We start from the raw sequence: 144,179 nt of genomic DNA on the forward strand, positions 1-144,179 counted from the left end.
ACGGTTAACAAGCGTTTTGATAGACGAGCAACTTTTTTTTTTTTTTTAATCCTGACTCGGTTTGCAAGTGTTGTCTCGCAAGATGAGCAAAATTCAAGCTAATGGGGTGTGCAGTACCGCATTTGGCCAGTGGTGCGGACAGAGGCGTTGCTAGGGGGGTGCGGTCCGCACTGGGTGACACCCGCTAGAGCGGTGACACCATCCCGTTTTTTTTTTTTTTTTTAGCTGACATGCCCAGCCTGCCCTGTGCAATCCCAGCCTGCCCTGTACCACCCCAGCCTGCTCTGTGCCACCCCAGCCTGCCCTGTAACACCCCAGCCTGCCCTGTACCACCCCAAACAGCCCTATACCACCCCAGCCTGCCCTGTACCACCCCAGCCTGCCCTGTACCACCCAGCCTGCCCTGTGCCACCCCAGCCTGCCCTGTACCACCCCAGCCTGCCCTGTACCACCCAGCCTGCCCTGTGCCACCACAGCCTGCCCTGTACCACCCCAGCCTGCCCTGTACCACCCCAAACTTTCCCATGCCACCCCAACTTGCCCTGTGCCACCCTAACTTGCCCTGTACCACCCCAATCTGCCCTATGCCACCATAACTTGCCCTATACCACCCCAACCTGCTCAATGCCACCCTAACTTGCCCTGTACCACCCCAACCTTTCCCATGCCATCCCAACTTGCCCTATGCCACCCTAACTTGCACTATACCACCCCAACCTGCCCTGTACCACCCTAACTTGCCCTATACCACCCCAAACTACCCTATATCACCCCAACATGCCCTATACCACCTTAACCTGCCCTATACCACCCCACTACACCAACCTGCCACTATACCACTCTATACTACCTTAACCTGCCACTTTACTGCCCTATACTATCATTTACAGGGGCTGGTTTGGGGTGCGCCCCGTGCCCATGCGCTGCCTGCTTGGTTCTGGGCAGCCTAGACAGAGGGGGGGTGACACCATGTTTTACCGCAGCGGGTGACACCAACCCTAGTGACGCCACTGGGTGCGGAGCCATTTGGAAATACTCCGTTCCCAAGTGTTTCCGAACCTTTCCAAGGGTTTCCGAGATCAGCCCAGCTGTCCCCAAGCATTTCCGAGGCTCACCGACACCACACAGCCCTCCTCTGCTGCCAGGCTGGGGAGGAAAACCCTAGATCAGGGATATGCAATTAGCGGACCTCCAGCTGTTGCAAAACTACAAGTCCCATCATGCCTCTGGGTGTCATGCTTGTGGCTGTCAGAGTCTTGCTATGCCTCATGGGCATTGTAGTTCTGCCCTAGATGATGCTCCGTCTTAGGAAATGAAGCAGGCATTAGCTCACTTGCTGCAGCTTCTGATGCACAATGTGAGAAGCTCACAGTGTGCAGTGAAATCAGAGTAAGGAATTTCAGCACACGAGAAGAGCCTGTACAACTGTGCCAGACTGAAGGGAAGGCTGTAGTTCAGCTCTAATACAGATTTATGTACTGCCTGTATGTGTGTCATTCTGTTACACAAGAGGGCTGGGCTCTGTAGGTAATCTCGGTGTCTTAGTGCTGGAACATCAGAGAGAATTCTGGGATGCCTTTGCAGCACATTCCGAAGTTCATAGCCCGCAGGCCAAGCTGTCCCCCTCATTTCCTGCTCCGCTCATTCACGCACACAGCACACGGGTCACTAAGCAGCTGGCAGGAACATGCCAGGCAAACAAGTGCTGCAAACTGTGTACAGGAGCGGCCCTATACATTTTACCTGACAGGAAAAAAAATTTTGTTTTTAACCTAAAGGACACTGTCAACTCGTCAGTCAAATAAGTACCGTATTTATTGGGGTATAGCGCGCTTCCGCGTATAGCGCGCACCCCTAAAGTTGCCCCGAATTCCTGTGGAAAAAAGTTTTCTTGTACTTACATTTTTGGTGTCTTGCGCGGAGTCCATCGGCGGCCTCGTCGGGTCCGGCGTCCGTCTGCGGCTTTGGGTGTCCTCTTCGTCGGGTCCGGCGTCCTCCCCGCTCGTTTCCTGCGCCGAGTTTGAATACTGCGCCGACATATACAGAGCGCAGTACACTCGTGTATTGTCGGGCAGGCTCGGCTACTCTCGCGCTGACGTACTGTACGTCCAGGACGTCAGCGCGAGAGGAGCCGAGACTGCCCGACAATACATGAGTGTACTGCGCTCTGTATATGTCGGCGCAGTATTCAAACTCTGGGCGGGAAAGCGGGTATCGGCGTATACCGCGCACCCACGATTTTGCCCTGATTTTCAGGGCAAAAAAGTGCGCGGTATACGCAGGGCCGGATTTGCTCTTCCTGCCGCCCCAAGGCCAGGTTCCGCAATGCACCCCCTCCCCCCCCAACCGAACTACCCCCCCCCCCCAAATCAACGGAGAATGGCAACCAGATGGCAGGGGCGGCACGGTTAGTTTCTTTATCACTTTTTTTATTTTCATTTGTAGCTTGTCGCTTACTTTTTTTAGTTTTGTATAATTTTCATATTATTTTTTTCTTATTCTTTACTTTTTAATTACTTTTTTATTTTATTAATTTAATTATTATTTCTTATTTATTTTTTTATCAATTTTTTTTCACTTTTTTGCTATCATACAGGAGAAAACAATTCCCTGTGTGATAGCAATTAGAGGTGACAGGTTCTCTTTATTGACCCTGTCACCTCCAAAACAGGAGTCCTAGCACTGTGCTAGAACTCCTGTCACAGCTGAGATGGGAAGAGCACAGCTCTCCCCTCTCTCTGTGTACATCGGAGGGAGGGACAGGAGACAGACTCGGTGGCCGGGGGGAGGCCGGAGTCTCGAAGACAGAGCTAGCAGAGAGAGGTATGTGGGGTAAGGGGGGGAGGACGGACGGGAGCACACATTTTACAAGTGATTTTGGCGACATCGCCGCAATCACTTGTTAACGAGCGAGTGGATTCCCCCATAACTTACTGCCCTTAACTGTATGTTACGGGCGTCGGGGGAATCCATGCCACTGCCGCCCCTTGGCGCCCTGCCGCCCCAAGGCCTGGCCTCAGTGGTCTTGTGGGAAATCCGGGCCTGGGTATACGCCGATAAATACGGTACATTAAATGATACCAAATGTCTCTTATAAATCCAGTTGATCAACATGGCAGCCAGGAAATCAACATTTTCTGAAACAAGCCAGCAATGGCAGCCTTCATAGGGCTCTGAGCACACATTTCCTCTCCTGTCTTCCTGAAGTTGCAGATTAGACAATTGATATTAATTACTGAGTTTATTATTTGAACTGCTTCATGGTGTCAGCATTGTCACAGGTAGAGTTACACTTTATCTAGGTCTGAGGTAACTTCTGAGTCTCAGCTGCGCTCTCAGTTTAGCTCCATGGTCAGACTCCCAGGTAGAGTTACACTTTATCTAGGTCTGAGGTAACCTGCGCTCTCAGTTTAGCTCCATGGTCAGACTCCCAGGTAGAGTTACACTTTATCTAGGTCTGAGGTAACCAGCTGCGCTCTCAGTTTAGCTCCATGGTCAGACTCCCAGCATGCGTGGGACACTTTATTGGTGTCAGATATGGCTCCTGATTTGTGTGCTGTATGTAGGTGACCATGAACTGAGCTTGTCTCTTCTTCCAGCCTTGTAGTATGTTCAGATAGCAGTAACATGTGCATGGAGATAAGATGTCACATGTGTTCACAGCCGGCTGAGAGGGCGTTCACTTTCATGTCATAACCTGAAAGTCATCTGTTGTTATCGCATGGTAAGAAGAAAAAAAAGCTCTTTAACACGGTGAACAAGGGCTTCGTTAAAAACCAAAGTCACCCCCAACTCTGGTCCAAATCCTAACACTAATACCAATCCTAATCCTAACTCTAAAGCCGCGTACACACGATCAATCCATCCGATGAGAACGGTCTGATGGACCATTGTAGTCGGTTAACCGATGAAGCTGACTGATGGTCAGTCGTGCCTACACACCATCGGTTAAAAAACTGATCGTGTCAGAACGCGGTGACGTAAAACAGGGTTTGACAAATTTGCTTGGAATCTAGGAGCCAGCTAAAAAAGTTAGGAGCCAGAAAACGCACCCCGTCCCGACGAGCTTGCGCGCAGAAGCGAACACATACGTGAGCAGCGCCCGCATATGTAAATGGTGTTCAAACCGCACATGTGAGGTATCGCCGCGATTGGTAGAGCGAGAGCAATAATTCTAGCCCTAGACCCCCTCTGTAACTCAAAACATGCAACCTGTAGATTTTTTTAAACGTCGCCTATGAAGATTTTAAAAGGTAAAAGTTTGTCGGCATTCCACGAGCGGACGCAATTTTGAAGCGTGACATGTTGGGTATGAATTTACTCGGCGTAACATTATCTTTCATAATATTAAAAAAAAATGGGGATAACTTTACTGTTGTCTTATTTTTAAATAAAAAAAAGTGTAATTTTTTCCCAAAAAAAGTGCGCTTGTAAGACCGCTGCGCAAATACGGCATGACAGAAAGTATTGTAACGATCGCCATTTTATTTTCTAGGGTGTTAGGATAAAAAATATATATAATGTTTGGGGGTTCTAATTAGAGGGAAGAAGATGGCAGTGAAAATAGTGAAAAATTACATTAGAATTGCTCTTTAACTTGTAATGCTTAACTTGTAATACCAACGGCCACCACCAGATGGCGCCAGCTCACACAAGGAAGAGCTGGGGACTTTTTTTTTTTGCCCACCTTCCAAGCCGAGTCGCCAGGACGCTATTTCTAGTCGCCATGGCGACCGGGATTTGTCGAGCCCTGACGTAAAACACAATGACGTGCTGAAAAAAACGAAGTTCAATGCTTCCAAGCATGCGTCGACTTGATTCTGAGCATGCCTGGTTGTGCCTACTAACGATCGTTTTTTCCCCATCGGTTAGGAATCCATTGGTTAAATTTAAAGCAAGTTGGCAGAGGACAACGGTCTTGAGAAGTCAAATCGCATCTCAAATCGGCGGCATTTGCTGGCAATTGTTGGCAATGGCACCGTCCTAATCGGTGCGACGCCGCAACTGTGGCGCTGCACCGATTTCGAAAAGTAGTTCCTGTACTACTTTTTGCGATTTCGAGCCGCTATTTACATTGACATCTGTGCAGAAACCTGCACAGATGTCTCTGAAATCGCGTCCGAAATCGGGACTGCCAGCGGGAGTGAAATCATGCGAGTTCAGCTGAACTCGCACGGCTTCACTCCCGCAGTCCAGTGTGAACCTGGGCTTAATAAACACAAACTCACCTGTCCCACTGTCCAGCGATGCAGCCTCCCGAAGCCTCGCTTTTCTCCCCCGCCTCTCTCCGGCGCTAGCATCAACTTGTGGCTTCACAGTGGGGGTGCGCACTGCAGGTCCTGAATGGCCCATGACGTGTCCCAGAAGATTGCAAGGAGGGATAAGAGAACTTCCGCTCGGGGCTCCGCGGCACTCTGAGGGGAAGTGGGAGCTGGCTACCTGTCAAAACGAGGTACTCGCTCCCCCCTCCCCCCAAAAAAAAATGACATGCCAAATGTGGTATGTCACGGGGTCAGGAGTCCTTAAAGCGGAAGTTCCACTTTTGGGTGGAACTCTGCTTTAAAGCGGATCTCCCACGCAATTACGTTTTTTTTTTTTTTTGTCTAGTTACATAGCTAATTGCAGGGGTTAAATTAACTTACTTCTCTCCGCTCTAACGTCCGCTCCGCTCCCTTTGTGTGCTGAAGAAAGACTTATATTCCTTCCGTTGCCATTTGTAGTGTGGGCATTCGATACGGGCAGGGACTTCCTGGTTGCGGTGATGCTGTGTTCCCAGCATCCACCGCTCGATCTCGCGCATGCGCACACGCAGCACAGGCCATGGGCGTCAGCGTCTGTGTTGCCATAGCAATGGCCCGCGAAATCACGCGATGTTTCGTCTAGGCCAGAATAGGACAACGAGGGAGCTATGAAACAAGCTCCCAGAAGACGCAGCGTGGGACAGGAAATAAGAATAACCCGAGGAAAACCCGAAGGCTCCAGACCGGAAGGCAAACGAAGAACTCAGGTAATGTACATATTTATTAAACTTAAATATCCATTTCGGTATTGTTTTTTAGTATTAGAAATATTACAAATGACTTAAAAATCGGGTGGAGCTCCGCTTTAACTTCATCTTCCCCTTCTCCCCATAACTGTTATTTTTCTAGTAATTTTTTTTTTCTATTTTTTCTCATCTAATATTTAAACTTTTTTTATTCCTTTTGTTCATTAATTTTTTAGTGCATTTAAGGGCTTATGCACACTGCAGCTCCAAAAAAAAAAGAAAAAAAAAAGCCGCTTTTAGGCCTGATTCACACATAAGGGGATTTTTAATACAGCTTACCTGTAAAATCCTTTTCTTGGAGTACATCACGGGACACAGAGCGGCATATTCATTACTATGTGGGTTATATGGAGTACCTTCAGGTGATGGACACTGGCAATCTCAAACAGGAAGTCCCCTCCCTATATAACCCCCTCCCATAGGAGGAGTACCTCAGTTTTGTAGCAAGCAGTATGCCACCCAAAATGTTCCCCATAAGAGGGGTGGGAGCTCTGTGTCCCGTGATGTACTCCAAGAAAAGGATTTTACAGGTAAGCTGTATTAAAAATCCCCTTTTCTTTTCCGTACATCACGGGACACAGAGCGGCATATTCATTACTATGTGGGATGTCCGAAAGCAATGCTTCCAAATGAGGGGAGGGAGACATCTCAGCCAGGAGATTTAATTCAGAAAGTATTCTTTAAATCATAATAAATCCAAATTAAATCCAACAAAAAATAATTATTCTGATTAATTTAATTAATTCATTAATCAATCAAGGGTGCCCCGAGTCTAGAGGATCTCAAATCGCAGCCTGCAGCACTGCCTGTCCAAAGGCTGCATCGGCCCTTCGTCTCACGTCCAATTGGTAAAATTTTGTGAACGTGTGGACCGATGACCAGGTTGCCGCTTTGCAAACCTGAGCCATAGAGATCTGGTGGTGTGCTGCCCAGGAGGCGCTCATGGCCCTAGTAGAATGGGCTTTAACTGATAAAGGAGGGGGCAACCCCTTCAAGCCATAGGCTTGACCGATTACTTGCTTAATCCATCTAGAGATGGTAGCTTTAGCTGCTGCCTGACCTCTTTTAGGCCCTTCCGGCAGAATGAACAATGTATCCGTCTCTCGAATCTCTTCTGTAGCTTTGAGATAGGCCTTCATGGCCCTGACGACATCCAAGGTGTGCAGTAACCCTTCCTTTCTAGAAGAGGGCTTTGGAAAAAAGGATGGTAGGACCAAATCCTGGTTCAAGTGAAAACTGGACACCACCTTGGGCAGAAAAGACGGATGTGGACGGAGAACCACCCTATCCTTATGTAGAATGAGGTAAGGTTCTCTACAAGACAAGGCTGCCAGCTCTGAAACTCTTCTAGCGGAAGCCATAGCGACCAAAAATACCAATTTCCGAGTCAGTAAAACTAACGGAACTTCCGCCAGAGGTTCAAATGGCTGTTTCTGCAGTGCTGACAACACAAGATTCAAATCCCACGGACAAACCGGAGACTTGATGGGGGGATTAATGCGTAAGACCCCCTGAAAAAAGGTTTTAACTAAAGAGTGCGTGGCTAACGGCCTCTGAAACCATACTGATAAGGCAGAAATCTGTCCTTTAATAGTACTTAAGGCCAAACCCTTATCTACCCCTATCTGGAGGAAACGCAATACCCTGTCAATGGTGTATTTGCGTGGAAGCCATCTCTGGGACTCACACCAGCTTACGTAGGCCCTCCAGACCCTGTAATAAATTACTCTGGAGACTGGTTTTCTAGCCTTAATCAGAGTAGTAATAACTTGGCTAGATAGGCCCCTACCCCTGAGGATCAGGGATTCAGCCGCCAAGCCGTCAAATTTAGATGCCGTAAGGCAGGGTGGAGTATCGGGCCTTGAGAGAGTAGGTCTGGCCGAAGCGGAAGGGTCCATGGTTCGCCCACTGACATTCTCACGATCAGTGAGTACCACGACCTCCGGGGCCATGCGGGGGCTATCAGAATGATTGGTTTGTTTTCCACCCTGATCCTGCGCAGCAGGCGGGGCAGCATCTGTAACGGGGGGAAGGCGTACAGCAGATTGAACGGATGCCAAGGGCAAACCAACGCATCGGTTCCACAGGCCAGAGGGTCCCTTGATCGGGACATGAATTTGCTCAGTTTCCTGTTGAACCTTGATGCCATGATGTCCACATCCGGAGATCCCCATTTCTGGCAGATCTCCTGAAAGACCTGGGGATGGAGAGACCACTCCCCTGAAACCAGCTGCTGGCGACTTAAGAAGTCCGCCTGTAAATTGTCCACCCCTGGAATAAAGATCGCCGAGATGCATGGTACATGCAACTCTGCCCACAGGAAAATTAAGCTCACTTCCCTTTGGGCGGCTCGACTTTTCGTGCCCCCCTGGTGATTTATATATGCTACAGCCGTGGCATTGTCGGACTGCACTCTCACTGGAAACCCTAGAAGTTTGGACGTCCAGGCCTTTAAGGCTAAACGGGCCGCCCTGATCTCCAGGACATTGATTGGCAGCCCCCTTTCTGACTCTGTCCAAACTCCCTGCTGGACTTGCCCATCCAGGACCGCTCCCCAGCCCTTCAGGCTGGCATCTGTGGTTACCAGTTTCCAGATGATGGGACTGAATGACTTCCCTTTTAGGAGGTTCTGAGGCTTTAGCCACCAGTAGAGACTTTGCCGGACCCTTGATGGGAGGATCAACGGAAGATCCAGGCGTTGCGGATCTTTGTTCCATGCAGACAGGATGGTAGCCTGTAGGATTCGAGTATGTGCCTGAGCGTATGGCACTGCCTCGAAAGCGGCCACCATCTTTCCCAGTAATCTCATGCACAATCGTATAGTTGGCTGCCTTTTGCTTAGCACCAACTGAATCAATTCTTTGATCCCTTTGAACTTCTTTAAAGGAAGAAACACTCTTTGCTGCTCCGTGTCTAGCAGCATGCCGAGGTATTCCAATCGTTTTGTGGGCTGCAAAGCCGACTTTTCTTGGTTTAACACCCAACCGAATACCTCGAGGTATTGAACTGAAAGGGCTACCGCTCGACACAGGCCCGGAGCAGAGTGATCTATGATCAGGAGGTCGTCCAAATAGGCCAGGATCAAGATTCCCTGGGTCCTTAGATTGGCCAAGATGGGGGCCAGGACCTTTGTAAACACACGGGGGGCAGTAGCCAACCCGAAAGGAAGAGCCACAAATTGATAGTGGCGCCCTGCGATAGCAAAGCGTAGGAATTTTTGATGACCCTGAAAAATTGGGACATGAAGATACGCGTCTCTTATGTCTATTGAGGCCAAGAAATCGTTTCGCTGCAAGGCTGCGGAGGCAGACCGTATGGATTCCATCCGAAAGGACCGAATCCTCAGGTAAGAATTTAGAATCTTTAGATCTAGGATGGGCCTTACATCGCCGTTGGGCTTTGGCACGACGAACAGATTGGAGTAAAAGCCTAGCTTGTGCTCCTGAACTGGTACCTCTACGATTACCCCTTGGTTTAGAAGACGATCCAAGGCTGTTAGCAAGGCAGCCCTCCTTTCCGGATCGCTTGGAATTCTTGATTCCTGAAAATGCGGAGGGGGAAACTCCCGAAATTCTATTTTGTAACCAGTCGCCACCAGTGAAAGAACCCACTTGTCGGGGATCTTGGCTTCCCAAACCTTTGCAAAGAATCGAAGCCTGCCCCCCACCCGATTGAGTGGGGGCGCCCCTTCACAACGCTGACTTTGGAGCAGGTTTAACTGGCTTGCGGACCCATGGTCGCTTGCCACCCGCGGCCTGCCCTTGCGACTTATTACCAAAGTTTGACCGTGCAGGAGGCCGTCGATACTGCCTGGGGGCCGAGGGCCCTGGGGCTGGGGATTGCTGCCGCTTAAACGCTGGACCCCGAAATCTCCTTTTGACTGGTAAAAGAGTACTCTTGCCACTAGATATCGTCTGTATATATTTATCCAGATCTTCCCCAAAGAGCCTTCCTCCGTGGAAGGGAAAACCCGCCAACAGCTTTTTACACGGAGTCTCTGCCGACCAATTCTTTAGCCACAGGAGCCTTCGCATATGCACCAAGAACAGCGATAGACGGGAAGCTTGTTGGATGGAGTCCTTTATGGCATCCACCGCGAAACATAGAGCCCTGGGAAGGTCGGCCAGATCCTGTGCCTGCTGAGCCGGGAGCTCTTTTAGCATCTGCTTAGTCTGGTCTTTTAACGCCTGACAAACGCCAATTGCAGCCACGGCCGGTTGCACCACTGCCCCTGCAGTAGAAAAGGATGCCTTCAAAAGGGTTTCCAACCGCTTATCAACCGGATCCTTGAACATCTGTATGTTTTCTACTGGGCAAGTTAAAGATTTGTTTACGCAGGAGACCGCTGCATCCACAGCGGGAAGCACCCATTTCTTTGAAAATTTTTCCTCCATGGGGTACAAAACAGAAAACCTTTTGGGAGGCACAAAAATTTTATCGGGCCGGGCCCAATCTTGAAAGATCAGGTCTTCCAATAATGGGTGAACCGGAAACACTGCGTTACTTAATGGTGCTTTTAAGGAGCCCAAAGAGGATACGGCAGGAATCTGAGGCCCTGGCGAGGGCAGCTTAAAAGCCGAGCGGACCATGTCCGTTAAAGACTGTACCCACAGATTCTCTGCTTGAGATACCGAAAAAGGTTCCTCAATAGTGGACTCCTCAATGTCTGAACCTTCTAGGCCCTGCTCCGTTTGGTCCTCCTGGGATTCTAAATCCTCTGGGGAGAGAATCTCAGCATCAGAGGACACCAATTTAGGGGACGGAGATCTAGTCCGCTTTTTGGCTGTCAAAGAATTAGTAAGCAAAGTTGTCAGCCTCTGTTCTAACCCCTGCAGGGAGACAGATAACATATCCTGTGTGACAAACACTGGGTCGGGCAGAATGGGGCCAGCCACAGCACCCACCACATCTAATGGCTCCTCAAGGGCGGTATTTTCTAGCTTACTAGGAGAGGACAGAACCGGCATAGATAGATTAAGATCCTCAGAGCTAGAGGGGGAACCCTTCTGTTTCTTTGCCTGTTTAGCACCTTTAGTCCCCGAACCTTTAGGGCCCATGATACAATACCGAGGCACTCCGCTACTAACAACTGACTGTTGTAGCAAGGAGAATAAACCAAAAATATACAAGTAGCTTAAGGCACGAAACCTTATAAGCTTATGGGAAGGTAGTGCACACCTTTCCCCTGAAAGAAAACCTCTTTCCCTTTTTTTTTTTTTTTTTTTTTTGTCTTGTTTTTTTTTTTTTTTTTAAATAGTTAAACAACCTTTTTTTTTTTTTTTTTTTTTGCACTTTTTAAAGGGACTGTGTAAATTGCCAGACTGCTGTCAAAGACCCTTTGGCTAATAGAGAAAATTAGGGAAAACTTCCTATTTTCTCCCTTAATCAGTGAGGAGCTTAGCTCCAGACCTATACAGGTCTCTTTACCGCCACCAGGTGTCACCCTTTCCTCCGCTCTGTCCACGCTCTGTGTCCCTCCGGTCAGCAGACGAATCCCACACTGACCGGAGGACAGAACTGCTGCTGATACCAGCGAGGGGGGAACGCCCCCCTCTCCCCGCCGACGTCGCGACGCTCCCCGCCCCCTCAGCGCGCATCTACATCATGCGCGCGCACGCGCGCGCGCGTTCCAGAGGGGAAGCATCCATGAGGAGAGGAGCAGCACGCCGGCGGCGCAAGAGGACCCAGAGCTGCAGGGGAACTCAATACAGGCAAGTCCCTGGTCTTTAAGCCGGGAGATAACGGGGGGTGGGCCTGCCCTGCTTTCCCTAGAACCAGGCAAAGGAGCCTCTACCCCCCAAAACCATGCGGGACAGCCACAAGCAGACACAGTCCGTGGGGGAGGGGGGTACACTAGTAAATGGGAGGTGACCATCCTGTCTAGCAGACATAGTGGTAGAAGTTGCCCATGCAGAGCATCCCAGGCTAAACCCAACTAGTCTTCCCCCTGAGGGACCTGCCGACGAACCAAGTTCCGCAGGCCCCCCTCTTACCTGCTCCACGCTGCAGGGCTTTGCAAAAAGCAAGAGGCCCAATCTTCCCCCATCTCCGTGGGGTCTGTACTAGACCTTCAGGGACCCGGGTCCGGTGGAACACCACTGCCCTGGACCTATATAGCATCCTGGCAACAGTGCCTTTTGGGCTTTTTGGAAAGCTCAAAGTTCTGGGCCCAGGATCCAGCCCCTTAGTGAAGGGGCATTATAGGCGAAACCCCACGACTTGGGGCCCGGGTACTGTCCACTTTGGCTCTGAGGCACTTTGGACAGATCCGGTATAGTCTGCCTAGTCTCAAAGACCTGGAGGCAAACTTCTCTGTGACCAACACCTAAGACACTGGCGAAAAAACTGAGGTACTCCTCCTATGGGAGGGGGTTATATAGGGAGGGGACTTCCTGTTTGAGATTGCCAGTGTCCATCACCTGAAGGTACTCCATATAACCCACATAGTAATGAATATGCCGCTCTGTGTCCCGTGATGTACGGAAAAGAAATGTATTTTTAGTGCTTTTTGCATTTTACAGATTAGCACTACAGTCCATTTAACATGGTTTCCTATGGAACACGTTCTGTAGTGCAAATCTGAAAAATGTAAAAAAGCACTAAAAGGGCCAGATTCACAGAGTTACGCCGGCATATCAGTAGATACGCCGACGTAACTCGGAATCTAAGCCCGTCGTAAGTTTAAGTGTATGCTCAAACGGAGATACACTTAAACCTACCTAAGATACGACGGCCTGCGCCGTCGTATCTTAGGGTGCAATATTTCTGCTGGCCGCTAGGTGGCGCTTCCATTGAGTTCGGCGTAGAATATGCAAATGAGTAGATACGCCGATTCACGAACGTACGCTTGCCCGTCGCAGTAAAGATACGCCATTTGCCTTAGAGGTATGCCGACGTAAAGATAAAGCTGCCCCCTAGGTGGCGTAGCCAATGTTACGTATGGCCATCGTTCCCGCGTCAAAATTTTGAAATTTTACATCGTTTGCGTAAGTCGTCCGTGAATGGGGCTGGACGTAATTTACGTTCACGTCGAAACCAATACGTCCTTGCGGCGTACTTTGCCGCAATGCACACTGGGATATGTACACGGACGGCGCATGCGCCGTTCGTAAAAAACTTCAATCACGTCAGGTCACCATTCATTTAAATAAAACACGCCCCGTTCATCCTCATTTGAATTACGCGCGCTTACGCCGGCCCAATTTTCGCTACACCGCCGTAACTTAGGAGGCAAGTGCTTTGAGAATACAGCACTTGCCTCTCTGACTTAAGGCGGCGTAGCGTAAATAGGATACGCTACGCCGCCTCAAAGATACGCCGCCGTACCTGAATCTGGCCCAAAATGTTCAGCTGTGTATCAGCCCTCAGGGCTCAAAGAAAGAGCTCCTAGAGGTTTTTGAGCTCTTATTTTTTCTGCCTGTGAACTCTGCTCCATGTTAGCCAATGTGTCCATGCACACTGTCGTTTTCAGTAGTTTACGGGCAGAAACAAACCCCCTACCAAACTCTTATTTTTGAGAGGAGCTTTCGAGCAGAAAAAACACCTAAGTGCCCACAAATACGCGAAAAAGTGCAAAAGAGCATAAAAAAGATCAAAAAAGCTTGAAAACATACAAAAAAAATTGGAAAAAAAATGTAAGGTGAGGGTTTGTGAAGAAAAATGCTTATGCTTAAAAAAGCATAAACAAGCTCAAAGAAGCTCAATAAAAAAAGTGAAAAGAGCCCAAAAAAGTGCAAGCTTCTTCAAGCCGAAATAAAAGCTGAAATGCCTGGAAAGCTGTTATTTATTTTGTAAATAAAGCTGTTCCTTGTGCCAGAATCATCATGTTATTGTTGTTTAAAATAGGATAATAGAATAAAATGTAAACTTTTAATGTACACTAACTTTTGTTTATTCCTAGCACGTATCAAAGTAAACAAAAAGTGGTTGTTACTTTTTTATCTAGGAATTGCATACATTTGTTTTACTTTTTACAAGACAATATCAGTAGAAGAAAGCCTGGCTTGTCAGGGAATAGGATCTCCTCGGCCCCCAGACACCTCTGTACTAGAGACATGTCACCCAGCGATGGGACCTTTCCTCCATTCTGCACCGCGGTATAAGACTTGACTCTGCGCATTATCCCCGCATAACTGCTCCCCGGCTATCCTGCCCTTTATCTGCAACTAATGAGGCCCGGGCTGAGTCAGCGATCTGCCCTCCATTATTTGCAGTCAGCCCCGGCTCAGGGCAGGGAGTGTCTACCCCCGGGGTGGCTCCAGCCAGATAAACAGGCAGAGAACTGTCACCCCATATCAGGCAGCCAGGCGTGAGCCATGCGACTGCCAAATAGCTGCACGCGGTGTCAGCCCAGCCACACAACTCTACTGTCTTATTTTATTTCACAATTTTTCCATTTTTTTGTCCCCTTCATCCATCACACCGGGCTTCCAGGAGCTTTCCAAACCATTCTGAACAATTTGGCATCATTTGACTTTAATGGAAGTTCTGAACTTCAGAAGCTCACAAATTTCTCAAAAACAAAACTTGTTGAACTTTTCAGATGTCTGTTGTAAATGGGCTTTCAGTCCAGCTGTCATGAAATCAGATTGGGCCTCATTCAGTGGCGGCTGGTGCTCAACATTTTTTGGGGGGCGCAGCTACTGTGCCCATCAATTGCTGCCACTGTGCCCATCAAACGCAGCCACTGTGCTCATCAAACGCAGTCACTGTGCCCATCAAACGCAGCCACTGTGCCCATCAAATGCACCTTCTGTGCCCATCAATTGCCGTCACTCTGCTTATCAAGCGCAGCCACTGTGCCCATCAAGCTCAGCCACTGTGCCCATAAAACGCAGCCATTGTGCCCATAAAATACAACCATTGTGCCCATTAAACACAGCCACTGTGCCCATCAAACACAGTCACTGTGCCCATCAAGCGCAGCCACTGTGTCCATCAAATGCAGCCACTGTGCCCATCAAACACAGCCACTGTACCCATCAAACGCATCCACTGTGCCCATCAAATGCAGCCACTGTGCCCATCAAATGCAGCCACTGTGCCCATCAAACACAGCCACTATACCCATCAAACGCATCCACTGTGCCATCAAACGCATCTACTGTGCCATCAAACGCAGGCACTGTGCCCATCAAATTCAGCCACTGCGGCTCTAATCAGGTGCTTCAAAAAAAGCATCCTCGCCGCTGTAATTCAGGTGCCCGGCACCCAAAAAGGGGCCGAACACCTCAATAGGGGGTGTCAGCGGCAACCATAGATGGATTAATGCAATGCATGAATCTATCCATGGTGATAGAGCGGTGCCAGGAGAGAGGAGGCCCCTTATGGACGCACCACCACTGGCCTCATTGAGCAAACTTCCTCAGACATCTTTGCCATAATGTATAAATCGTAGTTATACGCACTTTGGTAAGGCTGGGCTGCTGCCTCCCCTAAGGACTCCACTAATGAAGCACCAAAGATATAGGTGTTTTATAAAGGGGTGGGTGGCGCTGCCCATCACCTGAAGAGTGACCTCCAGGGGATCTTTCCCATACTAACCAATCACATTTCTCCTTTCTTACTGCAGTACCACGCAGGAAGAATGAACTCAATGCTCTGATTGGTTGGTTTGGGGAGCTGATCAGTTATTGTTCTGCTGCGATGATTAAAGTGAGTGTGTTGCGGTCGCCTCAGATGCCCTTCGTGCCTCATCTGGGTTCCCCTGGTAAAGCCCATTTGCCGGGTAGAACTATGCCAAGCCAGTTGAAGAGCTGATCCCTGTAACCATGGCGATGTGTCCGGGAGGATGTGGGTCAGATCAGTAAAGGCACCAGCAAAATCTGATGATGCTTTGAAATCGAGGGCACAGTGATACAGCAAAAAATAGCTCCAAATCCTCCCAGATACAGAAATAGACATCGTTCAATAGTACTGGGGATACTGCATCCATGATTGTATACTGGGCTGCCTGACCCCCTGCTGGGTGATCATGGGCATACATGGGCATGATCATGGGCATGATCATGGGCATACATGGGCATGATGATGGGCATACATGGGCATGATCATTCATGGACATGCATGACCTTTAGTCTGCATAAAAAATCCGGATATGTCACAATATACATCAGCTTTTATCATTAAAAAAAAAACGTCCTTGAGCTTCAGTCAGTGGCTGTGCCTAGGCTGAGATGATGTCATCAGTCTGCCGCAGGCAGGAGGAAGCATTTCTTCAGTCTCCTGTGATCAGACTGTATTTGTAGCTCTGTACAAGTCACGAGGAGAGAGGCTGCACCAGGGGCTGATCTTTGCCAGACATTTGTGAACACAGGAACTACAAAGGCACCATAATTTACATGATTGCGTCATCTCTGAGCCGGTGTTCTATCGAATAGTGCCCTCAGTTGAAAAAATGCCCGCTCCAGGCTGCACATGCGCATTACAGAATGGCACAACAGCTGCTTTCCCGATCAGCTATTGTAACAGTGTGAAGATGCATGCGCAGGTCGTAGGAGGCACTATTCGACACTCTAATGAGCGGCGATGGAGAAATGATCTGCAAAGCGCAGAGGGAAAATGTCAGGCCCGGATTGGCCATAGGGCATACCGGGCATATGCCTGGTGGCCCGCGGGCTGCATGTCACGTCTCCCCCCAGTGTAACATGCAGGGGGTCTGGAATTATTAGGGGGTTGTCTGTGTAACAAACTGTGGGGGGCTGTGTAATGTAAAGGGGCCCAGAGGAGTGGTGCTGTGTAATGTAAAGGGGCCCAGAGGAGTGGTGCTATGTAATGTAAAGGGGCCCAGAGGAGTGGTGCTATGTAATGTAAAGGGGTCCAGAGGAGCGGTGCTATGTAATGTAAAGGGGCCCAGATGAGTGGTGCTATGTAATGTAAAGGGGCCCCGAGGTGCGGTGCTATGTAATGTAAAGGGGCCCAGAGGAGTGGTGCTATGTAATGTAAAGGGGCCCAGAGGAGTGGTGCTATGTAATGTAAAGGGGTCCAGAGGAGCGGTGCTATGTAATGTAAAGGGGCCCCGAGGTGCGGTGCTATGTAATGTAAAGGGGCCCAGAGGAGTGGTGCTATGTAATGTAAAGGGGTCCAGAGGAGCGGTGCTATGTAATGTAAAGAGGTGCAGGGTGCTGTGTAATGTAAAAGGGTGCAGGGTGCTGTGTAATGTAAAAGAGTCCAGAGGTGCAGGGTGCTGTGTAATGTAAAAGGGTCCAGAGGTGCAGGGTGCTGTGTAATGTAAAGGGGTCCAGAGGTGCAGGGTGCTGTGTAATGTAAAGGGGCCCAGAGGTGCAGGGTGCTGTGTAATATAAAGGGGTCCAGAGGTGCAGGGTGCTGTGTAATGTAAAGGGGTCCAGAGGGGTAGGGTGCTATGTAATGTAAAGGGGTCTGGAATTCAGCTGTTGTGCTGTTCCGTACTTGGCATGCACAGAACCATCGGAGGCATTTTTTGACGAAGGGCATTTCTCGATAGAACACCGGCATCTCAGTTCAGGAGGTAGCAGTATGTGTGGAATCTGATCTCTCCTGCTGTGCAGATCTATTACAGCTGTTATCCAACACTGCAAAATCCCACTGCAGCTGCCTGGAGTAAGGTACCAGTTGGGTGCAAATGTATGAAATACATAGATGTGGAATACAGTGGTATCTTGGATTACGAGCATAATTTGTTCCAGAAGAATGCTTGTAATCCAAATCACTCATATATCAAAGCAAGTTTCCCCATAGGAAATAATGGAAACTCAAATAATCCGTTCCACAGCCACTGCTATTTTATGCAGTACCGCATGTGGCCAGAGGTGGGGGGGGGGGAAGCTCAGATGCACTCAGAGACACTCGGCAACGGAGTGTTTCCAAGTGTCTCAGAACGGCTCCGAGTGTCACCGGCGCCCCCCACCTCTGGCCAAATGCAGTACTGCAAACCCCAGTGGCTTGAATCCTGCTCATCTTGCAAGACAACTTTCGCAAACTGAGTCATAATTGAAAAAATAATAGCTTGTATTGCGAAACGCTCGTAAACCACGTTACTCGCAATCCGAGGTCTTACTGTATTTTAATATTTACCTGATTAAAAAAAAAATCTTGAAATAGTAAATCACATAAATATAAATCACTGTATGCAAATATAAATTCCCTTTAAACTGCTGATTGCATTATAGAGGAAAACCTCCAATGGCTTACTCTACTGAAGGACATTGCAGCTCAGATCTAATCAACGGGAAACAACAGGTAACAGAAAAATGTAAATGTACAAGAGATATCTGAAGGACTGTCAAGGTGAAGGTTACTATACATACATTTATAGTATACTTATAGTATACTTACTATACATACATATAGTATACTTATAGTATACTTACTATACATACATTTGCAGCCTGCTGGGTGACACCACCATTCACTACTGCAACTTTGCAGGTTACTGTGTCACTGAGCTATCAGTACACTGTGCTGTCTTCATCTGCCCTTAAAATGTCGCATTCCAACTCCCAGTGCTTGTTAGATTGGCAACACTGTGGCCCAGATTCAGGTAGGGGCGCGCACTGATACGGCGGCGCAGCGCAGCTATTCACGAAGCATTTGCTCCGTAATTTGCGGCGGCGTTTCATAAAAGGGGCCGGCGTAAGTGCGCGTAATTTAAATGATCCCGTAGGGGGCGTGGATCATTTAAATTAGGCGCGTTCCCGCGCCGAACGTACTGCGCATGCTCCGTCGGGAAAATTTCCCGACGTGCATTGCGGTAAATGACGTCGCAAGGACGTCATTGGCTTCGACGTGAACGTAAATGGCGTCCAGCGCCATTCACGAATGAGTTACGCAAACGACGCAAATTTTGAAAACCGCGACGCGGGAACGACGTCCATACTTACCATTGGCTGCGCCTCCTAATAGCAGGAGCAGCCTTACGGCGAAAACGACGTACGCAAACGACGTAAAAAACGAGCGCCGGCCGTGCGTACGTTTGTGAATCGGCGTTAGTATGCAATTTGCATACTCTACGCTGACAACTACGGGTGCGCCACCTAGCGGCCAGCGTCAGAATGCACCCTAAGATACAATGGCATAAGAGACTTATGCCAGTTGTATCTTAGGCTACAGTCGGCGTATTTAGCTTTCTGAATACAGAAAGTAGATACGCCGGCGCTACTTAGCAATTACGCTGCGTATCTAAGGATACGCAGGCGTAATTGCTTGCTGAATCTACCCCAGTGCAATCAGACACGGCAGAACCTGGCAATCTCAGGCTGTTTTCTGTTGTGCAGGAAGATCATATGAAGACAGATTCCTGCTGGTTATACTAGCTGCATTGTTGGATTAGTAATGGGAAAAACAACGTTGATACAACTGGTTTGAAATGTAACTTTGTATCTCCTTTCTATGTTTTCTCCTTTTATTTTATTATTTATGACTGTTTATATGCAATAATACTAAATAAAAATTGAAGACATGACATGCAGCTAAGGTAAGAGTCGGCGAGTGGCGGGCACAGTCACTGACCTGGCGGCTGCGGCGCTCCCTTACTATGTATGAGGTGAGTGACCCCGCAGAGCTGTAACTTGCAGCACCGTTCTTTGCTCTAATATGGAATGCCCTTTAACCACTTAAAGTGATACTAAAGGTTCAAGTATTTTTTTTTTTTAAATAACAAACATATCACACTTACCTAGGATTTATTAAAGCGGGGTTCCGGGTATATTTTTTTTTTTGCAAGCTAAAATTAATCACATTGAATAGTCCCTAAAACATATTAACCACTTCCATACCAGGCACTTACGCACCTTCCCGCCCAAGCCAATTTTCAGCTTTCAGCACTGTCGCACTTTGAATGACAATTGCGCGGTCATGCTACACTGTACCCAAACAAAATTGGCGTCCTTTTTTCCCCACAAATAGAGCTTTCTTTTGGTGGTATTTGATCACCTCTGCAATTTTTTTTTATTGCGCAACAACTAAAAAAAGACTGAAAATTTTGAAAAAAAATTATGTTTTTATTTTTTTCTGTTATTTTTTTTGTAAATACGTTTTTCTCTTTCAATTACGGGCACTGATATGGTGGCACTGATGGGCACCGATGAGATGGCACTGATGGACATCGATGAGGTAGTACTGACGGGCACAGATGAGGTGGCACTGATTGGCGGCGCTGGTATGCAGCACTGATGGGCACTCATAGGTGGCACTGATGGGCACACATAGGCGGCACTGATGGGCACACATAGGCGGCACTGATGGGCACTCTTGGGCGGCACTGGGCACTCATAGGCGGCACTGATGGGCACACATAGGCGGCACTGATGGGCACTCTTGGGCGGCACTGGGCACTCATAGGCGGCACAGATGGGCACTCATGGGCGGCACTTATGGGTGGCACTGATGGATACTTATGGGTGGCACAGATGGGCACTTATAGGTGGGCACTGGGCATGGATGGGCACTGTGGGGTGGCACTGGACACTGGGGTGGCACTGATGGACACTGTGGGGTAGCACAGGTGATTTACCCAGGTTGCCAGTCAGTGCCCATTTGTGGGCACTGATTGGCATCTTTTTTTTGAATGCTTTATTTTTTTTTTTTTTAGGCTTTTTTTTTTTTTTGCCCACCCTGGTGGTCCAGGGTGGGCATCCCTGGTGGTCCAGTGTGGCGATCCGAGGGGGGGCTGCGCTGATAAACAATCAGCGCGAACCCCCCCTGTCAGGAGAGCCGCCGATCGGCTCTCCTATACTCGCGTCTGTCAGACGCGAGTGAGGAAGAGCCATCGACGGCTCTTCCTGTTTACATCGTGATCAGCCGTGATTGGACACGGCTGATCACGTGGTAAAGAGTCTCCGCCGGAGGCTCTTTACCGAGATCGGAAATGCAGGGTGTCAGACTGCCCACGGGCGCGCGCGGCATGAAATCCTGCAGGACGTTCGTAAACGTCCTGTCAGGATTTCACAACCACTTCCCGGACGTAAATCGGCTATAGGCCGGGCGGGAAGTGGTTAATAGCTCCATATTAATATATCCTCCAGCTCATGTTGTGGCCGTATCCATCATATGTGTGGGCATGTGAAGCCCAGTTCCTTTTTCTTCCTGGTTTTCGGGGAGAGGTGCATGCTGGGCAATTTTTAGGCACAGTAATTCCCAGAGACTCCTGGGAAATGAGTGTCATCATTTCCCAGGAGGCAATGGGATCTTAGGACAGGAAGTTGAACCACCTAGGATCAGGAACTAGGCAGATTACAAAATCTGCCTAGTAACAGCCAGATAGAAGTGAGTTAAAAAAAATATGTTTTTAATTTGTTTTTACATTTTGCTTACTGGCCCATAGTCAAAAGACGTCCTGTTTTTAAAGATGGATATCTCGAGAATGGCAGCAGCTGCTGCCACAAATGAGGTATCCATCTTTAGTGTGCGCGGTCCTGTAAACGATAACGGCGGTCTCCGCGGCGGATTCGCCGCGAGATCGCCGTTATCGGTGGCGGGAGAGGCCCCCCCCTCCCGCCGCTCTCCCGCGCCCTCCGCGGCCGTCGGTAGCGGCGGAGGTGATCGGGACCGTTCAGCTGGGGACGAGACTGAAGGAAAAATCTCCTTCACCCGTCCCCATAGCTCTGCTGGGCGAAAGTGACGTCAAAACGTCAGTCCCACCCAGCTTCTTAAAGAAACATTTTTTTTTTGTCATTTGAAAAAATTACATTTTCAATATTTTTTTTTTTGCATTTTAGTCTAAATATGAGATCTGAGGTCTTTTTGACCCCAGATCTCATATTTAAGAGGACCTGTCATGCTTTTTTCTATTACAAGGGATGTTTACATTCCTTGTAATAGGAATAAAAGTGATACATTTTTTTTTTTATTTCAGTGTAAAAAATTATAAAATCAATAAAAATAAATAAGAAAACAAAAAAAAAATTTTTTTAAAGCGCCCCGTCCAGACGATCTCGCGCGCAGATGCGAACGCATACTTGAGTAGCGCCCACATATGAAAACGGTGTTCAAACCACACAAGTGAGGTATCGCCGCGATCGTTAGAGCGAGAGCAATAATTCTAGCCCTAGACCTACTCTGTAGCGCAAAAAATGCAACCTATAGAATTTTTTAAACGTCGCCTATCGAGATTTTTAAGGGTAAAAGTTTGACGCCATGCCACGAGTGGGCGCAATTTTTAGGCGTGGCATGTTGGGTATCATTTTACTCGGCGTAACATTATCTTTCACAATATATAAAAAAATTGGGCCAAATTTATTGTTGTCTTATTTTTTAATTCAAAAAAGTGTTTTTTTTCCAAAAAAAGTGCGCTTGTAAGACCGCTGCGCAAATACGGTGTGACAAAAAGTATTGCAATGACCGCCATTTTATTCTCTAGGGTGTTAGAAAAAATATATATAATGTTTGGGGGTTTTAAGTAATTTTCTAGCAAAAAAAACTGTTTTAGTCTTGTAAACGCCGAATCTGAAAAACAGGCTCGGGGGTTAAGTGGTTAATGACCAGGCCATTTTTTGCAATACAGCACCGCGTCGTTTTAACTGACAATTGCGTGCGATGCTGTACCGAAAAAAAAAAAAAATTGCGCTATAAACAAAAAAGAGCAACAATTAAAAAAAAAAATTTTACTTTTTGCTATAATATCACAAAAAAAAATGTCTTCATCCGACTGTTGTGTAATACCAGTGGGAACCTGACCTCAATGGCATCCCAGACTTAGTCAGTAGGGTTCAATGTTAAGTCGACCCACTCATGCGCGCCCCTAGTGGCCACAGGGCGAAGCGATGTAACATAATGTTGTTTCGCCCAGCCAAGCCATGTTGCTGCAGTAAAACTGCGACGGCTGGTCGGCAAGTGGTTAATATACTTTTAATATTATACATATATAGCTCTATATATTCATATTGTGGACATATATACCTAAACAAATGTAATCTGCAGACTGCCTATTACCCTAATCCATGGAATTGCTGCGTTATATATAAATATTAGGGGTTAGTGGAGTCAGGACAGGCAGGTAAAGCATGATAAGCACAGAATAGTGTCACCCTCTTCTTGGTGAAGCAGCATGGAGGACCCAGAAGAATCAGAGGACAAGTATTGTAGAAGTACATGTTGGTCGGGATAACAACTTGAAGGCTGGCTGGCCTTTAAGCCCATATATCACCCCCCGTCTTTGCTCCATAAATATAAGTGCTGTGTCTGTATTTCCAGCATGCTTGAATTACTCTCCTCCGTCTCTGTGGACTGTGAGGCATCTGAACACAAGTGCCTGACCTGTACACTATGGGCCCTTCAACCCACTGCCCCCGCACAACCCCGCTCCTGCTATGGCAGCATCAAAACTCAACTATAACCCCGTTATCAGATTCTAAGGCAATGATGATAGAGGGACGCCTTTCATCACAGAAGCACTTGCACCCTTTTTATGATAAATTCATATGAAAAATCGAATTGTTTAAATTCTATGTAAAGGCATTTTATTATTTTTGGAAAGAGTATGAAATGATTAAAAATAAAGGGCCAGATTCAGGTACATTTGGACAGGCGCAGCGTATCAGAGATACGCTACGCCGCCGTATCTTACCTGGCTCTAAGTCGAATCCAGGAAGATTTTGCGCCGTAAGTTACGGCGGCGTAGTGTATCTCTAGGCGCGTATTTCAAATTGGGCGGGTAGGGGGCGTGTTTCATTTAAATGAAGCGCGTCCCCGCGCCGATTGAACTGCGCATGCTCCGTTTTGAAATTTCCCGCCGTGCTTTGCGCGAAATGACGTCGCACCGACGTCATTTTTCGAACTTCGACGTGAGTTACGTCCTTTCCTATTCACTGACGACTTACGCAAGGAAAAAAAAAATTTAAATTCGACGCAGGAACGATGGCCATACTTTAACATGGCAAGTCTATCTATACGCCACGAAATAGCAGCTTTAACTATACGCCGGGAAAAGCCGACTAGCGACGACGTAAGAGAATGCGACGGCCGCGCGTACCTTCGTGGATCGACGGAAAAAGCTATTTAGGATACCCGACGTGGAAAACTACGCGAACTCCACCCAGCGGGCGCCGAAGTATTGCACCTACGATCCGAAGGCGTACGAAGCCGTACGCCTGTCGGATCGAAGCCAGAAGCCGTTGTATCTTGGTTTGAGGATTCAAACTAAAGATACGACGCGGCAAATTTGAAAGTACGCCGGCGTATCAGTAGATACGCCGGAGTACTTGCTCTGAGAATCTGGCCCAAAGTTTAATATGATAATATTTTGAATCCCTTGGTTCTTTCTTTCCCATCTGATCAAGATGCCAAGGAAATAATTTTTAAAACTTTCCATTTTCACAGCATACCTTAATTTAGACCTAATTACATCATTATGTCATTACTGGGTTTCTGTGCTTCTTTATGCAATAACCAGAGCCATCTTTAAGGCAGGGCAAAAGGGGAAGCTGCCCTGGGCCCTGTCATTGTTGTAGGGCTGCTACCAATGCTGCCCAGCTATGCCCTATTGTTGTGTACAGATGACTCACCTGCAGGCCCTGTGTTTACATGTAAATAACCGGCATTCATATGTAAATAGCAGCGACATTCATATGTAAATAGCTGAGGCTGGCAGCATTTGTATGTAAATAAAGGCGGCATTCATATGTATATCATGCCCCTCTGTAGTGAAGAGATTATGTGCTGTAACCTCTAGCAACCAATCAGCGAGTAGTATTACTATACAGTAATATCTAGCTACCAATCAACAAGAAGAAATGATGTGCTGTAACCTCTAGCAACTAATCAGTGAGCTGTAATGTGTGCTGTAACTTCTAGCAACCAGTCAGTAAGTGGTAATGATATGCTGTAACCTCTGGCAACCAATCGTAATCCCTGCCTGATCTGATACAATAAACTGTTTTTAAGTCTAGCTGATATTTATTGTATTTCTCAGAGCAGGTGGAGAGCAAGAATTTTTTTGCCCAGGGCCCAATTAACATTAAAGACGGCCCTGGCAATAACGCGTCAATAACGTCAATATAGCGTCAATCTGCTGTGTGTGGGGGGGACAGAGGACAATAATAAAGCTGCAAAGGGTGGGCCAACAATATTGAACCCTACAGACTAAGGCTGGGATGCTATTAAAGTTTATGTCTATGTAAAGGCAGGCGTCCCAATACTTTTGGTAATATAGTGTACAACTATATAGATCAGACCAAAATGAGGGACAAGTGAGGAGGGAAGAGGAACTTCCAAATCAGGGACAGTCCCTCGAAATCAGGGACAGTTGTGATATATGGTTCAGTGACCCTTTAAATAGTTAAATAGCATAACATAAGGATCAGGATCATCACATTCCTCGTCTCGCTTCTAAAAACAGATACAAATCTGCTGTGTGTGGTGAGGGGGGGGGGGGGGACGGGACAGAGGACAATATGGCCTCTTCTCCGATCACACGCAGAGATCGGCGCCTGGATCCAGCCACACAGCAGCTTAGTTCTCCCGCAGTTACTCATTCACTCAGATCACCTCTAATCTGTTACATCAGAGGCGACAACATCTGGACCCCTCCCCCGCACAGGACGAGGCCGCGATCAGTAACCTTCACCGTTTTTTTAGGACAAATCTGATATTGTCATGGCGTATCTCCCTGCGTCATTTATATGGGAACATCCTAGCTTTATTGACATCGACACAACGTACAAATGACATTTTCGGAAGATGTTTCTTTTAGCAGCGATTCACCGTTATGTGTCAATATCTTTCCCTAATTTTTTTGGACGCTATAACTTTTGCACTAACCAATCAATATACACTTATTGCGATTTTTTTTTTTTTTTTACCAAAAGTATGTAGAATACATATTGGCCTAAATTGATGAAGATATTTGTTTTTAAAAAAAAAAAAGTTGGGGGATATTTATTATAGCAAAAAGTAAAAAATCTTGTTTTTTTTTATAAAAAAATTGTCGCACTTTTTTGTTTATAGCGCAAAAAACTGCAGAGGTGATCAAATACCACCGAAAGGACGGAAAAAAAAGGACGTAAATTTTCGTGTGACTGCATAATTGTCAGTTAAAGCGACGCAGTGCCGTATCGCAAAAAAGGGGGAAAAGCTTCCAGTCTGTAAGTGTAATGCCCCGTACACTCGATCGGAAATTCCGACAGCAAAAGTCCGATGTGAGCTTTTGAATGGAAATTCCGACCGTGTGTAGGCTCCTTCAAACTTTTGCTCCCGGAATTTTCCGCCAACAAAAGATTGAGAGCAGGTTCTCAAATTTTCAGACGGAAAAAAATTCTTATTAGAAAATCCGATCGTCTGTAGCAATTCCGACATGCAAAATTTCAATGCATGCTCGGAAACAATTCGACACATGCTCGGAAGAATTGAACTTCATTTTCTCGGCTCTTGTAGTGTTGTACGTCACCGCGTTCTTGACGGACGAAAGTTCAGAGAACTTTTGTGTGACCTTGTGTATGCAAGCCAAGCTTGAGCGGAGTTTCGTGGAAAATCCGATCGTGTGTACGCGGCATTAGAGATATTCACTATACCTACAGGTAATCCTTATTATAGGCTTAACTGTAGGTACAAGTTAAAAAATTACAATTGAACTGTACATAGCGTGCGTTTTCATGAAAGTGCATCAAATCTGCAGCAAGCAGAATTTTTTTATTTTTCTTGGACCGTATCTAAAATGCACATAAAACGTGTGTGGTCTGAGACTTATTCCACGTTGCCAACGCATCAAAACGCACGTTATATGCACTTTGACGAATTGCCATTGACTTCTATGGGCTTCCCAACACACTAAACTGCAGAGAAAACTGAAATGTCGCATTTTCTACAACGTGTAGCACAGAGATGGGAGAAAGCTCCATGTTTGTATTTTTGTTATGCGGAATTTGGACTAGTACTTTTTTTTATGCATTGTAACGCATGTCTTAAAACACGATGGACCCTGAAAGAAAAATAAAATCCAGCATAGCGGCGAGCTTCAGCAAAAGCTGTGCAAAAATACAAGCTTCAGGCTTCATACACACCAAAGCTTTGCGGGAACACGTGCAAAAAAAATCACGCTCTTTCCATGGCGAGTGCGCAAGAGAGCAAAACCAATGCGCTTTCCTGCAGTGCACAAAAATGCGCCGCCCCTTTTGCAGACGCACAGTGGTGCAATTAATTCTTAATGGGACCCCCACGCATCACATGTGCCAAAAAGCGCAGCACCGTGCAGTTTGATGCAGCGTGAATTTTAGAATGGTGCAGGCACCTTTTTTTTTGCTCCCTTCTCGAGCAGCCCATTGAAATGAATAGGCGGCCATAAACGCAACACGCAGGAATGTGCGAAAATGTGCCAAAGCGCGTGCGCGCTCAATCGCCCCTCTTAGTGCAAGCTGAGCCAAAAAAAACGTTCAAAAACATTAATTCCCAGGAATTTCATTATAGAGATTGAAGGATCGATCCACGCTCTATGGTGGCCGTACATGGCCTGATAGAAATGAACAATCGATCTCTGGTTTGACAATACAATTGGATCAGACATCGATCACGTGAGACAAAAACAGCATGGACGAGCGACACAGTGGGGGTTATTTACTAAAACTAGAGAGTACAAAATCGGGTGCATGGTAACCAATCAGCTTCCAGGTTTTATTGTCAAAGCTTAAATGAACGAGCTGAAGTTAGAAGCTGATTGGCTTCCGTGCCCAGCTGCATCAGATTCTGCACTCTCCAGTTTTATTAAATCTCCCCCATAGTGAAAAGTTTTGATCGATTGGTCGTGGCAAAAAAAAAAGTGATTGTACGAAGTTGATTGATGGTGGAAGTTCACATCTATACACGTAGAACAATCGAACGTGATACACAAGGGTGTAAAAAGCGCAATTTTTCTTTTAGAATGTTGCAGTTGGGTGGAAATGTTTTTTATGTTTTTTTTGTATTGTTGTATAATGAAAAATTTATATAAAAAAAAAAAAAAGCGCAATTGATAGACTCTGTACGGTTGAAGTTTTTCCACCACAACCGATCAACCCAAAAACCGTCACTGTCAGATACTCATTCCTTAGCCATGTCACTCATATCTTGCATGATTGATGTACGGGTCAATCGTTTTTGTCCAATCGGATCGTTCCGTTTTATCACGCAGTGTATGGCCACCATCACCAGAATTTGTCTGATTTTGTAGCAGAAACAGGAAAATTCCTGAAGACGAGATCAGCTTCTCATTGCACATAAATGGTTAAACCAACGCAGGGCAAAAAGCAAAAGGCCAGCTGGTTATGTAACCAATCACGTGCTCACATACTAAAAACTGTGACGGATAATTTCCAGCGAGTTGCGGAATTTTTGCAGCCTATAGAAACCCTCCGGATGGTATAACAAATTAATAAAATGTACATTTGCCCCATAGATTTCGATCACGCATGGAACGCCATTCCCATTTTATAAAACAGCCTATCCTGTTTTTTTTGCGAATTTCCAGCGCAATGCAACATAACCCCGATAAATTTGACCTCGCAGCTTCGCAGCCATTGCCAGGGGCCACTCACCATTTCTCCATGGCGACCTTGAGTTCGGCGCAGGGACTTGCCGACGCCGCCGCGCTCCCTTCCTCCACGGTCGGCACTGATGCTTCGCTGGCGCTGTCGGACATGTTGGATGGCGGGGTGTCGCTGGGAAGAGCTGGAAGCGGTCGGACGCAGCTGGATCGTTCTGAGTGGATTACGTGTGGCCCCCCCTCTTCTTACAGGTCCCTATGTGTGTGTTGCTGGCAGTGGACTGAAAGAATTTGTGTCACTCAGACAGGAGGTACAGTAAAGCCTGCCCATTTCTAGGGAGGGGAGATAAGAGGGCGCAGGGAGGGGGGCGGACTCGCCGGGCTCTTCTGTAACTTGGCTGAAGCTCATTCATTAAAAAAAGAAAAATGTTGGTCAGGATCACCGATGAACTTTTGCTTTGATAGATCTTCGAAATCCGTGAATTAATCAGTAACAGATCAGTCTGGGAGACGCAGTAAGGAATGCTCAGTACATGGTGGTGTCACTGCGAAACTTTCTGTGCAATAAACAGGCAAACAAGACCTGTCACTCATTAAGCCGGCCATACAGGATACAATCTGATTGGACGATTTACACTATAGGCCCGTAGATGTGGTGTATCTGGATTTTGCAAAAGTAAACAAATGTTTACTGTACAAAGCAGGGATGGACTGGCCATTGGGACTACAGGAAGTTTCCCGGTGGGCCGATGGCTCAGTGGGCTGGCTTCAGTGACAGCGGCCTGGGAGTTTCTCACTTCTGCCTAATCTTGTCCCATGAGGGGGGGGGGGGGCACCAAACTGATTCTTTGCCCCGGTGAAATAATGTCTAGCTTCCCCACTGGTACTGCCTATAAGAGTACCAGTACCAGCCGTTCTACTCTAATAAAGTATAACGGCTAGTGAAGGGGGAGAGGGGGCTTGGGTGGCGGGGGGGGCCGGAGTTGTCCGGCCGCTATAGGAGAGACCTGTCAAAGTGGGCCAGTCTGGATGAAGTCCAGGGCCAAATTTTTGTCCCAGTCCAGCCCTGGTACAAAGTAAGGTGCATTGGCATGGACTATAGGGGGAGTACATGGATTGAAAACTGGCTACAGGGCGAGTTCAGAGGGTGGCGATGAATGGGGAATACTCGGAATGGTCAGGGGCAGTGGCGGTGCGTCCATAAGGGGTGCATGGGCGCCGCCCCCTCTCTCCTTTTTACCGCTCTATCACCATACATAGATTCATGCATTGCCAAAACAGTGAACAGCGGACGCCATGCTGTGCGTTCGCTGTTCACTCAGCATTGTGTTAGGAAAGCGAATTAATCGCTTTCCAATCACTGAACCGCCTCTCAGCCAATCAGGTAATTGGGTCTGTTACCTGTCACCTGATCGGCTGAAACGACAGGCGCTGCGATTGGATGTCGCCTATCAGGCGTCCAATGATAGCAGAGAATGGAAAGAGAGGGCGGGAGAAAAGATGGAGGAGCGTGGAGGACATCGCCGCTGTGACCCGCTGCCCCACCGAGACAAGATAAGTGCCGGGCTAGTGGGGGATTCACGCTGGCAGTATTTGATGGGCACAGTAGCTGTAGCAGTTTATGGGCACACTGGCAGCAGTTGATGGGCACAGTAGCGGCAGTTGATGGGCATAGTAGTGGCAGTTGATGGTCACACTGGCAACAGTTGATGGGCACAGTAGCGGCAGTTGATGGGCACAGTAGCGGCAATTGATGAGCACACTGGCAGCAATTGATGGGCACAGTAGCAGCAATTGATGGGCACAGTGTCAGCAACTGATGGGTACAGTAGCTGCGTTTTGGACAGAGGCTACGTTTGATGGGCACAGTGGCTGCGTTTGATGGGCACAGTGGCTGCGTTTTATGGGCAAAGTGGCTGCATTTTATGGGCAAAGTGACTGCAATTAATGGTTTGTTTTTTTTCAGTTTGTTTGCGCCCCCCAAAAAAATTGAACACCAGCCGCCACTGCTCAGGGTGGGTAGTGGGGTCCCCCAGGGGTCTGTGCTGGGACCAATCCTGTTTAATTTGTTCATAAACGACCTGGAGGATGGAGTAAACAGTCCAATCTCTGTATTTGTGGACAACACTAAGCTAAACAGGGCAATAACTTCAATAACAGGGGGCCTGGAGCTCCTCTTTAAAGTACATCATAAAGTAAATAATATAAAGACTGCTATTTTATCCCTTCTGAAAATGCTAGTTTCCTGGCTGCCAGTGGTTTCAATACGTTCTAAATCACTGCCCTAAACGAGTATGAGTTAAGTCAGAAAAGTCCAAGTCAGTGATTCTAAGCATCTCAAATTCTTTGGATCAGCTTCACAGCCAGGTAACAAGCATTTTCAAACAATTAAAAAGCCTCGATGATTTCTCCATGTGTATTTTACTGTATAAGATCAGTGCCCTCTGCTGGTATTAGCTGGTAATGCATGCTTCACTCTTTCCCTGGAGGTCACCTCTATAGACCGACACAGTCTTCCACATAGAGTAGGCATCCATACAGTATGTCATCATTTACTTACACCCCCAGAAATGAAAGTTTATACATAGTTTATATAATGCTGTTCCCACCTTGTTAGTTCCCATGAATGCAAGTGAGGTTGCTTTACTAAAACTGGAGAGTGCAGAATCTGGTGCAGCTTTTCAAGGTAGCCAATCCGCTTCTAACTCCAGCTTGTTCAATTAAGCTTAGACAAATAAAACTGGAAGCTGATTGGTTTCAATGCAGAGCTGCATCAGGATTTTAGTAAATCAACCCCAATGTCTTGTATGGTGAGAAGCAATAAGAGAGAGCAGCCAAGGAGCAGGGATGTGGGAGAGAAGGATATACCCCAGGGGGGCGCCCATGAAATGATACAGGGGCACATCAAATCATTCTTCATATGACAAGACCTGTCCCACACACTATGCATTGAACTTTCTTTTCTTTGTTTGTTTCTTTCTTTCCTAAATAATATTGGGATTTTTTTCAAAATTGTCTGACTTTTTTTTTTTATAGCACAAAATATTTAAACTGCAGAGGTGATCAAATACCATCAAAAGATCTATTTGTGGGTTAAAAAAATAATTATTTGGGTACAGCATCGCACGCCCGCGCAGTTGTCAGTTAAAGTGATGCAGTGCTATATTGCAAAAAAATAGCCTGGTCATTAATTAAATCCTTCCGGGGCTCTCTACATACATTAAGACCCCTTTCACACTGGAACGCTTTGCAGGTGCCATAGGCGTGCGCACAGGGTGTGCCAGATGTGCCTGGGCACACCCTAATCACCCTGTGCAATGCAGATTCCCCCTGCTGAACTCCCATGGCGGCTAAGGCTACAGAGAAATGGACTGGGCAATCTCTGTCCTCAGTCCCTGTCTCTGTTATTTCACCAATGCTCCTAGGGGCGCCTAACACATTGTAAAAAAAAATAATAATAAAAAATAAATAAAAAAAAATTATGAAAAAACTTGTTTAAAAAACTGTAAAAAAATAATAAAATAATAAAAACAAAAAACTACTGTTACCAATCTCACCCCTACTAACCCCATCCTCTGTGCATGAGTGTTTTAACTTTGGGGTGCACACCCTAATGCAATAGGCTGCGCACACCTATGGCAGGCGCTACAACGCTAAAAATAGTGCCTGCAAAGCGCCCTGAAAGAATCGCTGCTATCTCTCCAGTGTAAAAGCCCTGAGGGCTTTCACACTGGAGCAGTGTGCTCAGGGCCGTTTGAAGGAATTTGGGGGCCCCAAGCAAAATGGGGGCCCCCAAGCACCCCCCCCCCCCCCCGCTGCCCCACTGAGACAAGATAAGTGCCGGGCTAGGGGGGGATTCACGCTGGCAGTATTTGATGGGCACAGTAGCTGTAGCAGTTTATGGGCACACTGGCAGCAGTTGATGGGCACAGTAGCGGCAGTTGATGGGCACACTGGTGGCAGTTGATGGGCATAGTAGCGGCAGTTGATGGTCACACTGGCAGCAATTGATGGGCACAGTAGCAGCAATTGATGGGCACAGTGTCAGCAATTGATGGGTACAGTAGCTGCGTTTGGCACAGTGGCTACGTTTGATGGGCACAGTGGCTGCGTTTGATGGGCACAGTGGCTGCGTTTGATGGGCACAGTGGCTGCGTTTGATGGGCACAGTGGCTGCGTTTGATGGGCAAAGTGGCTGCGTTTGATGGGAAAAGTGGCTGCAACTAATGTTTTTTTTTTCAGTTTGTTTGCTCCCCCCAAAAAAATTAAACACCAGCCGCCACTGGTCAGGGTGGGTAGTGGGGTCCCCCAGGGGTCTGTGCTGGGACCAATCCTGTTTAATTTGTTCATAAACGACCTGGAGGATGGAGTAAACAGTCCAATCTCTGTATTTGTGGACAACACTAAGCTAAGCAGGGCAATAACTTCAATAACAGGGGGCCTGGAGCTCCTCTTTAAAGTACATCATAAAGTAAATAATATAAAGACTGCTATTTTATCCCTTCTGAAAATGCTAGTTTCCTGGCTGCCAGTGGTTTCAATACGTTCTAAATCACTGCCCTAAACGAGTATGAGTTAAGTCAGAAAAGTCCAAGTCAGTGATTCTAAGCATCTCAAATTCTTTGGATCAGCTTAACAGCCAGGTAACAAGCATTTTCAAACAATTAAATAGCCTTGATGATTTCTCCATATGTATTTTACTGTATAAGATCAGTGCCCTCTGCTGGTATTAGCTGGTAATGCACGCTTCACTCTGTCCCTGGAGGTCACCTCTATAGACCGACACAGTCTTCCACATAGAGTAGGCATCCATACAGTATGTCATCATTTACTTACACCCCCAGAAATGAAAGTTTATATATGGTTTATATAAATGCTGTTCCCACCTTGTTAGTTCTCATGAATGCTTTACTAAAACTGGAGAGTGCAAAATCTGGTGCAGCTTTTTAAGGTAGCCAATCAGCTTCTAACTTCAGCTTGTTCAATTAAGCTTAGACAAATAAAACTGGAAGCTGATTGGTTTCAATGCAGAGCTGCATCAGATTTTAGTAAATCAATCCCAATGTCTTGTATGGTGAGAAGCAACAAGAGAGAGCAGCCAAGGGGCAGGGATGTGGGACAGAAGGATATACAATTCTGCCATGACCCCAGGGGGGCGCCCATAAAATGATACAGGGGCACATCAAATCATTCTTCATATGACAAGACCTGTCCCACATACTATGCATTGAACTTTCTTTTCTTTGTTTGTTTCTTTCTTTCTTTCCTAAATAATATTGGGATTTTTTTCAAAATTGTCTGCCTTTTTTTTTTTTTATAGCACAAAAAAATTAAACTGCAGAGGTGATCAAATACCATCAAAAGATCTATTTGTGTGTTAAAAAAATAATTATTTGGGTACAGCATCGCACGCCCGCGCAGTTGTCAGTTAAAGTGACGCAGTGCCATATTGCAAAAAAATAGCCTGGTCATTAATTAAATCCTTCCGGGGCTCTCTACATACATTAAGACCCCTTTCACACTGGAACGCTTTGCAGGCGCCATAGGCGTGCGCACAGGGTGTGCCAGGTGTGCCTGGGCACACCCTAATCGCCCTGTGCAATGCAGATTCCCCCTGCTGAACTCCCATGGCAGCTAAGGCTACAGAGAAATGGACTGGGCAATCTCTGTCCTCAGTCCATTTCTCTGTTATTTCACCAATGCTCCTCAATGGGGCGCCTAACACATTGTAAAAAAAATAATAATAAAAAATAAATAAAAAAAATTATGAAAAAACTGTAAAAAAATATTAAAATAATAAAAACAAAAAACTACTGTTACCAATCTCACCCCTACTAACCCCATCCTCTGTGCATGAGTGTTTTAACTTTGGGGTGCACACCCTAATGCAATAGGCTGCGTACACCTAAGGCAGGCGCTACAACGCTAAAAATAGTGCCTGCAAAGCGCCCTGAAAGAACCGCTGCTATCTCTCCAGTGTGAAAGCCCTGAGGGCTTTCACACTGGAGCGGTGTGCTCAGGGCTGTTTGAAGGAATTTGGGGGCCCCAAGCAAAATGGGGGCCCCCAAGCACCCCCCCCCCCCGCATGCAAAGCCTACGTTAACGCTACACTCATTTATTTTTCTATTCTTACCTCCCGTTCTTCCCTGTAGGCTGCCGCTGTAGCGTGGCCGAGCTCCTCTTCCCCAGTCCCCTATCAAATAGTGCCGGGTACCGCGCGTGGTACAGGAGTACAGGAGATTCAGTTTCCTGTCTTCCCTACCGGACTGAAAGGAAGTGAGCACTCAGAACAGGAAACTGAATCTCCTGTACCACGTGCGGTACCCGATCAGACTGACAGGACTCTAGGTGGAAGGAAGAGGAGCTCGGCCACGCTACAGCCTGGAAAGGGGAAGTTGGGGGCCCCAGGCCAGCTCGGGGCCCCAAGCAATTGTTTGTTTTGCCTGTCCTGTAGCGACGGGCCTGGGTGTGCTAGCAGGATGGTAAAAAAAGTCCTGCTAGCCGCATCTTTGGAGCGTTGAAGGAGCAGTGTCTATACCGCTCATCCACCGCTGCTGCCCATTAAAATCAACGGGCTGCAGCAGTGCTTTGCTGTGGTTTTAACCCTTTCTTGGGTGCTAGCAGGGGTTAAAAGCACTACTCTAAAGGGTCGAATACCCCCGCAAATACGATGGTAAAGCGCCGCTAAAAATAGCAGCGCTTTGCTGCAGGCGTCGCGGAAGCCCCAGTGTGAAAGGGGCCTAAAAAAAAAAGGGCCTAAATGCAGAAAATAGCTTTCAAAACACTTCTTCCTTCCTTCCTTTCCCTTCCTTCCTTCCCTTTCCCTTCCTTCCTTCCCATACATCTAAGGCATCACATATATTTAATAAAATCAGAATTAGTTTGGAGCACAGACTAATACCATGAAAGATTTATTCATATAAATGACATAGAACATTCTATAGTTGATCAGAACAGCTAGGCCTATACCAGACAGACAAGTAATATCAGATCAGAGTCAGGGATTTCAAGCTTTGTGTCTCTATTGCCGATTAAAAAACAGATTCCTACATGTTGGCCTTGGTCTCAGTGTATTGCCCACTTTGAGTCCACCCGGATGGGGATGTGTATTTCTCTATGGAGTGGGATAATTCTGTGTTGAGCGGCGGGCAGTGCCAGGCGAGGTGCCTGGAAGTGGAGTCGCCCGTCCCTGGACATGGAGCACAGCACGTCCCTGGGATTCACGTCTTCGGGAAGCTCGGCTTCTCTGTGCAACTCTCTAAATTGGTGAACAATTGTGCCATCTGCTGTCTCCTTTTTCTCGTCGTGTTTTGCTGTCACGATCAGTTTCCTTCCTTCTGTCTTTACATTCAGTGCGTCCGAAGGAACCTGCTCCACATCTAGGCACAGCTCAAAGTTTCCATTTCCATTTCCATTCCACCGTCTGCCAAGGAGCATTTCTCTGGGGGTGGAAAGGGGTCTACTCTGAATTGCCCTCTGCCCTAGGTCAAGGTGGTGAGGTGGGAGTTGGCACTCCCGCTGCATCCATTCCATCCTTCTCTCCGCATCATTCTGCATTCTTTGCAAGTCGTCTTGAAGCTGTCGATGAAGGATCTCCACGTCGTGGCTTGGGTTGAAGTTCTGGATCTCATGGTTGGGCTGGAAATGGCTGGAACGGAACATCTCAGTTGCCCTTGGAACTTCTGACCAGGTTGGATGGAGAGAATCAATTTGATGATCTATTCATGGTCTATCCCTGGCTCCTTATATACTCTGCTACCTGAGCCGTGACCTGATCTGCTTTTTGCATCTGGTGAGAAAGGGAGGTGGTGACTTGTACCACATGCATAATTAAAGAGATTACACTGTGGGCACTGCCCAGATGTCTTTCTTGAGAATGTGGCAGAGCAACAGCTTGGACCATTGTGTAAACTACCCAGTCAGAAATTAATGGTAGATGGGTGGTGCTGATTCTAAAACTGATAAAAACGAAGGGTAGATGGGTGGCGCTGATTTCCCAGAACTGTGATACGGTGGTGTTGTAATCGTGTTTGTACACATAGGCCCGGATTCTCAAACGAGTTACGCCGGCGTATCTCCAGATATCTCCAGAGTCCGAGCCGTCGTATCTATGCGCCTGATTCTTAGAATCAGTTACGCATAGATTTGTATTAGATCCGACCGGCGTAAGTCTCTTACTCCGTCGTATCTTAACTGCATATTTACGCTGGCCGCTAAGGGCGTGTACGCTGATTTACGCCTAGAAATATGTAAATCAGCTAGATACGCAAATTCACGAACGTACGCCCGGCCGACGCAGTACAGATACGCCGTTTACGTTAGGCTTTTCCCGGCGTAAAGTTACCCCTGCTATATGAGGCGTAGATGCGGCGTACCAATGTTAAAGCGGATGTTCCACCCCAAAAAAATATTAAAAGCCAGCAGCTACAAATACTGCAGCTGCTGACTTTTAATATAAGGACACTTACCTGTCCTGGAGTCCAGCGCCGTCCGCAGCAGAGCACGAGCGATCGCTCGTCACCCTGCTGCTCCCCCCGCCATCCACGCTGAGGGAACCAGGAAGTGAAGCGCTGCGGCTTCACTGCCCGGTTCCCTACGGCGCATGCGCGAGTTGCGCCGCGCCCGCCGATTGGCTCCCGCTGTGTGCTGGGAGCCGAGTGTTCCCAGCACACAACGGGGGGGGGGCGACGGGATGTGACGGAATGCCCGTCTTTTGCCCGTGAATGCCGGGCCGGAAGTGGGTGCAAATACCTGTCTTTAGACAGGTATCTGCACCCCCCTCCCCCTGAAAGGTGTCAAATGTGACACCGGAGGGGGGGAGGGTTCCGATCAGCGGGACTTCACTTTAGGGTGGAGAACCGATTTAAGCATGGACGTCGTTCCCGTGTCAAATTTGGAAAATTTTACGTCATTTGCGTAAGTCGTTCGCGAATAGGGCTGGGCGTCATTTACGTTCACGTCGAAAGCATTGGCTTCTTGCGGGTTAATTTGGAGCATGCGCACTGGGATACTTTCACGGACGGCGCATGCGCCGTTCGTAAAAAGCGTCATTTACGTGGGGTCACATAAAATTTACATAACACACGCCCACATCTACCACATTTGAATTAGGAGGGCTTACGCCGGCCTATTTACGCTACACCGCCGCAACTTTAGTTTGAGAATGCGGCACTTGCCTGTAAAAGTTGCGGAAGGCTTAACGTAAATAGGATACGTTACGCCCGCACAAAGATACGCCATTCTACGTGAATTCAGGCAATAGTTGGACACTTTCCAACACTAGAGAGTCCAAAAGACAAACGTATTCTGATATAATGAAGACTGCCATTGATATCGCTTCTTGGCCTTTTGGCTAAGACATACCGCCCAACTTTTTGACATGGGAATGAGGGGCACCTATCAGCAAAAGTATACAGGCATAGGACACGCCCCTTGCCACATCCGCTTAACCAATTAAGACCCGGACCATTATGGCCCCTTTTTGCAATTCGGCACTGCGTCGCTTTAACTGACAATTGCGCGGCGTGCGACGTGGCTCCCAAACAAAATTGGCGTCCTTTTTTCCCCACAAATGGAGCTTTCTTTTGGTGGTATTTGATCACCTCTGCAGTTTTAATTTTTGGCGCTATAAACAAAAAAAGAGCGACAATTTAAAAAAAAATGCAATATTTTTAACTTTTTGCTGTAATAAATATCCCCCAAAAAAATATAAAAAAAAAGTTTTTTCCTCAGTTTAGGTCGATACGTATTCTTCTACATATTTTTGATAAAAAATCGCAATAAGCGTTTATTGATTGGTTTGCGCAAAAGTTCTAGCGTTTAAAAATAGGGGATAGTTTTATGGCATTTTTATTAATAATAATTTTTTTTACTAGTAATGGCGGCGATCAGCGATTTTTTTTTCGTGACTGCGACATTATGGCGGACACATCGGACACTTTTGACACATTGTCATTTTCACAGCGAAAAGTGCTATAAAAATGCACTGATTACTGTGAAAATGACAATGGCAGTGAAGGAGTTAACCACTAGGGGGCGCTAAGGGGTTAAGTGTGCCCTAAGGGAGTGATTCTTACTGTAGGGGGGTGTGGTTGTAGGTGTGATGTCACTGATCGTCGTTCCCTATAACAGGGAACAGGCGATCAGTGACAAGCCACAGAGAAGAATGGGGAAGGTGTGTTTACTCTCACCTCTCCCCGTCCTTCAGCTCCTGTGACCTGATCACGGAACACCGGCGGCGATCGGGTCTGCGGGTCCGGCGCGGTCATGAAGCTTCGGACCGGGGGCCGCCCGCGGCAGCATGCGACCCACAGCTGGGCAGTTAAAGGGCAACGTACCTGTACGTGCCTGTGCCCAGCCGTGCCATTCTGCAGACGTATATCGGCGTTAGGTGGTCCTTAAGTGGTTAAAGAAGGTTTGTACAAAAAAACAAGATTGGTTAAACCCACAAGTGCTTTTTTTACCACTACTATTCCTTTATATTGGCTTTTGGAATTTACAAATGCAACAATTTAGATATCAAATAAAAGGTTTAGTGCTGGAAAACACTTTTTGATGGATAAAAAGTGCATTTTATATATATCTATATGGATCAGATCAAAATGAGGGACAGATGAGGAGGACTGAGGGACAGAGGGACATTGCTCCAAATCAGGGACAGTACCTCGAAATCAGGGACAGTTTGGAGATATGGCTAAGATCAAGTGTAGTATCTGCTCTTTGCTATTTTCTCAGTTTTCAGGAACAGAACTCTGGTGCCCCTTGTACAGGGGTGGTGGGCGCTCCACGTAGCAATTTCTTATATCATAGGTGGCATCCTTCCCTCCTAGGTGGATTATGGCCTAGTGCACCAGGCTTATCCTCAGATGTAGGATTGCTCTTCCACTCGGTTATGTGTTTATCAATAAGCACACACACTCACCTGTCCAGCGATGCGGCCGCCCGAACCCTCGGTTCTCTCACTTGGTTCTCTGTGGCCGGCATCACAAGTGTGGGCATCCGACTGTGAGAGCTTGCGGCTTCACAGTCAGGAGAGCATCGCACATGCGCACCTTCTCAATGGTCTGGTAATGTCTGGGACCTGCAGCAAGAAAATATAAAAAAGTATTGTCAAAGAAATAAAACCTATTTTACACCCAAGAAGTGTCTGGTGCCCAATGACTTTTATCACCGTAGCACCCACTATGCCTCGTCACAACCCACCACATATTGAAGGATGTCAGCTATGTTTGGCCTTGAAGGTTCTCAGTGCCAGGACAAGGTCATCTAGCGCCCAGGGCACACATGCCAAACTGCGCCCCCCCACAAAAACACAGAGCACTAATCTGCATGCTTACCCCCTATGCATAAATTCCCCCTCCTCCCAGTACAAATCCACCCCCTGCTGAAATACCCCCTCGTAGCACAAATCTTTGGTCCCTAATCCCCCAATGGTCCGCCCCCCCAAATAAAATCACTCCTAGCACAAATCCTCTACCCCTACAATTTTCCCTCCTAGTACACATCCCCCCTCCTACCACAAATCTTCTCCCCCTCCCAACACAAATCACCACTCCTTAACACTCCCTCCCCCCCCAAAAAAATGTTACCCTCCTAGAACCATACCTACCCCCTGCCGCCCCCTCAAATTCCCCCTTCCAACACAAATCCCTCCCCCCAATCTCATTGTGGTGCCCCCCCGCACCTTCCATGATACCACAGTGCCCAGGTCAGCCGTCCCTCCTGCCCACCCCTTGTCCCGGCCCTGACTGAAAGAGGTAAGACTCGAGATTCTGCTACATGTAATATCCCAAGAGCAAAGACAGTCTAATAACTCTTCGCTATCTGTGTGACCTAATCAGTGAGGATGAAGCGTGGGAAATCACAGATCCTGTGTAATTATCAGGAATTACAGTGTTATTATTAAATGAGATCATATATACACCTCCTATTTCACAGAGGTAAAAAAATCTGATAGTGATTCTATAATGAGGTTGAATAAATTAGGCTAATACTCTCAGTTAATTATAGCACACAGGAAACATTATCCATTAATTAGTGTTTAAAAATAACTCAACACTCCTCCCCTTTCATACTGACATTATAAATTTACACCCAGAGGCCACACCTGGCTAGATTTATGAAAATGTTTTGTCCGATGCCCACGGTGCCCCAGACATGTATAGACCCCCCATAGTACAGTTCCTGCACCTCAGCCTATCTAGCAGGGCCAAGATAGTGCCTGAGCTTTTTGCTTTAAAGTGAACCTATCAGGGATGTTGGAAGAGCAAAGTAGCATAAGCTCTAAAATGTAAATATTTGTATGCACTTTTAGTTATCTGAAATTGTCCTCAGTGTGGTTTGGGACCTCTTTAACCCGACGACCACCCTGTGCAACCAGAACACCGCTCTCTGAGCTTTGATATGCCCCCTCCCCTGCCTTATTAACCAATCGGATGACTCCCTGTTGTATGCAGAACTTGGATATGGAGACAGTGAATGGATTTGATGGTTTTGCTGGGTCAGTAAGTAAATATTTGGATAGTGTGATTATGAATGAATAGTTGGATGGTAAGACGGTTGTCAGATAAGTAAAAAAAATGGTTAAGTAGAGGGGCAATTATTGGATAGTGGGATGGTGGCTGGACAAGTGAGATGGTGGTTGGATAGGATAGTAATTAGTGTGATGGTGGTTGGATAGAAGGATAGTGATTAGTGTGATGGTGGTTGGGTAGAGGGATAGTGATTAGTGTGATGGTGGTTGGGTAGAGGGATAGTGATTAGTGTGATGGTGGTTGGATAGAGGGATAGTGATTAGTGTGATGGTGGTTGGATAGAGGGATAGTGATTAGTGTGATGGTGGTTGGATAGAAGGATAGTGATTAGTGTGATGGTGGTTGGATAGAAGGATAGTGATTAGTGTGATGGTGGTTGGATAGAAGGATAGTGATTAGTGTGATGGTGGTTGGATAGAAGGATAGTGATTAGTGTGATGGTGGTTGGATAGAAGGATAGTGATTAGTGTGATGGTGGTTGGATAGAGGGATAGTGATTAGTGTGATGGTGGTTGGATAGAAGGATAGTGATTAGTGTGATGGTGGTTGGATAGAAGGATAGTGATTAGTGTGATGGTGGTTGGATAGAAGGATAGTGATTAGTGTGATGGTGGTTGGATAGAAGGATAGTGATTAGTGTGATGGTGGTTGGATAGAGGGGTAGTGATTAGTGTGATGGTGGTTGGATAAGGATAGTGATTAGTGTGATGGTGGTTGGATAGAGGGATAGTGATTAGTGTGATGGTGGTTGGATAGAGGGATAGTGATTAGTGTGATGGTGGTTGGATAGAAGTATAGTGATTAGTGTGATGGTGGTTGGATAGAAGGATAGTGATTAGTGTGATGGTGGTTGGATAGAAGGATGGTGATTAGTGTGATGGTGGTTGGATAGAGGGATAGTGATTAGTGAGATGGTGGTTGGATAGAGGGATAGTGATTAGTGTGATGGTGGTTGGATAGAAGGATAGTGATTAGTGTGATGGTGGTTGGATAGAAGGATAGTGATTAGTGTGATGGTGGTTGGATAGAAGGATAGTGATTGGTGTGAGGGTGGTTGGATAGAAGGATAGTGATTAGTGTGATGGTGGTTGGATAGAAGGATAGTGATTAGTGTGATGGTGGTTGGATAGAGGGATAGTGATTAGTGTGATGGTGGTTGGATAGAAGGATAGTGATTAGTGTGATGGTGGTTGGATAGAGGGATAGTGATTAGTGTGATGGTGGTTGGATAGAGGGATAGTGATTAGTGTGATGGTGGTTGGATAGAAGGATAGTGATTAGTGTGATGGTAGTTGGATAGAGGGATAGTGATTAGTGTGATGGTGGTTGGATAGAGGGATAGTGATTAGTGTGATGGTGGTTGGATAGAAAGATAGTGATTAGTGTTATGGTGGTTGGATGGAGGGATAGTGATTAGTGAGATGGTGGTTGGATAGAGGGATAGTGATTAGTGTGATGGTGGTTGGATAGAAGGATAGTGATTAGTGTGATGGTGGTTGGATAGAAGGATAGTGATTAGTGTGATGGTGGTTGGATAGAAGGATAGTGATTAGTGTGATGGTGGTTGGATAGAGGGATAGTGAGTAGTGTGATGGTGGTTGGATAGAAGGATAGTGATTAGTGTAATGGTGGTTGGATAGAAGGATAGTGATTAGTGTGATGGTGGTTGGATAGAAGGATAGTGATTAGTGTGATGGTGGTTGGATAGAAGGATAGTGATTAGTGTGATGGTGGTTGGATAGAAGGATAGTGATTAGTGTGATGGTGGTTGGATAGAGGGATAGAGATTAGTGTGATGGTGGTTGGATAGAGGGATAGTGATTAGTGTGATGGTGGTTGGATAGAGGGATAGTGAGTAGTGTGATGGTGGTTGGATAGAAGGATAGTGATTAGTGTGATGGTGGTTGGATAGAAGGATAGTGATTAGTGAGATGGTGGTTGGATAAGGATAGTGATTAGTGTGATGGTGGTTGGATAGAGGGATAGTGATTAGTGTGATGGTGGTTGGATAGAGGGATAGTGATTAGTGTGATGGTGGTTGGATAGAAGGATAGTGATTAGTGAGATGGTGGTTGGATAGAGGGATAGTGATTAGTGTGATGGTGGTTGGATAGAAGGATAGTGATTCGTGAGATGGTGGTTGGATAGAGGGATAGTGATTAGTGTGATGGTGGTTGGATAGAAGGATAGTGATTAGTGTGATGGTGGTTGGATAGAAGGATAGTGATTAGTGAGATGGTGGTTGGATAGAAGGATAGTGATTAGTGTGATGGTGGTTGGATAGAGGGATAGTGATTAGTGTGATGGTGGTTGGATAGAAGGATAGTGATTAGTGTGATGGTGGTTGGATAGAAGGATAGTGATTAGTGTGATGGTGGTTGGATAGAAGGATAGTGATTAGTGTGATGGTGGTTGGATAGAAGGATAGTGATTAGTGTGATGGTGGTTGGATAGAAGGATAGTGATTAGTGTGATGGTGGTTGGATAGAAGGATAGTGATTAGTGTGATGGTGGTTGGATAGAAGGATAGTGATTAGTGTGATGGTGGTTGGATAGAAGGATAGTGATTAGTGTGATGGTGGTTGGATAGAAGGATAGTGATTAGTGTGATGGTGGTTGGATAGAGGGATAGTGATTAGTGTGATGGTGGTTGGATAGAAGGATAGTGATTAGTGAGATGGTGGTTGGATAGAAGGATAGTGATTAGTGTGATGGTGGTTGGATAGAGGGATAGTGATTAGTGTGATGGTGGTTGGATAGAGGGATAGTGATTAGTGTAATGGTGGTTGGATAGAAGGATAGTGATTAGTGTGATGGTGGTTGGATAGAGGGATAGTGATTAGTGTAATGGTGGTTGGATAGAAGGATAGTGATCAGTGTGATGGTGGTTGGATAGAGGGATAGTGATTAGTGTGATGGTGGTTGGATAGAGGGATAGTGATTAGTGTGATGGTGGTTGGATAGAAGGATAGTGATTAGTGTGATGGTGGTTGGATAGAAGGATATTGATTAGTGTAATGGTGGTTGGATAGAAGGATAGTGATTAGTGTGATGGTGGTTGGATAGAAGGATATTGATTAGTGTGATGGTGGTTGGATAGAAGGATAGAGATTAGTGAGATGGTGGTTGGATAGAAGGATAGTGATTAGTGTGATGGTGGTTGGATAGAAGGATAGTGATTAGTGAGATGGTGGTTGGATAGAAGGATAGTGATTAGTGTGATGGTGGTTGGGTAGAGGGATAGTGATTAGTGAGATGGTGGTTGGATAGAGGGATAGTGATTAGTGAGATGGTGGTTGGATAGAAGGATAGTGATTAGTGTGATGGTGGTTGGGTAGAGGGATAGTGATTAGTGTGATGGTGGTTGGATAGAGGGATAGTGATTAGTGTAATGGTGGTTGGATAGAAGGATAGTGATTAGTGTGAGACTTTTACTTTCTTTTTTTTTTAATCAAATAATATTTTTTTTTATTTGACTTTAACTTTCTAAATCTGAAAATGGCTGTTATGTTGTCATTGAAAATTATAATTGGACACAGTCAAGGGTGGTCAAGTTTGGTCCGGACTACCCCCCGCTGCACATAGCCCACTGTTGCCTATTTCTGCCACTATTACTTTTATTATTTACCTTTTGTGTTGTAATCTTCTAATACTATCTGAATGCAGAGCAGTTGTTGGCCATATGTTTTCTGTAATTCTTCTATACTCTTGCCGTGAAATTGAATAGGAGAAACTGGTTGCTGCAAGCCTTAAAAGCAGCAGATAATCTCATAATGCCCAGCTATTAGTACCATGGAACCAGTGCAGAGCGGCCTCTAGTGAAAGAACTCATGCATTGCAGCTCTGAAAAACTAAGGGCTTTTTTCTACTTGCTTTGACTTTAAAGAGGAGCTCCAGGCTGCACTCCCAAAAAATAAAAGTTAGCAGCTACAAATAATGTAGCTTCTTGCTTTTAATATAAGGACACTTACCTGTCCAGGGATCCTGCAATGTCCTCACCAGAGCCGATTCTTCAATCTGCTTCAAGTGCTGGTATCTCAAGTAAGGGAAACTGGCAGTGAAGCCTTGTGGCTTCACAGCCGGTCCCCTACTGCGCATGCTCAAGCCGTGCTGTGCCTTGTGAATGATCTGGTAGCCTTCTGGGACCTGTGATGTGTCCCAGAAGACTTCAGGGGCAGGAGGGGGCCGAACTTCCAGTTCAGATCGCTGCAGCCAAAGTGCCAAATTTGGTAGTAGAGGGAGGAAGGATGCAAATAACTGGGACTTCTTTTGGGTAAAGCTCCACTTTAACACACATTAAAGTGCCTATCAATTCAACATGCATTTTTGATGTGCTTTTTATGCACTTTTGATGCTTCAGGGATGCATTTCTAAGCTTTAGGGCTTGTTTAGAAATGCTTGAAAATGTGGCATTGGACATGCTTTTTTAAAGTGCTGTAATAGTCATTCAAAGCACCGGTCACTAACTAAAATGGTTAACTTACAATCCTGTTCACATGTTGTGTTTGCTTTGTTTTTGTTTTTTTGCCTTACTTCAAAAATTATACCCTGTGTTGCTTTCTTGGTGCTTCAAAGCATATTCAAAAGCATGCATAGAAGTCTGTGACAAAGTTCATAGTTCATAGTTCTCAAGAAACTCAAACTTGGGAATCCAAAACCACGCAAACCTCACCCAATAGCTGCTCCATTGAGCCGGCCAACCCTAGGTTGGCTGGTGCTTGGGCGCAGGAAGTTGGTTCACACCCCTCTTCTAAGCCTGGGAAGAACCTTATGAAGGGTAGGGTATTACAATAAGGAAAAGCCCAAATCTGGGCTGCCAAGCACAACGCAAAAAAACTTCCTGAGAATCTAGTAGGCCCTTCACCCATCATCTCCATTCAAGCAGAGGGAGTGTGAGCCTTGAGCCAGGGGGCTGAATACAGTGTAAGGGAAATGGCCTACATTGAGGTCATGGGGTTCTGTGTCACCAGTATCTCTCAGTATTGCAATGTGTCTCAACTGAAGGGTGAAGAGTTACCCCAACTTACTCCAAGGGAAAGGGAAAGAGAAGGGCCATCTCATCAAAAAGGCACTACTGAAGAAGCAAGGAGAGAGTTAGAGGCGAGCCCACTCAGAGCTTGGCTCAGGAGGGAGCCTGCTTCAATGCCCCCATAGTAAGAGGCTTGCTATTGGGAGTACTCGGCAGTGGGAAGAAGCCAGGACTGCTGGCGGGGGTTCTAAAAAGGAGAGCATTGGGGCGTCTCTGTGTAAAACCATTGCACAGAGCAGAAAAGCATAACATAATTGTTATTTAAAAAAAAAAAAAATCCTGTAGAATCACTTTAACCACTGAAAGAAAGCAACAGTGGAGTCCACACTGGTGGGAAGATATCAGATTACATTGTAATGCAAGCTGTTCAAATCTGTATTCATCTTGATTGGTAGTGTTAAGCTGTTATTACTGTTGTTAAAAAGTTGTCTGTTTTACAATCACTGTCAGTTTGAATTACTAAGTCTCCTTGGGGACGAAAGAGTTTTAGTGGGGGGAGTATGTAACATTATTACTGAGAATGCAGAACTCTATTTATCCACAAGATGGCAGCATTAAGCACGTTCACTTTGTCATTGTTCCAACACAAATATTCGGAGCCTTCTGGGAGTTGCAGCATTTTCCTGTAACATACAGATTTTCCCTGCCCCGATCAATCTCTGTCCTTTCATCATCACTGTCAGTTCTTCTGGCGAAAATGTGGGCACTGATTGGCATCGATTTTGGGCACAGATTGGCATCCCTCGTGGCATACCTGGTGGCCATCAGTGGTGGAAATCCCTGGTGGTCATCAGTGGTGGCAATCCCTGGTGGTCCTGGTGGCATCCCTGGTGGTCTTAATTGGGCATCCTCGGGGGGCTGCGCTGATAATCATTGCAGACCCCCCCTTTCAGGAGAGCAGGCCATCAGCTCTCCTCTACTCATGTCTGTCAGACCTGAGTGAGGAAAAGCAGATACACGGCTCTTCCTGTTTACCTGTGTTAGATTTGGCAGCAAATTTAGTTTTAGTCTTAGTACTAAAATGGCATTTTAGTTTTAGTCGCATTTTAGTTTTCTGCAATTGTTTTCGTTTTAGTCGTATTTAGTCGACTAAATCTCTAGCACATTTTAGTTGACTAAAACTAATTTTAGTCACCTAAAATCTAATGAGTGTAATTAAATTGTAATGCATTAGTTAACATTTCTCTACAATTTCCAAACTCATTATATTCTACCTTCTGTTTATGTTTGCATGCTTCAGATTTTTTTTTTTTTTTAAATAAGAAATCTCTTAATATTTGGTTTATAGAATGAACAGGAATGTTTTATATAAGCCGAAGCTGAGTCCTTATCATCCAATCAGTTTCCTGGATTCCTTTGTAATATGAACCCAAAAATATCCAATACTGTGTGATGCAGTCTGATGATAGCACAGGGGTGCTTACAATGATCAGCTTTTATTCATTCCTGTAAAACCTTTATCACAAAACACAAAAAAGAAGAAGCTGTAACTGCTCAAAGAGTTTTACTTTAATTTGTTACTCGCTTATATAAAGTCTGTCTAAATCTACTCGTTCATAAATCCCTTCCCAGCCTTCTATTCCAGACTGTACAGGGTTAACATCAATGAAGCGAAGATCCGCCCTCCAGCCATGTGCTCTCTGTGTATCTCTAGTGAAGGGGAGGAGCCTGTGTATACATCATGAATAATACACGAGGAGGGAGGAGCCGGCAGAACTGGCAAAGTTGGAGTAGGTGAAGGAACCTCCCAGTGGGCGTGACCTTGCTCTTTCTCTTTGCTCTCAATAGTCATGTTATGGAAGAGCCCCGCAGTCAATAAAAAAATAAAAAATAAACAGTGAGATAATCTCTCCAAATGATGAGCAATTATTCCAGTGTAAAAATAAGTTAAAGTTTCTTAAATGTGTATATATTAAGGATGAGCCTGAAATACGTCTACCCGCTGTGGAACTACAAGTCTCAGCATGCCCTGCAAACTTGTCTCTGTGGTGATCTGTATATTAACCCCTTCACGTCTGTTATCCTGTACGTTAACCCCTTCATTTCCATCTTCACGCTGTATATGACCTGTGCATTAACCCCTTCACTTTCTCCTCCCTCTATGTATGACTTGTACATTCATGATACCCTTTATCTAGTGCACAATCATTAACCGCTTCCATACCGGGCACTTACGCACCTTCCTGCCCAAGCCAATTTTCAGCTTTCAGCGCTGTCGCAATTTGAATGACAATTGCGCGGTCATGCAACACTGTACCCAAACAATTTTTTATCATTTTGTTCCCACAAATAGACCTTTCTTTTGGTGGTATTTGATCATCTCTGCGATTTTTATTTTTTGCGCAATGAATAAAAAAAGACAGAAAATTTTGAAAAAAAAAAAAACGTTTTTATTTGTTTCTGTTAAATTATTTTTTAATTTAAATACGTTTTCTTCTTCAATGACTGGCACTGATATGGCTGCACTGACTGGCACTGATAAGGCGGCACCGATGAGGTGGCACTGATGATGGGCACTAATAGGCGGCACTGATGGGCACTGATAGGCGGCACTAGTATGCGGCACTGATGGGCACTCATGGGGGGCACTGTTGGGTACTTATGGGCGGCACTGATGAGTACTTATGGGCGGCACGGATGGGCACTGATAGGTGGGCATGGATGCGCACTGATAGGTGGGCACGGATGGGCACTGATAGGTGGGCACAGATGGGCACTGATAAGTGGCACTGAGGGACACTGAGTGGCACTGATTACTGGTGTGTGGCATTGCTGGGTATCACTGTTTTAACTACTGTACTGTTGTGCCAGTCAGTGCCCATTTGTGGGCACTGATTGGCATATTTTTGGCATTTTTTGGAACATGTGGATGGCCATGGGGGATGTACCTGGCCATCCACATGTTGAAGGCTTCCCTGGTGGTCCAGTGTGGGCATCCAAGGGGGGGCTGTGCTGATGAATAATCAGCCCGAAACCCCCCCCCCCGTCAGGAGAGCCGCCGATCGGCTCTCTTCTACTCGTGTCTGTCAGACGCGAGTGAGGAAGAGCCGATCAACGACTCTTCCTGTTTACATCGTGATCAGCCGTGATTGGACACGACTGATCACGTGGTAAATAGGCTCTTTACCGAGATCGGTGTAGCGGTGTGTCAGACTGACACACCGCACCACCAATCGCCACGATGCGCGCCCCCACGGGCGTGCGGCGGCTGTTATTCTGCAGGACGTCAATAGACGTCCAGTCAGGATAACAGAACCACTTCCCGGACATCAATATACTATTGACCGGGCGGGAAGTGGTTAAGCTCCCTGTTTAAACCTCCTCATCACAAGCATGTATTTTCATTTCAATCGCAATTACTTTGGGGTGTTTACCTTCCAAAAAAGACATCATTTGGCATATTTTTTTATAAGAGAAACTTAAAAAAAAAAAAAAGTTTTTAAAACATTTTTACCTTTTTTTATTACTTATACAGTTAAAAAATAAAAAAAAACAGAAGCATATTTAATATCACCAAAAGAATACTTTATGTTTCTCAAAAAAAAAAAAACATTTAATTTCAATTTTAATTACTTTGGGGTGTTTACCTTCCAAAAAGACTTAATTTGGCATATTTTTTATACAAAAGAAACTTTAAAAAAAACTGACCTTTTTTTTAACTCATACAGTATTTAATATCACCAAAAGAATACTCTATGTTTCTTAAAAATATATAATATAAATATCTTTTTTTTTGCACAATGCTGAATGACCAAGCAATTGCACTGAAAAGTGGCCTGGTAATGAATGGGGGATATACAGACTGGTATACACGTTAAAGTGGAACTCCATTCAAAATGTTTTCTTTCTATTTTTTTTTTTTATTATTGTTATGGGGAAGGGTTGGAAAGTCTGTCAGGTTTTTAATAGTGTCTGTATCCCCACACTCTTATCCCTATTACAGACATGGAGAAGAAAGAGAGAAGAAATGTTTCCAATATAGTCAAACAAGGCAACAAAACCTTACAGATGTTCCCCATTATGCAATAATAATAAAAAAAAAGAGAGAAAAAGTTCCACTTTAATATATTTTTATATTAATATTTATTATTTGTATTCATAGTCAGTACTATCCTCCTCTAGTCAGGACCATTTCCCCAACACCTCTACATAGAATACAAACATCTCATATCCCATTATAAGGATTCATACAAATCAAAACAGACAATATCAGAATCTAAACATTTATTTAAAAAACGATATGTTACAAAACAAAAGAAGAGATTGTATAAAACAAATAACAAGACCAAAATAAGAGTTAATTATAAAATAAAGTTACATCTCAGGGTGGGAATAGATAGCAATAGAATAGAATAAAATCTCACACTTCATAACTGTCTATTAATTACTAAAATCAAAGGACTGTCTATACCTCATATGAGACTGGTTCACATCATATGTGTAGCAATTCATTGGCTCATAGCCTATCTCTGGAAATCTCCCTCAATTCCGATCAATCAATTAACCACTTAACAACCGCCCTATAGAAGAAATACGTCTACAAGGCGGTTGCTTAACTCTAGGAGGGCGTCAATGTACGTCCTCCTAGAATCGCGCTCCCGAATCGTGTACGTCCGTCCGAATCGTGTACGTCCTCCTAGAATCGTGCCCTGGGCGCACACACGGGAGTCTCCGTGACCGCCGGGTCCTCCGGACCCGGCTGATCACGGATCACGGTAAATCGCCGCTGATAGCGGCGGTTTACCACGTGATCGCTCCGTCCAATGACGGAGCGATCACTAGTAAACAAACCGGCGTCATGTGATGACGCCGGTTCCTCCCTCTCCTCTCTGTACCGAACGGTACAGTGTGAGAGAGGAGAGGGGAGAGAGCGGAAGCAGCAGCAGCTGCTGCTGCGGGCTGGATCTGTGACACATGCAGTCACAGATCCATCCCTCCCTCCCTGTGCAATACTCTGCAATATTACCCCCATACTCTGCAGTGCCCCCATACTCTGCAATGCCCCCATACTCTGCAATGCCCCCATACTATGCAATACCCCCATACTATGCAATACCCCCATACTCTGCAATGCCCCCACACTCTGCAATGCCCCCATACTCTGCAATACCCTAAAATACTCTGCAATGCCCCCATACTCTGCAATACCCCGCAATACTCCGCAATGCCCCGCAATACTCCGCAATGCCCCGTAATACTCCGCAATGCCCCGAAATACTCCACAATACCCCACAATACTCCGCAATACCCCGCAATACTCCGCAATACCCCGCAATACTCCGCAATACTCCGCAATACCCCGCAATACTCCGCAATACCCCGCAATACTCCGCAATACCCCACAATACCCCGCAATACCCCGCAATACCCCACAATACTCCGCAATACCCTGCAATACCCCACAATACTCCGCAATACCCCACAATACTCCGCAATACCCCACAATACCCTGCAACGTCGTCTATGGGGATTTTTAAGTAGCAAAGTTTGGCGCCATTCCACGAGCGTGTGCAATTTTGAAGGGTGACATGTTGGGTATCTATTTACTCGGCGTAACTTCATCTTTCACATTTATGCAAAAGAATGAAGAAAAAATACTAAATGTGCCAAATTTTATAACAGAAACAAAGAATTTTTTTTTTTTTTTACAGAATTTTCAGTCTTTTTTCTCTTATAGCGCAAAAAATAAAAAACCCAACGGTGATTAAATACCACCAAAAGAAAGCTCTATTTGTGTGAAAAAAAGGACGAAAATTTCATTTGGGTACAGTGTTGTATGACTGAGTAATTGTCATTCAAATTGTGAGAGCACCGAAAGCTGAAAATTGGTCTGGTTATTAAGTGGGTTTACGTGCCCAGTGGTCAAGTGGTTAAAAACAAGAATCCGATAAATCAATTAAGAACAATCTTTCTCTTTACACAACTCTATACAATTTTATAATACAAAATGGGACTCTTGGTTCTCACATGGAGATGTATTGTTCAGAAATGCAAACAATTGAATAGAGATGTTAGTATTGTAATTATTATTTTTTCATCTTATATACCCTGTTTCCCCAAAAATAAGACCTACCCTGAAAATAAGACCTAGCGTTATTTTCCAGGAGAGCTGCAATATAAGCCCTACCCCGAAAATAAGCCCTAGTTAAAAATGCTTGTAAAATCCTGTAATCCACTCTATTACAGTAGTATATGATATACAATGTGTGTGTTTCTGTAATATAATCGTGGGGAAGAGAGCTCCGGCGGGTCGCAGAAGTGCAGAATGGCGCTATAACAAAGATATTTGGCACAATTATATTACAGGAACACGCACATTGTACATTATATAATACTGTAATAGAGTGGATTGTAGGATTTTACAAGCATTTTAACTCAGTTCACACTGGGAATTCCTGACAGGCAGAGGGGGAGAGAAGACAGCACATTACATGGTAAAACCTACCCCGAAAATAAGCCCTACTGTGTCTTTTGTTGGCATAATTAATATAAGACCCGGGCTTATTTTCAGGGAAACACGGTATATATATTATTCTTTACACTATTGTACGGACATTTATTTGTACAAAACCCTTGATAGATTGTATCAATATATTTTCTACTTGCCTATTTTTCATTATATAACTCGATAACCTTTATATGTTAATTTTACTGTAATTGAAACCTCTTATTGTACCACAATTTAACCTCAATAAAAAAAGTTTGTAAACAAAAAAAAAAAGAATAGAATAGAATGGGATAGAAGAATGTGATCTGTGATGATGAAGCCAAATCTCAGTCCCATGATGTCATCAGGAGGATTTCTGGGGGAGGTCTTGCTCCTGCTGTCCCGGTTGGTTCTGGTTCTCCGGGTTGGACTCCTGACCTTCTCCTGGGCTCTGCTCCACGGTGATGGTGATGGATCTCTCTTGGGCAGCGGGCAGTGCCAGGCGAGGTGCCCAGAAGTGGAGTTGCCCGTCCTTGGACATGGAGCACAGCACGTCTTTGGGATTCACATCTTCCGGGAGCTCGGCTTCTCTGCGCCATTCTCTGTATTCCTGGAAGAAGCCGCCGTTCTCAGTCTCCCTTTTCTTGTCAGATTTTCCCGCCACGATCAGTCTCCTTCCCTCCGTCCTCACTGTCATTTCTTCTGGAGAAAACGGACTCACGTCCAGGGAGAGCTCAAAGTTCTCCTTCCCGTCTTTTCCCTCGGTGGGGGATTTGTCTTGGGGGGCGGTGGGGTGTCCGCTCTGAGCCCCTCTCCCCATGTCCGGGTCATTGGACAGGAGATGGTAAGCCTGGTGGAGGCGCTGCATTCTCCTCTCCATGTCGCTGCTCACGCTCAGCATGTCGTCTTCCAGCTGGCGGAGGATGAGGTGTGTGGCGGTCCAATGGGGGAGCTCGGGCTGGCGGTAGACATACACAGGACTGTGTGAGGACTGGAGGAGGCTGAGAGGGAACATGTCGCTCTGCTGCTGCTTTTCCTGGAGCTTCTTGTCACAGTTCAGCTGGAGGCCGTCTGCCTGTGTCAGCGTCTGCCTGTGTGTCAGCGTCTGCTCTCTGCTGCTCGTTGTACTGCAACCTCTCCCAGACCGACTCCTTTTATACTGCCTGAGACACTTCTGGAGCCCTCCATGTGCTCTCCATATATGGAGCCAGGGGGAGGGGCCTGGGGGACACATCATGAATAATACGAGGCGGGGCCAGGAACGTCTGAGTGACGGCTGGAACTCTGTACTCTGTGCTGGAGATTGCTGGAGAATTCTGAGATAGGAGGAGGAGGGGGAGGGGCCAACCTAAACCTGGAGGATTACATCACTAGTGGGCGGGAGCAAGGTGACAGCTGGAGATTGCCAGAGAATTCTTTAAACCACGTAGATCTTCTCTCTATTCATCTGTACTTTATGGTTTTGTTGTGTCATTCCAGTCTCCTCTGTGGTTGTTTCTGGAAGACGCACTCAGCCAAACATTATATAACTACCATTTTTTTAAATGTAGCTTTACTTTACTGCTTTTGCATTTATGTTTTATTAAAAGTATCTGAATTCAAAAACAAAACAGTAACAAATTGCAGTTTACCAATTAATGTTGATGGGGGAATTGGATCCTTTTTTTTTTTCATTCAACCTGCTGGTTGAACAAAAAACTTATTAATGTATGGGCAGTTTTATACATACTCATACCTCCCAACTTTCTGAGATGGGAATGAGGGACACTTATCAGCAAAAGTATGTAGGCATAGGACACACCCCTTACCACGCCCCCTTAAAGGAGAATTGTACAAAAAAAATACGATTGGTTAAACCCAAAAGTGCTCTTTTTTTACCACTACTATTTCTTTATATTGGCTTTTGGAATTTACAAATGCAGCAATTTAGAAATCAGATGAAAGGTTCAGCGCTGGAAAACACTTTCTGATAGATAAAAAGTGCATTTTATATACATCTATATAGATCAGACCAAAATGAGGGACAAATGAGGAGAATGAGGGACAGAGGGACATTGCTCCAAATCAGTCCCTCGAAATCAGGGACAGTTGGGAGGTATGCATACTGGTAGTTGGAGTGCTTCTGTGTTCTTTTGATCGTGGACAGTGAGAGTGAAAAATAGTGCCTGACAGCCACAGACAAGCATAGGACCAGCCTGAAGTTATTTTTACAATTATACTTTAACCAATTTTTTAAATTTTCTGCACATATTAAAATCTGCATTTTTTTAGGCTAGAATTTACCCTCAAGAAGTATATATTTTCTGAAAGCAGAGACCCGGGAGAATAAATTGGTTGTAGTTGCAATTTTTATATTGCATGATATTTGTTCAGTTATTTATCAAACTTTTATCTTCAGAAAATAATACGCTAAAATTTATTTTAGTACAAATACAATGTTATACACAATTGTTGGGCAAAATATGAAAAAGATGGTGTTGTGTCAAGTAAATAGATACCAAACATGTCAAGTCTTGTGCATGCTTGTGCATTCACAAAAAACGATGGTACTGAAAATTCTCTATAGGTGATGCTGACTTGGTAATGTGTGTTGATTGTTTTAACGTGCATTAAAATGCTATGAATGTTAGACATTCATTTTTAGAGTGTTTTGGAAATTTTTGGAGAAATATTTTGGCAACAGGTTGTCCAGCACAACAGCCCAAATCATTGTTATTGCTCGAGCTACAGACCCTTTTTAGAATTATTTAGCTCCAATGCTACACTAGCTATGAAATGACAGCTGTCACTGCGGAAGTATGTTAATACACATTGCTTCTGTGGTTATTCCTTGCAGGAGGTCTCCGGGAATAGATGTTCATTGAGTTCCATCATACATACTGTTACCTACACGCTCAGGCACATTGGTGGCATAGGGGAAGCCTGGGAAAAACTGCGGGAGCCACCTGATTACTTTTATTGGAAAGCTGTTTGCCAGCTTTTAAAGCCAGTATCTTAAGCACAGAGATGCAGAAGCAGCTGTGAGTTTGATTTAACCACTTGGCTACCATGATGTTTATAAACGTACCTTGGTAGACACATGGTTATGTGGCACTACGTAGGATAAAGTCCAGCGTGGAGAATTCTGAGTGGGATGATCTCTCCATTGAGTCCCCTGAGGAAGTAACGTGACGTAACGCGTAGGGCGTGGCCGGAGCACATCGCGGACTGGAAGTAACGTGAGAGGCAGCGAAAATGCAGATGCTTTGTCTTTCTAAGCGTGTTTTTATTGTACTTATGTATGCAGGCACTTTTTTACACTAATAAATGGTATTATATGGTAATGCACTATTGCAGACTTGTCTACTTTACATGTGGGACGGACTCCTTTATTGAAGAGCTGCAGCTGCGATCCCGGTAGAGGATTGGTATCCAAGGCTTATGTTTCATGCCTATGAGGTGAGCGTTCTGGGAGCACAGAGGTGTTGGTGACAGCGTTTTGTTCTTCTGAGAACCACTAATAGACTCTCCTTTCACCTTCTTCACTATTTGGAACACTGGATGAGCTACGTCATCGGACTTTATCTACTATATTTAATACGTTTTTCATCTTTTTATATACTTATTATGGTGTGATATTGAAGGTTATGAGCAAAGATCACTGTACATTATATATATCTTTACATGTGTAGTTGTGAACACTTTTAGGTTTTGCAGAATTTACACTAATTTGATTTGATTAATTTAATTTTTCACGATTATCTGGTAGCGCAGAGTACTATTTATATGTAGCGCCTGGTTACTTTGGAGTACCGGTGCTATTTAAATTTAGAGGAAGATCAGAGTGTAGTTAAACTCTGATCCAAATTGTTATGTTTAAAACAGGGTCTCTGTCTCAGCTTGGCTGTGCTGTGGGCACATTCTGTTGTGCTGGGGTGTTATTTCCACCCCAGTGCAGTAGGTGGCAGCAGTGGAGTCAAGGTTTGGGTGCTCTTCCCCAGCAGCCAATCAGGAGGGTTGAGCCTTACTGTGCATGATGGGGAGGGGTATTTATGGCACAGACGCCATTGCTTCTGGCTTTTCTTCGTCCAGTGTGGCACCAACCTTTAGGGTGGCCACATCATGGCGCCCTGGTGTTATGGCCTACCTGGCCAGGGCGTGCGTGTTACGCTGTGTTCCTGGTTCCGGGACCATGTTGGTGCGGAACATTTGAGCAGCGACGGGGACCCAGTGATTGGCTGGGTTCCCACTTTTGAAGATCCCAAGCGGTAGAGCTGTTCGGTTAGGAGTCCATCTGAAGAGCGCCATTGAGAGGCTGGCGATCCAAAAGGATTTCGACAAACCACCGGGGACCAAGGTAGCCGGACACTGAAGGGATTGATCACCTGTCAGTCGGTACCTGGGCGACATTAAGAAGGAGATCCAGGCGTAATTCATCCAAGGAGGATCTCCTCCGTAATACAAATCAGAGAGAGCCTGTGGCAGAGGTGTCTCCCTGAAGTCCATCCAAGGGGTTCGAGTGACACTCCGGCTGCCAGGTCAGTGAGAGAGGCCTGTCCGGGTACACTAAACCCACTCAGGCAGGAGTGGCGCAGAAAAGTGTCACATGTGGGAGCAGGACTGTTTCCCTATCATTACGCCTGAATTTGCTATTCTCCTTTCTTCCTTCAACTTTACTTTCCTCACCACAAGTTTTACTGTTTTTACCCGGCTGGGTAATAAAGAGCACAGCAAAGAGCACCTGTTGCGGACATTCCTTTACTTCTGCTAAATGCACCATTCACCCCTAGGAATTCGGAAGAGCCACGAGGTAAATGTGCCACCCAAAACAACCAGCAGCTCCTCCGGGGGTAGCGCTACATATATATTTATGATCTCTCCATTATTTCCCAGGAAGGTCTCACTATCAATGGTTAAAAAATGTTGTTTGTACAAAATAAAGGGACTTCCCAGCAGTGTTCAGCTGTTAGGAAAGGGTTAAAATGCTGCGTACCTTAGGGATCAGCTTCACCGCGTGTATCGGATCTATATATACTATATATACATTGTTCTAATATACATAATGTGTGCTCAGTATACGGCTATGTACACTCTTCTAGTACATTCTTTTCTTCTTTCTATCACAGACATATATCAGAATTCTCCAGCAATCTCCAGCACAGAGTACAGAGTTCCAGTCGTCACTCAGACATTCCTGGCCCCGCCTCGTATTATTCATGATGTGTCCCCCAGGCCCCTCCCCCTCCTCCTCCTATCTCAGAATTCTCCAGCAATCTCCAGCACAGAGTACAGAGTTCCAGCCGTCACTCAGAAGTTCCTGGCCCCGCCTCGTATTATTCATGATGTGTCCCCCAGGCCCCTCCCCCTCCTGTCTCAGAATTCTCCAGCAATCTCCAGCACAGAGTACAGAATTCCAGCCGTCACTCAGAAGTTCCTGGCCCCGCCTTGTATTATTCATGATGTGTCCCCCAGGCCCCTCCCCCTGGCTCCATATATGGAGAGCACATGGAGGGCTCCAGAAGTGTCTCAGGCAGTATAAAAGGAGTCGGTCTGGGAGAGGTTGCAGTACAACGAGCAGCAGAGAGCAGACGCTGACACACAGGCAGACGCTGACACAGGCAGACGGCCTCCAGCTGAACTGTGACAAGAAGCTCCAGGAAAAGCAGCAGCAGAGCGACATGTTCCCTCTCAGCCTCCTCCAGTCCTCACACAGTCCTGTGTATGTCTACCGCCAGCCCGAGCTCCCCCATTGGACCGCCACACACCTCATCCTCCGCCAGCTGGAAGACGACATGCTGAGCGTGAGCAGCGACATGGAGAGGAGAATGCAGCGCCTCCACCAGGCTTACCATCTCCTGTCCAATGACCCGGACATGGGGAGAGGGGCTCAGAGCGGACACCCCACCGCCCCCCAAGACAAATCCCCCACCGAGGGAAAAGACGGGAAGGAGAACTTTGAGCTCTCCCTGGACGTGAGTCCGTTTTCTCCAGAAGAAATGACAGTGAGGACGGAAGGAAGGAGACTGATCGTGGCGGGAAAATCCGACAAGAAAAGGGAGACGGAGAACGGCGGCTTCTTCCAGGAATACAGAGAATGGCGCAGAGAAGCCGAGCTCCCAGAAGATGTGAATACCGAGGACGTGCTGTGCTCCATGTCCAAGGACGGGCGGCTCCACTTCTGGGCACCTCGCCTGGCACTGCCCGCTGCCCAAGGGAGATCCATCACCATCACCGTGGAGCAGAGCCCAGAAGAAGGTCAGGAGTCCAACCCGGAGAACCAGAACCAACCGGGACAGCAGGAGCAAGACCTCCCCCAGAATTCATCCTGATGACATCATGGGACTGAGATTTGGTACAATATTCATAGATTCTCTGTCACTATTTCTATCAGGATGAGAACAGGAAGACACTTCTACTTTCCCATGTTAGAATTGATGTTATTGGTCCAGTTTCCTGATTTCTATATTGCTTGAATCACTGTTTCTATACACTGTATACATCGTATTCTAAATAAATATTTTCATATAACTACCTTCTGTTTTTGTTTGCATGCTTCAGAATTTTTTTTTTGAAAAAATAAATCTCTTAATATTTGGTTTATAGAATGAACAGAAATATCATCCGGTCAGTTTTCTGCATTCCTTTGTAATATAAACTCTGATTGGTTGAGTTTGGAGGCGTGTTGTTCCAGTTTTCATAAAAGAGTTCTGATATTCTTCATGTCTTTACAGATAACATCAGGGCTTTTTTTCAGCGGGAACGCGGGGGAACGCAGTTCCAGCATCTCCTGGACTGACTGTATGTAATGACAAGGGGCAGGGCCGCCATCAGGGGGGTACAGGCAGTACACCTGTAAGGGGCCCAGATGGCAACCCCCTTTATAAAAAAAAGATATATTTTTAATTAAAGGGCCCATTTTTTTTTTTTAGAGGTCCAGAGGTCCCCAGGGGCCCGGATGACAACCCCCCTTTTTTTCATCAAAGAAATGTTTTTTTTATATATATTTTTTCATTTATTTTATATGTATGTGTATATATATATATATATATATATATATATATATATATATATATATGGCAACCCCCCTTTTTTTATAATTTTTATTTTTTTATATTATTTTATTCCCCCCCGGTTTTCTGCTCCAGGGGGCCCATGCCTGAAGCTGTGTAAGGGGCCCCATAATTCCTGATGGCGGCCCTGGCAAGGGTTGCTGGGTTGTGCTGCAGGGTATTGATGCTCACTGCTGGGGATCTATTTTTGCAGGGGGGTCTATTGTTGCTGGTGGGGGACCTATTGTTGCTGGGGGGGGTCAGTTGTTGCTGAAAGAGATCTACTGTTGGGAGAGGGGTCTATTGTTGATGGCAGCCAGAGAGTCTATTAATGCTGGCTGTTCGGAGATCTGTTGATGCTGCCGGGAGTCTATTGTTACTGGGGGAACATTTTGTTGAGGGTGTTCCATTGTTGTTAGGGGGATCTATTGTTGCTGGATGCAGGGGATCTATTTTACTGTTTTTCTTGATATCATTACCAAATTCCATACAAAATTACTTAGCACCACAAAATGATACTTGGTTCTATATTGTCTAAAAGGGGCGGTACTGGGAGGTGGGTAAGGGGCGGAGAAAAGGGGTGACTTGGAAAGGGGGAGTTCCTGCACCTATTGTCTGAGAATAAAAGCCCTTGATAACATACATTATATACGGTGAAAGGGGAACAGAATGGCAAATACTGTATGATGTGTGGACTGTCAATAGCAGTCTGTCTGTCAATGATCAGCTTTATTCATTTTTATAAAACCTTTATGCCAAACCTCCAAAAAAATAAATAAAACAACTCTTACTGTAACTGCTTAAAAAGTGTTATCTGGAACTCCGCTTTAATTTGTTAGTCCATCTAAATCTACTCCTCTATAAATCACTACCCAGCCTTCTATTCCAGGCTTTACAGGGTTAACGTCAATGCAGCTGAGATCCGCCCTCCAGCCATGTGCTCTCTGTTTATCTCTAGTGAAGGGGAGGGGCCTGTATATACATAATGAATAAAACAAGAGGAGTAGGCAGGGCTTGCAAAGTTGAAGGTGGTGGAGGACCTCCCCAGTGGGCGGGACCAAGAGCCAGCTCCTTGTAGAGCCCCACAGTCAATAAAAAAAAGTGAACAGTGAGATTATATCTCTGAATAATGAGCAATTATTCCAGTTTAGAAATAAGTTAATGTTGGGTAAATGTGTATATATTAAGGATGGGCCAGATATACAGCTCCCTGCTGTGGAACTACAAGCCTCAGCATGGCCATTAAACTTGTCTTTATAACATACCTTCCAACATTTTGAGATGGGAATGAGGGACACCTACTTGCAATTGTATGTAGCATAGGACACGCCCCCTGACACACCCCCTTAAAGGAGAATTAACCAAAATTAATCAAAACCACAAGGACTTTTTTTAATCACTACTATTCCTTTATATTGGCTTTTAAAATGTGCAAATGCAGCAATTTAGAAATTGGATGAAAGGTTTAGCACTGGGAAACACTTTTTGAAAGATAAAAAGTGTATTTTATATACAACTATATAGATCAGAGCAAAATGAGGGGCAAAAAGGGACAGAAGAAAATTGCTCCAAATCAGGGACAGTTGGGAGCTATGGGCCAGATTTACATACCTTTGCGGCGGCGTAACGTATCCCGTTTACGTTACTCCGCCGCAAGTTTTCAGCGTAAGTGCTTGATTCACAAAGCACTTGCGTGTAAACTTGCGGCGGCATAGCGTAAAGCCGTCCGGCGCAAGCCCGCCTAATTCAAATGGGGCGTGTACCATTTAAATTAGGCACAGTCCCGCGCCGAACGTATTGCGCATGCTCCGTTTTGAAATTTCCCGCCGTGCTTTGCGCAAAATTACGGCGCCCTGACGTGTTTTTTGAACGGCGACGTGCGTTACGTCCTTTCGTATTCCCAGACGTCTTACGCAAAAAAAATAAAAATTTCAAATTCGACGCGGGAACGACGGCCATACTTTAACATGGGCTGTCTAATATTACACCACCTAAATAGCAAGTGCAACTTTACGACGGGAAAAACCGACTAGCGACGACGTAAGAGAATGCAACGAACGCGCGTACCTTCGTGGATCGCCGTAAACAGCTAATTTGCATACCCGACGCGGAAAATGACGCGAACTCCACCCAGCAGTCGCCCAAGTATTGCATCCTAACATCCGAAGGCGTACGAAGTCGTACGCCTGTCGGATCTTAGACAAATGCCGTTGTATCTTTGTTTGTGAATTACAAATAAAGATACGACGCGGCAAATTTGAAAGTACGCCGGAGTATCAGCAGATACTCCGGCGTATTTTTTCTGTGAATCTGGCCCTATGTTTATAATGACCAAATACAAAATGAACCTGGGTGAGAGCCTGAAAGAAAAAGGCTAACCCCAGGAAAGAGGTTACTGTTGGCAAATGATGGGCTATACTCAGTTGGTGCAAAAATACAAATGATTTATTAAATTACTACAAAACATCAGTAAAAATTAGTCTGCTATATTTCATAGGCAACGTGGCAGGGCAAATATAGGGAATGGTATGCTTCCGCCTTAGCGGTGTAGCTAAAATAGGACTCACGAACATAAAGACAACTGACAAACATGTAACATAAACCCAGACAATCCGGATACTGTAGTGTTACATCTGTGGTGGTTCACCTGGGGTGGAGACCCCGATCAATGAGATCAAATTGGACCAATGAAAAGTGAAACTAGTTGCGGTGAGCAAACCACAGAGGTGACACTGCGGGAGGGGGGGAGCAGGCTATGTTGAAATTACCCTGAACATGGGATTCGTTACACATATGTGAATAAATTCCTCTCTTATGTGATCGACATGAGTGAAGTCCATCAACTTGGTGGGTAATATCCCATGTGGGGAAGTGTCAAAATCCACCAATTAAGAAAGTTCAGAGTATCAATGGACTGAGGAGCAGCAACTCTGCTATTGTTGGAGAGTATTCAAATCAGACTGAAAATGACAGTTAAGGATCTTGCTCTTTATAAATTATTATTAAAGAGAGATCACGGCAATCACGGCAATTCCTAACAGAGTACACCAAAGCTTGTGTGTTAATTTCTTAGTGAGCCAGTCAGTCTTTCCTTTAATCCTGCTTCACCTATGTCCTTTGTAGTAGTCTTCTTAACTTATTTCTTTGAATATAAATCCATCCCCATGGCATATGTAATTTAATGCCTATATAGTTAAGGGATACTCCCTCTGACCCAAATTCCTTTCCCCTTTCCCCCCCCCCCCCCTGCCCCTTTCCCCTTTCCTCTTGGGAGGTAATTAGTCTGTCTCCCCCATTCCTATATCTTTTGCTGATCAAACAATGATTCTTAAGAAGAAATATCCACACATGGCTTGTACATCTCCTCGTCTATATGTCTTTGGGATTTTACCACCGTCTCTTATGCTCTGCCCACTCTTCTTCTCAGTGGGTAATTTGGATATATCTCCCTCGCTCCTTGATATTAGGGATGAGTATAAATTTTCACTTTTCATTGGTCCAATTTGATCTCATTGATCGGGGTCTCCACCCCAGGTGAACCACCACAGATGTAACACTACAGTATCCGGATTGTCTGGGTTTATGTTACATGTTTGTCAGTTGTCTTTATGTTCGTGAGTCCTATTTTAGCTACACCGCTAAGGCGGAAGCATACCATTCCCTATATTTGCCCTGCCACGTTGCCTATGAAATATAGCAGACTAATTTTTACTGATGTTTTGTAGTAATTTAATAAATCATTTGTATTTTTGCACCAACTGAGTATAGCCCATCATTTGCCAACAGTAACCTCTTTCCTGGGGTTAGCCTTTTTCTTTCAGGCTCTCACCCAGGTTCATTTTGTATTTGGTTAGTAGTTTTGGTTACGGCAAATACCCCCTTATTTGGGGGAGCGTCTCCTCAGGATAGTAATTACCTAATATCAATTGGTTGCCATATGGGACACTTTTCTTTTTTCCTGTCCTATGTTTATAATGACCTGTAAATTAACCCCTTCCCCTCCTTTATCCTATGCATTAACCCCCTCACCTCCACCCTCTTGTATATTAATCATACACTGTATCTAGTGCACCCTTATTAAGTTCCGTGTTTTAACACCCTCATTACCGGCATGTTTCTTTATTCCCCCTCCAAAAAAGTGGCGAAAAATGTTGTTATTATAGGGTGTTCATGTGGGGTGTTCATACTGCTCTGGCATTTTTATTAGATATTTTTTGGCATGTAAAAGGAAATGAAAAAGAAACATTTTTTTTCCCAACATTCTTTACAGTTTTACCTTAATATATTAACAAATTAACAACCCAGTTTATATAATAAATATGACCAAAAGAAAGCTCTGTCTCAAAAAAATAATATAAAATGAATTTGGGTACAGCGCCATAGTTGGCAACATTGTCAAAAAATGTATAGGGGCACTTTTTTTGTCTGTAGGCAGAGTCTTATTATAATTAGAGGCAAAGAATTCATTTCTAGATGTGCCATAGTGGGGAGAAAAAAAATGTGGTGAGCAAAGCTGTGAATCGCATTATTTCTATTATTACCTTGTAATATAAACTGAAATAGTTCAACTCACCATAATGCAGAATCAGTGGGAGCCCTGAGCATGTCACTTTCCTCATCGCCTGCCACCAGATCCCCAGTAGAGTCCCTCCTTACATCAGGTGTCCCCAGTAGAGTCCCTCCTTACATCAGGTGTCCCCACTGGAGTGCCTCCTTACATCAGTTGTCTCCAGTAGAGTCCCTTCTTACATCAGGTGTCCCCAACAGAGTTCCTCCTTACATCACGTGTCCCCAGTAGAGTCCCTCCTTACATCAGATGTCCCCACTGGAGTCCCTCCTTACATCAAGTGTCCCCAGTAGAGTCCCTCCTTACATCAGTTGTCCCCAGTAGAGTCCCTCCTTACATCAGATGTCCCCACTGGAGTCCCTCCTTACATCAGTTGTCCCCAGTAGAGTCCCTCCTTACATCAGGTGTCCCCCACTGGAGTCCCTCCTTACATCAGTTGTCCCCAGTAGAGTCCCTCCTTACATCAGGTGTCCCCCCTGGAGTCCCTCCTTACATCAGTTGTCCCCAGTAGAGTCCCTCCTTACATCAGGTGTCCCCCCTGGAGTCCCTCCTTACATCAGTTGTCCCCAGCAGAGCCCCTTCTGCTGGTCTTCTGTAAAATAGCGGCCAACGGAGGCAATTCACGAGTGCCGGCTGCGGACCTCTTGCGGCTGCGGCGAAAGATTGGGAAACCGCAGATTTCCTGAAACATTTCCTAGGAAACGGTTAGACCGAGACAAAGAATCCATTCGAAGCACGGTAATAGACACGAATCAACGAAAACAAAACAATGTTACGAATCAACGGAAAAGGCAATCTCACATAAGTAACAATTACTAAATTACGAATAGTGTACCGAATAAACGAAAATTATTATCTAACAAAATTAATAAATAAATAAATTAATTAAATAATCTAAATCTAATAAAATAAATAAATAAATATTTACTCATTAATTCTTGTTTCTGGGGAATTTATTCCCTAGAATAGATACCTCATTTATCAGGAAAATAATTAATAAAAATATAGATAAATAAATATTTATATGAATGTACAAACAAATAAATAAATTTATAGCATGTTCCTGTACATGCCTTCCATATGTTACTGTGCTGTTTTACGGTGCTGTCCGCAGACAGCAGATTCTTCTCCTGTGGCTGACGATTGGACCTTACCCCTGCTAGCGCCCCTACCGGGGTGGACACGGTTCAAGAACTGATCGGTAGGTCCATCCAGGCTACCATGGCGTCGGTTCCAACCCGCCTGCGCCCCTATGTCCGGACCAGCCAGCAATGGTATACCGCCCCTAAATAGGGCAAGGTGTCCCAATGACACCGCCTCCGACTCCCCGGCAGGGGAAGTAAATAACATGTCCCAGGCAGTACCCTCCCAGGACTGCCGACCCACTGCCCTCCCGGACTCCAACCGACCCCCGAGCCTCGGGGAGATGCACATGCAGAGGCAGCAGTCCACTAGACGGACTAAGCCTGACTCATTCGTGGATTCTTCTAGAACAGTCCACGGAGTCCGAGGCGGCTAGCACCTTGAGTCTGAGGATGATGACGATGATTATGAGAGCAGTGGGCACATGGCGCTTCATGACGACGCCAACCCTGTGTCCCAGGGTGAAACATTATTGGACTCTCGTGGAGAGCCATTTTTCGATCAGGGGGCGATTACCCATCCACACTCCGGTGACTGGGCACCCCAATATATCGAATACTGGATCCGGAGATCGGTCGGTAGAGCTAACCGAAACATGTTGTGGGCGGAATGCCCACCTTTCCATTACCAAATAAGGTTGTGCACACTCCCGAGGTGGACCCATACTCTTGAGGTATCTCACCAAGCACGGGAAGTATTCCTAGGGGAATAGAGAGGACCTTTTAAGACCACACAGGACAGGGTCCTAGATCTTTGGACCTAGCACCAAACCCTACGCCTTAGTGAGCAGGCTACCGCCTCTGTACAGCCGGTTGACCTAGCCCAACTTAGGGTCTGGGCCCAACGGGCAGTTTTTCCTCCTGGAATGCGCGTACACTTCGTGTTCGACAGAACGCCGCCACTCAATCCTAAGGAAACTTGACCCCAACAGTCCCACCTAGCCGAATCAGAACACGGATCGGCCGCCGTAGACATGTTAGTCGGGATCACCAGACATGGACCTGGTCCCCCATCCCATTCGGGTTTTTCTAACCTGTACACCGTCCTAATAGACAACGAGTTGCAAGACCTTGGACCAAACAAGCGTTCATTCTCCTGGTCAGGGAAAGTGGGACGGTTATCGTCCAGTGTTAACTTGTGAAATCTCACCAAATTACGGCACCCTGCGGAACAGGGGCGAGGTGGATCTTCTACTTGTACAACCTACTCTTAATGGCTCGTTATCCTCGCCTGACGAACAAACACGCCTCCTGGACGGGCGGATCGCTTCAGGATCTGGGACTCCTCATAAATCACACCAACCGAGCGATCCTTCGGCTGCCCATGACCAATTAGGCGCCATCTGCAAAGGAGCAGGTTTAGCTCAGGGCTAGGGTGCCTGCCCTGCATGCATTGATTCTGGGTTCAAGCCCAGGATAGTCTGCAATGTCACGGACCAGGGCTTAGCGTGGCCGCATCTCCACTGTTAGATCGTGTCAGTATCGTGCTGGGCAAGCAACGGGTGTCTTTACGCGGACTGGCTCGCTTAGTCGGCCTGTTATCGGCGTCAATCCAGGCCATTTTCCAACCCTCTTCTCTATCGAGCCCCCCAGAGACTCGAGGCTCTACACCTTCGCTAGGGGTTTTCGGTATGCAGACAAAGTCGCTTTGGACGCAGAAGCCATAGTGGAACTACGGTGGTGTTTACGTCATGCCGTCGAACGGAACGGCGAGTCCGTCGTCAATTCTACACCGGATTTCGTCATAGGGTCGGATGCCAGCCGCCTCGGCTGGGGTACTAGGTGCAGCCCCTCGTCCACAAGAGGGACGCGGTCCGCAGAGGAATCTCTGCTGCACATCATCACTAGAATCCCGGCGGCTTTCTTGCCACCAGGAGTCTACTGCCACACACATCAACCTGCTGTGTGTTCTTGCAGATAGACAACGTAACCACAGTCCAGTACGTTGATCGCTTTGGGGACCCCAGATCCAGTCCTAGCGGTTCTGGCAAAAGACTTCGGGCCTTTCTGCCTGGAACGCAGCATCGTTCCGGTTGCGGAATATAGCCCAGGCTATTCCAATATGGTGGCAGATTGGAATTCTCGTTACCTGGCCGATTCCAGCGATTGCCGACTGCACCGACCAGTGTTCCTGGCCCTCACTCACCTAAGGGATCCTTCTCTATGGACCCGTTCACCTCTCGCCTCATCCATCAGCTCCCGCACTTTTACAACCGGGAGCCAGATCCGAAGGCGCACACTGTGGACGCCCTCGGCCAACCTGGTCACTGGGGACACACTACGTGTTTCTCCCCGTTCCCGATGACCCTCTGGGTCCTCCTTCTCGTAGCAAACCTGAGAGCATCAGTCGTGCGGCTCACTCCGCGGTGGCCGACACAACCATGGTTTTTTCCCCTCCTTCTGGAGATGACTGTAGATCTCCCCAGGTTGCTTCCTCACTCCCCTCATCTCTGGGTTTCTCGGTGTGATCAACGACAGGTTGATCCCGTTCAGGCGCCTGGGTCTGTAGTGGCCAACTGTTGGGCGGACTTTTGATTCCGGGAGGCCCTTTAGCTCCCTTAACGTCTATCGCTCTGCGATCTCAGCCTACCGCTCCCTTGTAGACTTGCCCGGTGGGTAAACATCCGTCGGTGTGCCGACTTGGTAGGCGTTAGGTTTGAAACGCCCATCTCGCCCAAGTATCAACACTCTTGGATGTGACCAAGGCCCTGACCATGTCCTCGGACTGGGGGGGACAATGGCACTCTCTTTGAGGTTACTGCCTTTCAACTTGCTGTCCTCTCATATCTGATTCCGCCTAACGTGTGTCAGGCGTCCGGACGTTGGACGTTTCCAGGCGTCAGTTCTCGCCTCAGAATCAGGTTTTTCCGGAGTTCTTAGGACAAAGACGGGACTTCAAGCGGTTTTCTACCCGCTCTTCTCCGCGCATCCACGCCTGTGGGTGTCCCGCTGCCTACAGACTTGCGAGTCCTTGTCGGCCCGTTGCGATCTTCGCAATTCTCTCTACTCCTCGTTTTCCTACGTTAAACCTCATTTTCTGGTTTCCTCGACTACGCTAGCCAGAGGGGTACGGTCGGTCATGGGAATGACAAGGTTTGACATAACCCTGGTTGGTGCCCACTCCTCCTGAGGGGCGGTGGCTATTAAGGTCGTCACCTCGGTAGGCTCCCTCTAGGACCTTCTGCTAGCGGCGGACTGGTCGTCCCGACCACCTTCCACCAATTCTGCTTTAGACCGGAGGAACACATATCTATGTCAGTTTTGTAGTTTATTTTGACTGTTATCTTTAATATATACATTGTTGTAGCTTTGAACTTGCATAAGATATGAGCCGCCTGTCTGATATATAATTCGAGATTTTCCTAGTTTGTGACGGAAAATATTAATTATATGAAGACAGGAGGCGAGTATCTTCCCTCCCAACCCAACCCTATCACGATGTTGTCTCTCTCGTTCTAGGTCATTGCATCACGCATCCTACTGGTCGGAGGCTGATACACCCCTGGACTTCGTTTTTCTATATCACCGTCGGGATTGCGGTTCCCATTTCGATCCATGGGTTTTTGTGCACCACAGACCGGAAGTGGAGGTTCCTACTGCGTTCCGGATCCGGAGCATGGATGCCGTCGACTGAATCCTGTCCGGAAGTTCCAGTTTGCCAGGCTCCCGGTGTTTCGAACTGTTTTTTCTATTCCAGGTTTCCTGCCGATTCGCCTCAAGAAAGAGGAAGGGTCTAAGGAGGCAGCCCCTTATATGCCGGCTGTCCTGCCTCATGATTGGCAGACCCAGCCTGAGGGCTGCTGGGTGTTGTAGTTTTTTCTTTTTCTTTCAGTTAAACGTTTTTCTACTTGAAATTACTGAAAAAGTTGTATTTCTGCTATGGGCATTAATAAAGAAAGATAATGCATAAGATACTCGCCTCCTGTCTTCATATAATTAATATTTTCCGTCACAAACTAGGAAAATCTCGAATTTCGAAGCAACGAAAATAAATTAGACAGAATTACGAATCATTCAGTATCAACGAAAATAAAACTGTTACGAAAATACGAACAGGTCCGAATAGGAAAACTTGCGTCTTCCGAAATTACGAACGAGTCCGAATAGGAAAACTCACGAAATTACGAATCTTTACGAATCTACGGAACGAGACGAAACAAAAAAAAATGTTTTGTTATGCACATGTCTACTGCCAGTATTATTAGGAAGAGAACAGGGATGGTCTGCAGTCAGCTTTACCTGCACACTGTGCCCAGTATACAGTACACTGACTTAATATACTGCAGCTTAGCTCAATCAACTGCCTGCCTGTATTATTAGGAAGAGAACAGGGATGGTCTGCAGTCAGCTTTACCTGCACACTGTGCCCAGTATACAGTACACTGACTTAATATACTGCAGCTTAGCTCAATCAACTGCCTGCCTGTATTATTAGGAAGAGAACAGGGATGGTCTGCAGTCAGCTTTACCTGCACACTGTGCCCAGTATACAGTACACTGACTTAATATACTGCAGCTTAGCTCAATCAGCTGCCTGCCTGTATTATTAGGAAGAGAACAGGGATGGTCTGCAGTCAGCTTTACCTGCACACTGTGCCCAGTATACAGTACACTGACTTAATATACTGCAGCTTAGCTCAATCAACTGCCTGCCTGTATTATTAGGAAGAGAACAGGAATGGCCCGCAGTCAGCTTTACCTGAACACTGTGCCCAGTATACAGTACACTGACTTACTAATACTGGAGCTTAGCTTAATCAACTGCCTGCCTGTATTATTAGGAAGAGAACACTTGAATTTGGCTTGAACGGCCCATAATGTTTGAAATTTGGCGAACGATTGAACAGCCGATGTTCGAGTCGAACTCATAGCTCATCCCTAGTCATCATGACATCTGCCCAGGAGCTATAGTATCAGACCTGGAGGCAGCCAACTAGTACAGGTAGACCTGCTTAGCCTAATGCCGCGTACACACGACCATTTTGAATGGTCTAGAAAAAAACAGATTCTTGTTAATCCTGCCTTGACTACACACGATCGTGAAGAAAAAAAAATGCCCGAGCAAAGCGCGTACGACAGCACTATAACACGTACAACGGCACTATAAAGGGCAAGTTCCATTCGGATGGCGCCACCCTTTGGGCTGCTTTTGCTGATTTCGTGTTAGCAAAAGTTTGGTGAGAGACGCTTCGCGCTTTTCAGTCTTTGTGCTTTTCAGTCTGTTACAGCGTGACGAATGTGCTATCTCCATTACGAACGCTAGTTTTACCAGACCGAGTGCTCCCGTCTCATAACTTGCTTATGAGCATGCGTTTTTTTTCCCGTCGTTAAAGCCTACACACAACCGTTTTTCACGACGTAAAAAATGACGACATGAAAAACAACGCGAAAAAGTCAGAGAATGGCCATTTTTCACGTCCTGAAAAATGCTCTGGAGCCTACACGATCGTTTTTAATGACCACGTTAAAAAATCAAATTATTCTCGTCATGAAAAACGGTCGTGTGTACGCGGCATTAGTACGAGGGCTGCTATAGGCAAAAAAAACATAAAACACCTATAGTTCCTGACCAAGGCATCATAATACAAATGTCTGGATTTTCACTGTAGTGGCACCAGCTGAATATCAGGCAGGTTGTAACCATTTCTGACCTGCTTTAGAGATAAATGATGAACTACACAGAGGCCCGGATTCACAGACATCGACGCATATTTAGGCAGGCGTAGCGTATCTAATATACGCTACGCCGACGTAGCGCAGAGAGGCAAGCACCGAATTCACAAAGCACTTGCCTCCAAATCTACGCTGGGTTTCTTAGTCGTAAGTGGAAGTGGGCGTGAGCCATGCAAATGAGGCGTGACCCCATGTAAATGATGGATTGAGCGTCATAAAGATACGAATAACGTACGGCGCATGCGCCGTCCCGTGGACGCATCCCAGTGCGCATGCTCAGAATCACGTCGAAACAACTGCCTAAGATACGTCGAATCACTGCCTACGACGTGAGCGTAACCTACGCCTAGTCATATTCACGAACTACGTAAAATACGACGGCTGTGTTCCCTGGTCCATACCTTTGCATGAGTTGTGCCTCCTATATGGGGAATAACTTTACGCCCGACGTAAGTCTTACGCAAACCGCGTATATGATGCGCCGGGTGCAACTACGTTTGTGAATTGGCGTATCTCCCTCATTTGCATATGTGCATAGAAAATCTATGGGAGCGGCAAATGCGTCCAACGTAACAATGCGCCCACGATACGTCGGCGTAGGCAAGTTACGTTGGTCGTAGGAAGCCTATTTTCAGGCGTATCTAGTTTTGTAGGCACGGCGCACAGATACGACGGCGCATAGTTACACTTACGCGGCGTATCTCGAGATACGTCGGCGTAAGTGCTTTGTGAATCCGGGCAAGAATGTTCATTGGTCTCAGCAGACTGATTGAAAAACACCAAAACCACTAGGCAATGTGAACAGTGTAATATTTCACTGGGTGTCTGTCACTGATTTATTTCTGAACAGCAACAAAGTCATTTTTACACATGTTCACAAAACTTGTTAAATTAAGAATATATCTTTTCCATTTATGTTTCAAAAACATCTTTAACATATCTACAGCGATAAGGAGGAGAATGTGACATTGTAGCTTTCTGTTACAGTCAGACATTTAACTGGAACAACTGAATTATATTTATGGCCATTACAGAAGCTTTTATAGAAAAAAATATATATAGATTTTCTGCTACAAATATATATTTATTTGTTTTTTATGGAGATATATGGCAAGCGTGAGACAGCGAAACACCAAATCTGTTCATTATTAAAGGAAATGATGTGAAGAAGCTGAAGATCTGCACACATCTTCCACAATCACCTTCCAATAGAAATGCCAGCTTTAATATGAAATATTCCGAATATCTTGCCCTTAATTTTGATGTTAATTCCCCGTTGTTTGAAATTTACCTAGAAGAGAAAAGACTACTCAGTTGTGGGTTGGATATTACTATTAAAGTAGAGCAACAAGCGATTTTTCATCATAGATCATGGAGTCTGCGTGAAAGTCTAATTTTATGATTATGTGCCAGCATGCTGTGCAGCCTGTGCTCCTCATAGAATCAAACTGTGCCCCTCTAAGAACTAGCCCATTACCCTCATAGATCCGACCCGTGCCCGGTGCCCCTCCTATGACCAGCCTGTGCATCTCATAGAACCAGCCTGTGCCCCTCATAGAACCAGCCTGTGCATCTCATAGAACCAGCCTGTGCATCTCATAGAACCAGCCTGTGCATCTCATAGAACCAGCCTGTGCCCCTCATAGAACCAGCCTGTGTCCCTCATAGAACCAGCCTGTGCATATCATAGAACCAGCCCGTGTTTCTCATAGAACCTGCCTGTGCCCCTCATAGAACCAGCCTGTGCCCCACATAGAACCAGCCCGTGTTTCTCATAGAACCAGCCTGTGCACCTCATAGAACCAGCCTGTGCACCTCATAGAACCAGCCTGTGCACCTCATAGAACCAGCCTGTTCCCCTCATAGAACCAGCCTGTGCTTCTCATAGAACCAGCTTGTGCCCCTCATAGAACCAGCCTGTGCTTCTCATAGAATTGACTTGCGCATCTCATAGAACCAGCCTGTTCCCCTCATAGAACCAACCTGTGCCCCTCAAAGAACCAGCCTGTGCTTCTCATAGAACCAGCCTGTACATCTCAGAGAACCAGCCTGTGCCCCTCATAGAACCAGCCTGTGCATATCATAGAACCAGCCCGTGTTTCTCATAGAACCAGCCTGTGCCCCTCATAGAACCAGCCTGTGCCCCACATAGAACCAGCCCGTGTTTCTCATAGAACCAGCCTGTGCACCTCATAGAACCAGCCTGTGCACCTCATAGAACCAGCCTGTTCCCCTCATAGAACCAGCCTGTGCTTCTCATAGAACCAGCTTGTGCCCCTCATAGAACCAGCCTGTGCTTCTCATAGAATTGACTTGCACATCTCATAGAACCAGCCTGTTCCCCTCATAGAACCAACCTGTGCCCCTCAAAGAACCAGCCTGTGATTCTCATAGAACCAGCCTGTACATCTCAGAGAACCAGCCTGTGCCCCTCATAGAACCAGCCTGTACATCTCATAGAACCAGCCTGTACATCTCAGAGAACCAGCCTGTACATCTCAGAGAACCAGCCTGTGCACCTCATAGAACCAGCCTGTGCCCCTCATAGAACCAGCCTGTGCTTCTCATAGAACCAGCCTGTGCTTCTCATAGAACCAGCCTGTGCCCCTCATAGAACCAGCCTGTGCCCCTCATAGAACCAGCCTGTGCTTCTCATAGAATTGACTTGCGCATCTCATAGAACCATCCTGTGCCCCTCATAGAACCAGCCTATGCCCTTCATAGAACCAGCCTGTGCCCCTTATAGAATCAGCCTATGCCCTTCATAAAACAAGCCTGTGCCCCTCTTAGAACCAGCGTATGGTTCTTAGGCCAACCTATGTCCCTCAAAGAAACCAACCTGTGCTTCTCATAGAATCAGCCTGATCTTTTCATATGACTATCGCGTGTTTCTCCACATATTCAGTATGTGTGTGCTACTCAAACCAAGCTTACATTTGTCATTCTAAGCAGGGCTGGACTGGGACAAAAATTTGACCCTGGACTTCATCCAGACTGGCCCACTTTGACAGGTCTCTCCCACAGCGGCCGAACAACTCCCGCACCCCCCCCCCGGCCACCCAAGCCCCCTCTCCCCCTTCACTAGCCACAAGCCATTTTACTTTATTAGAATAGAACGGCTGGTACTGATACTCTTATAGGCAGTACCAGTGGGGAAGCTAGACATTATTTCTCCCAGGACAAAGAATCAGTTTGGTGCCCCCCCCTTATGGGACAAGATTAGGCAGAAGTGAAAAACTCCCAGGCCGCTGTCACTGATGCCGGCCCACTGAGCCATCGGCCCACCGGGAAACTCCCTGTAGTCCCAATGGCCAGTCCATCCCTGATTCTAAGTCAGGGCCACGGACAGCGAGATGCAAAATACATTTCTGTATATAGTTATAAGTGCTTAAATGGGTTGTAAAGGTAAAAAAAATCCCAAAATAGCTTCCTTTACCTTAGTGCAGTCCTCCTTCACTTACCTCATCCTTCCATTTTGCTTTTAAATGTCCTTATTTCTTCTGAGAAATCCTCACTTCCTGTTCTTCTGTCTGTAACTCCACCAGTGGCGGATAGTGCTCAACCTTTTTGGGGGGGCACAATCAAACGAAAAAAAAAAACAATTGCAGCCTCACTGTGCCCATCAAACGCAGCTACTGTGCCCATCAATTGCAACCACTGTGCCCATCAAAGGCAGCCACTGTGCCCATCAAATGCAGCCACTGTGCCATCAATTGTCACCACTGTGCCATCAATTGTCGCCACTGTGCCATGCCATCAAATGAAGCCTCTGTGCCATGCCATCAAACGCAGCCACTGTGCCATGTCATCAAACGCAGTCACTGTGCCATCATTTATCGCCACTGTGCCCATCAATTGTCACCACTGTGCCATGCCATCATACGAAGCCACTGTGCCATCAATTGTCACCACTGTGCCATCAATTGTCGCCACTGTGCCCAGCAATTTTCGCCACTGTGCTCAGCAATTGTCGACACTGTGCCCAGCAATTGTCGCCACTGTGCCCAGCAATTGTCGCCACTGTTCCCAGCAATTGTCGCCCACTGTGCCCAGCAATTTTCGTCACTGTGCCCTGTAAAAAGCTGCCAATGTGCCCTGTAAAATTCCCCCCCCCCCGCCTGACACTTACCTTTCTGGGGTCGGCCACCCTGCTTCTACCGTCCCTCGATGTCTTCTCCCGCCCTCAATGAAGCTGGCTCTGATAGGCACTTCCACAGCCAACCAGCTGCCGTTATTCAGATGGCCGGCGCTCACCAGGGGGCCGGCCATCTAAATAGTCGGCGGCTGCGGCAATACATAGATTCATGCAATGCATAAATCTATGTATTGTATCAGTGGCGGTGCGGGAGCCAGAGGGGGGCGGCGCTGCGGCGCCCTCTATGGACGCACCGCCACTGAACTCCACACAGTAATGCAAGGCTTTCTCCCTGGTGTGGAGAAAGCCTCTTGAGGGGACGAGCAGGAGTGCCAGGACGCCCACTAACACACAGCTCCTTTCTCTACCTGCTCGCCCCCTCAAGAGGCTTTCTCCACACCAGGGAGAAAGCCTTGCATTACTGTGTGGAGTTACAGACAGGAGAACAGGAAGTGAGGATTTCTCAGAAGAAATAAGGATATTTAAAAGCAAAATGGAAGGATGAGGTAAGTGAAGGAGGACTGCACTAAGGTAAAGGAAGCTATTTAGGGAAGAAAAAAATAAATTACCATTACAACCCCTTTAAGCCAGTGTGGTGACAAAGATGGGTGGTCATAGGAAATTGTACAACAAAAGTGTGGGGAGTATATAAAATACTCAACTCATTCCAGCCCTGCCAAAAAAAGAGCGTAAATTAGAATAGTGGAGCTGCAACTTACATTCTTTGCCCAGTAGATACTGACATCGCTGCACATAAGGAAGATACTGGACCCAACATCACCTGGGCTGGCTTCTTCTACCTCCTCAAAGTCAAAAATGACCCCGTCATTTGCATTAGCATCCTAAGAGAACAACAAACAGGATTATCAACATAGACACATTGAAGACTGGTGACAGACAAAAAAACAAAAAGTGGTCCGTCACAAATTAGGACCTCCTTCCTCCTGCTGGTGATCCCTCTACTGACGCACCCCACAAATGTAATTCCTTTCCCCACTGCCTAGCCACACATTAAGGGCTGTATTTTATCAAATGCCTATTATATGCCTTTAGCTATGTAGCAGGTACTTCTCCAGACTGATCTAATCTATTAGGGGACAGCTGTCTGCTGCAGCAGCGTGGGTTTTTCTCCCCCCCCCCCCTTTCTCTCTTTACACACAGACTCTCAGAACTGCTTGTTTGTAAACTCCCTATTGGAAGAGCCTGAGCCAATCATCAGACAGCAGCAAAGGACTGTGGGGGAGGAGATAAAAAGCCAGAGGAACTAGGCCAGAGCCTCTTTTTGCCTGAACCCCATCAGGAGAGCACTCTATGTGTGTGTGAAATCGCGGCCTACCAAGGGGCACACAGCCTGCAGCTCCAGCCCAGAGGAACAGATTGTTCCTGCTAAAGAAGGACACCCTGCAACAGCTCAAGGACTGAATGCTACTGCGACACACCTGCATCTAAGATCGATCGATCGCTCAGGGGAGGACCGCTGACTGTGTACAGGATTTGGTAAGGGGGTTTTGCCAAGGAACCTTTAATGCTTTTCATAAAATACCACATCCTACATTGCCGGAGAAGAAAATAAAACGCAAAGCTTTTCCTCCAGGACATTACCGCGGTTGCTCTTAAAGGGGACACACCATGGGTTTTGAGATAATTTCACTGTATGTGTACTAGAGGTATCGTCGGCCGGCCTGGGGTTCCCCTTTAGCCACAGCATCCCACACACACACCAAAAGTTATGGGGGAGTCTATTTAACCACTTAACCCCCGGACCATATTGCTGGTCAAAGACCAAAGCACTTTTTGCGATTCGGCACTGCGTCGCTTTAACTGGCAATTGCGCGGTCGTGCGACGTGGCTCCCAAACAAAATTGGCATCCCTTTTTTCCCACAAATAGAGCTTTCTTTTGGTGGTATTTGATCACCTCTGTGGTTTTTAGTTTTTGCGCTATAAACAAAAATAGAGCGACAATTTTGAAAAAAAAAAAGTATTTACCTTTTGCTATATATAAATAAATATCCCCCAAAAATATATAAAAAAATATTTTTTTCCTCAGTTTAGGCCGATACGTATTCTTCTACATATTTCTCATAAAAAAAACCTGCAATAAACGTTTATTGATTGGTTTGCGCAAAAGTTATAGCGTTTACAAAATAGGGGGTAGTTTTAGTTTTTTTTCACAAGTAATGGCGGCGATCAGCGATTTTTTTTGGTACTGCGACATTATGGCGGACACTTCGGACACTTTTGACACATTTTTGGGACCATTGGCATTTTTATAGCGATCAGTGCTATAAAAATGCATTGGATTACTATAAAAATGCCAATGGCAGGGAAGGGGTAAACACTAGGGGGCGGAGAAGGTGTTAAGTATGTTCCCTGGGTGTGTTCTAACTAGTGTTGCTCACGAATATTCGCATTGCGAATATTCGACTCGAATATAGCATATTCGAGAAATCGCGCTATATTTCGAATTTCGCGGTGAATATTCGCAATTCCGAATATTCGCATTTTTTCAATTTGATTTTTAAAACAGATCACATCCTATCGACGTCTAAAAGCATTGCTGGTATGATTAGAGACCCTGGGCCGAGTAGCTAAGCTGAGGCGATCCTTTTATGTTGCCAAATTGAAAAAAAAAAAATTGCGATTTTTCGCTATTGCGAATGCGAAAATGATTGCGAATTTTCGATAACTGTGGTAGAAGAACTCTGATTGTCTCTGATGCAAAGGGGGGGGGGGCTTTGTGTATGTGTATGTTATGAATATTTGTATGTTTGATATTATTATTTTTTGTAAGAAGGAAAAAATTGCGCATACCTTAAAAAAGGGGAGAATACAGCAGCAACTCAAAAATGTTATACAACATAAATTAATACAAGACAGAAAATGGAGTCGCTCTACAAGAATAAAAAATATGTCTAGTGACAAGACATGTGGGCAAATTATAAAATAAGCAAGCGCAAATAACTTGTGAAATACACAGTGAAACAAATATATAAAGAAATATAGTCCCAATAATAGAAAAATAATCTTTCATAAAAATGTCTTTGATATGTGAAGTGAAAAAAAGTCCAAAGCATGCAGCATGAACGTGTTCAATCTTCAAGGTGTTTGATTGACAAACGGCTGTGACAGATGGATAGAGTAAAGAATCACCACCAATGCAAAACACTTTTTATTTTGTATTGTAAAATATCACGAATATTCTGAGCCAATCAGAGTGCTCCTTCAGCATTTGCCGAATATTCGCAATTATTTTGTATTGTAAAATATCAAGAATATTCTGAGCCAATCAGAGTGCTCCTTCTGCATTTGCCGAATATTCGCAATTATTTTGTATTGTAAAATATCAAGAATATTCTGAGCCAATCAGAGTGCTCCTTCCGCATTTGCCGAATATTCGCAATTATTTTGTATTGTAAAATATCACGAATATTCTGAGCCAATCAGAGTGCTCCTACAGCATTTGTCGAAATTGCGCAATAAATATCGCATTCGCATGTTGCGATATTTCGATAAAATATCACGAATATTCTGAGCCAATCAGAGCGCTCCTCCAGCATTTCTCGAAATTGCGCAATAAATATCGCATTCGCATGTTGCGATATTTCGATAAAATATCACGAATATTCTGAGCCAATCAGAGTGCTCCTACCGCAGTTATCAAAAAATCGCAATTATTTTCGCATTCGCAATAGCGAAAAATCGCAATCATTTAATTTCGATAAAATATCACGAATATTCGAATTTAGCGAATATATCTCGAATATTCGAATATATATTCGAGATATATCGCGAAATCGAATATGGCATATTCTGCTCAACACTAGTTCTAACTGTAGGGCGGGTGGATTCACTAGGGGAAATGACTGATCGCTGTTCATACATTGTATGAACAGACGGTTAGGCATTTCTCCCCCTGACGGGACCGGGAGCTGTGTGTTTACACACACCGCTCCCGGTTCACGCTCTGTAACGAGCGAGCGCGGGTGCCCGGCGGTGATCGCACCCGCCGGGCACGCGCGTCAGGATCAGGCGGGGGCGAGCGCGCCCCTAGTGGCCGCTTCGCGAGGTGACGTTGTACTACGTGCTCTCGCGCAGGGGAGCCGACCTGCCGCCGTATAACTGCGGCGGCTGGTCGGCAAGTAGTTAATCTGTACATATTGAGACCTATTGCTTTCATTGTTTGCATAGTGTTCCTGACTGTTTTCTTTAAACTGTTTCAACCAAGTCCTGGGTACTTACACATGTCCTGGCTGACTAATGTTAACCTGAATTTTACTTTTCTTCAAGTAAACTACAAGAAGAACTGTGTTGTGTATTCCTGCTGAGTTATTCCATTAATCACATTGCTAGGTGTGCCAGAGGGGCTGGGACAGTTCATGGGGGTTGAAAGGCAGAGGAACGGACTGAACAAACAAAAGCAGCTCCCTCGGGGGTTGGCTACAGCTATAAAACCTACGTGTGTGCGGAAGTATTCCACCCCCTTCAGCAGGGTGCTCAGAGCTGGCGTTTTGGCCTCTTCCATTCTCAATACAAAGCATTCCGTGCTGTTTGGTTTCCTGAAGGCGATGAGTTTCTATCAAGAAATAAATAAATACATTTTCAAAGCTCAAATAGAAAAATGCAACTCCTAGAAGAAGTATTGACAATCACAATATTGAATACTGAGCACGCAATTTTAGAGCTCACCTTCTTATAATCAAAGAGGAAAGTGCCGGGATACTTATCACTGCGGACATAAATGACAGCGACTTCATCCCGCTCATTGACAGAAACGGTCTGCACAACTTTCTCTCCTTCTGCATTCGCAAAAGAGACGCGCACCATCTAAGAGACACCAAAATGATAGCAAGGCAAACATATGCATGTCAAATATATAAAAAAACAGGGAAAAATCTAATCAAAATTAGTTGGGGGGTGGCCAGTGACAGCAAACAAACTGAGACCCATCCAAGAGACCCATCCCAAGACTCCTGGCCAATCTGGTCTCAGGAACCACTTCCTGATTGGCTGGGGAGAGAAGCAGGAAATTAATTTGCTAATTTCACGCAAGTGGGTGGGCTGGGGAGACCACTCTTTTTTTAAGCCAAGTCTAATCTTGTGCTTAAAAAAAAGAAAAAATTCACATTGAAATCCATGCGTCCGGCACGCCGGGGGCGGGGCCGAGTGATTCAGTGAGCGGCTATGGCCGCCAGCTGTATCACAGGAGCGCGCCCGCAACAACTCATCACTATGCGAGCTTGCATGAAGGTGGAAAGCTCTTGCGTGGAGGAGCCGAGACAGCCGCCGAGAGACCCCAGGAGGCCAGGTTCGGGGCCACTCTGTGCAAAACGAGCTGCACAGTGGAGTATAACATGTTTGTTTACATACCCTTTAAGGCTGCATTTACACCTGAGCGTTTTGTCGCCTGAAGCGCGACGCTCAAATACGCTAGAGGGGAAAAAATAGGATTTTTGTACTCACCGTAAAATCCATTTCTCTGAGTTCATAGACGGACACAGCATCCTTTGACAGTAGGGTTATATCCGCTTCCTAAATGGAAGCGGATATAACCCTACTGTCAAAGGATGCTGTGTCCGTCTATGAACGGAAGAGAAAATACATTATTCCCTATGGAGATGGTTCACATCTGCACGCCAATACGCCTGACGCCGAACGCCTGAAGCTCAAACAAGTTCCGGACCCTTTTTTGTCGTGCGTATCGGGCGGTTTGGGCGTTTATATTTCCCATAGAAAGTAATGGAAATGCTCGTTTCAAGCGACTAGCGCGACAACGAGCGTTTGCTACGGGCGTTTCGTCGCTTTAATCAATAGAACTTTTCACCCAGGCAGAAGATTAAAAAAATCTACCAACATAGCAACAAGTGATGAAAAGATGATACTTTTTCCTATTGGCTAAAATAAAAAACGTTGAAGTACAAAAACGTCGGACGACGCTGTATGCAAACGCGCAAATAAACATGACAAAACGCCAGAAAAAAACGCCCGAAAAAACGACCGACGCTCAGGTGTGAATGCAGCCTAAGTATAAAAAAATCTTAAAGGGGTGGTTCACCCTAAAAACTACTTTTTCTTATTACACTGCCCCCCCACATTACAATACGATTAAGGCTATTATTATTTTTTTGATGCTGTACATACCTTTGTACAGCATATTCACCCGTGGCATCCGGGTTGGGCGTTCCTAACATGTCTGTGATTGACGTTTTGCCCAAAAACGAGCTCCCCCCGTCGCGTAAGCCGCGTCACGATTGGCGAAAGAAGCCGAACGGCGATGCGCATGCGCAGTATAGCGCCGAGTCGCCGTTCGGCTCCTTTCGCCAACCGCGACGGGGGGGAGCTCGTTTTTGGGCAAAACGTCAATCACAGACATGTTAGGAACGCCCACTCCCGCGGGACTCGCAACCCGGATGCACGGGTGAATATGCTGTACAAAGGTATGTACAGCATCAAAAAAATAATAATAGCCTTAATCGTATTGTAATGTGGGGGGCCAGTGTAATAAGAAAAAGTAGTTTTTAGGGTGAACCACCCCTTTAATAAAAGGGTTAAATAGGAAAAATAAAAAACAAAATTAAACTTTTTTCTGCTTGTGAGTTTTTTTCAGCAAACTCAGTATCGGTGTTTGCTTACAAATATTAATCAAGCAATTATTTTTTTTCACTTTGGATAGAGTGGGGCAGGATTGGAACCCCTATCAACAGGGACTGTGGGGCAGATTCACAGAGCAAGTACGCCAGCGTATCTACTGATACGCCGGCGTACTTTCAAATTTCCCGCGTCGTATCTTTAGTTTGAATCCTCAAACCAAGATACGACGGCTTCTGGGTTTGATCCGACAGGCGTACGGCTTTGTACGCCTTCGGATCGCAGATGCAATACTTTTGCGTCCGCTGGGTGGAGTTTGCGTCGTTTTCCGCGTCGGGTATGCAAATGAGCTTTTTCCGACGATCCACGAACATACGCGCGGTCGTCGCATTCTCTTACATCGTCTGTAGTGGGCTTTTTCCGGCGTATAGTTAAAGCTGCTATTTTGTGGCGTATAGATAGACTTGCCATGTTAACGTATGGCCGTCGTTCCCGCGTCGAAATTTGAATTTTTTTTTTTTGCGTAAGTCGTCTGTGAATAGGGATGGACGTAAGTCACGTCTAAGTTAAAAAAATTACGTTGTTGCAACGTCATTTAGCGCAATGCACGGCGGGAAATTTAGAAACGACGCATGCGCATTTCATTCGGTGCGGGGACGCGCTTCATTTAAATGAAACCCGCCCCCAACCCGCCCAATTTCAAATACGCCGCCAGAAAAACACTACGCCGCCGTAACTTACGGCGCAAATTCTTCCTGGATTCGAATTTAAGCCAGGTAAGATACGGCGGCGTAGCGTATCTCTGATACGCTGCGCCTGTCCAATTGTATGTGAATCTGCCCCTATGATGCTATTGGAAATTTTCCTTCACTTTTCAGGGGAACATTCACTGACCTGCTCTGTGTGCTTCTGCGTCATGTGAACTCCAATTAAAGATCCAGCGACAATGATCAGAACTAGAATAATGAAAACAGACATTCCCACAGACCACTTCTTCCTGGTGTTTTCCTTGGGAAAGGGGTTGGTTAGCTGATGGTAAAAACAATGGTACAGCTAACACACTTGTTATTTATGTATTATTGTATTTATCAGAAGTATAACTAGATGAGGACCTGGCTCAATATCACATTGTAAAATTATGAATAAGTAACTGTGAACTAGGGTTTACACGAACTTCAAGCCTAAGGCTTCAAATCTCACCCAGTTCAGCAGAAACCATCCGAGATTCAAAACATATATATATCAACTTAAATTTTACATGCAATCATTGAAAACGGCTGTACCTGTGTGACTTGTCCTTAAAAAGTCCTTAAAAAGTATTAAAAAACACAGGCCCAGATTCAGCATAGCTTGCGCTATATTTGCGGGGGAGCAGGGCAACGATTTTGCCCTGCGCCCCCGCAAATATTTTGCGCTGCCCTCGATTCACGGAGCAGTAGCTCCGTGAATTGTGAGGGCGCGCCGGCAAATTTGCCCGGCGTAAGCGCGCGCAAGTTAAATGATCCCGCCGGGGGCGTGGATCATTTAAATTAGGCGCGTTCCCGCGCCGAACGTACTGCGCATGCTCCGTCGGGAAAATTTCCCCACGTGCATCGCGGTAAATGACGTCGCAAGGACGTCATTTGCTTCGACGTGAACGTAAATGGCGTCCAGCGCCATTCACGATCCACTTACGCAAACAACGTAAATTTCGAAAATCGCGACGCGGGAACGACGTCTATACTTACCATTGGCTGCGCCTCCTAATAGCAGGAGCAGCCTTACGACGAAAGCGACGAACGCAAACGACGTAAAACACGACCGCCGGGCGCACGTACGTTTGTGAATCGGCGTGAGTATGCAATTTGCATACTCTACGCTGACAACTACGGGAACGCCACCTAGCGGCCAGCGTCAGAATGCAGCCTAAGATACGACGGTATAAGAGCCTTATGCCAGTCGTATCTTAGGCTGCAGTCGGGCGTATCGAGCTTTCTGAATACAGAAAGTTGATACGCCGGCGCTACTTAGCAATTACGCTGCGTATCTATGGATACGCAGGCGTAATTGCTACCTGAATCTACCCCACAGTTTTTTCAGAGAGCAGTGATTTTAACCACTTAAGGACCCGCGCAATTGTCAGTTAAAGCGACGCAGTGGCGAATCGCAAAAACTGGCCAGGTCCTTTACCTGCATTTTGGTCCGGGTCTTAAGTGGTTAAAAAAAAATGGGGCCATTTATCATAGCAAAAAGTACAAAATACTGTGTTTTTTTCAAAATTGTCGCTCTATTCTTGTTTATAGCGGAAAAAATAAAAACCACAGAGGTGATCAAATACCACCAAAAGAAAACTCTATTTGTGGGAAATAAAGGACGTCAATTTTGTTTGGGTACAGCGTCGCATGACCGCGCAATTGTCAGTTAAAGTGACGCTGAAGTGGTTAAGGGACTAATTAATTAGCTATGTTAATTCTGTTTCTGGTTACAGTTTGTATTGCCTCCTGGTGTATATATTTGGGGGAGTTTGTTCCAATAAACATTCCATGTTCAAGCTGTGTAACTAAGCTAAATTTGCATATTTCTCACGTAAATCTACGGAAGCGCCACCTAGCGGCCAGTAAATATGCAGCCTAAGATATGACGTGTAAGAGACTTACGCCGGTCGGATCTTAGGGAAATCTATGCGTAACTGATTCTACGAATCAGTCGCATAGATACGACCCCGCACACTCAGAGTTACGACGGCGTATTCGGATATATGCCGCCGTAACGCCCAAATTATTAAAATTTAAAAACACAAACTATATCTTTATTAGCTTTCATATATATCAATGCCCACACTACAGCTACCCCGCTATAGCAAAACTGGCCCAGATTCAAGAAGCAATTGCGCCCGTGTAACCATAAGTTACACGGCGCAATTGCTTACTTGCTCCGGTGTAACGAGTGCTCCTGATTCAGGAACCTCGTTACACCGACTGCAGCCTAAAATCTGCACGGCATAAGGCTCTTATGCCTCGCAGATTTTAGGCTGCATTCTTGCGTGTGCCGCTAGGGGGCGCTCCCATTGTGATCAGCGTGTAGTATGCAAATTGCATACCAACACCGATTCACAAACTTGCGCGGGCCCCGCGCAAGCCAGGTACGGAGTTTCCGTACGGCAACTTTAGCGCAAGGCTGCCCTTTCTAATAGCAGGGGCAGCCAATGCTAAAGTATAGCCGCCGTGAAATTTGAATTTCACGGCGTTTGCGTAAGTGATTCGTGAATGGCGCTGGACGCCATTCACGTTCACTTTGAAGCAAATGACGTCCTTGCGACGTCATTTGCCGCAATGCACATCGGGAAAGTTTCCCGACGGAGCATGCGCTGTACGCTCAGCGCGGGAGCGCGCCTAATTTAAATGATTCCCGCCCCCGGCGGGATCATTTACATTGCGCGCGCTTACGCCGGGCAATTTTGCCGGCGCGCCCTCGCAATTCACGGAGCTACTGCTCCGTGAATCGAGGGCAGCGCAAAATATTTGCGTGGGCGCAGGGCAAAATCGTTGCCATGTGCCTGCGCAAATATAGCGCAATTCTACCTGAATCTGGGCCACTGTTTATTAGGGGAAAAAAAAAAAAACTCACAGGGAGATCCATATTCAGCTAATCTCTTGCTCTCCGTGGTGCTGCCTTGGTGTCTCCAGGTGAAGATGCTTCGTTATCCGCACAGACTTGGGGTATTTATAGAGGTTGATTTTAGGGGTGGGGGGGGGAGTGGTGACTGTTGCCAATGACATGAGACAATGGACAGTACAGTTTATTGGAGAACACTGGCAGCTCCCCAACATCCAGGCAATGTAGGAAAACAACGCACAGAATCTTCCAGGTAAAGCCCAGAAAAAAAAACAAGGAAAAAGCAATGTATGCCAAAGAATAAACAAGTCAAAGCGTATCCGCAGCATGTCTCTCTTTTTTTTTTTTTAAGCCTAAAAACATTTATATTTTAAGTCTGGTGTATCTTTCATTTAGGAGGGACCCTGATGCAGAGGCGGCTCTTTAATTAGGCAAATTAAGCGGTCGCCTAAGGCCTCACAATCACAGGGGCCTCGCGGCCGCCTAACTTGCCCAGTGCATTGCCCCAGTTTTGAGAGACAGGGGACCTTAACGTTGTTGTGCTCAGGCAGCGTTAAGAGCCTTGTCTCAGGAGCGGGGCTGCCAACGTCCCTAACAACCAGTGAATATTGGTGACACCACCCCTTGTGACGTCAATGATCCAGCATGCCCTCAATCAATGATGTCACAAGGGGGCGGGTTTCAGCAGGTGACATCTGCGGGTTGTTAAAGGGGGCTTCCAGAGTCCGATAAGCTCCCTGCCCGCAGACCCCCACAACCACCGGCCAGGGTTGTGGGGAATAGGCTCTTGTCCTTGAATTCTTTTTCCCATCATGGGTGTGAGTGACGCCCCATGTCAAGTTTTGCCTAAGGCCTCACAAAGCCTAGAGCCGCCCTGATGAGCCCATGTCCTTCTCTGTACCTCCGCAATCTCACTGCCAGTGACAGAATGGGGTCCCACCGGCCCTTAGCGTGGACCTCATGTGTGCTCTCATTTAACTCCTTTTGTCCCGTACCATGCGGCAGTGTTGCCAACCGTCCGTATTTTTACGGCCAGTCCGCAAAAACGGGCACTTTTTTCCCTGTCCGTAAACGTCCGTAGTTGCGGGAATGTGCCAGTAAAATTAGCCGAGATCGGTTCGGCTTGGAACTGCGCATGTGCAGTTCCGGAGCTTGCCGAGCCTAGCATATGCTGTATTCGGCCGGCGGGGGGGGCGGATTTCACAGAGCCTGTCTCGCTAGGTTGAACTACCATTTAGGGACATCCTCCCTTTCCAAAAATCATCTTGTGGTGTAACGAATCACAGCACAGTGATTGGACACAAGAGGCGGGATTTATGATTTCTCCAATCACAAGCAGGGGCGGGGATTGTGCTCCTCCAGGCATTCCCGGCCGGGACAAGTACTGTCAGTGAGTAAAGTGGTGATGTGGCGGCCTTTTTTGGGGGCATCAGATTGGCCCGGGTGGGTGGCTGTGTCAGTTTCATTCCGGGACACTGTATTGTCCTGGAATGAAGGTGCCCGGGACAGACCTGCAAAATGTGGGACTGTCCCGGGCAATCCGGGACACGTTGTCACCCTATGTCTCGCGCGGTGCCGGTGAGTGACATCCCGGCTAGGCGCGCGCTCCAGAATTTTAAATCTGTAACTAACCAGGAGGTCGGAGGAGCACAGCACTGGAGCATGAGTCAGGACTCGGAGGCTGAGCAGCACGCCGCGGTGGCGGAATGGAGGAGCCTGCTGCATCCAGGCAATACAAAGTTCACAGGGGAGTCAGGGACAGACAGCCCAGCCGACAGTGACATCAGGTGATGGTGGCAGAGGGGGATCCAATGGAGGCAAGGGGTTATGGTGGCACCGCAGAGGGGGGCGATGGAGGCAGGGGGAGATTGTGGCACTGCAGAGGGGGATGGAGGCAGGGAGTGATGTGACTAAATAATTTGCCCTTATTATATTGAAAATAACAAAAATATGTTTTTTTTACCACTTCCAGACCGAAGGTGTTTTTCAGATTCGGCATTTACTGTACAAGACTAAAACAGTTTTTTTTTGCTAGAAAATTACTTAAAACCCCCAAAAATTATATATATTATTTTCTAACACCCTAGAGAATAAAATGGCGGTCATCGCAATACTTTTTGTCACACTGTATTTGCGCAGCGGTCTTACAAGCGCACTTTTTTTTGGAAAAAAATCACTTTTTTGAATTAAAAAATAAGACAACAATAAATTTGGCCCAATTTTTTTATATATTGTGAAAGATAATGTTACGCCGAGTAAAATGATACACAACATGTCACGCTTTAAAATTGCGCCCGCTCGTGGCATGGCGTCAAACTTTTACCCTTAAAAATCTCGATAGGCGACGTTTAAAAAATTCTATAGGTTGCATTTTTTGAGCTACAGAGTAGCTCTAGGACTATAATTATTGCTCTCGCTCTAACGATCACGGCGATACCTCACTTGTGTGGTTTGAATACCGTTTTCATATGCGGGCGCTACTCGCGTATGCGTTCGCTTCTGCGCGCGAGCTCGTCGAGACGGGGCGCTTTAAAAAAAAAAAATTTTTGTTTTCTTATTTATTTTTATTGATTTTATTATTTTTTACACTGAAATAAAAAAAAAATTATCACTTTTATTCCTATTACAAGGAATGTAAACATCCCTTGTAATAGAAAAAAGCATGACAGGTCCTCTTAAATATGAGATCTGGGGTCAAAAAGACCTCAGATCTCATAATTAGACTTAAATGCAAGAAAAAAAAAGGAAAATTTGTCATTTAAAAAAATGACAACAAAAAAATTGTCTCTTTAAGAGGCTGGGCGGGACTGACGTTTTGACGTCACTTCCGCCCAGCAAAGCTATAAAGACGGGTGGGGGCCATCTTGCCCTCACTCAAGTCCTCACACACCAGGCGGCAGCATCCGATCTCCTCCGCCGCTACCGACGGCTCCGGTAAGCGGCGGAGGGCGCGGAAGTGCGCGGGAGGGGGGCGGCCCGATAACGGCGATCTCGCGGCGAATCCGCCGCGGAGACTGCCGTTATCGTTTACACGGCCGCCCACTGTAAAGATGGATACCTCGGTTATGGCAGCAGCTGCTGTCGTTACCGAGATATCCAGCTTTAAAAACAGGACGTACATTTACAGTGGGCGGTCGGTAAGTGGTTAATATCTCCCTTAAATCACATTGCTATTTGCCTAGTGTACTTGTTTGTAGCCTAAATACTGAAATTTGCACCTTAAAATGTAATTTAGTAACTTTTGTGAAATGCCAGTAAAAATGTGGCTGTGCCAGTAAATTTCGGGTGTCGTGCCAGTAAATTTAAATCTGGTAGGTTGGCAACACTGCCATGCGGCCAGGTACATGAGGTCAACATAACGTGGGTTCAGTCCCAGTTACTTTGGGGAACTGATTGCTAGGGAGGGAGAACTCTGACCTCCTAGATACTAAAGGGCCTGGCCAAGTACCATGCTTTATGACCAAATGCTATACACTTCTCACCAGTTCTTGGTTACCCGTAGCAACTGCTTCCCAACTTCAACACCCTTTAAAAGTCTATGAGAGAAATAAAAAGTGCTAATTTTAAAGACTTACATGCATGGTATTGTCATAAAAAGTGTCTGGGGGCCCGAGTCCTGCCCCAAGGTACATGTATCAGTGCAAAAAAAAAAGTTTTAAAAAAGTTTTTTCAGGGAGCAGTGATTTTAACCACTTATATATATACGTCCCCTTTAAGAGTCCAGCTGTGGGTCGCGAACCCGGTACGAAGCTCCGTGACCGCGCCCGCAGATCCCCGTGAGTGTAAACACACCTTCTCTGTTCTTCTGTGTGGCAATGTCAGTGATCGTCTGTTCCCTGATATAGGGAACGACGATCACTGACGTCACACGTCCAGCCCCGCCCCCCTACAGTTAGAAACGCGCATGAGGTCACATTTAACCCCTACAGCGCCCCTAGTGGTTAACCCCTTCACTACCTGAGCATTTTTATAACACTTTTCGCTGTGAAAATGACAATGGTCCCAAAAATGTGTCAAAAGTGTCCTATGTGTCCGCCAATGTCGCAGTCACAAAAAAAAAAAAAAAACGCTGATCGCCGCCATTAGTATTAAAAAATAAAAAAAATATTAATATAAATGCCATAAAACTCTCCCCTATCTTGTAAACGCTATAAATTTTGCGCAAACCAATCGATGAACGCTTATTGCGATTTTTTTTACCAAACATAGGTAGAAGAATACGTATCGGCCTAAACTGAGGGAAATTTATTTTTTATTTCTTTTTTTGGGGATATTTATTATTGCATTTTTTTCTAAATTCTTGCTCTATTTTTGTTTATAGCGCAAAAAATAAAAACCGCAGAGGTGATCAAATACCACCAAAAGAAAGCTCTATCTGTGGGAAAAAAAGGACGCTAATTTTGTTTGGGAGCCACGTCGCATGACCACGCAATTGTCAGTTAAAGCGACGCAGTGCCGAATCGCAAAAAGGTGCAAGGTCTTTTACCTGCATATTGGTCCGGGTCTTAAGTGGTTAATAATGCTTAAAGTGAAACAATAAAAGTGAAATATTCCTTTAAATTTCCTACCTGGGGGGTGTCTATAGTATGCCTGTAAAGTGGCGCATGTTTCCCGTGTTTAGAACAGTCCCTGCACAAAATGAAATTTCTAAAGGGAAAAAAAGTAACTTAAAACTACTCGTGGCTATAATGAATTGTCAGGTCCCACTCCATTACCAGGCCCTTTGGGTCTCATATGAATATTAAGGGGAACCCTGAATAAAAAAAAATTGTGTGGGGGTCCCCCCAAATTCCATACCAGGCCCTTCAGGTCTGGTATGGATATTAGGGAAATCCTGCTTTAAATTAAAAAAATGGCGTAGGGGTCCCCCTCAAAATACAGGGAACCCCGCACCAAAAAAAATAAATGGTGTGGGGGTCCCCCCAAAAATTCATACCAAACCCTTACCCGAGCACACAACCTGGCAGGCCGTAGGAAAAGAGGGGGACGAGAGAGTGGCCCCTCCCTCTCCTGAACCGTACCAGGCCACATGCCCTCAACATGGGGAGGATGCTTTGGGGTCTGGACCCCAAAGCACCATGTCCCCATGTTGATGGGGACAAGGGCCTCATCCCCACAACCCTTGCCCGGTGGTTGTGGGAGTATGCGGGCAGGGGGCTTATCGGAATCTTGAAGCCCCCTTTAACAAGGGGAACCCCAGATCCTGGCCCCCCTATGTGAATTGGTAACGGGGTACCCCTACCATTTTACAAAAAAAAGTGTCAAAAATTGTAAAAAACACAGGAGACAGCTTGGGACAGGTCCTTTATTAAAAAAACAAAAACAAATCAGCGATGTAAATCCATTCTCGAGTCTCAGAGCGAGGAAAAAAAAGCTCCGCACTAGCCCTGTCTCCATGGGCAGCTCCCACCAAATGACGTGTCTACCGCTGTTATATATCTGAGGGCGGGGCCACCCGTTTACACGTGCAGGTGACCCCGCCCCCCTCTGACGCCACAAGGAAAAGCTGCAGGGTTACCCAGTGACTTGTGTGGGTGACCCGGCCCCCTCTGACACCACGGGAAACCCCCATTGTGTCAGAGGGGGGCAGGGTCATCTGCGCACGTGATGGGTGGCCCCACCCTCAGCTATTTAAGAGTGGTCACGGCGGGTGTAGTGTCATTTGACGGGAACCTCCCATGGAGGCAGATCATGTTTTTTTTTTAAAAAAGGAGTTGTCCCAAGCTGTCTCCTGTTTTTTTTTTTACAATATGTGACTCTTTTTTTGTGACATGGTAGGGGTCATAGGCGTGCGCACAGGGTGTGCCAGGTGTGCCTGGGCACACCCTAATCCCCTTGTATGCTGCAGATGCCCCCTTGTTCAGACCCATGATATTTCACCAAAGCCCCCTAATGGGGCTCCTAAAAAAAAAAAAATAATAATAATAATAAAAAAAATTGTAATTTAAAAAATAAAAAAATTAATTGTAAAAAACAATAAAAAATAAAATAGTAAAAATAAAAACACAGTCCACTGCCACCAAACTCTGCCCTACTGACATAATGGGGCTCCTAAGAAAAGAAAAACTGCAAAAAAAAAAAATTATAAATAAAAAAATTGTAAACAAATAAATAAATGTAAAAAATAACTGAAAATAAAATAGTACAAATAAAAATACAGTCCACTACCACCAAACTCTGCCCTACTTACATAATGGGGCTCCTAAAAAAAATGCAAAAAAAATATTAAAAAAATAAAATTATAAATACCGTAATAAATTTTTTAAAAAAAATAAATGAATGTAAAAAATAATAAAAAATAAAATAGTAAAAATAAAAATACAGTCCACTGCCACCAAACTCTGCCCTACTTACATAATGGGGCTCCTAAAAAAAATGCAAAAAAAATTAAAAAACTAAAATTATAAATACCGTAATAAAAAAATTGTAAAAAATAAATGAATGTAAATAATAAAAAATAAAATAGTAAAAATAAAAATACAGTCCACTGCCACCAAACTCTGCCCTACTTACATAATGGGGCTCCTAAAAAAAATGCAAAAAAAATATTAAAAAAATAAAATTATAAATACCGTAATAAATTTTTTTTTAAAAATAAATGAATGTAAAAAATAATAATAAATAAAATAGTAAAAATAAAAACTACTGACACTGTCCACTGCTCCACTGACACCAACCTCTTCCCTACTGACATAATGGGGCTCCTAAAAAAATGCAAACATTTTTTTCAAAATAAAATTATAAATAATAATAAAAAAATATTAAAAAATAAATAAATGTAATTGTAAAAAATAATAAAAAATAAAATAGTAAAAAAAAAAACACAGTCCACTGCCACCAAACTCTGCCCTACTGACATAATGGGGCTCCTAAAAAAAATGCAAAAAAAAATTCAAAAAATAAAATTATAAATAAAAAATAAATAAATAAATGTAAAAAATAATAAAAAATAAAACAGTAAAAATAAAAACTACTGACACTATCCACTGCTCCACTGACACCGAACTCTTCCCTACTGACATAATGGGGCTACTAAAAAAATGCAAATATTTTTTTAAAATAAAATTATAAATAATAATAAAAAATTTGTAAAAAAAAAAAAAATATAGTAAAAATAAAAACTACTGACACCGTCCACTTTCCCACTGACACCAAACTCTGCCCTACTGACATAATGGGGCTACTAAAAAAAATGCAAATATTTTTTTAAAATAAAATTATAAATAATAATAAAAAAATTGTAAAAAAAAAAAAAAAATAGTAAAAATAAAAACTACTGACACCAAACTCTGCCCTGCTGACATAATGTGGCTCCTATTTTTTTTTTACAGAAGTTAAATTCTTATAAATAATAATAAAAATAATTGTAAACAAAAAAAAAATAAAAAAATATGTAATTGTAAAAAATAATAAAAAATACAATCGTTAAAATAAAAACTACTGACACCGTCCACTGCCCCACTGACACCAAACTCTGCCCTACTGACATCAGCAGTATATGCTGTATACACATGCATATGTGTTTGAGCTTTGGGGTGCACACCCTAATACAATAGGCTGTGCACACCTATGGTAGGGGTACAATGTACCCCACTACCAATTCACATAGGGGGCAGGATCTGGGGTTCCCCGTTAAAGGGGGATTCCGATAAGCCCCCCGCCTGCTTACCCCCACAACCACCGGGCAAGCTTGCCCCCATCATCCGAGCAGTTCTGGCTGGGGGTTAGTCAGCATGCTCGTCCCCTCCTTTGGGACTACATCCCTACGGAGAGACACCATGACAGCGTTTCCCTGCAGGGATGTAGTGCCAAGGTAGGGGGTGAGCACGCTGACTAACCCCCAGCCAGAACTGCTCGGGTGATGGGGGCAAGCTTACTGAGGAGAAACAGGAAGTGATAAATTCAGACAAATCATTTTTTCTTTTTTTTTTAAAGTTTGTGTCCTATTTTTCTTTAACGTGTGTTTAAACAATTTTTTTGCCGGTTCTGCTGCGAACCGAACCAGGGGGGGGGGGGGGGGGGGGCGGGGGGTGTTATACTCATCCCTACTAGAGATTCGGAGGACCTGGAAGAGCCCATGGAGCATCCATCCGGAGTCTTGCGAAGCGAACAAGGAAGCCGTTACAGAACAGGATGTTTAACAACGTGTCTGATGCATAAATCACATTTTCATGCCGTTTAATCCTTTGGCAAGGAAAAAAGCTCATATTAACTTTATGCAAAGCCAGTCTTCAAATATATTTATTACAAACAAATACTGGTTTGAATATATAATTATCAATTTCCTTATTAGATTATGTTTGTAGGATTAATGAGTTTTCATACACTCTATCCTTATGTTATGTTCAGAAGTAACATTGCACATTAACATATTAAAAGCAACTCTACGATACTCTTATTCTCCAAATGTAACCCATACATATCCATTACCTAATGGCCCTGTAATCTTCTTCTTCCTTGTGATGTCTTCTGAGCTCCCAAACCTCTCCTTTTCCTGCTCACTTCAGTCTGATTGAAATGAGCAGTCCATGTTACATGCAGTCATGTGCACTGCTCCATGCACACTACAAATCCCATAGTATCTATTTCTGTAGTGTTTCAGACTTTGGGGGGTCAGACTGTGGCCGGTGGGAGTAGAAAATACTCCTAAGCCAGTGGCCCATGGGAGTAAACAATGTCATGGGTTTAATGGTCAGTGGGAGCAAAAAACTGACCTTTCACCTGGAAAGGTGGGCAGAGGAATAATGCCCCATCATTGATGTGAATTAGAGGAATAATGATGTTTTATCATTGGTATAAGTGGGAGGAACCGTTCCCCATTATTGGTGTCAGTGCCATATCCTTTGTGTCAATTGGGGGGAAAAGTACCCCATCATTTCTTATCAGAAGGGGAATAGTGCCCCATCACTGAAGTCAGTGAGAGGAGTAAAGCAGCATCGTTAGTCTCAGTGGGATAAATAATGCCCCATCATTAGTGTCAGTGGGATAAATAGTGCCCCATTGCTGGTGTCAGTGGGATGAATAGTGCCCTATTGCTGGTGTCAGTGGGAGGAATAGTGTCCCATTGCTGGTGTTAGTGGGAAGAGTAGTTCTCTATCACTGCTGTCAGTAGGAATAGTGTCCCATTGCTGGTGTCAGTGGGATAAATAGTGCCCTATTGCTAGTGTCAGTGGGATGAATAGTGCTCTATCACTGGTGTCAGTGGGAATAGTGTCCCATTGCTGGTGTCAGTGTGATCAATAGTGCTCTATTGTTTGTATAATTTGCAGGACTAATTCCCCATTGTTTGTATAAGTGGAGGAATAGTGCCTTATTGTTGGTGCCAGTGGAAGGAATAGTGCCTTATTGTTGGTGCCAGTGGAAGGAATAGTGCCTTATTGTTGGTGCCAGTGGGAGGAATAGTGCCCTATTGTTGGTGCCAGTGGGAGGAATAGTGCCTTATTGTTGGTGCCAGTGGGAGTAATAGTGCCCTATTGTTGGTGCCAGTGGAAGAAATAGTGCCCTATTGTTGGTGCCAGTGGGAGGAATAGTGCCCTATTGTTGGTGCCAGTGGAAGGAATAGTGCCCTATTGTTGGTGCCAGTGGAAGGAATAGTGCCCTATTGTTGGTGCCAGTGGGAGGAATAGTGCCCTATTGTTGGTGCCAGTGGGAGGAATAGTGCCTTATTGTTGGTGCCAGTAGAAGGAATAGTGCCCTATTGTTGGTGCCAGTGGAATGAATAGTGCCCTATTGTTGGTGCCAGTGGGAGGAATAGTGCCTTATTGTTGGTGCCAGTGGGAGGAATAGTGCCCTATTGTTGGTGCCAGTGGGAGGAATTGTGCCTTATTGTTGGTGCCAGTGGGAGGAATAGTACCTTAGGTGCCAGTGGGAGGAATAGTGCCCTATTGTTGGTGCCAGTGGAATGAATAGTGCCCTATTGTTGGTGCCAGTGGGAGGAATAGTGCCCTATTGTTGGTGCCAGTGGGAGGAATAGTGCCTTATTGTTGGTGCCAGTGGGAGGAATAGTGCCTTATTGTTGGTGCCAGTGGGAGGAATGGTACCCCAAAGGCCAGATAAAGAAAAGCAAGGGGCCACATCCAGTCCATGGAATGTATTTCGGTGAATAGTGGTTTTGAATCCCTGTGCACAACTTGCAGCCCCTTCCTACCTAATGGGAGGCCCACAGCCAGAACTAGAGAAAGAAATGTAACCTCAGTGGTTTCTAGCAATCCCTTGCAACATGCTTTCAGTCTTTTATTGTATCCTGCAACATGTTCCCAGTCTCCAACCATGTTTGTGTCATGTCAGCAGTTTCTGGCCATTTCCTGAAAACTGTACAGTCTATCCCACATTTCCATTGCCATCACATACCATATTTTATTTCCAGTGATGTCATTGTTGGGACTCTGGATGGCTTCCTGGTGGCCCAACAGGTCGGGTATGAGGAGTGGGTGTGAGTGCAGAGGTCATCAGCAAGTAAAGAAGAGTGCAGAGTTCAGTAGTATTCAGTGCACAGTGCATGGGTCTGTAATGCAGAGTTCAGAGGTCATTAGTAAGTGATGCAGAGTTTAGAGGTCAGTATTAAGTGATACAGAGTTTAACCACAGGCTGCCCGCCGATTTACATTGGCAGAATGGCATGGGCAGGCAAAAGGGCGTACCCATATGAGGAGAGGCAGAACAGGGAGATGTAAAGGCATTTCCCTGTTCTGCCTAGCAACATGACAGGGACCTACTGCTCCCTGTCATCGGGAACAATGATCTCTGTCATGTTGTAGTGAGCCCATCGCCCCTACAGTTAGAACACACTGAGGGAACACACTTTACCTCTTGATCGCCCCCTAGTGTTAACGCCTTCTCTGCCAGTGAAATTTTATACAGTAATCATTGGCTATTTTTAGCACTGATCGCTGTATAAATGCCAATGGTCCCAAAATAGTGTCAAAAGTGTCCGATCTGTCGCAGTCATGAAAAAAAAAAACCGCAGATCGCCAGCATTACTATTAAAAAAAATCTCCTATTTTGTAGATGCTATAACTTTTGTGCAAACCAATCAATATATACTTATTGCAATTTATTTTATTTTTTTTACCAAAAATATGTCGAAGAATACGTATCGGCCTAAACTGTGGAAGACATTTTTTTTATATATATATATATTTTTGGGGGATATTTATTATAGCAAAAAAATGTTAGCTCTTTTTTTGTTTAAAAGCGCAAAAAATAAAAACCGCAGAGGTGATCATATACCACTAAAATAAAGCTCTATTCGTGGGGAAAAAAGGACGTCAATTGTGTTTGGGTACAACGTCGCACGTCCGTGTAATTGTCAGCTAAAGCGGCGCAGTGCTGAATCGCAAAAAGTGCTCTGGTCAGGAAGGGGGTAAACCCTTCTGGGGCTGAAGTGGTTAAAGATCAGTAGTAAGTGACCCTGAGTTTAGTAGTAAGTAATCCAGAGTTCAGAGGTAATTAGGATGCGACTCGGAGTTAAAGGGACACTAAAGGTTTCCATTATTTTTTTCTAAGAATCAGCCGCATAGATACGACGGCCCAGATTAGGACTTACGACGGCATACATGGCGTTGCGCCGTCGTAAGCCCTTTGAGAATCTGGCCATTGAAACCATTATAAATACCTATTATTTTCCTTTTTTTTTATAAGTGATCACATTCCCTGTGTTCTCAGCTGCATAAGAACTGGGGGAGGACAAATGCAGGGTTTGCACACAAAAGGAAGCAATACAAAGGGAAAAGGATACTTTCTCATACAAGTACATGGTACAGCAGGAACATATCAGGAATATGAAGTGCTAGCATAACAAGCACTTTAACACGCTTTCATTCTTGTTGGCAAATTGCAGTAAATACAGTTGTCCAGCAGATGGTGGTATTGGCCCATAATATGCTCCAAAATATTTGCTTGTGAAGTGCGTAAACGCTGAAAACTGAGAGTTGATTTTGGTAGATGTTGGAGAGGTAAACTGCCGAAAACATTTATATACCGCTCTTTGTTAGGACCTGCTGCAGTCATATCCAGGGTGTCTTACATACACATCATGAGGATTTAAAAAAAAAAAAAAAAGCTTGTATTTAACCACTTCCATACAGGGCACTTACGTACCTTCCTGCCCAAGCCAATTTTCAGCTTTCAGCACTGTCGCACTTTGAATGACAATTGCGCGGTCATGCTACATTGTACCCAAACAAAATTGGCGTCCTTTTTTACCCACAAATAGAGCTTTCTTTTGGTGGTATTTGATCACCTCTGCGATCTTTTTTTTTTGCGCAACAACTAAAAAAAGACCGAAAATTTTGAAAAAAATTAAGTTTTTATTTTTCTCTGTAATTTTTTTGTAAATAAGTAAGTTTTCTCTTTCAATTATGGGCACTGATATGGTGGCACTGATGGGCACAGATGAGATGGCACTGATGGACATCAACGAGGTAGTACTGACGGGCACAGATGAGGTGGCACTGATTGGCGGCGCTGGTATGCGGCACTGATGGGCACACATAGTTGGCACTGATGGGCACTCATGGGCGGCACTGATGGGCACTCATGGGCGGCACTGATGGGCACTCATGGGCAGCACTGGGCACTCATAGGCGGCACAGATGGGCACTCATGGGCGGCACTGATGGGCACTGTGGGGTGGCACAGATGGGCACTGTGGGGTGGCACTGATGGGCACTGTGGGGTGGCACTGATGGACACTGTGGGGTGGCACTGATGGACACTGTGGGGCGGCACTGATGGACACTGTGGGGCGGCACTGATGGACACTGTGGGGCGGCACTGATTTACTTGTTGCCAGTCAGTGCCCATTTGTGGGCACTGATTGGCATCTTTTTTTTTTGCATCCTTTTTTTTTCCCCAGACTTTTTTTTTTCAGACTTTTTTTTTGGACTTTTTTTTCTCAATTTTTTTTGTTTTGCCCTTCCCTGGTGGGCATCCCTGGTGGTCCATGTGGCGATCCGAGGGGGGGCTGCGCTGATAAACAATCAGCGCGAACCCCCCCCTGTCAGGAGAGCCGCCGATCTGCTCTCCTCTACTCGCGTCTGTCAGACGCGAGTGAGGAAGAGCCATCGACGGCTCTTCCTGTTTACACCGTGATCAGCCGTGGTTGGACACGGCTGATCACGTGGTAAAGAGTCTCCGTGAGAGACTCTTTACCGAGATCGGTGTTGCGGGGTGTCAGACTGACACCCCGCAACAACGATCGCCGCGATGTGCGCCCCCGGGGGCGCGCAGCGGCTAAGAATCCTGAGGACGTCATATGACGTCCGGTCAGGATTCTACAACCACTTTGCCGCCATCAATCTGTCATTGGCGGGCGGCAAGTGGTTAAAGTATGAAATGGGAATGACCAGGGGTGGACTGACTATTCGGGCACTGCCCCACCTCTCCAGTACCTATTCAGTGTGTGTATGTAAACTGTGTGTGTATACTGTGTATGTGTATACAGTACTGTGTGGCCCCATAATCTATTGCCTGGGGGCCCCATAATACCCTATTGCCCGGGGGACCCCATAATCTCCTATTGTCCGGGGGCCCCATGAGTTGTCAGTCTGCCAATCGGCGGTTACTGGGAATCTGATGGTCATCTGCATCAGGCAGAGACACAGAACTGTGATGTGCTTATATACCCCTGGATACAGTTTCACTGGCACCTATCCAGTATTCGTCCTGAGGAAGCTAACTATCTAGCGAAACGCGTCGACAGGCACGTTTTAGAGGCGATATTGGATCATAACTCTTTCTACTAGATATACTATTTAGTTATTTCTCTATCTCAGATCCAGCCTTCATTAACTGCATTCTTATTGGGTATCAGGTAACTGTGTCCATATAGGGTGTTGATTGTACGTTTCTATGTTTATTAACCATGTTGTAATAAAATATATATTTTTTTAAAATAGTTCTCCTCTCATTATGTGTTCACAAAGTCCATCTATATTCTGAGTTTCTCAATCCTTTTTCATATATACTTGGATGTTGGCATGGTGAGGGTTCTCCCTTTCTATGTAAACAAGGCAGATCACCGTTCCATCTCTTCCCCTAGTAAAAGCACCTCCACCAGTTTAATAAAACACAGGCTAGGCACACAGTTAAACCTTTGATCGCCCCTGATGTTAACCCCTTCCCAGCCAGTGTCATTAGTACAGTGACAGTGCATATTTTTTTAGCACTAATCACTGTATTAGCGTCACTGGTCCCCAAAAAGTGTCAGTTAGTGCCCGAATGTCCACCACAACATTGCAGTCCCGGTATAAGTCGCTGATCGCCGCTATTACTAGTAAAAAATAAATAAAAAATATCCCATGGTTTGTAGACGCTATAACTTTTGCGCAAACAAATCAATATACACTTATTGTTTTTTTCTTTTACCAAAAATATGTAGCAGAATACAAGTTGACCTAAATTTATAAGAAATATTTTTTTTATTGGTAGTGTTTTATAGCAGAAAGTAAAAAGTATTGTTTGTTGGTCTTTTTTGTTATGCAAAAAAATAAAAAGCGCAGAGGTGATCAAATACCACTAAAAGAAAGCTCTATTTGTGAGAAAAAAATAACATACATTTTATTTGGGTACATCATTGCATGACTGTGCAATGGTCAGTTAATCTCTTGCCGGGCAGCCGACCTGCCGCGGTATGCGAATCTTCGTTCCTGCAAATCACTGTAAACAAACAGATCCCCGTTCTGACAGAAGAGGAGAGAGAGATCTTCTGTTCCTATTGATTTAGAACAGCGATATCTCTGTACTCTCAGTCAGTCCCCTCCCCCCCACAGTTAGAAACATCTCCCAGGTAACACATTTAACCCCTTGATCGCCCCCTAGTGTTAACCCCTTCCCTGTCAGTGTAATTTATACAGTAATCAGTGTGTTTGTATAGCACTGATCACTGTATAAATGTCATTAATCCCCAAAAAGTGTAAAAAATGTAAGATCTGTCTGCCGCAATGTCGCAGTCCCCCCCCCCCCCCCCAACATAAATAAATAACTAAAATCGCTAATCGCCGCCATTACTAATAAAACAAAATAATAATATAAATACCATAAATATTTCCCCTATTTTGTAGACCCTATAACTTTTGTGCAAACCAATCAATATACGCTTATTGTGATTTTTTTTACCAAAAATATGTAGAAGAATAATACCTATCGGCCTAAACTGATGAAGACATTTTATTTTAATTTTTTTTTGGATAGTTATTATAACAAAAAGTCAATTTTTTTTTTTCAAAATTTACAATTTTTTTTTGTTTATAGCGCAAAAAATAAAAACCGCAGAGGTGATCAAATTCCACCAAAAGAAAGTTCTATTTGTGGGAAAAAAAGGATGTAAATTTTGTTTGGATACATCATCGCACGACCGCGCAATTGTTGGTTAAAGGGACGCATAAAAAAATGACCTGGTCATTGAGGGGGAAAATCTTCCAAGGCTGAAGTGGTTAGGTTAAAATAACGCAGTGCTGTATCGCAAAAAATGGGCTGGTCATGAAAGGGGGGTAAATCTTTTGGAGGTCAAGTGGTTAAAAAATGCCGGGCACCACAATGTATGTGTTGGGATGAGGTGCGTTGTGTGTACATCTCTACTGTACAGCCTGCTTTTACCACCACCCATGTGAATGAGCCCTTAGACTGAGAGGATTTAGAATTACAATGTAACATTTATCTGGGCACCCATCAGCTCTTCGGTATAATTCTTCAGTGAACCGCTGCAAGCACTCTCTTTTACATACACAGTAATACCACGGATTGCGAGTAATGCGGTTTACGAGCTTTTCCCAATATGAGCTATTTTTTTTTTAAATCCTGTCTCGGTCTGTGAGCTTTGTCACGCAGGAAGAGCAGGATTCAAGCCAATGGGGTGTGCAGTTCCGCATTTGGCCAGAGTTGCGGGGCACCGGTGACACTTGGAGCTGCTCGGAGACACATGGAAACACTCTGTTCCCGAGTGTTTTCGAGCCTCGCTGAGTGTCTCCGAGTGCATCCGAACAGTCTCCGAGTGTCTCCAGCGCCCCCCCCCCCCCTGTATGTTATTGTGGCCAGCTGCCACTGGTCTATTCAGATAGCCGGACATTGGGCGCCGGATACCTGAATAACGGCAGCTGGTTGGCTGTGCGGAAGTGCCTATCAGATAGGCTTTCCGAATACAGCCCCTCGGCTCCCGGATGTCTTATCCTCGGAACGTACGGGGGATGCGTCCCTTGGATAAGACTGACGGCCGTCTCAGCAAATCAGGTTCACTGATTCTGGTTATCGGTAACCTGATTGGCTGAAGCGACATCGAGGGCGGGAGAGGACATCGAGGGACATGGAAGCAGAAAGGTAAGTGCATTTTACAGGAAAGAGCGGCGACAAAGGGCACAGTGGTGACAAAGGGCACAGTGGCGACAAAGGGCACAGTGGCGACAAAGGGCACAGTGGCATCAATTAAAGGGCACAGTGACATGCACAGTGGCAACAATGGGCACAGTGGTGACAAAGGGCACAGTGGCAACAATTATAGGGCACAGTGACATGCACAGTGGCAACAATGGGCACAGTGGTGACAATTGGCACAGTGGCGACAATTGAGGCGCACAGTGGCTGCGTTTAAATAGCATGGCACAGTGGTGACAATTGATGGCACAGTGACTGTGTTTGATGACATGGCACAGTGGCTGCGTTTGATGGCATGGCACAGTGACTGCGTTTGATGGCATGGCACAGTGACTGCGTTTGATGGCATGGCACAGTGGTACGAATTGATAGCATAGTGACTGCATTTGATGGCATGGCACAGTGGTGATAATTGATGGCACAGTGTCTGCGTTTGATGGCATGGCACAGTGGTGACAATTGATGGCACAGTGGCTGCGTTTGATGGCATGGCACAGTGACTGCGTTTGATGGCATGGCACAGTGACTGTGTTTGATGGCATGGCACAGTGGTGCAAATTGATAGCATAGTGACTGCATTTGATGGCATGGCACAGTGGTGACAATTGATGGCACAGTGGCTGCATTTGATGGCATGGCACAGTGGTGACAATTGATGGCACAGTGGCTGCGTTTGATGGCAAGGCACAGTGGTGACAATTGATGGCACAGTGGCTGCGTTTGATGGCATGGCACAGTGGTGACAATTGATGGCACAGTGGCTGCGTTTGATGGCATGGCACAGTGGTGACAATTGATGGCACAGTGGCTGCGTTTGATGGCAAGGCACAGTGGTGACAATTGATGGCACAGTGGCTGCGTTTGATGGCATGGCACAGTGGTGACAATTGATGGCACAGTGGCTGCATTTGATGGCATGGCACAGTGGTGACAATTGATGGCACAGTGGCTGCGTTTGATGGCATGGCACAGTGGTGACAATTGATGGCACAGTGGCTGCGTTTGATGGCAAGGCACAGTGGTGACAATTGATGGCACAGTGGCTGCGTTTGATGGCATGGCACAGTGGTGACAATTGATGGCACAGTGGCTGCATTTGATGGCATGGCACAGTGGTGACAATTGATTGCACAGTGGCTGTTTTTGATGGTCTTTTCTGAAATTCCTCCTCTAAACCTGGACTGAGACAAATTCTCTCCGACTCTCCACCCCCGTGTTATATAATCTTCTCTTCTCCAATCTGGGAATGTTTATGTCACTCCTGTCACAGATGGGTCTCAGATAACACTTCTCTCAGGCTCTTCCAGAGTTTCTACAAATCTCCTCCAACAAACATGTCATTGTCCTGCAGGATAAATGAGGACCTTCTAATCCCTGTTGACAGATTGCTGTAAACACAGGTGTCCAGCAGATGGCGGTATTTACTCAGCAAACTTCCCATTTGTGGCACGCGCAGCCTGCGCCTCGTCACCCCTAATCCTTGTTTGAAGAAAGTTATCAGCAGTTTATAAAAAGAAAAACATAAGGACACAAAACAGATCCAACTTAAGTGGCCTGCCAATCTCCAGCTGCTGTGGAACCGCAAATCTTAGCATGTCCTGATTTTGAATGCATTGGGGGGGTGGTACGGAACTGCATTTATTTAAATAGACAAGTGGGTGACTAAAGCGCTAGCCAACAGTGAAAATTAAAAGTGACCAGTGAAAAACAAAATGCTGCTCAAATCTAAAATGTGCTAACAACAAATAAAGGTCTGAATAAAGAATGATGAGCGCAAACTGAAAATCTAAAAGTGAATAATATTCACTTTTAGATTTTCAGTTTGCGTTTATTTAAAGCTTAACTCTGGGCACAGACAATTGCCTTTAAATATATTTCACAATAGCCCACAAAGGATATAAATCCACTTTGTGTGTATCTAATGCCCGTGCAAACCCAGACATTACTTTACAAAAGTATCTGTGCAGTACATAGCCTGTGCAGAGAGCAGAGCTGTGGGAGGGGCCAAGAAGGTCCACCCACTACAAGCTGTCTGCAGAAAACTACAGGAGGGGGCGGAGACAAGACCAGTCACCTTGCACAAGGAGAGAGAGCAGCAGTGACTGGTCTTTATTACAGGAAGTACCCAGGTAGAGGCAAAGTTTCTCACTGGATTATTGCACAGATCTGAAAGAAACATGCAAAGCATACAATGATTCAATTAAAGGGGTTTTCCACCTTTTTTTTAAGTTTATTAAAAGTCAGCAGCTACAAAAAGTGTAGCTGCTGGCTTTTAATAAACTGACACTTACCTGCTCCACGGCTCCAGCGACGCGCCGGCCGGGGCTCCGCTCCTCGCCCCCCCTTGCCGGCCGGCGTCTTCATTCTTAGTGTGGGCACCCGGCAGTGACTGCTTTCGGCTTCACGGCCGGGCACCCACAGCGTATGCGCGAGTGGCAGTGCGCATGCGTGAGCGGTGCGGCGCCGTCCGATTGGACAGGCGCTCGCCTACAGGGAGGGGCTGTGAAAAGGCGATTAAGCTAATCGCCTTTCCAGCCCCTCGGCAGAAGGAGGAAGTGGGACAGGAAGTCCCCACTCCCCCCCCCCAAAAAAATTACATGCCAAATGTGGCATGTAAGGGGGCGAGGAGTGGGTTAAGAGGAAGTTCCATTTTTAGGTGGAACTCCTCTTTAAGGGTCACCATACATGTTACAATACAATCTCTGTACAATACACCTTAGATTTACCAAAACTAGTAATGTAATATGATGTCGTACCTAAACTATCCAATCAATTTGTTTCCAACCAGGCAGGTCCTTACACTACATCGTTGTTGGCAGATGTAAAGGAGATTGTACAATCAGATTGTAACTTTTGCGGTGAGATTTAGAATATACATTCCTCTTGTATTTAGACAATATTTGCATATCCCAGGGCTCGACAAAATCCGGGCGCCCGGTCGCAATTGTGACAAGAAATTGTGACCTGGCGCCGGGGAAGCTTATGGCCTGTAGAAGGCCGCAAAGCTACGGCCTCAATTACTGGCCAGTGCGGGCCCGCTGCGATCACGCATGATCGCCGCTAATTAACCACTACCCGACGGCCGTACGACTTTATACGGCCGCGGGGTGGTTCTGAATCTCTAACAGGCCGTAAAAACACGGCCTGCGCGCGCATCCAGCGGCGCGGGCGTCCGACGGCGGCGCGCGCGTGCTCGCCGCATCGCTGAGATGTCGATGCGAGTGCCTGGCGGCCGTGATGTCCGCCAGGGACTCGCGATCGGCTGCTACAGGGACAAGACGTGGAGCTCTGTGTGTAATGATGGGGTGTAAACACAGAGCTCCACGTCCTGTCAGGGGAGAGAGGAGACCGATCTGTGTCTCTTGTACATAGGGACATAGATCGGTCACCCCCCCTCCACCTACAGTTAGAACACTATGCAGGGTACACATTTAACCCCTTCCTCACCCCCTAGTGTTAACCCCTTCAATGCCAGTCACATTTATACAGTAATTAGTGCATATTTATAGCACTGATCGCTGTATAAATGTGAATGGTGCCAAAAATGTGTCAAAAGTGTCCGATGTGATCGCCATAATGTCGCAGTCACGAAAAAAATGCTGATCGCCGCCATTAGTAGTAAAAAAAAATAATAATAATTCTGTCCCCTATTTTGTAAGCGCAATAACTTTTGCGCAAACCAGACGCTTCTTGCGATTTTTTAAAAAAAAAAATTCACAAAAATATGTAGAAGAATACGTATCGCTTAGACTGAGAAAATTATTTATTTATTTTTTTAAATTGGGCTATTTATTATAGCAACAAGTAAAAAATATTGTTTTTTTTTTTCAAAATTGTCGCTCTATTTTTGTTTATAGCGCAAAAAATAAAAACCGCAGAGGCAATCAAATACCACCAAAAGAAAGCTCTATTTGTGGGGAAAAAAGGACGTCAATTTTGTTTGGGAGCCACGTCGCACGACCGCGCAATTGTCAGTTAAAGTGACGCAGTGCCACAAGCTGAAATTTCACCTGGTCAGGAAGGGGTATATGTGCCCAGTAAGGAAGTGGTTAAGGCCGCGGCTTTGTGGCCTTCACAGAAGGATGCTTAGGCCTGCAGAAGGCCGCAAAGCCGCGGCCTCAATTACTGGCCGGTGCGGGCCGGTGCGGGCCCGCTGCGATCATGCACGATCGCCGGTAATTGAGGCCGTGGCTTTGCGGCATTCTGCAGGCCTAAGCTTCCTTCTGTGATTTGGCGCCATCTTGTGGTGGCCGTTGGCATTACAAGTATTTACATTACAAGTAGCAAAACAGCAGTTCTAATGTGTTTTGTATCTCCTTCCCTCTAATTAGGCTCCCTATTGTGCAAAGGTTATGGAACAAGAAAAATAAAAAAGGGGAAATCCCCTTACAAGGACAGGCAGTGTCAGTCACTGGATCGCTTCTCCAGTACAACCGGAGTGCTTGCCTGGCAAGCGAGGGCACGCTCATCACTGGAAGGGTGAACCAATCTCAGGGTTGTTACCTTCTAGTCTGTAGAACACCAAACAGGACACGTCTTCAGTCTACAGAGCTACTCAAGTAGGTAGATTCAGGTACAATGGAATAAAGTTACGGCGGCGTAGCTTAGCGTGTTTAGGCTACGCTGCCGTAAGTTAGCTAGGCAAGTAATGATTCTCAATGTACTTGCCTGCTAATATACGGCGGCGTAGCCTAAAGCGGGCGGGCGTAAGGGCGCCGAATTCAAATCTGTGTTAGGGGGGCGTGTTTAATGGTAATAAGGCTTGACCTCAAGTTTTTGACGTTTTTTTGTTACTGCGCATGCGCCGGTCGCCTACATTTCCCAGTGTGCATTGCGGCTAAGTACGCCGCACGGGCCTATTGATTTTGACGTGGATGTAAACGATGTAAATCCCGATTCGCGGACGACTTACGCAAACGACGTAAAAATTTAGAATTTTGCGGCGGGAACGGCGGCCATACTTAACATTACTATTCCACTAGGGCCTAGCTCTAACTTTACGCGGCCTATCTCTTACGCAAACGGCGTAAAAGTACTGCGTCGGCCGGGCGTACGTTCGTGAATCGGCGTATCCCCTCATTTACATATTCTACGCCGACCGCAATGGAAGCGCCACCTAGCGGGCATCCAAAATATTGCAATCTAAGATAGGACGGCACAAGCCGTCGTATCTTAGATATGGTTAAGCGTATCTCTGTTTGAGCATACACTTAAACATAAGTCGGCGTAGATTCTGAGTTAGGTCGGCTTATCTACTGATAAGTCGGCCTGACTCTATCTGAATCTGCCTAAAAATATTAACAATTGTAACAAAGTATTTATGAATGTGGTCTGCAAGCATTGAATGCAGGCTTTATTCACACAGAAACAGCTGCTGGCACTCCTGGAAGACTTAGGCCCCTTTCACATTGAGGAGTTTTTCAGGCGGTAAAGCGCTAAAAATAGCGCTGCTATCCCGCCTGAAAAACTCCTGCCCAGCTACCTCAATGTGAAAGCCGAAGGGCTTTCACACTGAGGCGATGCGCTGGCGGGAGACAAAAAAATCTCCTGTCAGCAGCATCTTTGGAGCGGTGAGAGGAGCGGCATGTATACCGCTCCTTCACATTGAAAACAATGGGAACCGCGGCAATACCGCCCGCAATGCGCCTCTATAGAGGCGCATTGCGGGCGATATTAACTCTTTATCGGCCGCTAGCGGGGGTTAATACCGCACCGCTAGCGGCTGATACCCGCGGCAATTCCGGCGGTATAGCGCCACTATTTTTAGCGGCGTTATACCGCCACCGCAGCTCCCGCCCCAGTCTGAAAGGGGCCTTAGCTGCACATGACTGGACACAGTACCAGTTGGGGGAGGTTTGGTGCGCTACAATAAAGTGTCACAGCAGTAAAATCAGTCTGTAATGCAGTAAAGCATGCTTGTTATACTCACTGTGTAAACTAAGTGGATAATCCTCTGCATTGTGTAAAAAGGCTGCTTGATCGTGTATGAACAGATCCTCCCCCTCCCTGCACTGTCTCCCCTGGACAAATCCAGGTAGGACAGAGCCTTTGGAGTCAGGCTGCACATGCTCAGTTTGGTGTGCATTGCTAGAGAGTGCATGTGATCAGCACAGGGCCAATCAGCACTGTCCAGGCAGAGGGTCGGGAGCCTCATAGGACAGCTCAGTGCAGTATGAAAACTAGACATGTGCACACTGAAATATTTTTCTTCGGAATTTCGTTTTCGTCCGAAAAATTTAGTTACTCCCGAAATTTGTTTTTATTTATTTTGTTTCGTTAAAAAATGCAATCGTTCGAAAATCCGAATTAATTAAGGTCGAATCTGTCATTGAAGGCTTATGGTGTCTGTCGAATGTTCTAAGAAGATTAGACGGAGCAGCGAAACTGTACGACGCCGCAATCGTACATTTCCGGCGAATGTTCCGCCTACAAGCTATAGAAGAATTCTAATGTTGTATGACTAGTAATAATTATATTTATAAATTATTGTTACTAGTCAACCAACATTTGAATTCTTCTATAGCCTATGGGCCGAGCATTTGACCAGAAATGTACGATTGCGGCGTCGTACAGTTTAGCTGCTTGTCGAATCTTCTTAGAACTTTCGACAGATGCCATAAGCCTTCAATGACAGATTCAACATTTGTATGTTTTTCGCTGCTTCGTCGAATCTTCATCGTTCATGTTGAATGGTCAGCATGGCAACCAACACTGGGCCAGATTCTCAAAAGAATTACGCCGGTGTATCTACAGATACACCGGCGTAATTCGAAAATCCCGCCGGCGTATCATTGTTTTGTATTCTCAAAACAAGATACGCCAGAATTATGCTAGGATCTGACTGGTGTAAGTCACTTACACCGTCGGATACTAAATGCAATACTACGCTGGCCGCTAGGTGGCTTTTACGTCAATTTCAGTGTCGCATATGCAAATGAGACGAATACGCCGATTCCCGAACGTTTTTGCGCCGCTTCGCCGTAGTTTACGTCGTTTCCGTAAGCGTAAGGTTACCCCTGCTATATGAGGGGTAACCTTACGTCGGTCCGCCGTATGCCATGTTAAGTATGGCTGTCGGGACAGCGTCTGGTTTTTCCGTCTTTACGTCGTTTACGTAACTCGCCGCGAATAGGGCTGTGCGTTAATTACGTTCACGTCGCAACCAATGTATTTTCGGCGTACTACGGAGCTTAAGGCCGACGCATGCGCAGTTCGTTCGGCACGGGGGCGCACTTAATTTAAATACAAGCCGCCCCCTTTAATTTATGCGGGGATACCCCGGGCCATTTAGACTACGCCGCCGCAAATTACGAAGCAAGTGCTTGGAGAATACGCCACTTGCTCCAGTAAGTTGCGGCGGCGTAGTGTTAATGGCATAACGCTACGCCCCGCTCGTAGATACGCTGATCTACGAGAATCTGGCCCAGTGTCTCTATAATGTCGAATCTTTGCTCTCTATGTCCAATCTTTCCTCTATATGTAGAATAATCTTGAAATAATAGTTATGGTTAGGCACATTCGACCACAGATTTCATAGACACAGATCGCTATTGTCACCGTCATGTCGAATCTCCTAACTATATCGAACTGTTGTAGCAACGAAAATGAAAATAAAGCATTTTTTTATGTCGGATCTTTCGGATTTCGGATTTTGCGCGTTCGTTTTTGTTTGTTAAAACCATAACGAAAATACCCGAAATTCGGACGAAAACTAATGCACATGTCTAATGAAAACTCCTCCTACAAGCAGAAATGCTGATGAGAAAGTGTTTAGTAGTTTATATTTAATAAAATAATTGCATTTCTATGTTGTGTGTACTGCGGGAGACCAGATATATCGAATGCAGGCTCCTGGGTTTAGTAAAGCCCTGTACACACAATCGGTTTGTCCGTGTGTGGGCCCCATCGGGTTGTTTTCCCATCGGTGAAAAAAAATAGAACATGTTTAAAATTTTTCCTATGGATAGAAAAAAACGATCGTCTGTGTGGAAGTCAATCGGTTAAAAATCCATGCATGCTCAGAATCAAGTCGACGGATGCTCGGAAGCATTGAACTTCATTTTTTTCAGCACGTCGTAGTGTTTTACGTCACCGCGTTTGGACCAATGATGTGCAGGCAAGACTGATGAAAGTCAGCTTCATCGGATATCCGATGAAAAAAATCCATCGGATTAGATTCCATCAGATATCCGATCGTGTGTACAGGGCTTAACACTTTAAGGAATGAGACAATGATTATGAAAACTGGGCTGATGGTAACTTTGGCCAATCTTTAGCAGGTGCTACGTGGCATGACATTGGGTAAGTATCCACCAATTGCTTTTTCATGCTGGGAGTGGTAGTTCCAGTGGCAGCAGATTACACTTAGAACCTTACGCTTCTTGTCCTGCCCAGGTCAGCCCAGACTGGTGAAGATCATCTTACAGGATCAGACTTTCCGACAACAACGGATGTGTTTTATCGGACAATCTGACCGTCTGTATGCTCCATTGGTTAATTATTGTCAGAATTTCCATGGAAAAATGTTCGCTGTGAATGCTCTCAAACTTTCCGACAACAAATGTTTTATGTCGGATCATTCGATCGTATGTACACAAGTCCATCAGACTATAATCCAAAGTACAAACACGCATGCTCAGAACCAATGCTAAACATAAGACAACAATAGCAGAAGTTGCCCAAAGGGTGGCGGTAAAGAGCTGAAAAACCATGTGATTTGGTAAATGTTAGCTGAAAATGTTCTGCCGTGTGTATGCAGAACAAGTTCACGGACAATGCCCCTTCGGAAAAGTCTGATCGTGTGTATGAGGCTTAAAAGAGAACCAGTCAGGAATTAGCTTTTCTTAGGACAGCCCTCTTATGAGCTAAAGAGGGCCTCAAAAGCCTAAAGGGCCACACATATGCAATATGTATATGTAATGCTGGAGAGGACTGTAAATAAAGGAAATTTGGGGTCAATGGGCCATATTCTCAGTAGAGTTACGACGGAGTATCTCATGAAACTCCGTCGTATCTCTCTTTTTTGACCCGCGTATCTATGCAAGTGATTCCTAGAATCATTTTCGCACAGATACGCTGAAGAACCAACATGTGTAAGTCACTTACACTGTTGGATCTTAAATGTAATTCGTCGCCGGCCGCTAGGTGGCGTTTACGTTCAGGTCTCATTTGTTTATGCAAATGAGCCTGATACGCTGATTCACGAACGAAATCACGTTGCGTAACCGTCGCTTACGTCGTTTGCGTAAGCGTAAGGTTACCCCTGCTATATGAGGGGTAACCTTACGCCAGTCCCACGTATGCCATGTTAAGTATGGAGTCGGGTCCGCGTCGTCTTTTCCCGTTGGGTACGTCGTTTTCCTAAGTCGTTCTTGAATACGACTTTACGTCAATGACGCAAACGTCGGCGTCATTGACGTTTTCCGCCGAGAACTGGAGCATGCGCACTGGGCTATTTTTAGCCCGGCGCATGCGCAGTTCGATTGAAACGGGGGCGCGCTTAATTTAAATATAAGCCGCCCCCTTTGAAATACGCAGGGATATGCCGGGCCAAATACACTACGCCTCCGCAAACTACGGAGCAAGTGCTTGAGGAATACGGCACTTGCTCCAGTAAGTTGCGGCGGCGTAGTGTAAATAGCTTACGCGATGCTGCCGCAGAAAGTACGAGAATATGGCCCAGAGAGTGTGGACAGGCTACATTGTTGGCTGGGGATATGCTGCAGAAGACAATACCAAACTGGGAACATTTTACACAAGGCTAGTAGAGATAAATGCTATTATCATAATCAATGTTCCCACTACAGACTGCTGAGGTCTGAGGGTCACCCATCATCAAAGGGCCACATGCAGCCTTTGAGCAGTAGGTTGGGCAGCAGGGCCTTAGGATCTTCATTCTTGGTTTATTATATTAGTGCAGCCTTACTATTCAGCAATAGTGATATGCACTGAGATGAAGAAGATGGGACGCCTCTGCAATAAGTGGTTTCAGCCAGCGCTACATGTTTGGCCGCTGGCACCACCAGTTGTGGAAGAGAGTTGCACATCCTTAGCGCCCTGACAGTAAAAAAAAAAAAACCCTATGCAATTTAAGGTTAAACCGCTTCTCCTCCATTCTCATTGTATGCCCCGTGTTCTCTTACACTCCCTGAGACTGAATTGTTTTTTCCTGTGCCGGGATCACCATTGAGGTATTTGTAAATCGTTATCTTATCCCCTCTCAAGCATCTCTTGATTTAGTGCTTGTAGTTGTTCCTTGTAATTGAGGTCCTCCAATCCCCCTCATTCATTTTGTTGCCCTTCTTTGGATTCTCTCCAGCTCCAGCACATCCGATCTGAGGAATGGTGACCAGAACTGGACAGAATACTCCAGATGTGGCCGGACCAGAGTTTATAAAGTGGCAGGATTGCCACTTTATAAAATGTTCTCCGATTTGCTAAACCAGTGGTCTCCAAACTCCAGTGGTTTCCAGATCCGGCCTTTGTTTGCCTTTATCCGGCCCGTGAGGCATAATTCCTTCCACTGACACCAACTGTTTCTCCCCCTTATACCAAAGAGCATTGTTAACTCCCACTGGGCACAGTCTGGCCCCCTAAAGTCCTAAAGACAGTAAACTGGCCCTTTCTATACATTTTTGTCCAGGGCTTCCGGGTTCCGATGACTGCGGGACTGGGCGTTCCTATCCTTCCGTTCGATGATTGACGGCTTGTGAAACAGGTGACCTGTCGCACAACGCGCGTCACCAGATGTTGGGAAATAGCCGAGCTGCGAGTCGGCACTATACAGCGCCTGCGCAGTCAGCTCTACACGGCGGAGGCAGGCGCCGTATAGTGCCGACTCGCAGCTCGGCTATTTCCGGAAATCTGGTGATGCGCGTTGTGCGACAGGTCACCTGTTTCACAAGCCGTCAATCATCGAACCGAAGCATAGGAACGCCCTGTCCCGCAATCATCGGAACCCTGAGGCAGGGATAGGAACGCCCAGTCCCGGAGTCATCAGAACGCGGAAGCCCTGGACCAAATCAGAATATAAAGGTAAGTACGGAGAAAAAAAAAACGGAGACATGTCCGTTTAAATCTGCCTCCCCATAGAGAACAATGGATGGTCTGATCAGGTCCTCTTGAAAAACAGACAGGCGGACCCAATCGGTTCAGCTGGTGTGAAAGGGACCTAAAGCTACCCATTAAAAAAAAAAAAAATTTAGTTTCCTTTCAATTAATTCGGACAGCAATGATACAAATCTCTTTTTTTACTGTTTGCTATAGACCCTGAGCTCAGGCAGGTGAGCAGACAGCTTTTCTTTTGGGCGTTACAGCCTGACAATGGGCTGCTCTGTTTTCTTTTCCAGGGAGAAAATTCAAGAGAATAACAGAATGCTTACTACCCAACACTCACCCTGACTCGGTGGGCCGATGACTCAGTGGGCCGGCTTCAGTGACAGCGGACAGTCGCTCCTCTGTCTCTCCCTCCCCGCAGCGATCACCAGGGGGGGGCACAGAGAAGCAGGCCTGGGAGTTTCTCACTTCTGCATAATCTTGTCCCATAAGGGGGGGCACCGAACTGATTCTTTGCCCCGGGTGAAATAATGTCTAGCTTCCCCACTGGTACTGCCTATAAGAGTACCAGTACCAGCCGTTCTACTCTAATAAAGTAGAATGGCTAGTGGAGGGGGCTTGGGTTGCCGGGGGTGCGGGAGTTGTCCGGCCGCCATGGGAGAGACCTGTCAAAGTGGGCCAGTCTGGATGAAGTCCAGGGCCAAATTCTTGTCCCAGTCCAGCCCTGCCCTGACTCTTCTACTCTGACAGGGAGAAAAAACAAGCAAATATAAAAAAAACAAGTAGTCACTGAAAGGCAAGGCTGTTGTAACAACCCAAGAGTGCTGATCCAGATGATTACAGATGCCCACTGGAGACAGCTTCTATTTAGCCTTCGCAGCTAATCAGCAGACCAGTACACACACTGGGCACTTAAGTAGCGTCCCATTAGGACACATTAAATTAGGCACAGCACGCGGAATTTCCAGGTCATCAGCTGCCCACAAACAATTCAAATAGCCCCAGGGGAGTGCTTGCTATGAACATATTAACCATTCTTAAAAGGAAACCTGACAGTAAACATAAAATTGCACACCTCCTTTTTTACCCTGAGACTTGACGTCTTCATTAGGAATAAAACTCTCAGGAAATCCCAAAACTCATCAATGACTTTAATATTTTTTTTTTTTTCACTTTATCGCCACAATCAACTGCCTGTTGGCAGTAGTTAGAAAATGTTGCAGGGAAAGAAGTGAAATGAATTGCGTGATCTATGTTGATCAACACGGGCTCAATGCAAGGATGCAGCAAATACCGTATTTATCGGCGTATACCGCGCACTTTTTTGCCCTGAAAATCAGGGCAAAATCGTGGGTGCGCGGTATACACCGATACCCGCTTTCCCGCGCTGAGTTTTGAATACTGCGCCGTCATATACCGAGCGCAGTACACTCGGGTATAGTCGGGCAGTCTCGGCTCCTTCCGCGCTCACGTCCAGGACGTACAGGACGTCAGCGCGAGAGTTGCCGAGCATTGCCGACAATACACGAGTGTACTGCGCTCTGTATATGTCAGCGCAGTATTCAAACTCGGCGCGGGAAACGAGCGGGGAGGATGCGAGGACGCTGCAGAAGGACGCCGGACCCGACGAAGAGGACACCCGAAGCCGCAGAAGGACGCCGGACCCGACGAAGAGGACACCCGAAGCCGCAGAAGGACGCCGGACCCGACGAAGAGGACACCCGAAGCCGCAGAAGGACGCCGGACCCGACGAGGCCGCAGCGCAAGACACCAAAACTGTAAGTACAAAAAAAACTTTTTTTCCACAGGATTCGGGGCAACTTTAGGGGTGCGCGGTATACGCGGGAGCGCGTTATACCGTGATAAATACCGTACTATTGTCTATGCTCCAAGTTTACATTAAGGGGAAAAAAATTAAGCCATGTTGTATTTGTTTAATGCGCAGTGTAAAAGTAGAGTTACAATGCACATCAATGCCTCTGCAAATGCAATTACAAATAGTTTTTTATGCCCGCTATGTGGTGTGAATGAGCCCCTACACTACTAGTCAAACATTTGTCCTTTGCATTGCATTTGCTGTAGAACACTTGGTGAGTTTTACATACAGACGATGTTGGTAGCATTGGATTCAGGGAATAGGGGAGGCGGGGGGGGCAGGAAGGCGATTTACCTATGATTTATAATGAACTCCTAGGCGTTATATGGTGCATCATAAAAATAAACATTGCTCCTAGACACAACTGTGTGACAAAGGTCAAGTGAGTGTGAAAGGCCAATGTAAACATTGTAACTACAAATTAAATGGCCCAATTAACAGTGACAGTGTGGGAACTGGACCGTGGGAACCTCCCAGGATGCCACACTGCAGCCACTGCTCTAAATATCTATCACATGTCACCATTCTGGAGCTGGAGGTTACACACTACAGATGTGGGAGAGCCTAGATTTCACTGCCTGGTATCCTATCCATCCATTCCTAAGTGGAGTATTCAGAGGGAGCTGAGAGGAAAGAAATAAATGAGGGAGGGAGGTGAAAGGTAGGGAGGGATAGGAAAGGAGAGTAGGGAGCAGTGGCGTTGCTAGGGGGGTGCGGGGGGTGCGGGCCGCACCGGGTGACACCCACTAGAGGGGTGACACCATCCCGATTTAAAAAAAAAAAAAATTTTTTTTTTTTTTTTTTTTAGCTGACATGACCAGAGGTGCAGGTGGCTGTGTAATGTAAAAGGGGTGCAGTGATGCAGGGTGTTGTGTAATGTAAAAGGGTCCAGAGGTGCAGGGGGCTATGAGATGTAAAGGGGGCCAGTGATGCAGGTGGCTTTGTAATGTAAAAGGGTCCAGAGGTACAGGGTGCTGTGTAATGTAAAGGGGTGCAGAGGGCTGTGTAGTGTAAAAGGGTCCAGAGGTGCAGGGGGCTATCTGATGTAAAGGGGTGCAGAGGTGCAGGCGGCTGTGTAATGTAAAAGGGGTGCAGTGATGCAGGGTGCTGTGTAATGTAAAGGGGTCCAGTGATGCAGGGTGCTGTGTAATGTAAAGGGGTCCAGAGGTGCAGGTGGCTTTGTAATGTAAAAGGGTCCAGAGGTGCAGGGTGCTGTGTAATGTAAAGGGGTGCAGAGGGCTGTGTAGTGTGAAAGGGTCCAGAGGTGCAGGGGGCTATGTGATGTAAAGGGGTGCAGAGGTGCAGGCGGCTGTGTAATGTAAAAGGGGTGCAGTGATGCAGGGTGCTGTGTAATGTAAAATGGTCCAGAGGTGCAGGGTGCTGTGTAATGTAAAGGGGTGCAGAGGGCTGTGTAGTGTAAAAGGGTCCAGAGGTGCAGGGGGCTATGTGATGTAAAGGGGTGCAGAGGTGCAGGCGGCTGTGTAATGTAAAAGGGGTGCAGTGATGCAGGGTGCTGTGTAATGTAAAATGGTCCAGAGGTGCAGGGTGCTGTGTAATGTAAAGGGGTGCAGAGGGCTGTGTAGTGTAAAAGGGTCCAGAGGTGCAGGGGGCTATGTGATGTAAAGGGGTGCAGAGGTGCAGGCGGCTGTGTAATGTTAAAGGGTCCAGAGGTGAAGGGGGCTGTGAGATGTAAAGGGGTCCAGTGATACAGGGTGCTGTGTAATTTTAAAGGGGTCCAGTGATGCAGGGTACTGTGTAATTTTAAAGGGGTCCAGTGATGCAGGGGGCTGTGTAATGTAAAGGGGTCCAGTGATGCAGGGTGCTGTGTAATGTAAAGGGGTCCAGTGATGCAGGGGGCTGTGTGATGTAAAGGGGTCCAGTGATGCAGGGGGCTGTGTAATGTAAAGGGGTCCAGTGATGCAGGGTGCTGTGTAATGTAAAGGGTCCAGTGATGCAGGGGGCTGTGTAATGTAAAGGGGTCCAGTGATGCAGGGTGCTGTGCAATGTAAAGGGGTCCAGTGATGCAGTTGTGGAGAGGGGTACACAGTAGTAACAAAAAGATATTGAAGGATGCAGAGGTATGCAGGGGGCACAGTGGGGTGTTTTTACATTTTAACGTGGGGGGGGGGGGGGGTGCCAGATATTGGATCCGCCCCCGGGTGCCAAATGTTCTAGGTACGCCCCTGGTAGGGAGGGATAGGATATAGCAAGTATAGAGAAATGTAGGATGGAAGGTAGGGAGGGATGGAATAAGGAAAGTAAGGAAGGTAGGGAGGAATGGTGGATGGAGAGTAGGAGAGAGATGGAGAGTAGGGAGGAGTGGAGGATGGAAAGTAGGGAGGAGTGGAGGGATGGAGAGTAGGGAGGAGTGGAGGGATGGAGAGTAGGGAGGAGTGGAGGGATGGAGAGTAGGGAGGAGTGGAGGGATGGAGAGTAGGGAGGAGTGGAGGATGGAAAGTAGGGAGGAATGTAGGATGGAAGGTAGGGAGGGATGGAATAAGGAAAGTAAGGAAGGTAGGGAGGAATGGTGGATGGAGAGTAGGGAGGAGTGGAGGGATGGAGAGTAGGGAGGAGTGGAGGATAGAAAGTAGGGAGGAGTGGAGGATAGAAAGTAGGGAGGAGTGGAGGATAGAAAGTAGGGAGGAGTGGAGGATAGAAAGTAGGGAGGAGTGGAGGATAGAAAGTAGGGAGGAGTGGAGGATGGAAAGTAGGGAGGAGTGGAGGATGGAAAGTAGGGAGGAGTGGAGGGATGGAGAGTAAGAAGGAGTGGAGGGATGGAGATTAGGGAGGAGTGGAGGATGGAAAGTAGGGAGGGGTGGAGGGATGGAGAGTAGGGAGGAGTGGAGGGATGGAGAGTAGGGAGGAGTGGAGGGATGGAGAGTAGGGAGGAGTGGAGGGATGGAGAGTAGGGAGGAGTGGAGGATGGAGTGGAGGAAGGAATGGAATAAGGAAAATTGGGAGGAGTGGAGTAAGGAAGATAGGGAGGAATGGAGGGTAGGGAGGAATGGAGGATGGAGTGTAGGAAGGAGAGTAGGGAGGGATAGGATATAGCAAGTAGGGAGGAATGTAGGATGGAAGGTAGGGAGGGACGGAATAAGGAAAGTAAGGAAGGTAGGGAGGAATGGTGGATGGAGAGTAGGGAGGAGTAGAGGGATGGAAAGTAGGGAGGAGTGGAGGGATGGAGAGTAGGGAGGAGTGGAGGGATGGAGAGTAGGGAGGAGTGGAGGGATGGAGAGTAGGGAGGAGTGGAGGATGGAGTGTAGGAAGGAATGGAAGCTAGAGTGTAGGAAGGAATGGAATAAGGAAAATTGGAAGGAGTGGAGTAAGGAAGATAGGGAGGAATGGAGGGTAGGGAGGAATGGAGGATGGAGGGTAGGAAGGAATGGAATACGGAAAATTGGGAGGGGTGGAGTAAGGAAGATAGGGAGGAATGGAGGATGGAAGTAGGGAGGGATGGAATAAGGAAAGTAGGGAGAGATGAAATAAGGAAAATGGGGAGGGATGAAGAACGGAAGGTAGGGAGGGATTGAATAAGGAAAAAGGGAGGGATGGAATAAGGAAGATGGGGAAGGATGGAGAGTAGGGAGGAATAGAGGATGAAAAGTAGGGACTGATGGAATAAGGAAAGTAGAGAGGGATGGAGTAGAGAAGGTGGAACGAATGGAGGATGGAGGGTAGGGAGGAATGGAAGCTAGAGTGTAGGAAGGAATGGAATAAGTAAAATTGGGAGGAGTGGAGTAAGGAAGATAGGGAGGAATGGAGGGTAGGGAGGAATGGAGGATGGAGTGTAGGAAGGAATGGAATAAGGAAAATTGGGAGGGGTGGAGTAAGGAAGATATGGAGGATGGAAGTAGGGAGGGATGGAATAAGGAAAGTAGGGAGAGATGAAATAAGGAAAATGGGGAGGGATGGAGAACGGAAGGTAGGGAGGGATGGAATAAGGAAAAAGGGAGGGATGGAATAAGGAAGATGGGGAAGGATGGAGAGTAGGGAGGAATAGAGGATGAAAAGTAGGGACTGATGGAATAAGGAAAGTAGAGAGGGATGGAGTAGAGAAGGTGGAACGAATGGAGGATGGAGGGTAGGGAGGAATGGAGGATGGAAGGTAGGGAGGGATGGAATAAGGAAAATAGGGAGAGATGGAGTAAAGAAGATGGGGGAGGATGGAGGGTAGGGTGGAATAGAGGATAGAAGGTAGGAAAATGGAGGATAGAATGTAGGGAGGGATGGAGGAAGGAAGATAGTACCGGAGGCAGGAAGGAAGATAGGAAGGGATGGTTGAAAGGTAAGGAGAGATGGAAGAAGAAATAATGAGGGGGGGGGTAGGAAGGAAGGCAGGTAGGGATGAAAAAAGATAGGGAAGAATGGGAGGTAGAAAGTAGTGGAGGATGGAAGGTAGAGGAGGATGGAAGGTAGGGAGGGATGGAGGAAGGAGGCAGACATGGAGGAAGAAAGGGAGGTAGGGAGGGAGGTGGAGAGGGATGGAGGAAGGAAGATAGGGAGAAAGGAGGGATATATGGAAAAAGAAAGGAAGGAAGGAAAGAATAGGGGAAAGAAGGTATGTAAGAAGGTAGGAAAGGATAGGAGAGGGAAGGAAGGTAGGGAGGAATGGAGTAAGGAAGGTGGAGAGAAAAAGAGGGGATGGGGGGATGGAAGAAGGAAGGTAGGGATAAGGAAGGAAGGTGGAGAGGGATAGAGAAAGAAAGATAGTAAGATGTAGGAAAGTCAGGAGGGACAGAAGAAGCAGGGAAGGTGGAGAGGGATAAAGGAAGGGAGGGAGAGATAGGGAAAGGAAGAAAGGAAAGTAGGGGGGATGGGGTAGGGAGGGATGTAAGAAGAGAGAGGAATAGAGGAAGGAAAAAAAGATGGGGAGGGATGGAGTAAGGAAGATGGAGAGGGATGGATGAAGGAAGGTAGAGAGAGAAAAAGGAAGGAAGGAAGGAAGGAAGGAAGGAAGGTGGGGAGGACAAAAGATATAGAAGGATAAAAGAAAGAGAAAGAGGGTAGGAAAGGAGTAAGGAATGAAGGCAGGATGGTGGAGGAAGAGCAACCAGAGGGAGAAAACACAGAAGGGAGGGAGGAAGCAAAAAAGGATAAAAGAGGAGAAAATAAAGAAAAAAGAAAAGGAGAGAAAAAAAAGGTGAAAGAGATGAAAGGAAAGAAGGAATGAAGGAGATGAAAAGCAAGGGAGGAGAGGAGAGGAAAGAAGAAGGTTAAAGAAAGAAATGGGAGGAAGAAAGAAAGGACTGGGTGATGTTTGTTCTATTCACCTGAAAAACTGCCTTACTTTTGGTTATATCTCCAGATTTGCTGCTGACTTATTTGCTAATGTTTATTGAGCATACCCTCCATACCCTCCTGACTCATCCTGCCCCCTGTACTTGGCCTCCAGGGAGTCCTAGGTTATGCCACCATGTCCAGGGAGTCCAGTATTGTGCCCTGTATCACCAGTTATCAGATGTATACTATGACATGTTGATTACATCCTATATGTGTACTATGGTCCTGACATCGGCTTATAATGGATCTTAGTTCAGAACATTCTATGAATATTATTTTCCTCATCGTCTATAGCAATACTTTCCAGCATGCTGGAAATTCCTTGTAGACATCTCTGAGAAGCGTCGCCATCCAAAAATGCAAACTGTACCTGACCTTGGCCTAATTGCCACTACTAAATATTCCAATCCTAGATTTTAGCCCCTAGTGCATTCAGGTAGTACGTCACGCCCATCAAGATGGCCGAAGTCGAGCTAAAGTTTCCGCTCAGCCCTGCGTAACCGACACCAGCTCCCTATCTCCAATCATCAACGTCCGTTGTAACACTAGCCAGCTTGGCACGTCACCTACTGCACATTCAAGCCAGCTTTCGGCGAACTTACCACCGTGCTAAAAAAAAAAAACTGCCAGACACAATCTCTACGCCCCTCCGCGACGATCACGTGGGAGAATTCCGCTGAACGCAGAAATAAATGGCTCTTCCATTTTTTTTTTTTTATCACGTTAACCCCCAGGAGGCTCATTAGAACCTGAAGTTATTTTCACCGACGACCTTGCGGTTCTAATCTAATGCCGCGAACGGGTTCGAATGCTAACGGCGGTCTACGACACGTTCCCGTTGCTTTTTTTAACCACGTCGCTGGGTTTAAAATGGATACGGGGTCAGCGTCTGGGCTGCGAGTATTTTTGAGGGACGGCCCGGTGTATTTCGGCGTCTGGGGAGGCGGCATCTGAGCATTGCACCAGAGATAGTCGCAGGTACCAGCTAGAAGAAGGGGATGGGTAGTGCTGGCAGGCGGTGGGCAGGACGTAAGCGAAGTGGGGGTCTCTGAATGTGAATGTGCAGGGTGGGGGGGGGGGCATGCATAGAATCTCTGTTATGACTGGCAGGGAAGTACTGTTACCAGAGCCTGCAGCTTTCCAGGAGCGAAGAGCGAGCAGAACAAGGAGAAGGAGGAGGAGGGGGACGCGTGGGGGAGGTGGTGGTGTGGGCTGGAGAATTTCATCTTGTCCATGATTTGTTCCTTGTAGTGTTGTCCCTCAGCTTCCCCTCTCGTTGGCGCTCACCCCCCTCCCCCCCCCCCCCCCCATCCAGCCCTCTCCACTTCTTTCTGCTTAAGCAAAGGGAGTCACTGAAGATGAAATGGGTTTCTGCAAGGCAGGGGCTGCATGCTGGTACATCGAGGGGGCCCACCAGGCAAAAATCGGGGGCCAGGAAATCCACCATTAAGCCCAGCCGGCGAAGACGAGCATGCAAGGGCGCGACGGCCGGCGCGGACATCGCCTCTGCTTCACGATTAAGCAGAAGGGGAATACGTCCTAAGGTGCCGGCTGCAGAAATAAAAAAAATAAAAAAAGGTAAGCAAGGGGCTTATTCATCGCTTTTTCGAATGCCGGTGGATCCTTCGCCGCTGTCCTAATTTTATCGTTGGGTTTTAGCCATCTTCTCCATTATTTTTTTTTTTTTTTTTTTTTATCTTTACCGATATTTTTACCCGGTTTCACCATGCGGTGAATGTGGGTACCCCCCCTTTTTTTTTTTACCCTGAAGACGCCCAACGCAGGGCCCCCCGAGACAACATGAAGAGACCTGGATGTGGAGAGCTGCCTCTATAGGAGGAAGAGGGGGGGAGCTACATTGCACTGTGCATGCACCGGACAATGCACACAGACATGCAGGTATGCGCGGCGCTGCGGTGGGGTGCGCGGCCAGAGGGGGGGTGCAGGGTGTCAGTGAACTGAGGCTGAAAAAGGATTTTATTTAATTTTTTTTTTTTTCCTAATCCCCTCCCCCTTCTCAGAGTTTAGTGGATACAGATGACAGAGGGCTGTGAGGACTTGTCTTGACACCCAGCCAAGAAACAGAGAGGCCCCAGTACCCTGGAGAGGACCTGCAGCGTGCTTAGCCTACTGAGTAGAGCTGAACATTTATATATATATTTATCGGAACGTCTGGCCACCCTCATCTATCGGCTATCGTATCGCAAAGAAAATCTGATTTTATCATCTCGAAACCAGTCGGCTGATATTTTACCCCATCGCAGCAGAGCGACAAGAATCGTAATGCGATAACCCCCCCGAAAGAAGGCATGTGGGGGGTCATCGCCTGTTAACATTGAGGCGTTTTGTGTTTCGTGGTGGGAAAAGCTTTGTGAAGCATGGAGGTGCCTCTTTAACCCCCGCCGTGCCGCGGCGCCGCAAAGGGCTGCCTAGGTGTTCTCTGGCCCCCCTCTCAGTCCCTGAGACCCTAACTTGTGATGTTTTGCTTGTGAAATCCACAAGTTAGGCTCTTGGGAGCTAGGAGCGGTGCACATTCATCGATACCAGGAGAATGGGCAGGGGGGGGGGGGGAGTTGAAATTTGTGAAAAAGTGCCTTTGCCAAGGTTGGCGCCGACCTCCACAGGCTGGCGTGGGACCGTTTTCTACTACAGCCTTTGCCGGTGCATTGTTACCTCCTGTGCACTTTGCAGGGGGATTAATGTTCGCCTTTATTTGCATAGGGCTCAGCAGGGCTCCACCCACTTTCCCCCGCAATTAAAGGGACAGGGCTTGCAATGAATTATTCAAGCTGAAGAGGAGGGAAGGAAAAGAAGAAGAAGAAGAAAAAACGTACAATGGTCGGAGTGAATATATTTCCAGGTCTTTTTTTTGTTCCTTTTAAATGTTTTCAGCCTTTTGAGAGCAGTGCAACGTACCCCGGAGCGTATGACATACAGCTCAGTACAATGCAGCCTGACCTCATAGCATCTCATCGGAATTCCCATCATGCCTCACACCTCCAGTTTAAAAACCATGTGACACGGGTCGCCCAAGATGCCTCTCTGATATTATCCAGAGGTTTTTTTTTTTTGTGTTTTTTTTTTATTGAAGATGTCAAGGAATTGGGATGCCAATCGCCTTCCCCGACGTTATTCATCCTAAAATAAAATTTAAAACATCTTGGTTACAATAAAATTCCAAATCTTACGACAAAAGCTCGTTGTCCTCTGAGAAAAAGCTGATACATTTTTTTTCCCCCCATTTTTTTTTTTTTTTTGATACAATGAAACTCACGCTGCGACATTTTCTTATCTCAGACATTCCCTAGCTGTAAGATTACGCCACCAATTCAATACAAAGCTCGCCAATTCCTAGCCTGATGCTCATCCATCACCCAAGTACCGTCGTTGGCACCTCCTGGAAAAATTGGGTGGCTTTGTTACGATTAATTTACCAGAAATCTCTGCAACATTTTTTATTCGAATGAATTGCCTGCCTAAAAAGGGGACGATAGCGAGCATTTTTCTTTTTGCTTTTGTCGTGGAGGCGGCCAAATTGACGTTATTGACTTTGCTTGTTTTTCAAAAAAAAATTCTAATAAAAAGGCGATTTGATAATTAAATAAATCTGAAAGTCGGTGAATCTGAAAAGCAGGATGGCTTCCTCAGCATGACCAGCCTCCTGGTTCTGGCGAAAGGGGCGGAGAAAACTGTCTAGACAGACTTGTAGCAGATAGATCAGATCTGTGGGCATGGTATGCATCTGTGCTATTGTACGTGAAATATCGGGGGGGCGTGTGCGCAAGGGAGAGCGAGCGTAAGAGCTGAGAGCAATCAAAGACGTGCATATAAAAAAGTGACATTATATATATATATATATATATATATATATATACACACACTGTCTAATGTAACAAACACACACACTGCCCACAGCCAATTTGGTTCAATGCCAGGTACCCCACTGCTAGATATTTGATCTGTGGGAGGAAATCTACGGAGAGACATGGAGAATATGCTGATTGTGTTCTGCAGGGTATGTAACCCAGGACCCCAGTGCTGCAGCTGTGCATGTGTGTATTACCCTGTATTAAGACTGTCTATAGACACTGATCATCCCTTCTCTTGTCCTGTATGCTCAGTGTAATTCTCAGTATCTGTCCTTATTCTGTATGTATGGACTCTGCACAGTACTACTTCTCTTGCCCTGTATGCTGGATGAAATTCTCAGTATCTGTCCTTATTCTGTATGTATGGACTCTGCACAGTACTACTTCTCTTGCCCTGTATGCTCAGTGTAATTCTCAGTATCTGTCCTCATTCTGTATGTATGGACTCTGCCCAGTACTACTTCTCTTATTCTGTATGTATGGACTCTGCACAGTACTATTTCTCTTATTCTGTATGTATGGACTCTGCACAGTACTACTTCTCTTATTCTGTATGTATGGACTCTGCACAGTACTACTTCTCTCATTCTGTATGTATGGACTCTGCACAGTACTACTTCTCTTATTCTGTATATTGGGTGTAATTCTCAGTATCTGTTCTTATTCTGTATGTACGGACTCTGCACAGTATCACTTCTCTTGTCCTGTATGCTGGATGAAATTCTCAGTACCTGTTCCTATTCTATGGGCTAGATTCAGATAGCCCGCCGTAAGTTTGTGCGGGCGTAGCGTATCTCAGGTACGCTACGCCGCCGTAACTTAGTGAGGCTGGGGCTGGATTCACAAAGAACCTGCGCCCTAAGTTACGGCGGCGTAGCGTACATCTGCCGGCGTAAGCGCGCCAAATTCAAATTGTCAAGAGGTGGGCGTGTTTTATGTAAATAAAACATGACCCCACGTAAATGACGTTTCTCACGAACGGCGCATGTGCCGTCCGTGACCGTATCTCAGTGCGCATGCTCCTAATCACGTTGCAAATAGTCAATGCTTTCGACGTGAACGTCATTTACGCAAAGCCCTATTTGCGAAAGACTTACGCAAACGACCTAAACAACGCAAAATTCGACGCTGGCCCGACGTCCATACTTAACATTGGCTATGCCTCATATAGCAGGAGTAACGTTACACCGGAAAAAGCATTACGCAAACGACGTAAAAAAAATCCGCCGGGCGCATGTACGTTTCTGAATCGGCGTATCCAGCTCATTTGCATATTCTACGCTGAAATCGACGGAATCGCCACATAGCGGCCAGCGTAAATATGCACCCTAAGATACGCCGCTCTTATCTTAGCCTAATTTAAGCGTATCTGGTTTCCAGAATACGGTTAAATTTACGACGGCGTAGATTTAGAGTTACGCCGGCGTATCTACTGATACGCCGGCGTAACTGTCTCTGAATCTAGCCCTATATGTATGTACTCTGCATAGTACTACTTCTCTTGTCCTGTATCTTGGGTTATAATCTCAGTACCTGTTCTTATTCTGTATGTATGTACTTTTCACAGTACCACTTCTCTTGTCCTGTATGTTGGATGTAATTCTCAGTATCTGTCTTTTATTCTGTATGTATGGACTCAGCACAGTACTACTTCTCGTATTCTGTATGTATGGACTCTGCACAGTACTACTTCTCTCTTTTTGTATGTTGGATGTAATTCTCAGTATCTGTCCTTATTCTGTATGTATGTACTTTGCACAGTACCACTTCTCTTGTCCTGTATCTTGGATGTAATTCTCAGTATCTGTCCTTATTCTGTATGTATGTACAGGGCTGCTGTTAGAAATCACGGGGCCCCATACAGCCTACCTGGCAGGGCCCCCCTCAAATATATCAAGACAAGATTTTCACGTAAAATATACTACAATCATTCTTAGCGGACACAAAGATAACAGAGAAGCTGTGTGAATTAGCCCTTTTTTAAATCGTTTTTTACATTTTTGAACAAAAACATTTTATATTTTTTTTAAATAAACATTTAGGGCCAGATTCAGAAAGACTTACGACGGGCATATCAGTAGATACACCGGCGTAAGTCCTAATCTGAGCCTGCGCAAATTCAAGCGTATGCTCATAATGAGATACGCTTAAATGTTGCTAAGATACGACCGACGTAAGGCACTTACACCGTCGTATCTTAGATGCATATTTACGCTGGCCGCTAGGTGGCGTTCCCGTTGTTAAATATGCAAATGAGCAAATACGCCGATTCACGAACGTACGCCAGGCCGGCGTATCTGTTTGCGTCTTTTGCGTAAGACTTACGCCCGGCGTAACGTTACCCCTGCTATAGTGAGGCGCAGCCAATGTTAAGTATGGGCGTCGGGACAGACGTAATTTACGTCGTTTGCGTAAGTCGATTCACAATTGAGCTGGGCGTAAGTTACGTTCACGTCGCTTTCATTGACAATTAGCGACGTGATTTGGAGCATGCGCACTGGGATTCAGTCGCGGCCGGCGCATGCGCAGTTCGTTTGGCGCGGGGACGCGCTTGATTTAAATTATATACGCCTCCTACCCGCCAAATTTGAATTCCGCCGGGTGATTTACGCTACGCCGCCTCAACTTTACAGGCAAGTGCTTTGTGAATAAAGCACTTGCCTGAAAAACTTGCGGCGGCGTAACGAAAATGACATACGTTACGCCAATATAAAGATCCGCTCTCCTACCTGAATCTGGCCTTTAAACTTTTGAAATACGTTTACAAAATAAATACGTTTCAAATAATTTTATTACATTTTACATGGGATTAAAACAATACAGGGTTACAATTTGTTATTTTTTTAATGGGACAGGGATTCCGGCAGCTGTGTCTGTGTCTCTCCCTGCAGCAGCTGAAAGTCGGTGGGAGGGAGAGAAACCAGTTTTCAGCTGCTGCAGAGAGCCACATAGGGCATCCTGTAATTGCCCCTCCATCCGACCTCACTGATTACCTCTGCTGTTTGGGCCCCCTTGTGAGCCTGGGCCCCCTACAGGAGGACTGGTGGCCCCCCCCTATCAGCGGCCCTGTGTATGGACTCTGCACAGTACTACTTCTCTTGTCCTGTATGCTGAGTGTAATTCTCAGTATCTGTTCTTATTCTGTTGTGCACTGCACAGTACTGCCCCAGCTGGATGTAAATCTTAGGCCCCATACTCACGAGCAAACATGTCTGCTGAAACTGGCCCGCAGGCCAGTTTCAGCAGACATGTTTGGTCGTGTGTGGGCGCGAGCGGGCCGAATTCCAGCAAACATTTGCCCGCCGGGCCTTTTCCCAGCAGACAAATATTCCTGGACTTGTTTTAAAACAGTCCGCTGGAATTCAGCCCGCTCGGACATGTACGGTCGTCAGTACAGACCTACCGTACATGTCCAGGCGCCCGCCGTCCCTCGCATGCGTCGAATGACTTCGACGCATGCGTGGAAGCATTTTAAAGGCGGGCCGCCCACGTCGCCGCGTCATTGTCGCGGCGACACCGCGTCATCGACGCGGCGACACCGCGGACACGCCCCGCGTATTGTTTACGCGCGGACTTCTGTACGATGGTGTGTACAACCATCGTACAGAAGCCCTCTGGCAGACATGTATGGTGGAAACGGTCCGACGGACCGCTTTCACCATACATGTTTGTCCGTGTGTACCCGGCCTCAGTATCACTGATATTCTGTGCAGCATTGCAGTAAATTACTACTTGTATTACTTTGCAAGCTAATCTATATGAGCCCTGATAGACCTAAGATAGTGGGGGGGGGGCCATTCTCTTGCTTCCTATGATAAAAGCAATTATCTTCTAGATTGTAAGCTCTAACGAGCAGGGCCCTCTGATCCTTCCTGTATTGAATTGTATTGGAATTGTACTGTCTTGCCTCATGTTGTAAAGCGCTGCGCAAACTGTTGTCGCTATATAAATCCTGTATAATAATAATAATAATAATAATAATAATCATCATCTTCACAATGAGAATGGGAGGGGCTGAGCAGGCTGCCAGAAATTGCCCAGCATGCTGGAAAATCTCTGCAACTTCTGAGCCATTATGTTATATTTCCCATAATACCCTTGTGATGGAATTGTGGTGCCTTGCTGGGTAGTCATATAGGGCCAGATTCACAAAAGGGATACGAGATGCGCCGTCGTATCTCTTTTTCTATCTATGCGACTGATTCATGGAATCAGTTACGCATAGATATCCATAAGATCCGACAGGTGTAATTGTTTTACACTGTCGGATCTTAGGATGCAATACCGCGGCCGCCGCTGGGGGGAGTTCGCGTCGTAAACCAGTGTCGGGTATGCAAATTAGGAGTTACGGCGATCCACGACGGATTTTCGCGTTCGCTACGTCGCCGCTAGTCTAGTTTCCCGTTGCAAATTTAGTCGTCGTTTTGGGTGCCCTAACTTTAGTCAGCAATCGTATTGCTGTCTAAAGTATGACCGTCGTTCCCGCGTGGAAATTTAAAATTTAACGTCGTTTGTGTAACACGTCCGGGAATACGGAAGTACGCTACGCGCGTCGCCGTTCGAAAGAATGACGTCACAGCGCGCAAAGCACGACGGGAATTGCGAAACTGAGCATGCGCAGTAGGTCCGGCGCGGGAGCGCGCCTAATTTAAATGGCACACGCCCATTTGAATTGGCCAGCCTTGCGCCGGAGGCTGCCAGCGTAGTTTTCATCGCAAGTGTTTTGTGAATCAGGCACTTGCGATGAAAACTTGCGGCGGTGTAACGTATCTACGATACGTTACGCCGCCGCTCACCTACGTGAATCTGGCCCATAGACTCTCCCATAAGAGGATAACACTGATGTTTGTTGCCTCTCCTTTCTCTGGAATTTGCTAAGGTCAAACACGGAGCTGTGGCTGCCCAGTCACATGACGATCCTGCAGAAGGATAAAACTAGTGAGCGGTCACGGCTGCTCACTTTGAATGCTTCCCAAAACCCTCTGCTTACTACGAAACAAGATATTTAAAGAAACTGATAAATAATCAATTCCCGAACAAGAAAAGCTACTAGGACTTTTAAGGCACCACACCAGATTATAAAGATACAATATCAATTTTATTGCACAAAAAAATGTAATCCCAGTTGCTCACAAAAGGGATTTCACATGAAGTTCTTCATCTCCAACAAGTTTCGGAAGACAAAAGCCTGCTTCCTCAGGGAGAAAATGCAGAAATCTCAAAAGTTAAACAAAATTAGACAGGTAAGTGACACTAGCCATAAAGCAGTACATGTTATAGTTCATTGCAGTATACATATACATATTGTTTTACTTACTATTGATAGGAGTTTAAAGGATCGCCACCGCCATGTAGAGGAGACACTCAAGGTTCACCAGTAATTTTTGCAGCCATTAAACATATTCTATATATGATTACTGGTGAACTTTGAGGGTCTCTTCTACATGGCGGCAGCGATCCTTTAAAATCCTGGAACAAGCTAATTGTAATGTTACCAATAGCAAGTAATATATATATATATATATATATATGTGTGTGTGTATATGTATACTGCAATGAACTAGAACATGTACTGCTTTATGGCTAGTGTCACTTACCTATCTAATTTTGTTTATAACTTTAGAGATTTCTGCCATTTCTCCCTGAGGAAGCAGACATTTGTCCTGCGAAACATGTTAGAGATGAAGAACTGGCGAGATGAGATCCCTTTTGTGATCAACTGGGATCACCAACAATATACTGGCCGAGGGACAGATTCAGGTAGAAATACGTTACGCTGGGGCGGCGTAACGTATCCCATTTACGTTACACCACCGCAGGTTTACAGCGTAAGTGCCTGATTCACAAAGCTCTTACCTGTAAACGTGCGGCGGTGTAAGGTAAATCCGCTCGGCGCAAGCCCGCCTAATTCAAATGGGGCGGGCACCATTTAAATTAGGCGAGTTCCCGCGCCGAACGTACTGCGCATGCTCCGTCCGTCAAATTACCCGACGTGCATTGCGCTAAATGACGTCGCAAGGACGTCATTGGTTTCGACGTTAACGTAAATGGCGTCCAGCGCCATTCACGGACGACTTACGCAAACGACGTGAATTTTAAAATTTCAACGCGGGTACGATGGCCATACTTAACATGGGTTACACCACCTAGTGGGCAGCCTTAGTTTTACGCGGCGTATCTCGACGGAAACACCGTAAATTTAGAGCGACGGGTAAAGCGTACGTTTGTGAATCGCCGTAACTAGTCATTTGCATATTCTACGCCGACCGCAATGGAATCGCCACCTAGCGGCTGGCCTAGAATTGCATCCTAAGATCAGACGGTGTAAGTCAATTACACCTGTCGGATCTTAGGGCTATCTATGCGTAAATGATTCTATGAATCAGCCGCATAGTTACGACGGGCGGATCACAGAGATACTACGGCGTATCAGGAGATACGCTGTCGTATCTCTTTTGTGAATCTGGCCCATAATCTGCAAGTGTAGAGTGTTTTGGAACATTACCATGATGTGTGATATTCATATTTTAATTCTTCACTTTTAATGTTTTGCACAATAAAATTGCTATGATGTGGTACCTAAAAATTCCTGTAGCTTTGCTTGTTAGCAAATTTATTATTTGGTACCAGGATGTGGTATCCGTAAAACCAGAGAACAAGTTGAGACTCATCCACTGAGTTCTCCTTCCCATTCTTCTATTTTTTGATATTTAAAGTAACTGGACAATTATTCCCCATGCAGGCGGCACACTCTGTGATCGATGTGTCTTTCGGACACAGCTGATCACAGATTGGGGTAAAGGGACAATCACAGTGGCCCTTTACCATGTGATCAGCTGTGACCAATCACAGCTGATCATGATGTAAACACAAGCCAGTTTTCGGCATTCTTTTCCTCACACTGACATCGTAAGGAGAGAAGAGTTGGTAACCAGCTTGTGTGAAAGAGACATCTACACGGATTATCAGTGCAGCCCCAAACAGTGTCCATCAGTGCTGCCTATCAATGGCCATCAGTGCTGCAAATCAGTGCCACCTACCAGTTCCCATCAGTGCTGCCTCATCAGTGCAGCCTATCAGTGCTCATCAGCGCACATCGGTGAAGGGAAAAAAAAACGTACCAAAATTTTAATAAACTATGAAAAAACTTTCAGTCTTTTTCCGTTAATTTAGCAAACAATTAAAAATCCAGGGGTGATTAAATACCACAAAAAAAAGCTCTATTTGTGTGCAAAAAAATAAAAACAACATTTCATATGGGTACAGTGAAGCATGACTGCGCAATTGTCATTTAAAGCTGAAAATTGAAAATCGGCCCGGTCAGGAAGGGGGTAAAAGTGGGCAAGTGGTTAAAGTGTAACTAAAGGCAAACCCAGGTCAGGTTTTTTTGCCATCTGTGTCCCACAGGGGAGATTTCCCTTCACTTCCTGTGCCATAGCCAAAACAGGAGTGAGGGAATCCCTGGGTCACCAGAACTAGTGTCCCCATTGGAAGATTTCCCATCTATTACTTTTCTGGTGTCAACCCAAAATGTCAGATTTTCATTTACTTTCAATAATGATGGTAAACATGAGAAATAGAGAGGATAAATCTCCCTAATGGGGACATAGACAGCAAAAAAACTGTTAGATGTTCTAATCCCTCTCCTGTCTATCCAATACGAAAAAATCTAAATAAAAAAGTGTTACCATTAGTTACATTTTAACTCCTATTTTTACCCCACTAACAGCTTGCTGACCACGCTATAGCCGAATGATGACTATACTGCGGTCATCCGGTTCTGGGAAGGCGTCTATTTACATCCTCCCAAAACTGTGCCCCCGCTGCACTCCTTTGGACTTTGGCCAGTAACTGGCAAGTGTGAAAGGGGACAACAACACTGATAATCAGGGCACTGATCATCATTGTCCTGATTATCAGTGCAGCCCCAACAGTGCCCATCAGTGCTGCCAATCAGTACCAATCAGTGCTGCCAATCAGTACCCATCAGTGCTGCCAATCAGTACTCATCAGTGCTGCCAATCAGTGCCCATCAGTGAAGGAGAAAAAGTACCTGTTTGCAAAAGGTTATAACAGAAACTGACAAAAACTTTTTTTTTGGGGAGGGGGTTTGGACTTTGTTCATTTGTTTAGCAAAAAATGAAAAACCCAGTTGCAGTTGCTCCAGAGCTGAGTAAATGAGCAGAAACTCTGCTGACTTCCATCATCCAATTATGCGCAAGCAAAAATGCTGATTTTTTTTTTTTTTTTTATCTTTATTTTCTTTGCATGTGATTGGGTACTCTTTTCAAAGTGAAGCCTTACCTTACTTACTAGGCTCTGGAGCAATTGCACTTTCAGGCCCCGTACACACGGCCGAGGAACTCGACGTGCAAAGCACGTCGAGTTCCTCGTCGAGTTTTGGGATGAAGCCGCCGAGGAGCTCGGCGGGCCGCCTTCTCCCATAGAACAACGAGAAAATAGAGAACATGTTCTCTATTTTCTCGTCGAGCTCCTCGGCGGCTCCATCGAGCCAAAACTGTACAGACGACAGAGTTTCTCGGCAGAATCCGGGTTTTGACCGAGTTTCTCGGTGAATTCTGCCGAGAAACTCTGTCGTGTGTACGGGGCCTCAGAGTGCAACTGTACTTTGCAAAGTGCCCAGTCTATTTGCCTTTGGTAAATCAACCCCATTGTGTTTATACTGGAAGGAATGCGACATCACGAGTGTCACAGCATTTCCTGGTAATGCAGAAGCTCAAGACTCTGCCAGCTGTCCCCAGCAGCAATAGATCACCGCTACAGTGATAAATTGCTGGCTGATTGAAGTAGTGATCTGTTGCTGTACAGCTGCATGGAGGATCTGGATTAAAATATATGTATTTTTTTTTCTCCTAAAATAAAATAATTTCCTCCCCAGAATTATAGACTAATCCAACAATGATATCTCGGACCCTTTTTTCTCCCCACAGCTGATCCATTCACAGAGCACAGCGCTATTCACGCATGCGCAGTAGGAAACCGGCTGTGAATCCGCAAGGCTTCACTGCTGGTTTCCCTTAGCCAAGATGGCGGCACCAGCACCCGAGATCCGGTTCAAGAATCGGCTCAGGTGAGGACACCACTGGATCCTTGGACAGGTAAGTCAGTGTTTGTAGCTGCTGACTTTTAATTTGTGGAGGGGGGGGGCGGAACTCTCCACTCTCCATCTCCTCACTGAGCACACTAATAGCAGTGGCAACCATTGGCTCCCATTGCTGCCAATCCAATTCTGTCTTGAGTGAGCGGTAGCAGGGCTGAACCACCTGTCTGTGTCAATAGACATAGACACGACGACTTAGTAGCAAGCCCACACGAGAGCCCCCATAGAAAGCAGCTTTCTATGGGGGCACTCGCTGAAGTAAAGCAGCAGACACGAGAAGAGAAGCATCAGGGCTCCTTATTGCAATACTATTGCACAGAGCAGGTAAGCATAGCATGTTTATTAATTTAATACAAAAAATAAATCCCCCCCCCCCCCAAAAAAAACAAAAACAAATTTAGGTTTAAAGAGTAACTCCACGTTTGTTGAGAAAAAAAATTCCCTTCTGGGTGATCTGTGTAAATTGTAAGAATGTAAACAACATTTGTTGCAGATTCCTACCTTTTGTTATTCTGAAGAAATAGCTGTTTGTTTGTCTGTGTCCATGTTCAAAGTGAATTCTGTATGGGAGTGGTTTATAATTATCAATCAGCAGCTGCACCTGCAGGGCTCTAATAAGGAAATTGAGAGGTTCTGCTAGTTTTACCAGAACGAGCGCTCCCATCTCATAACTTGCTTCTGAGCATGCACGTTTTTTTCACGTCGACCATTTTTTACAACGTGAAAAACGACGCGAAAAAAATAGAGCATGTTCTATTTTTAATGGCCATTTTTCACATCATGAAAAATGCCCTGGAGCCCACACACAATCGTTTTTAATGACATAAAAAAAAAAAGACATTTTTCACATCATGAAAAACGGTCGTGTGTACGTGGCATTAGACTTTGCAGTAAATATATGGGGGTGCGATAATTACCTAAAATGTTATGTTAGAAAAAAATTACATACATTTCATTTATTTTTTCAAATTTTTTTACTATTTATTTCCAACAAAAACCAAGGAAATAAAATCGATCAAAATCTTCTACTGAATGAAATCCCTATCTGTTGATGTATAGTGATGTATAATACTTTATGGTCGATTAAAATGTTCAAAGGAGACTGCGCCAAAACGAAAACAAAAACCGCTCAGGGACTCGAGTGGTTAATAAAAAAGCTGTGAGTGCGTTAAAATTTCCACTACAAGGCGTTAACTGAATACGCTACAAATTATGCGAATCTGTCCTGGAAAAATAAAAGTATATAAAAAAATAAAATAAATTGTCCCATTCCTCCCTTCCAAGTCACCATTGTTGTCTGGGTGACTACCTAGCGCAATGTCACCTCCGTAGAGGAGAATCGTTTTATAACGTGGACGACCCGCGCGATCGATAGTTGTTTTTTTCCTCTCTACGTTTCGTTAGTATAATCCGTGTTTCTTGCTGTGAAAGCGCTGTAGCAATGGATACAATTTCATGGCGGCTGATAACGCACTCCAGGGCTTCCTCCATCTAATCTTCTGTGGTGAAATTCTCCTCGCACTTCATTGAGGCGACCAAGATCTCTCCTTATCTACAATGCAGGATTTGGTTCATTGAAGAAGAGGGGCGCTGATTATTTCATTCATTGGAAATTTAAGTCTAGCCAAGAAAAAGCGCCATATGATCGATAAGTGTTCTTCGCTGTCCATTGGTCTGTTAGCGCTCTTCACAGTCCATGTTGTATTTTTTCACACGGTTTGCTTTTTTGCTTCTATCTCCTCTTTGCATATGCAGAAAAAGAGTCGCCCTTGGGACTTTAAATGAGGTGGTCACAGTTTGCCACTGAGTAACAAAAATAGTAACAGTATAGATTTTTTATTAAAATAGATGTACATACATGAATAATACAGCATGGTAGCTCAGCCAATGGATTTGCACATAAAAGGTAATTAAAATTGATACAAACGTTATACAATGCAGTGTATACAAATGCACGCATCAGAGAACCCGACGCACGTTTCGCGAGATCATTGCTGAGCTACCATGCTGTATTATTCATGTATGTACATCTACTTTAATAAAAAATCTATACTGTTACTATTTTTGTTACTCAGTGGCAAACTGTGACCACCTCATTTAAAGTCCCAAGGGCGACTCTTTTTCTGCATATGCAAACAGGGATGGAGGTGTATCACCGGTGACCGCAGACCTTTTATCTTTATCTATCTCCTCTTTGTAGACAATCAGGTGGAGGATTACAACTATCCTTTTACTGTTCCCTGTACAGTGACCAGATTTTCAAGTGGACCTGTCATAAGTGATGTAAGGCCTACAGGAGATTAGAACAAAATCGATCAGTGATGGCGAACCTTGGCACCCCAGATGTTTTGGAACTGTGAATTTTTTTGACTGTGAAGTTTCCATCCATGTATGGGCAAGGTGGTTGTACAGAAGTCGATCTGACTTCTCTAAAACCCCCCGTTAGATTTGCTACAGTATATCGCTGTTGGAATACAATAAGGCTGCATTCACACCTTTTATTTGAGAGTTTTTGCAAGGTTTTTGTTTAGCCAATAGAAAGCACTAGTATTAGGAGAGGTGGAGGAGATTAAGGCCCCTTTCACACTGGGGCGGAAGGTGCAGTGGCGGTAAAGCGGCACTATTTTTAGTGGCGCTATATCGTCGGAATTGCAGTGGTATTCGGCCACTAGCGGTGCGGTTTTACTCCCCGCTAACGGCTGAAAAGGGTTAATACCGCCGTATTAGGCGCATTGCCGGCGGTATAGCCGCCGTGTCCCATTGGTTTTAATGGGAAGGAGCGGTGGAGGAGCGGTAAACACACGGCTCCTTCACCACTCTAAAGATGTGGCTAGCAGGACTTTTGGAGTGGTCCTGCTAGCGCACCGCTCCAGTGTGAAAGCCCTCGGGTTTTTCAGGTCGGTTTGCAGGCGCTTTTTTTTTCACTATGCTGTATGTATTATTTTAAAATGCTGTGTTCAGTTGCTGTATAACTGATGACAGGTTTTCTTTAAAGTCACCAGTGAAGACAGAAGCATTGGAGCTGCTATTGCTGAACAAGCATGCAGCCAGTGAAGTTTGGAAAGTACATAGATAGATAGATAGATAGATAGATAGATAGATAGATAGATAGATAGATAGATAGATAGATAGATAGATAGATAGATAGATAGATAGATACCAAGGGGTGAATGTGTGATTCTCCAAACACTCAGTGTGGATTAGTCAATCACGGCACAATTAAAACAGAGTCCCACCCAAAAGTGGAAGCTCCGCTTATCTGCTCCTCCCCCCCCTCCGGTGCCACATTTGGCATCTTTTGGGGGGGGGGGAGCGAATACCTGTCAAAAAACAGGTACTCGCCCCCACTTCCGTGTAAGGGTGCCGTGGCGACCTACATCATTTTGCGGCCCCTCCTGCCCCGATGGCTTCTGGGAGACACACACAGGTCCCAGAAGACAGTGGGACCATTTAGAAAGCACAGCACGACTCGCGCATGCACAATAGGTAACAGGCTATGAAGCCACAGGGCTTCAGTGCCAGTTTCCCATAGTAAGGATGCTGGTGCCTGCTCCCAAAGCCGGTGGGCGGGTCAGCTTCGGGGTGCCAACATCCCAGACTCCCTGGACAGGTAAGTGTCCTTATGCGGATATCCAAGCCATGCTTCCTCCAAACCAGCCCATACAGTGAGCAGAGGAATGATGGGTCTTGTAGTTCATCACCAGCGGCCCAATCCTTTGGCTTTGACCAGAAAACGCAGCAGAGGGCCATTTTCGTGGCAGTCTTGTGATTTCCTGCTGCGCTCGGCTTTCGCTGTTGGCCTGAAGGTACCTTTGCCTTCATCTCTATAACAAGCTCACAGCGCGGCCAAAAATGTCTGATGGGATTTCAAAGGAGTCCGGGAACCGGGGTGGCTGAATTCCATCGCAAGGTCAGAGAGAGGCCACAACGCAGGGAAGGACAAGGAGGGAGAGGCCGCTGCGACACACAAGACGCTGAACGGCATATGGCTGCTATATTCGATTCAAACCGGTGCAGTGACCGCATGGAAACAAAAGTAACAAATTCCAACATCATGTCACACAAGTTACTGTAGAGAGGGAACGCTTACTGCAAGGACTATCCTGCAGGACGATCAAGCTGCTTAACCGTCATGGACGCCAGGTTCCTAGAATTAAAGCTGAGAATTTTAGAAGGCTGTCCCCAGAAAAAAAGTAATGGAGTCCCTATCCTGGCTGCCACATGACTACCTCCAGCAGTGACAGCTGGATCTGCCGCTACATGCACCGCACTTTTCTTCATACCTTCAAGGCGTCCCTCCTTGCCTATCTTGGGGCCTCCTATTTGAAATCTGTTTATTTTTAGCTAGATTCAGTAAGGGTGTCCTAACTTTGTGGCAGCATAGCGTATCGTGTTTACACTACGCCGCCGTAAGTTAGCAAGGCAAGTACATGATTCACATAGTACTTGCCTGCTAAGTTACGGCGGCGTAGCCTAAAGCGGGCGGGCGTAAGGGTGCCTAATTCAAAATAGGCTGAGGGGGCGTGTTTAATGTTAATTTTCTTTGACCTGACGTGATTGACGTTTTTTTGGAACGGCGTATGCGCCGTCAGCCTACATATCCCAGTGTGCATTGTGGCAACGTACGCCGCACGGGCCTATTGGTTTCGACGTGGACGTAAATGACGTAAATCCCTATTCACGGACGACTTACGCAAACTACGTAAAATTTTCGAATTTCGAAGCCGGAACGGAGGCCATACTTTAACATTACTATTCCAACTATTTGATGGAATATCTTTAGGCCTGATAATGCGTTACGTAAACGGCGTAAATGTACTGCGGCGGCCGGGCGTACGTTCGTGAATAGGGGTATCTAGTGATTTACATATTCTACGCCGACCGCAATGGAAGCGCCACCTAGCGGCCAGCCTAAATATTGCACCCTAAGATAGGACGGCGCAGGCCGTCGTATCTTAGATAGGTTTAAGTGTATCTCTGTTTGAGAATACACTTAAACGTAGGTCGGCGCAGATTCCGAGTTAGGTCGGCGTATCTACTGATACGCCGACCTAACTCTGAGGCCTCGTACACACGGCCGAGGAACTCGACGTGCCAAACACATCGAGTTCCTCGGCCAGTTCAGCCCTGAAGCCGCCGAGGAGCTCGGCGGGCCGAGAGCTCCCATAGAACAACGAGAAAATAGAGAACATGTTCAATATTTTCTCGACGAGTTCCTCGGCGGCTCCATCGGGCCGAAAGTGTACACACGACAGAGTTTCTCGGCAGAATCAGGCTCTGACCGAGTTTCTCGCCGAATTCTGCCGAGAAACTCTGTCGTGTGTACGAGGCCTTACTGAATCTAGCTATTTGTCTTTAGGCCTGGTTTACACCTATGCAATTTTAGTGCTTTTTTGCATTTGCCGTCACTGATATAGAAGGGGCAGTCCATTGAGAAGTTCTTCTGCCGGGTGTTGTTGGGACCCCTTAACTTAAAGCGGTAGTTCACCCTGACCCACATGATGTTACCATCGAGACAGGCATTGTAGCGCGAGCTACAGTATGCCTGTCCCGATTTTTTTAACCCCGTACTCACCTCGTAGTCGTCCATCGTAGATTTCGACTCCCGCGGGGAATGGGCGTGCCTATGGAGAGGGAGGATGATTGACGGCCGGCCCTGGCACGTCACTCTCCCCGAAGACAGCCGGAGTAGGTCTTGGCTCTTCACGGCGCGTGCGCACAGGCTATGCGCACGCGTCGTGAAGACCAAGCCTATTTCGGCTATTTCCGGAGAAGCGTGACGCGCCAGAGCCGGCCGTCAATCATCCTCCGTCTCCAGAGGCACGCCCATTCCCCGGTATCTTCGATGGACGACTACAAGGTGAGTATGGGGGGAAAAAATTCGGGACAGGCATACTGTAGCTCGCGCTACAGTGCCTGATTTAAAGGTAAAAGAAAAAAAATTTTTTTTTTCCTGTCGATAGGGTGAACCCCCGCTTTAAGGGGTTTGTAAAGGAATTTTTTTTTTTTTATCTTAATAGCTTCCTTTACATTAATGCAGTGCTGTTTTCATGTCCTCATTGTTCGTTTTTGCTCTCAAGTTGCTGTAATTCTTCTCTGATCTCCACACTTCCTGGTTGTCTGTTTCCTGATGACCACAGTACTGGGAGCTTTCTCTCTGTGGTCACCAATCAAGGAGGTGTGATTACTGTGTGTCTAAAACCCCTCAGCACCAATCACTGCCCTGTATTGGCTCTGTGGCTCTGTACATCACAGAAGCAAGAAACATCATGCAAAAATGAAACTAGAAACTACCGGCACATTATATGATTGATTTTTATCTATTTTTAATCGTTTTTAAAAGGAATCAGTTAAAGCGGAGTTCCGGCCACAATTTCACTTTTTATATATATAAATACCCCTGTAATACACAAGCTTAATGTATTCTAGTAAAGTTGGCCTGTAAACTAAGGTCCGTTTTGTTAGGTTGTTACAGCAATTAGACACTTTATAAAATAGAAATTGACTGGGGCCATCTTAAGTGTGGGCATCATGAAGCCAGACTGTTCGACTTCCTGGATTTCAGCCTTGCAGATCTCGCACATGCTCAGTGCTGCACAAGCAGTGTAATAGGTTTCAGATCACCTGTACTGTCCAAGTCACATGATTCTTCGAGACTGGGGAGTGCACAGACTCCTGGAAAGTTACACCCACTACATTCCCAGGAGTCTGTGCGGTGTAGGTTAGGGAGTGGAGTTCCACCCATTTTTTTGTTTGTCTGTGCTGCATGCTCTAATCTCATAGTGTTCAGAATGGACAATTTTTATTTAATTTGTTGCTTGTAAATACCTTTATTCTGTAGTCCTTCATTACTTCCTTCCTCCTTATTTGCCTAGGCTATTTGCAAGGGTTTCTGGGATAGGCATCATGTTTCCCAGTAGTCCTTGCAAACCTGACTGAAACCTATTACATTGCTTGTGCACTGAGCATGTGCGAGATATGCAAAGCTGAAATCCAGGAAGTCATACAGTCTGGCTTCATGATGCCCACGCTTAAGATGGCCACGGTCTATTTCTAGATTATAAACTATCTAAATGCTGTAACAACCTAACAAAACGGACCTTAGTTTACAGACTAACTTTACTAGAATACATTGAGCTTGTGTATTACAGGGGTATTTATATTTAAAAAGTGAAATTGTGGGTGGAACTCCCCTTTAAGCACCTAGGTGCAGGAAGTGGGAAGATTAACTATTCTGCCTAGCAACAACACTTTGAAGGCATCTAAAAAAAAAAAAATTTCTTAAAGGACTAATGACATTTTTTTAAAACTACTGATGTAATGTTATATTTATGGGTGGAACTCCACTTTAACTATTATGTCTCTATACCCTGTAAACAGTAATTTCAGCATAAATTTTTCTTTTATTTACAACTCCTTTAAAGCGGGGGTTCACCCCAAAAATTTTTTTTTAATATTACAACCAACAGAGCCAGCATAGTAAGGGCATTTACTTTCGGCGTTTTTTTTTTTTTTTTCTCTGTACATACCTTTATATTCAGTTTTTTTAAGTCCGAAAATAGCCGAGCTGCAAGTCGGCACTATACGGCGCCTGCGCAGTCAGCTCTACACGGCGGGCGCAGGCGCCGTATAGTGCCGACTAGCAGCTTGGCTATTTCCGGAAATCTGGTGACGCGCCTTGTGCGACAGGTCACCTGTTTCACAAGCCGTCAATCATCGAACGGAAGGGTAGGAACGCCCAGTCCCGAGGTCATCGGAACCCTGAGGCAGGGATAGGAACGCCCAGTCCCGCAGTCATCAGAACGCGGAAGCCCTGGACCAAATCAGAATATAAAGGTAAGTACGGAGAAAAAAAAAAAAACTTGCCGAAAGTATATGCCCTTACTATGCTGGCTCTAATGTTAAATTTTTTTTTAGGGTGAACCTCCACTTTAAGGACAGTCCCACTTAGGCCGGTTTCATACAGGCTTCACCTTTTATAAGAGCAGTGTGAACAGAAAGCTTTGACAACGCATTGGCAGAGCTTTCAGCAAGCTTTGTTGAAGCTCTTGAAGTACCATTCAGCTCCAGTTTTTAAATGTTGAACACAGATTCTAATGGATTCTTTTGGGGGTATTTAATCACCACTGGGTTTTTTTAATTTTTTGCTAAACAAACAAAAAAAAAAGACCACAAATTTATAAAAATAAATAAATAAAAACACAACGGTTTTCATAGTTTCTTTTGCAAACAGGTAATTTTTCTCCTTCATCGATTTGCGCTGATGAAGCTTCAATGATGGGCACTGATAGGTGGCACTGATGAGGCGGCACTGGTGGGCACTGATCAGAAGGCACCGATGAGGCGGCACTGGTGGGCACTGATTAGCAGTACTGATAGGCACTGGTAGTGACTGTGTGGGATCAATGTCCCTTTTACAGAAGCCAGCAATCGCCTTTATTTTTTTCAGTGGACAAATAAGTCGATTACCAGCTTCTGTTTACATCGTTTGATCAGCTGTCATTAGCTGATCACGTGGTAAAGGGACGTGATCTGCCCTTTACTCCGATCTGTGATCGGCCGAGTCCCAAGGACTCAATGGCTCGGATTCAAAGAGATTTGCCCCTTTTTTTACGGAGGCACAGGGCAGCGTTTTTGCCCTGCGCCCCCGCAAATTATCTGCGCTGCGCGCGATTCACGGAGCAGTAGCTCCGTAAATTGCGTGTGCGCTCTTTAAAATTGCCCTGCGTAAGGGCGCCTAATGTAAATGATCCCGTAGGGGGCGGGAATCATTTAAATTAGGCGCGCTCCCGCGCCGAGCGTAGAGCGCATGCTCCGTCGGGAAACTTTCCTGACGTGCATTGCGGCAAATGACGTCGCAAGGACGTCATTTTCTTCCAAGTGAACGTGAATGGCGTCCAGCGCCATTCACGAATCACTTACGCAAATGACGTGAAATTCAAATTTGGCGACGCGGGACCGACGGGTATCCTTTAGCATTGGCTGCCCCTACTATTAGAAGGGGCAGCCTTGCGCTAAACACGCCGTACGGAAACGACGTAACTTGCGTACGCAGGGCTCGTGCAACATTGTGAATCGGTGTTAGTATGCAATTTGCATACTATACACTGAGCACAATCGGAGCGCCCCCTAGCGGCCATCGCAAGAATGCAGCCTAAAATATGGGTGGCATAAGAGCCTTATGCCACGCAGATTTTAGGCTGCAGTCGGCGTTACGATGTTCCTGAATCATTCGTAACGCCGGCGCAAGTCAGCAATTGCGCTGCGTAACTATGGTTACGCAGGCGCAATTGCTCTCTGAATCCGGGCCAATGATCACAGAGCGCGCCGCACGCACGCCGCAGGGGCTGCACAAGCACGGGAGGATGTCCAAGTATGCCCTCCCAGCAATGTAAGCCTGTGCTGTAGTCGTCTTTCGGCTATAGCAAGCACATCAAGTGTGTAAAGCGTTTGTGAACCCCAAAAATAATAAAATAAAGATCCCTTTCCTTTAACGCATGTTATACAGCACAGTGCGTGTCATGTGTCATTTGGCTCCCTGTAACAACTAAAAAAACAGGCTGATCTTGCCAGCTTCTGCCCTCCCAATGTAAACTGACCATGGTGTATCATAGCTGCTGAGCCCTGACACCTTGGTCAGTTTACATACCTCCGTCATCCACAGCCCTGCTGTCTGTCTTCTCTGTCCTCCTCCCCCTTCCCCTCCCTATCTGTGAGGTCCGTGCCCGCCCCCTCCCTTTCTGCTGCTCAAATTAGGGTACAATTTACATTATCCTGTTGGTTGATGAATCTAATGGTGCCCTGTGACTGTGCGTTTATAAAAAATGCTATATACCTGTTTACAGAGCCCAGATAGGCGCTCACGTGACCCATTGTCTTTCTCCTCTCTCCCATGACAGCTGCAGTGGGCAGGGCCCCCTCTCTCCTCCTCCCCTCCTGAATGATGTCAGTGGGGGATCCTTTCCAGTGGGAAGCAGAGGGTGAGTCTCTGTGCAACAACGGCGCAGGATCTGATGTGGGCAGTGCTGCTCTGCCCCCAGGTATCCTCATTCTCAGTCTCACATCCCTGCTGGCAGGTGAATACTCAGATAGAGGTGCTGTGCTCTCCCTCTCTCTCCCATGCCAAGAGGAAGAACTTTTCTGGGCAGTTTAATAAAAATGATCTACCCACTCCTCCTACTGCATAGTGCACATTGGGATCTGTAGTGTAACCATTATAGTGTAGCCATTATATGGCTGCCATCTCAAACTACAACTCCCAGAATTCTCAGCACTCTGCATAGAAGTCTATGGGCTTGCTTGGCTTTAGCTCTCCCTCTGCTGGCCTGGAGGAGGAGTGCGGCATAGTTTTAATATCACAGTAGAGGGAGAGAGGCAAATAGAGAGCAATGGCCCAGATTCAAGAAGCACTTGCGCCCGCGCAACCATAGGTTACGCAGCGCAAGTGCTTACTTGCTCCGGTGTAATGAGTGCTCCTGATTCAGGAACCTCGTTACACCGACTGCAGGCTAAAATCTGCGCGGCATAAGGCTCTTATGCCTCGCAGATTTTAGGCTGCATTCTTGCGGGGGCCGCTCCCATTGTGTATCAGCGTGTAGTATGCAAATTGCATACTACCACTGATTCACGAGCTTGCGCGGGCCCCGCGCAAGCCAGGTACGGAGTTTCCGTACGGCTACTTTTAGCGCAAGGCTGCCCCTTCTAATAGTAGGGGCAGCAATGCTAAAGTATAGCCGGCCTCCCCCGCGCCGTGAAATTTGAATTTCACTGCGTTTGCGTAAGTGAAACGTGAATGGCGCTGGACGCCATTCACGTTCACTTAGAAGCAAATGACGTCCTTGCAACGTCATTTGCCGCAATGCACATCGGGAAAGTTTCCCGACGGAGCATGCGCTGTACGCTCGACGCGGGAGCGCGCCGGCGGGATCATTTAACTTGCGCGCGCTTACGCCGGGCAAATTTGCCGGCGCGCCCTCGCAATTCACGGAGCTACTGCTCCGTGAATCGAGGGCAGCGCAAAATATTTGCGGGGGCGCAGGGCAAAATCGTTGCCCTGCTCCCCCGCAAATATCGCGCAATTCTACTTGAATCTGGGCCACTGATTCACAAGCTTGCGCGGGCCCCGCGCAAGCCAGGTACAGGGTTTCCGTACGGCTACTTTTAGCGCAAGGCTGCCCCTTCTAATAGTAGGGGCAGCCAATGCTAAAGTATAGCCGGCCTTCCCGCAGGGAAAAATCGTTGCCCTGCTCCCCCGCAAATATCGCCCAATTCTACTTCTGGGCCAATGTCTTCTTCTCCATGTTGTTGTAGCTCAGCATCTGGCTACAGGTTATTGGACAAGAAGTAAAGGAAATTTCACCAATGGTACACAGATGACAAAAAACAAACCTGACAGGGGTTATAGCCATGCCTTAGGCCCCGTACA

The 144,179-nt window shown here is 46.0% G+C and overlaps 4 protein-coding genes across 6 annotated transcripts; 1 reads left to right on the forward strand and 3 right to left on the reverse strand.

Annotated features, from left to right (window-relative positions):
* Window positions 1-35,353: 35,353 nt before the first annotated feature.
* LOC120916101 (heat shock protein 30D-like) lies at window positions 35,354-36,264 on the reverse strand. The gene has a single exon (XM_040326922.1). It carries the CDS (start codon window positions 36,132-36,134, stop codon window positions 35,538-35,540), a length of 597 nt encoding a protein of 198 aa, XP_040182856.1. The 5' UTR covers window positions 36,135-36,264; the 3' UTR covers window positions 35,354-35,537.
* A 16,232-nt stretch (window positions 36,265-52,496) lies between these two features.
* LOC120916102 (heat shock protein 30C-like) lies at window positions 52,497-54,243 on the reverse strand. Its single transcript, XM_040326923.1, has one exon. The coding sequence runs from the start codon at window positions 53,696-53,698 to the stop codon at window positions 52,826-52,828; it is 873 nt and encodes a 290-aa protein (XP_040182857.1). The 5' UTR covers window positions 53,699-54,243; the 3' UTR covers window positions 52,497-52,825.
* A 3,641-nt stretch (window positions 54,244-57,884) lies between these two features.
* Window positions 57,885-58,971, forward strand: LOC120916103 (heat shock protein 30C-like). The gene has a single exon (XM_040326924.1). The coding sequence runs from the start codon at window positions 57,897-57,899 to the stop codon at window positions 58,767-58,769; it is 873 nt and encodes a 290-aa protein (XP_040182858.1). The 5' UTR covers window positions 57,885-57,896; the 3' UTR covers window positions 58,770-58,971.
* A 12,693-nt stretch (window positions 58,972-71,664) lies between these two features.
* Window positions 71,665-85,297, reverse strand: LOC120915545 (pulmonary surfactant-associated protein C-like). 3 transcript variants are annotated; one of them, XM_040326122.1, is made up of 6 exons: window positions 85,199-85,297; window positions 82,487-82,621; window positions 79,694-79,831; window positions 79,464-79,580; window positions 75,726-75,848; window positions 71,665-72,162 (listed from the first exon to the last, which is right to left on the reverse strand). In XM_040326122.1, exons 1-6 carry the CDS (start codon window positions 85,208-85,210, stop codon window positions 72,070-72,072), a joined length of 618 nt encoding a protein of 205 aa, XP_040182056.1. In that variant the 5' UTR covers window positions 85,211-85,297; the 3' UTR covers window positions 71,665-72,069. The 3 variants fall into 3 exon arrangements, with proteins under 3 accessions (XP_040182056.1, XP_040182057.1, XP_040182058.1); XM_040326123.1 differs by having other exon boundaries at window positions 82,487-82,600; window positions 85,199-85,290; XM_040326124.1 differs by lacking the exon at window positions 82,487-82,621 and having other exon boundaries at window positions 85,199-85,245.
* Window positions 85,298-144,179: the final 58,882 nt, after the last annotated feature.

Source organism: Rana temporaria, chromosome 10, assembly GCF_905171775.1.
Source record: "Rana temporaria chromosome 10, aRanTem1.1, whole genome shotgun sequence".
Taxonomy (NCBI): Eukaryota; Metazoa; Chordata; class Amphibia; order Anura; family Ranidae; genus Rana; species Rana temporaria.

Coding starts and splice junctions, on each gene's coding strand:
- LOC120916103 (XM_040326924.1), top strand. CDS start 57,897: ATGATGTGTCCCCCAGGCCCCTCCCCCTGGCTCCATATATGGAGAGCA.
- LOC120916101 (XM_040326922.1), bottom strand. CDS start 36,134: ATGTTCCGTTCCAGCCATTTCCAGCCCAACCATGAGATCCAGAACTTC.
- LOC120916102 (XM_040326923.1), bottom strand. CDS start 53,698: ATGATGTGTCCCCCAGGCCCCTCCCCCTGGCTCCATATATGGAGAGCA.
- LOC120915545 (XM_040326122.1), bottom strand. Junction 79,832..82,486: donor CGCAGAAGCACACAGAGCAG/GTCAGTGAATGT, acceptor GGTGTCTCTTAG/ATGGTGCGCGTCTCTTTTGC. Junction 75,849..79,463: donor TGGAATACTTCCGCACACAC/GTAGGTTTTATA, acceptor TTGTTCTCTTAG/GATGCTAATGCAAATGACGG.